Consider the following 144179-nt stretch of genomic DNA (forward strand, 5'->3'; position numbering starts at 1 on the left):
CTAAACCCATGCAGCCTTCACTTGTTTACAAATTGTGTGCGTGATGCGCAAATAAATCAAAGAGAAATAACGTCAATGTGATAGGTGCTGCGTCATATATCTTTAAAACTTTATTATTCAGCATTTGATTAGAAAAAGGATACAAGTGGTACTGAAGTTAAGCATCTTTATTTCAGTGTGTGCCATTGAGGCATAAACAATGTTTATTTTTCCAATTCCCTCCAGGCTGAATGAGCATTTCAGTGATATACTGTATTACATTTGGAAAAAGCATTTATGTTTCACCAAGAGTTAAAGAAGAAGATTGACACACCATATCTGTCGTAATACACCTGCAGCTAGCTTAGCTTTGCATACTGACTGGAAACAATGAAACGAAACAACAGTTAGCTGCCAACTGTAACACTATGAGGGCCGGTGGGGGCTAACTAAAGCCTGCTGTTGGACGGCATCGATTTTCAAGGTACAAGGTTAATTCATTTATCATTCCTGAATACAGGGTTGTATCATGAAATGCTTTAGTTATGCTGCTCACAACAACAGTCACAATCAATCCAGGGCACGTCGCTCAGTCCTGAAAGCTCCCCGACCATCAGACGCTCAATGCATTAAGAACGTCTAATTTCCAATTTACATTTATTATCGTTTTTTCTAGTCCATAGTGAAGGTTAGCCTATGACTTATGATGCAGCTCTACTTCCCAATGTAGTAGGCACAATGCCATGGCAACATATAATGTTTATCTCAGCTAAACTATATTATTGTTGTTATTTACAATCATCGTTAAAGGGTTGAGAACAGAACAGGTTATTTAACTGAAGCATGTCAATGACATGTTAGCAGCTTGCACATTTTAAATGAAGTACTAAATGACAATACCATCAGCTGTAAGGTTTGTAAACATGTCACTTTATTTTGATCAATTAACATATACTGCTCCTGCCCTTACGCTTAACTCACACTTATGTTTTCAAAAGTTAAGCAAATATAAACAGTATGTTAACCATTATATTTTTATAATGGTACTGTACAGCCTGGTACCATTAATACCAGGCTGTACAGTACCAGTATACAAATATAACCTATACATAGACAAGAGTAGGAACAATTTTATCTTACTCACCAAGAAAGTGAATAAGAACATTTGCAAACTATTCCTCTTAGTCAGTAAGTATAGAACTGTTATGTGTAGTTATTTGTATGGTGCTCAATGTCATGTCCTATACAGTAAAACCCACCAAATGAGTTTATAAGAATAACCATTAACACTTTTCTAAAAGTCCATTTACGAAACCCATAGACTACAATATGTAAACCTTTAAACATTCAAATTGTTCAACGGTTCACCCTTTGTTTGGCTCCGTGGCGATTCGACTCTTCCTTTAGAAGATAATATATCACATTACTTAGACCATATCAGAACCACTGTTGCAGTAAATCACCTTACATAACCCTCCAGGTGGCCTACCTGTCAAAAACCTGTGTCATCGACATGAATAAAGAGAGTAATATAATATTTCACAACTTCTTAAACAATGTCAGTGATGGAAAGTGCAGGCTCTGTGATTGCACCTGGCATTTGTTTTGTTAAGGTCAGATCTGTAATTTAATCACTGTACTTCACTGCTAACCTATTTGGTGAAAGGCCAGGAAAATGACGTATACAGCACTGTGGACAGGAAACGGCATGAATGACTCAGTAGATGTACCGTCTCTCCTTTAATAACGGCTTGTTGACACAGTGTAAAGAGGTACAAATTGCTCACAGGCGGGTGTAAAACTGTTTATGGAAATGTTCAAAATTCATACAAAGATGTCAAGTTTGAAGGTGCATTTATGGTCTTGGAAAAACAAATGTTTCTTTTAACTGTTCACTTACTATACCTCTACCAAAACGTTCAGCTGCAGATCATGACCTTCAATCATTAAATATATGTTTGATGTCTGAAGTTAGTTGATACCAGTTACAAACATCCCAACAAATGATGACTTACTTTTTCAAGTCTGGATACTCTGATATACTATATTTAATGTTTAATATTTATTAACTAAATCACATTTGAGGAGAAACTGCAAGTAACTTAAAATACATAGGCAATTTCTAATATCGTCCTCACAATATTTAATGCATTTAAAACTACAAGTCAGCCACATGTGGTTCTACTGTATAACCCAAGTTACCAAACATTGTATGTATTGAATTTAAATCTCTTTTGTATTCAATCACTAAAACTAGAAAGACAACATTTCCAATGTATAAATAATATAAGTTCTTGGTTGTGATGAACAGGATGTTGCTTGAATAAAGTAAAATGACATGTGGTCGCCATTTCTGTCCACTTCCTGTCTGATTATCTCTCCACACTTCTCCATGGAGCCCTAAATTCCTCCCAAATCCTGCAAAGTTTGGAGTAACTCTTCAATGTAGACCCGACTAAGCATGCACCGTCTTCATTGACCTTTAAAGACAAATCCCACTGCATCTCCTAGAGGGGCCTAGAAGTGGTTCAATAGCTCCCCTGAGTTTTCTCTTGATGGGCAAAATCATTAACCCGTTTCCGCACAACATTCGTCCTGGTGTTTACGTTTGCCTCATCAGCAATAGAAAAATCTCGGACACTGTGCAACTCTCAAAGGCCCCACTCAGTAATAATGCTGTTTTCCAATGCTAATCTGCCTTCTCATCTGCTCTGGCACTTTCTACTGCAGAATGCCTGTTAATTGGCGGCGGTGTACTGATGTTTTCTTACTAAAGGTATCGCTTCGGTCCTCTGTCTCTTTTTTATTTCTTTGTGTGTCATAGACCCTGTAGTACACTCATTATTAGCATATTCGCACAGCACACATACAAGCATTTTAGTTAAATATATCATATTTCTTAAGCCACAGACACTGGGATAACTGAACTATCTTTAAAGTAATTGTATGAAAAATATAAGAAGTAGTAGACATTAACATCTAATTTGCTCATGTTCATTTTCTCCAGGGCCATGCCTTCCATAAAAAGTGATGTCAACGTGTCACTATTGTTGACGACAGTCAAAATTGAACAAGAATGATTGGAGGCATCAATTCTGCAGACAGAATATATATGTGTATGTATATATATATATATATATATATATATATATATGTGTATGTATATATGTGTGTGTATGTGTATGTATATATGTGTGTGTGTGTGTACCTTGACTCATTTTGTACTTACTTTACTTGCAAAGATGTACTACATTATTACTTTAAAATGTGCTCATCACAGGTAGAAAAACATCACACCTACAGTATCTCTATGTTCCAATGTTTAGCCTTGGTACCACATTAGCACAAGTATCTACTATATTTCAGTTTTCAATCAGCTCTTAATCATTTAAGTTACCACTGGACCGCTGATCTTTTTCCACGAGCATCTGGAATGACTCATGTGGTCACGGAGCCACACATGATCGATGCCTCCTGCTCTGTTCCCGTCGCAGCGGCTGAGCAAAGGGAATAACCAGACCATGAACCTCTCAAAGACGTTTCCCTTTGTCTTGAACACCGCCTAATCCTGGAAACATTCAGACCCTTACACAATGACAGCCACACACGCACCAACACACACTGGGAAGAATACGGTACCCCCATCCAAATCAGAGTCAGCTATTGGAAATGTGGCAACTCAGGCAAGCGCTTGACAAGCAGGCATCTGCTCTGTGGCTTATCTCCACTGCTTAACTGAGCAGAGCATGCTTGGCGCCCCCCCACACCCTTCCTTTCTTTTTCTCTCCTCCTTCTCATTTTGCTTTTCTCTGGTTGACTATGGCTTCACTGCTCTAAATTGCTATTTTCAAAAGACAATATTAGTATCATTTAAAAATATGCAATCAAATGGATGATTTAAGCCTAATGTAGATGGTCCAGTGCCATTCCAAATTATGTTGGCTAAATTGAGGATGGGGCACATGTAGGGGGAAAACAACAACATGTCCTTATCGTAAGACCAATACCGACAAGGATCATCTCCATGGCATAGTGTTGAGAAGAAAAATGGCTCATCTTTTCATGAGTTCACAAATATTATGTGGAGTTTAAGGTCTTGAACCACTGTGTTTTTGTACAAATGCATTCATAAGGTGTTTTTGAATTAAAAGTGTTTTCTCAGGAAGGTTTATGTTGGACTGACAAGATACTATTAAATATTTATACCACAGTACAAAATGCACTTATCTGTTCTTGGCAAGTTAGCTTCTACTGTACAGACATATGCAAACATGATGGTTCAACCATGGGTCAGATGTGTCATCTTAAAATATTTAATTGCAACAAATCATTCAGGATTTTTTTTTTAAAGCAGGTCATGGGTTTTTATTTTTATTTTCAAGAGCCAGATTTAACCGATTGAACCTTTATGTCGTAGTTATAGCCGTGGAAACAAACACATTACGTTTCCTGTGGCTGCTCCACAACACAAGCTGCCAGTTGAATGCTTTTTCAGACTGCTATCATTAAATCCTGGAAGCTACCGTCTTCGCTCTGACATATGCGCAAGGCCTCCTCTTGCTATCTGTCCCTAATGCCCGTGGAGAAATGGGAAAAATAGGTTTTAGGTTTGCTGCTCCTGCGGCTTGGAATTTGCTGCAGACTGATCTGGGTCTACGGGAAGCGGTCTCTTTATGTTTTAAAAATAGACTGAAAGAGTTTAACCCTTGTGTTGCCTTAGGGTCATTTTGACCCGACTCAATATTACACACTCCCTCGCTTTTGATTTGACCCGATTCAATGTTTGTTAAAGAAGGTGCATCTGGTTGTAGATGTTTTCTTTGACTGAGGTATGTGCACCTGTGGGAACTGGGTTATGCTGACTTCATTCTTAGTTTCGGTTTTATTCATGCTGGGATCTAAAAAATTATCTTTCTTTTTCTTTTTTTTATATTGTTTGTCACTGTTTTATGTTTTATGTCTGAGACTTTGTGTAATGTGCTACTGCTGCCGTCTTGGCCAGGGCACTCTTGTAAAGGAGAATTTTAATCTCAATGCGGCATTTCCTGGTCAAATAAACTTAAATAAAAAATCTTATGACTACAAAATAAGATAGAATTCTGCTTGAATAATATATTTATATTTATTTATTTTTACTATAAACCCATAACAAATCTGAAATCTTTCTCGGTAAGGGTGGACTCCACAACTATACCAATACAAAGAGATTGGTATTTTCAAGAGATTACTGAATGTACATAAATCAAATGGCTATTATCGAAAAATGCTGATCATAATATAAATTGGTTTGATGTCATGAAAATCAAAGGGATTCTGGAATAAAAGAAAAGTGAGCGTTGGTTTGACACTTTATATATTCAAGTTGTTATTAATTAAGTTTTATTCAAAATGGTGAAGCAAGTATTCCACCTGTAGTCTGCAGCTGGCTAGCTCTCTTTCTTAGATTATAACCATTACATCATCAGTCCTTTCATCATGGAGCAGATCTGGAATGTCACTGGGAGTGTAAAGCATGATCGAGCTCAGGCAGTGGCTCAGATGAGTTTTTAAAATATTAAAGTGGAGACAAAAAGTTTTAGTTACCTCTTCACGGATGAGAAATGGTAAATGCCTGGCATTTATTAAAACTCTTACCAGTCTTGTATGCACTAAATATTAATAGGTCATAAGAATTGAACATGTGCGTGGATGCTGCAGGGCTTTTTTCATGTATAGCATTTGATCTCTTATACAGTATATAGCTTATACATCTCAAGACCATTATAACTCCATGTAATCCGGCCGTATTGAGTAAGGAATAAAGCACATCTAATTAGGAAGGGGAAGAAATCACCATGTAAGTGTTCTGCATACTGCATTTGACAGAATGAAAGGAAAGTATAATGTTCATAATCACGCGTTGGCATGAAGAACAAAAGGGAATGTAGAAAAACACTAAATAATTTTGTGGCCACTTTTTCATCTTTATTTCCAGCCAGCCTTTAACTTTCAGAGTGGATTTATTTATTCATGCCTGTGTAGTTTTCTGTATAACCTTTGAATACCTCTCTTCTTGTATTCCCATGGTTGTGTAACAAGGAGAAACTATAGCAGACAAATGATAAGGACTATTTCAGTTAGTTATTCCCAGTTCGCAGCTATCCTATTACTTTTTCTGAAGGCTCCTGACACCATTCCTGATGCCCACATCTATCACTTACGTTTTCTTTTGCTCTCCAGCAATAATCACGTTGCGTACCATGTCTATATTTAGTTCATTCAATGTCATGGAAGGATGGGAGGATCTATCTGAAGTGCATTATGTGGAAGGTGTTGTTAACCCTCCTGTCGTGTTCCTTTCTCCACCCTTACTTTAGTCTTCCCCGTTAAATTGGTCTGTTTTGACTGTTCTTGCATTAACACAAACAACATTATTCATCACCACATTTTATTTTACACCTTTTAAGCTGTAAACTCAGTATTAGACTAGTGCATTTTATAAGTAGCTGTTGTGAATATACAAAGAATAGTCACCTTCTCATTGTGTTCAGAGAGTAAAATGAGAGCAATGGACACGTAAAGGTTTATATAGGGGGAAAGTGAGAGGATATGAAGCATTGTAAGTAATTAAAGTGTATTTATATTGCACTTATCACAGACAAAGTGTCTCAAAGTGCAATACAGTAGTCAATTAAAACAAGTTGGCAATATCAGTGGCTAAACTGTTATAATGAATGAACTGTTGTAAGGACACTGCTGTTGTATTGAGATCAATGTATCCGCCTGACAAAATACTTTATGCTGATGTTTAGCACAATACAAAGTTTACTAAACCACTAACAACTCAATGAATGTGGAGATCAGCACTTTTATGTTCGAATGCGTAATATGGAGGATATAATAAGGCCGTGCTTAAGGCAATCAGATTTAAAACAACATATTTGTGATTGATTAAAGTAAACCGAACACGACAGGAGGGTTAAATAGGTCTCTGATGTAGCTTTAAAAAGACACTCAAACATGTTGACCATTTATAGGTTCATAATACTTCAAATTGTTCTTCCAGTGCTATCTCTATCAAATGTAATTAAAGGCTAAACTGCCTTCTCTCTCTCTCTCTCTCTCTCTCTCTCTGTCTCTGTGTGTGTTATGATGTCAGTTATACTTTAAGCCATTTTCTGAACCGCATCTGATTGCTCATTCTGGCTTCATTATGTATGTGTAATGAACAAATAGATTACCAGTTACCATTAACTTCTCACACAAAGCTAAATGTACTTTCTAGAATTGAAATTGGTCCCAAATTACACTATATGAGGGTGGCAATATAACCCTCTCCAACATGCTCTCCCCTGCTGCCTCTAGTGCACCAGAACAACAGTTATTTACTGACTGTCATACTTAGCAGTCGGTCCAGGAAGAGAACTAACATCAAGTACCTCTATCGAGTCAGATAGATCGAGTCTATAGTGGCTAACTGATACATTGTTTGGTGAGTTATGGTCAATTTAACTGATGATGTCATACTTAATGGACCACTGACATTGTTTCACATGATATTTCTTTTTTTTAAACAAGTCTTTTCAAATGTAAGATAGCAACGACAGAGATGTATTATTTGAAGATGAAGAAGACAATGAGCGCAGGCTTTTACTGCATATCAATCCACTGTGTGTCGCCCATCCCATGTTGACAATGATGGCATTACATATGAGTATATAGTGGCATGGAATAAGCGCGTGGCCCTACAGCGAGTGTGATTGATAATTGCTGTTTTGTGGCGGCCTGCCTTGCCATCTCGTCTGCGAACATTTTATGTATGAATTGCCACCAAATAAGCTGGTGATGCCAGCCTCCCTCTGCACACCCTCCTGTGTGTGAATGAGGCAAGTATACGCTCACTCCCTCTGTTCTTTGCTGATTGACTATGGGGTCAGATCAGTCTCAATAATTGCACATGCACACAGAGAGACTCACAAATGCAAACAAAGATTCACAATGCACACAGAAGAATTCACAAATATATTAAATTTAAAAATGCATGCAGAACGATTCACAAATACATTCCAATACATTCCAATGCACACGTAAATAAATGCATGTGTGCATTTGTAAATTGAATATATTTGTCAATTGTTCTGTGCGCATTGTAAATCTTCGTGTTTGCATTTGTGAGTCTCTCTGTGTGCATTTTCAATTATTAAGACTTATCCGACCCCATAATTGACTTCCTATTTTCATCCCTCGTTCTCAGATAGGGTCGTTATCAAGCAAATGAGTTGCTGCTCCAGTGGGCTTTACCATCAGATGGTCGTAACTGAAGGTTAATAACGGTGTTGTTGAACAGGAAGTAGAGAGCCTCACCAGGCATAACGGCCTGCTATGTACATGTGACCTCTGACCTGCTGTCACCTGTCTCACGCTCTGGGTCCTGACCCCCTGAGGTGAACAATCTGTACAGCAGGCTGCACCAGATGTTTAATGTTAAAATAAAACAACATAATTAATCAGGCTACTTCCACTGTGTACATGGATAGTTTATTACAGTAGCCGGGCTGCTTGTCATGCCATGCGTTAGCTCGCAGTCACAGATAATGACCCAATAAGCAAAGGAGAGGAAGACTTGAGGTTGTTTTAAATTGAACATTTTGCCAGACACGTTATTTACGACACAATCTCTCACAACACAGCAGGTGAGACCAGGATTGTACTCTTTCCTAATAAAACAGCGGCAATAGTTTTGTGTACATATGCTTTGCAATATGGTAATCAAGTGACTGAAAAGGTCTCTAGTGACAGAGCGGCATGACCTCCGAGCTGCACAGTTAAAATTAATTGCTTTGCCGGTTTGATTTACAATTACCACTTTACAAAACTTTCCCTCTTGTACTAATGTGTTGCTTAACCTAATTTAAGTCCTTTCTGTTGTTAATGCCATTTGCCCCCCACACACACACACACACACACACACAAACCACCCATCAAAGCGAAACCAAGCAGCAGCTCAGGTGTTTAGTTTCTCTTTTTGACAAATCCCAAATCCGCACCAAAAATCTTTTGCCGTAGGTTAATTGCCACGTTGGAAAAGCCGACCTCCTTTGCCGGTCTTGAATGAATCCTTTCTTTGTCTCCTGTGTGCCAAACATGAAAAGGAGGGAAGTAAATAGCTAGAATCCTTCGGGCGGGAAGTGCTAACAGACATTGTGCTTGGCTCTGTGCCTGGTTTCAAGAGAGGATTCGTTCGTCTGCAGCAGGCTTTCCTCCCTCAACACGAGGATGAAGGTGGATTTTCCTGTATTTTACCAGCAATTCACTCTTTTAATTTGAAATCTGTGCATGTTTTGTCTTGGCAGCTACTCTCAGATGAGCAGAAGGATATACAGTATATTCTATTTAGTATCTTAGCAGTTGCCTGAAAATACCAGTAATGAAGGTCAAAATATTGTAACCGTTCTATAAGCACAGGCTAGTCCTTTGTACTCGTTCGCTCACTGAAATGTTGCTTTGCTGGCCAATAAGGATGTGGCTGCACACAAGTGCTAACCCCACACTATGTAAAGGAGCATATGTTGACATGCTACACATCCTCTGCTGGACTCTATGGGTACAGTCTGTGGAGCCCAATGAATACCCGCCCTGCCGCAACACAACATACCCCACTATAAAGGTTAATTGCTGCAGCCCAGATACTTCTTTAAAAACTAGACCACCACAGGGACGAGATAGGGGACTCCAGCCTTCTCTCACTTTAGATGTGATTTGTAAATACCCAAGGAGTCATGTAGTTATGCGCTCCTCCCACAGTGTGTCGATTTTGATTGAGGACACTCCTTCCTCGGATTGGGCACACCTGACACATGATTTTAAGGCCGCAAACAGACCTACAGTCCACCTTTCTTTGATGCGTGAATTCCAATTTACTTTACGAACACGACATAATTCGATTACAATAGGAGTCACTATCTAGAGGACAAATAGACAAGTACAGTTTGCATGAAGTATGATCGTAATGACGTGTATTCGGATGCAGGACACATTTTCTCCTCACATTTTGCCGGACAAGTAACTTAATAACCCCACTACACTTGGAATGATATTTGTAGCTAGATCAGCGGCATGGATCTTTGGCACTGTTGGTAAATTTGGTTGGTAAATAGGACCACATCTCAAACTATTATTCTATAGGTTATCATATTTTACGCAAACATGTGGGGTTCCTGGAGGATGCATTCATCTAATGCCATTAAAAGTTGCAATTCTGTCCAATACTTTGTGTTTCATGTTTACTGATTAGCATTTTATGTATTTAATGTTAGCATACTCAAATTACAAACTACGATGAAGAACCCGTTTGAAATACCTTTTTATTAGCAAGTTAGCATTGTTATTCCGAACAAGGTTCAAATACACAGGTCAGCATTCAGCTAGCTAGTGCTAGTAAAGCCTGTCAACTATTAACATTTTATGTAAATATTGATTTTTTTTTTTATGCAGAAGTTAATGGGTCTTTTGTCTGGATGATTGCTACACACCCATCACCACCTCCATAATCCACATTTCTACATGAAGACCAAATGAAACAAAACGTGTCCTTTAATAAATATGTTGGGCCGGTCTGCTGTTAGTATGCCTGCTCTAATCACCTGATGGGCTGCAGGTGTGTCCAATGCCACGTGCCTGGTTGCTGCAGTGCCTAACCCAGGAAGAAGACTCCCTCTATCACCTCCCCCAACCTGAGCCCCTGTGCTGGGTCTGCTCGGCTTCTCCGCTGGTTTTCTACACTCCACTGATTGCCAGGAGGACATGCGCAATGAGTCTCCATCTCCATATCCTTGAAAATGTTGACATTTCCAATGCAATAGGAGATTTTGCTTTTATTTGTTGCTGTTTTACTTCTTCAGATCATTGCTTGTATCTTGGCCTGGAGAGCAGAGTGTGCCAGCCACATATTTGTTCATTTGATTCAATTCAGTTTATTATTTATTATACTCAGTGTTAATTGAAAACATTAATAGGTAAATAAAAACATTTACAGTGTGATTAAGTGCTTATTTACATGGCACAAGCAATAAAGCAGTTAAACAAAATTAGCAAAACATTCATTAATTTATCAGTCAATTCATTATGCATATTTCAGTCTCCCTGCACTGAATACATTTTAGAAATTCTGAATGGATTTATAAACGGTTTTTCGGTGCCTGATGTTTTCTTGTATTCAACAATGCACAACTGGCAGCTGCTTTATCAAAGTTTTCTTTATTTAGTAAATTAGAAATATTCCAAACTGGCATTAGGAGTTTTATAGGAATGACTGAAGATGAACTGGCATTGAAGTATTTAATTAGGGTGTGCACTAAAAAAGGTCTATTTGCGTTTTTGTATCATAAATGTGGGGATGGCTAAAGATATCAAATGGGCCTGAATGATAAAATATTAAAGATCGGATTGTTGATAAGATCAGACATTACTGGTGCTTATTATTCGTCCTTTCTAAATGTTTTGTAGAATTATTATCACACTGAGGGGAAGGTTTTGGCTGCTGTCGATGTCAGACTGAGCTCCTCCAACTACACACACATCGACACACGCACATACACACCACATGATTCAGCCAGCAGAGACGCCGCGTGGAGAAGTGAACCAATTAAGTGAAGTGGCTGATGGCAACTACAACCGTTTCTTACACTACAATAAACTATTCATGAGTAAATAGCCAATACTTAATAAATATAGCTGTGCATCAAGCATGGACAGGTAACCGAAAGTGAAAGGCTCGCTCTCCCGTCCACCTCCGCTATGTTTACACAGCAAACACGACCGTTCAAAAGCATTTTATTTTGACTATGCTACAACAGAAGCCTTTTGTGTGTCGTCTGATTTGCTTAGGTTGTTATTGTAAACTTCTCTGCTGGCTGTGACAAAGCAGACAGGATCAGAGGACTCAATGGATATTTAGTTATATCTACATTAGAAGTAACTTATAATCTTTATTCCATACATGTTTTTAAAGGCAGTCATCAAAAAAGACCTGTCCCTACCTGAGGGCCACCATAGTTCTCTGAGCTTGGAAAGGGATGTGTCAGCTGAGGGTCAGGTTAATGCTGGCTGGCTCCAACCTCACCACTAAATGCCACTCAATCTCAAACACTGTTCCTTTAAGATGTGTTTGCTCATTTGTAAATAATGATAATCCACAATTAACAGCCGGCTGTCCAATAATACAGTATATGGAGCCATGCAAATCACTTTCCACAACACTGTCCTGCAAACATTTCAGAATAAAAGCCTCAGCAAATTAAGGGATCTGTCCACAGATTTTTTTAGAAGGCTTCTTCTTTGATACGCAAAACAGGAGTCAAGTTCAAAATCAAAAACTTGTATTCTATACTCTGTGATATATTCAGAAGATATATACATTGAAACTGAAGTAATGTCAATGGAGTGATGTCAATATACCTTCAAAAAGGTAGACGGGACATACAATCTTCAGAAACCTTGTAACTCACGCTTGGCTGGCCCTGACATATTTAATGCAAGAGAACATCAGCCGTCTTCCTCTAACCTTAATCCACTAGTTGTAGTTAGCCTTATACATCTGTGTGCGTTATATTTGTTTCAGTTCAATATATAAGCAAAGTATATTAAGTAGCGATGAAAAAGTGAATTAATTGTTCCTGTAAAGGGCAATACAATATAAGCGTTCTGTTAGAATGGTGATGGAGGTTTTTTAATGAAAGAGTTAGGCTAAGGAAACCCCCAACAATATAGCTGACTATATGGGTCTGAGTTTGGAGTTTTAGAGAGTTCAGCTGTTTGAAGACACTGACAAACATTGTTATGTTTGGAGAAGTAATTAATGAATAGAATCGTGCTGCAAAGTCAATCTTCGTAAATCAAATAAAAGATGCAGCTGTGACAGAAATTAGTCTCAGATCCCTCGGACTCTGGAAGTGCTTTGATTGAATTTTGCCCGATTGATTCTCACAATATCTTACTGTATTTTATTTTCCATTTTGTAATTGTATTACACCCATTTGACGAATACATGATACACAAAGGATGACTTCTTCAATTCGATTCACCTTTACAATTTGAACTCAATTATTTAGGAAGCTACCTCAGTTAACCTATCAACCTTGCCGCTCAGATATCTTTCATTGCCCATACGATTAGCAACCATTTGTTCTTCGGCCTAACGTTTAATAGAGAGCATCCGCAGACAGCTGATTCCAAATGCATAATGTATGCTTTGCAATTAGGTGGGATCAAGCAAACTAGCTTGGCTTCTCCAAATGTCTGTGATATTTGGGCTTGCGTCCTCCGTAGATATTTCTTATGATCAAATATAATACTCTGGAACAAGACGTCACATGCAAATGTCCCACGTTCATCCCTGAGCAGATTTCCAGTTTAAAAGTGAAAAAGGACTTCTGTATCTAATTTAAATCTATGAAGGATTTCTTGAATCGAAACAAATTTATTTTACGACTTGCATGACGAATCAATTTAACCCGCCTTTTGTGATTATTTTACAGGTATTCTGAACCAAATGTGTTTCAGCCCTTACAATCCTCAGGGCTGAAACGATGACCTGTACGGACTCAGACAAGGGGGGCAGTTTAAGATGTGAAGACTTCAGAATAAAGGTGAATTTACAAAGAGTCGGGGGTCAGTGCACACTGTGGACACGTATAGCTTCAATTCGGCCTGCTTCTGCCTGACCTCTGTTATATGTCCTTGTTGCAGCTCATGTTTGACTGTGAGCTGCAACAACACAAAGACAGTGGCCCTTGGGACACATATCATAAGGGTCACAGCAGACCAAGAGGAATACAGCATTTCTTTATAGATGGGAAAGGACGGATCGGGAGGTCAATCTCACCATCACTCTCTTTTGCTCTATCCATTACCAGTGGCAGTGAGCTTTTCTTTTTTTTTAAACCTGCAATATCTTGTGTTTTGGCCATTTCGGTCATTGGGAAGAGAACAAAACATTGACATACTTTTAACTAATACGTTAATAGTAGCATATTTACATATTTAACAGATATTGTACAGAATTACCATTTGTTTGGATTCATATTTGTGTCCACCTGATGAGTGTATGTCCAATAGTCAATATCTGTCTCTTTAGCTGTTAAATGCTCCACTATGTACACCAGCTAAGTATTAACATTGATTCGCTGTGGGTTTTGGCTGGGCAAATATCAGCCATCACTGTGGCTGAAAGCAACCCCACGGGATAATGAGAGTGAACTAAAAATGTAGAGTGATATACTGAAAAACTTAAATAAATTATTTTCTCTACCGTCCATCTTTCATCTCCCCATCCAACATTGACTACAGACCTGCACATAGTATATGTTGGCTGTTTACCAGCACCTTTACTTTCACAATAATAAACTCAGGAGACATATTCAGGAGATTGCAAAAACATGTATGGCAATTTCATGGTTATTGTGTTTTATGTTAACATTTAATTAGAAATCATTTGACTGTGAACAAAATCAACAAGAAGCTCATTACAGGCTTACAAATTACATTTCCAGCCAACACTTAATATACAAAAAAACAAATACTAATTTGCTTCTTGATTCCAGGGTCATATATATTTTTATATGGCAACATTAGAAAACTATCATTATTAGTTTTTACGCTGACAAATTTTACAATATTTATAGCAACCCAAAAACAACACATGTGCCTGGGGAGACCGGATGAGTGGGACAGTAGGAGGGGGGTGTGGTCAAGAGAGCATACTGTAGCTAGACGCTTTTAATGCATTGAGTGATGAGTTCTATTAGTTAGCCAATTACAAGAACATCTGAATGAACAGCATAAAGATATATAAAGCTATTAATCATTTAGAGCTACAGCAACTATGTAGGTAATAATGGAAATACCCATTCATCTTAAACAACTCACTGAGGAATGGTAATGCGTATCCAGCCCATTATGTCCTGTAGTCACTGCTCTGCTATCTATAATTTAACAGTGGTTCTAACAATGGTTACATGATTGATTGAGTTGGTAAATACTATTATCTCAATAGAGGAGTGGACTGGGATTCTTTATTAATTATCAGCATCATCCATCTCTTGAGCTTCTGCGAAACCTATTTAGTCTTGATTTTGCGTTAGACATTCAATTATAATGCTTCCCCATTTTATTTTATTTTTCCCCGCAGTTTTATCTTTTCTGGAGACACGTTTTTACCAGAAAAAGCTTTTCAGCCACTCTTTAATTCAGTTTCACTGCTGACCCTTGTTTATGTTGGCGTGCGCAGATATATACTTCTAGTCAACATGTATGACTTGTGTTTAACAGAAAGTTTCATCATCATCTATGAGTCAGGCATCATAATGACTTCAGACCTTCAAACCACCATGGCACAGAGGTATTTATGTTTGTAACCTAGTTACTAAAAGGGCCACACGGTGTGTCATTTGTCCAAGACTGCCAGTCCAACAGGCTTACTGAAAAACACAAGCTGAGCAAACAAAAACACATCATATTAAAAAAGTTTGTATTCAAAATAATGTATCTACCATTTCAAATGTAGGAAAAACTTTAAATGTATTTTTTGTAATATGTACAATTTCAAATGTTTTTGTAAGTGCAATTTACATTGTGCAACTTGTAAATTTGACTTACTGTAGTTCACTCATTAACTTGACAATTACTGCAGGACAAGTCAATAAAGCGTCTTTATAGTATGTTAAAGAGTCAAAGCAACTAGCGGAATTAGTGTAAAAACACCAAGACACACATGGAGACGATTGCTCTTTACTAATTCACCTTTCCAAATGATATGTTCGTCTGCTGATCCGTTCCTGTGTATTAATTTGATTTTCAGTTGTAATTGCATCCATGTCGGTTGTTAAATATAACCTGGAAGACTAACAATGAGCAAACAAAGACTTGGTGGAGGGGATTATGTGTATTTAATCCTTTTTTTTTTTACATTTTTCATTTTCTTATTATTTAAATTCTTAAATGTATTATACTCTGCTATTTTATTTTATTGTATTGTATATTTGTAAAAAATGTTGTGCTACTGCTTCAAGTAATTTCCCCCTGGATGAATAAAGTAAAATCTAATCTAATCCAAGAAATGAATGCTGTAAAGTCCTCAATACCCATTTTAGCCATATAGCTGATGTACTGATTGCCAGCACTTGCAAGTGTGTGTTAGTTTATATGAAATAAGTCCAAATGGCTAGTGTGTGTGTGCATAGTTGGTGTGTAAATACCAAGCTTGTAAATTAAAAGTGGCCTCAGCTCCAGATCCTTTGGCCCGAATGATTGGAGTTTGATTGTGTTGCTGTTTCACTCAACACGAAGGACTCCAGAGGTAAAACATATTCGAAGGAAATGTGGATGGGTACACAACAGCTCAATTTGTCTCCCACATGGTCATTACTGTAGTGCATTTGCCTTTTTTTTTTATATGTTGTTTCCTACAGCCAAGCACCTATTAAATAAAGTCAAAAGTGTAGCCTCTTCATTTCCTCTTCATTCTGTTGATTGCAGCGACAGAAAGAACAAGAACATTTTGCAAGAAATGTCTATGGTGGGGCGGCTACTGCCGTAAGGTGTTGCAATATATTAATGTTGGTGTGTGTGTGTGTATATATATATATACACACCAACATTACCAGTAGTAAGATATGTTATTTAGGTTGTATTTGCGATGGACTTGAGAGCAGCTATTGTTTCATAGACACAGGTCACTGGTTGCCATGGTGATTGGTGCACCAGGGTGAAGGGCAGACGAGATTATAAGACTGGGAGTGGATTTTCTACAAAACCATCTGTTAATCCCCGAGTAAAATCACTAAAATATTAAAATCAACAGAGAGTAAAGACTCAATCGTTGATTTGCTTGTTATGCTTGTGGATTTTAGAATGTGACCGTGAGGGTCTTAAGAATGTGGACTGGTACCGCTGCCTTAATTCATACATTAACAATGGTGTATTACACATTCAAATATTAAACCTGACAGTAAAACAATTTAGAATTTTCAACAACAACTTTCAAGCATGACATCAGTTTTATTTATTTTGACAATTCGTGTGGTAGCCAACCTCCCCCCCCCCCGGCATTAAAAGCAGTCATCTCAGCCCATTATTGTTACAACCTCCAGACAACAGATGCTTGTCCCTAAATCCTGGTCATCATGGATTAAGACACCTGCTTCCCAGAGAGCATCCCATTACGCATCGCAAGTGCTAAGAGAACCATTACTCTTCTTTAGTCGAGTGAGCATTGTAAAAGAGGTCCTAACTGACCAGGGAAGCTGCTTCATGTTTTGGGTAAATGAGAACCTCAGTGTACTACCCACAAATTGAAGTCCTTGTAGAACGTTTCAATACGAACCTAAAACAAATGCTGAGAGACTATTGATGTGGATGGGAAACACTGGGACCAACTAATCCCCTTGTTTTGTTTTCAATCAGAGAAGTTCCCCAAGCTTCCACAGGGTTTCCGGCATTTGAGTTGCTATATGGACAGTGACCCAGGGGCATGGGGGAGCAAATGCAGCAAGTACAATGCGCTCAAGTCTGAATCTACAACCGGAATACTTAAGTACGGGAGTTCCAGCCTGGTGAGTTTGTCCTGGTCCTGGTTCCAACGGCCAAATGATAAGTTCCTGTCCAAGTGGCATAGGCACTATGAAGTGATTGAGAGGGTATTCATGGTCAGCTATAAAGTGAGACAACCTGGGAGAAGGAAATCCTTTCAAATATATCACATCAATCTCTTGAAAAAAATACCAACTGTTGAAATCTCAGATCCTGTCCCTTCACAGGTACCAATAAGCCCCCAGTATGGGTTTGTGTCCACCTTGGATCTCACCAAGAGTTACTGGCATGTTCCCCTCACAGAAAGATTCAAGGAAAAAACAGCCGTTGCTACCCGGGAAGGCCTGTATCCCTATCAAGTCCTCCCCTTCGGAGTCCATGGGACGCCAGCCACCTTCCAAAGGACCTCACCTCATTGTGATTATGCAGCTGCCTACTTCGCCTATGTGATCATTCAAAGCCCTGACTGGACCTCCCATGTAGCCCACCTGAGAGCTGTCTTGGGAAGCCTATGGCAAGCTGGTCTAAGTCCGTAACAAAACAGCATGTAAAACGTTCCTGGGACTGGTGTGCTATTATCAGTGTTTTATCCCTCACTTTGCTACCATTGCAGCCCCCTTACACAAGGTGACAAAAAACAGCCACCCACACCATGAACTATGGAAGCATTTGCAACCCTTCAGAATGTAACCCCCTCTTCCGTTTCTCCTGTTTCTCCTGTGTCTCTTCACCTGCCCTCAGCCACTCTTGTCTCCCTGATTGTATCATGCCGTACACCTGTGTTTCTCCCCCTATATATTGTGCCAGTCTTTCCCTTGTCTTTTGTCGGTTTGTTGTCTTTATCTCAGTCTCATAGTGTCTGTTTCGATGTCTCACTCAGGCTTTCTTCGCATGGTGATTCCTACTGTTGTTTGTAGTTGCTTTCAAGCCAAAGTGTTTATGTTTGACCTTTTTCCAAAGTAAAGTGTTTTTTGTTTCACTCAAACCTGGAGTCCAGCATATCTCTCTGCACCTGAGCCTCACCCTGTGACAAACCCGTGACACAGAAGGCCTTATGCGCCTAGCTGGTTTTGAGAACACCAAAATTCGGGGTCATGTTCATCATCCATCCAGATGCCTCAGGGTTGGAGCTGTGTTGTCCCTAGTTAGTAGAGGGGATCCAGTGACCTACATTAGCCAATTATAAGTTACTACAACTCAAAATTAACTATTCAACTGAAGAGAAGGAATGTCTGGCAATATAATAGATACTAACCAAGCTGCAATATTACCTCCTGGGCTAAAAATTCACCCTGTTAACAGATCTTACACCGGTCAGATTGATGTCAACAGCCAAGGACACCAATGCACAAGTTACACGGGGGTTCTTGGAATTGCAAAACTTACACTTTTCTGTTGCTCTGGAAAGCCCATGGAAATGCAGATGCCCTGTCCAGGAAAGATAAATGCTGGTTGGTTGAAGCTCCTATGGCCCCCACCTAGAGCTGGTGGAGGGGATGTTCGGCAAACCAGGGGGAAAGGCTGAGCAGACACAGCACAGATGGCAGATTCCCAAGCTCAGGTTTGGGGAGGTGATAGAGGGAGTCTTCTTCCCAGTGCATGTGCTGCAACCACTCCACACATCGCAGTGGCCACACCTGCAGCCCATCAGCTAATTGGAGTTAGCATATTTTCACAGACCTGAGAAGTAGCAGCGGCAGATAGACTGAGCAAGAGACTACGAGGATCTTCTGAAACTCTGGAGAGGAGCCGCATCAGACGGAAGGTAATCAAGCGCACTCGCCCCTCTGCTCTGACCACACAGGACGGAGCAACAGTCTCACACCGGGTATAGACCGAAAGCCAAAGACCACGACCAGGATGAATCTTTTTGAGTCTGCCACTTACCCCAACCCCTTTATTAAAGGACACTGTTACATAATTACTGTCTGAGTCTCCTGTTTTATTCCTAAATCTTGCCTCCATGTCTCCTGGGTTGCCACAAGTCCTCTATCTTGCTTTTAATGAGCTATCAGAATTCCTTTTACTCCTATAGTATGATTAAATGTAACAATAAAAAGGTAAAAAACTAAAGGAAGATTTTGGAAGGTAATCAACCCCATTGCTCTTTGGGTAATATGTGTAACCTTCTGGACATTGCCAGTGACTTATTGGCTGTGTTACATCCCCCTTTGTGGTCTAGGGGATAAGCGGGGGGGACGAACACAGGACAATCAACGAATAAGTGAAAAAGATCAAAAGTAGGAGTAACTTGTTAAATAATATTTATTTCCAATATAAAAGACAAAGGTTCAGTGACGTGGGAGAGATTGGGACAGTTGTGGTTGTGCCAAACCAATGAACTCAAGATAACAAAACTAGGCCTGGCTATCTACCTCTCTGAAAAGAAACAAACAAAATGGCTTCACTTGCTTCTCTAACAAAGTTTGGGTTAAAACAATACAGAGGCAGCAACAACCAATAGCCTAGTGTTTCTAGACACAAAGTACCACATGAGTGCATAAATGTACATGGTACCCCAAACGTACCTACTGTCCACTACCTCTCACCACAAACCTCCACCTCTTGCAGTGTCAGTGTACACATTTACACAATCAAAAAAACCACTAACTCTTCAGTCTTTTAAACCGGGCCCACTCAGCCGATTGGCCAGCTCGCCTTCTAGCACCCAGGTGCAGTCAGATTGGCCTGTTCAGGTGGTGATTGATGCCACCTGAAGGGAAAACAAGGGGGGGAGGAGAGAACACACAACACTGACACGTAACCGCTGCAAGTGACAGCAGAATGGTATTTTTTTTCCTCGGCTGCCCGGTGGTGCGGGGCTCTGTTTAATATGCACAGAGTCTCTAATTACAGCCCTCTTACTCTCATGATGTGGCCTTGAGGCCGGCATGCAGAGGAAAGGACACAAATATGAATGCTTGCACACACAAATTGACTGTCTCTTTCACTAAATCACACAACATCCAGACTGGATACATTTTAATCAATCTGAGGAACCCCTCGAGCAAATAACCATGTTAGTAGGAATTGGTGCGTGGGTTGCTACAGCACCTATGCCATAACAGATCAAATATAACAGCGTCCCATAAACAATAATGAGAAAGATAAGCATTTAATATCATAAACAGTCTAAATTGTTTTCACCTGTGGAGATGGCAGAAAAACACAAGAGCTATCCAAACAGATAAGGCATATTTATGGCCATGAATGTGCCCAGAGAATACTGTTGCGTCAATTGGCCGATCAAATGGAAAATGTTGGTTTCCGGTACATACGGTTCTCATTCTATTCCTCTTCCAGGGCTGGCACCAGGACATGGGCCTGGGAGGCTGCCTAGCACACTGTCCCTGAGTGTGCATGTGAATCACACACTTTCTGCACATACACAATGTATGTATCTGTCCCTTTCTCTACAACATATTTTCATTCACACACAAGCAGGAGCAAGAAAGCTACCCACCCCCTCCTTACTTTTGTTTATGTTGCTGTCTGACTCTCTCTCTCACACACACACACACACACACGCAGAAATAAACAGACAGTCTCTCTCTCGCAGTCCAAATGATCTGTGGGATTTTGTTGTGGTGTCGACATTAAACACATGGAAGCTAAATACCCTGTTTGAGCCAGGGTGAACTGACACAAGACAGCAACTATACTCTTTGATGAACGCCCAACTTAGAAACTAAATTTCAGCAAATACATACTTTACATTCAGAGGCTGTCCCGTGTCGCGGGAGGTGATTGCATTGTGTTTGTGAAATACAAAGCGAATAAATAATTCACACGTCAGAGACATATTCTGCAATTTGCTCGACGCCTGTGCATTTCAATGAATTGTGCTGGATTAGTTAAATACGGATAAGCTTTCTTGTTTTTATTCTTTTAATGGTCTTGTACGAATATGCATTGGCTGAAATTGGAAGCAAAGCATCCAAATTGTTCCTCAGCCCTCAGCAGGGCTTCTGCTGCTACACGGCAGAAATTCCACAGCTCCGTGCTGCACCGTGGCGAGCAGAGGAAGAGATTACAGCATTTTGTATGCTTTCTGAAGCCATATCTTCGCCTTGCTCAGCGGGTAGCTTTCACACATAAGTTATCCAGTCACAGACACCCATCCACACCACTCTCACACAATTAACTCGGCCTGACACATGACAAGAGGGACGGGATGATTTGGGAACAGCTTCCTCAGTTGTAAAAACTGATCGAAATGCATATGCTCTTAACCTTCTCCAAAAATAACAAATCTGTTATTTTTCTGTTTTACTCCAGCTTCTCTTTACTCACAACAGAGCCCATCTGTGGTTGCCTCCTGTTGTACAAGTAGAGGCAATGCTCCCTTAACGTTGGCATATGTGGGAATGTGACTGTCAAATTGTTTGGACTTAATTGATGAAAAAAAAGCTCCACGTCTGAGATGCAGTTTCTAGAATTGACCCAATTGTAAAAGTAATATTCATAACAAAGCAATACGCTCCGGATGTCTCCGCCCCATGTGGTTCTTCTCAAGAGGTTGACTGAGGAGACAACGTTGGCAATCATTACTTAATAACACGTTACGGTAATGTGAAAACAAATGGCATAGTATCCATGTTAATCAGACTGTATTTTACTGGTGTTTTTTACCTTGAGTATCCTAAACTTGGGTGTGTGACGTAACTTGTACTTGGCAGGTGTAATGCTCGGGACTCAAGGAAGCACAATGTTGAGTGTAACGTTCTTTGTATGAGCAGCTCTTGAGAAAGCTTAAAGCATCAATAGCCCATGTAAAGCATTCTGTTCTGCACGAGGCACTGCACCAGTCAACTTTAAAGTTGATACGTCAATGTTGTTTTTCACAACTTGTTTCAACTGCGACAAAGTGGCCAAAAAGATCTGTTAGTGGAGGTTTATAGCCAAGCCTGGAATATTGTTCCCGTCATTCCTTTGGATAGATTGAATATCAGCTATCACATATAGTTTCAAGAAGTGTAAGAGGTTACAATTTTAAATTCAGTAAAAACGAGAGTCTAGTGGCTATCATCAAAGAGATTTATGCAAGCTGATAACAGTCAAAGGGTTTGGATTAGGGTTTGGAACTATTTACCTTGTACTTCAAGCTGAATAGAGTGCCAAAAAGGTTGCTGGACAAATAGCATTTATCAGTCTGCACTAAGACTTTTATTTTTACTATTTGTAAGATTATATTGTGATCATCTGATTCTTTTTCATGCATTCATCATTTTAAACCTTACCATTTGTTTAAGGGAAAAATAAAAGAAGAGAAAAAGTGAAAATTGTATCAAACATGTTTAGTAAAGCTTTTGTAAAAGCAGCCTTAACTGGGCCTTATCTTGTTGCTTGTTATCCAAACCACACCACTGAAGACGATGAATTAAGTAATAAAAAGGTTTGTTTGTCTTTCCCGAAATAGTTAATTAGAAACTTCTGACTGCATGCCTCCAAATAATCACACTGTTTTTATCGAGTCCCCAACGGCCTGTGCCGGCCACCAAGGCTGCCGCTGCTGTCTCCTGGGTTCTGAGCCGTCAATATGAAGGACAAACAGCTTTCAGAAAGGAGAACCAGCAACAGTCAGCCCAAATCAGCAATTAACAAATAACCTTTCATCTTAATTCATTGCCACCTCTGAGAACAAATAGTAAATGCATTACAATATATTGCTCTCGTGAGTATGACATGTACTGTTACTTGCAGCACTTACAGTTTAATTCATGATCTTTAAAAGATCCTATGATAATCATCTATTAAATTTGTTTTCTCACATCTATAATGTTAAAGCATTTCTATTTAAATACACTTTCAATCATATTATTTTTAATATAATAGACTGTAGCTTATATTTGAGGTCAGGAAAGCATTTTTGTTACATCATCTTTGAGTTGTGCTACCATTTTCATAATGTGTAAGTGAAAGTGTATTGTAATCATTTCTTTCTTGTATTAAAAACATTTTTTTTATCCCTGTAACAGCTTAGATCATTAGCTATCTGATAATTGTTTTTTACACTTATTGTTCTAGCATCAGTCACCTCTGATCACTTAATGTCTTTTATTAGCAAGCAGAAATCACATATGTACTGACAGCACCGTCCTCCTCCAGTCCGAGGGGTCCAGCTGCTTTCATGATGAGGAAAGGTATGATTAAAACACCAGAATTATGTGACAGGCAGCACAATTACAATTATGGATTTTCTCGAGAGCGGCAAAAAGGGATTTGTGTCGTCGTTGATTGTTTGTCCATTCCAATTTGTTGATTATTTCAAAGGATTTGGAGCTTTGATGTAATGACACCTCACCATGATAAGTGCAATTTTTACATTAGACTCAATACATCTTCGATTTCTCCACGAGACCAAAGCTTAAGCCTCATATAATTAGCTAACTACATTTGAACAAATACATTTACTCACTGGGGTTACTGGTTCAACTCAATGGCCATGTCTTCTCCACTCACTTCCCAGACCTGCCATCCTCAAGCCATCCACTGGTTACCCTTTCTTCCCAGTTCCGGCTTACTTGACATATCCCCTTCCCATTGCATGTTACAGGAAACTTTCATTCTGAAATGCGTTGCCTACTTGCCTTCCTGTAAGAAAGTCTAACAGAGCTTCGGGCATTTGAAGTTCCTTACCTTCTTGTCAGATTTGTTTCTCTGATTAAACTGCCAACCGGTTTTGAACATTGCCAACCTCATGATTCCTGAACCTGCCAGTAACCCCATATATAGCTTTATTATATCAGTGAACTGATGTCTGTCTGCCTGTTTTCTTTGTGTCTGAGTCAAATCCTGAGCCAAATCCTACTTTTATGAGTTGTTACAAATGCAGTCTTTCATTCAATATTTCTTTCATCTGTGTTCCTGGGCTAACTAGCGCTGCCCTGCAGTGAACAACAACAACAATGCTGCTCTTTTATGTCCATGGTTAATCAGTTTAGACTTATCCTGCTGCATGATATGCAGGAGGCTGTCAAGTGCCCATTTAGTTCTCATTTTAAAACAAGTCAGTTCGACAAAGAGTTTTCATGTTGCTAACGATAATTAGCCAGTTGGCGACAATAAAGACACAAGGGACAATTATTTCAGGTGTCTTAATTGATAGTCGCTGGCTAGAATTGAGATACCTGCCTGGGTTCACCCCTCCATGAAATTATGGACCCCTTGTTAGTAAGATTATCATTGTGAAATGCATACGTATTTGTTCCTCATCACGCGCACAAGCTGGAACTGAGTATACTTGTGCGAAACGCCTTCTACTCCCAGTGTTCTGCTGTTGGCTAAGCCTCTGTTAATTTCACTAACCACCTTGGCCATCTTCTCGACAGTCATCATTAATCATCTCCCTTCTCTCTTTGGCTTTCCTCTTCTCTCCTCTCCTCTACCCTTCCCCCACATCCTCTCCTTTATTTTCCTCCTCTACCCTATCTTTTTACCCTCTCTTCTGCAGCCTATGCTCCAGCATTTGTGTCAGAGCTGCAGTGATGAGATAACGCCAGCAGGCCTAATGGCAAGAATGCAATAACGTTGACAAAGAGCCTAGCACATGCAAATTATACAGATAATGTGCTGCTGCACTGCTCCTGCTTTTTTTTTTGTTATCCCATTTTTATGATTCAAGTCTAAATAAAAATGCTGCAGGCTAAAATGTTGACCACAAATATATATACTGTAACATCCAGAACAGTGATAGCTAGATAAGATGTCTTTTTAACTCAGTACCTTCTGCTGTTTTGGTGCAGAGGCCTCTGTACAAAATAAAACTTCAAAGTGAAACTTTCCTCTTTCACTTTGACAAAACCATTCCTTTCATTATAGACATTAACTGCTGCCCTGTGCACCAGAAAACTATAGTTGTCAAGCACCAATGACTTGACTTCACATATCAATGAGTAGGTTACGACTTTTTCAAATATCACACAGCTTCGAAACCACCAGGGCCTGTAAGGAAAGATGAAGAAAGCTGTTGTTGGAAAGTCAAGTTATGTTACATAACTGGAAATGCACAGACTGTAGTTTGTATGTTATAGTGTTGAAAGAAATGAACCCCGCTGAATGTTATTTTTCACAAACAAAATCACCTATACAATGCTGACTTACTTCCCCAAAGTGAATGTACTCTCTTCACTGTGACATTCTCAAGAGCCACAATGTTGATTGCCATTGAATTGAATGAAATTTACCTTGAAAAACCCCTGAGGTACCTGACGCTGAGGAAACGGAGAGGGGTGTTTAAGGGTGAGGAGATTTCAGCAGCTGAGATGTGTCTTCAAACATTTTGGCCAATATAAAAGGTCATTCTCACCACGACATGGAGCCCACCTGGCATTTCAGCAGAAACAGTCTCTATCCAGGCCAGTGGGGTTCCACACGGGACTAATTATAATAATTCACTTCTACAAAATAGGTTCAAGGTGTGAATTAAAGGAAGAAAAAAATACTCATAATTTGTATCAACATTAATTTGACATTATTGATTGAAACAATAGAACAAATTGCACACAAATGGAAACAAAAATGCTCACTTTGCTGAAATTACAATATCTAGCAGTTGTGATTACCTGTGGCTCGCTAAACTAATAATATCACTAAAACTCTCATAGCTGGTTGAAAACTCTTTCTCCGAAATAAATGATAAAAGACTGAAGGCAAAACTAATATGAAAATCAGCATTTTAATGACATAAATGGTATAGATGCATGTAAATAGTGTACCATGTAGCATTACGCTGGGTCGATGGAAGGGAACTGTATGTTTTCTAGATGATCTTATTATTACTTGACATGTTGACAATATTGTCAATGTATTTGATATTGAATGGATTGGAATTTAATTGAATTGATGACTTTACACAAAACATATAGAAGATGAAGAAGTAAACACAATTTCATTATAAAAATCCAATCCCCCCCATGGTGTGGTGTGCAATTGGTACATTCTGAATGACTAATTCCTGTATTGAGTACCTGCGCCTAAGCGGGCCATCTTATGCTCTTGCCTGACAAGATGTCCCTCCAGCAGCAGCAACCAGCAGCTGCACCCGCAGCACTGGGAATTCAAAGTTAAATACAAATAAGCTAAATGTGGACACTATGAGCATGGTTCATTAAACAAAAAGCTATGTGTCATATGTATCTGTTCACTGATGTATGTACAATGTATACTCGTTGAAAAGATGAGAAGACAATAGCTCTTCTGTCAGTACCATGTCTTTTTAGATGCTGTAAACAAACAAACAGTGCTTCACTCGCTCAATCCCACAATAATCTGTGTTTTCACATTGGTGACTCTAACTCTTCCATCAGGGGTGTTATGGCCCACAGAGTGTCACTCCACAGTGTCTATGGCACCCCTACCAAGTGGCCAATGAGGTCAGATGACAAATCACATGGCCAGTTTAACCCAGGGGCTTGGGACTTCATACGCGGAACAGATTGCAGAGGGTATGTTCGACACCTGTGAAGCAGCAAGTCACTGTGTCCCTGTTTATACAGACAGGAGGACAAAGTAAAAGACATTCAAAGGAAACATACAGATAAAGGATCTGCTGAACAGGGCTTAAAAAATGCGATTGCCAATCACAGCAGCCGGAGGCCAAATCAACAAGCTGCACACACCCCCCACCACGATTTTTAGGCCGGGCCCATCCGGGCTAACCTCTCCTTGGGAGAGCTTGCGCGGAGGAGGGGGTGGGACGGGCTCAGGACAGGGCTCTGGGGTCGGAGGGGGGACGGGGGACGCGGCCGAGGCCGGGCCCGGGGGGGGGGGGCGGGGCGGCCGACGAGGATCGGGGGGATCAGCGGGTTAGGAGCGGTCCCGGGTCCCCAGGGTCGGCCGGTCCCGACCCCGGTCCCGGGGGACATGCAGTAGTCGTCCCTCCTGCTCTGGGCGGCCTTGGACCGGCCTCTCGGCAGCCTGGGTCGCGTCTGGACGACGCTCCAGCTCCAGCCGGTCTGGGGGTCTCTGTCTCTGGGTGCTCTGATGGGTCCTGTTCCAGGGGCCCCGTTTGGGCTCAGTGTGTAGCCTGCTGCTGCTACCCGTGGGTTTTCCCCCCAGCACCAAGGATCAGCCCCCCACGGGTTTTGCTTGAAAGGCATATTTATTTGTTGCACCCACACAGACCAGACCGCCAAAAAAACTCTGCCTGCTCACCTCCGCTTTTATAAGGCGGCCTCGGCTGCTGACTGACCCAAATCACCAGCAGCAGGCCAAAATCAGGCTTACAGCACAAATGCCCTCTCATATACTCGCCATACTATAAGTGGAGCAGAAATGTGCAGACCGTGCGTAACAATCCAGCAGACGTTTAGGTTCAGAGACAGTGCAGCTGATCCCTCATGGGCTTAATTGCTGGATGGATGAAGCCACATTGATTGACAGATGAGTTGCAGCATTCAGTAGACATGAGAGAGATGAATGTGGAGCAGTTCAAAGGGAAATTAGTATTGAGCACGTTCAATTCGTCAAGGAAAAGAACCAACATTGGACTTTATCTTTGCAAAATTTGATTTCAGTCACCAGCGTTGGCAATAGTGGGCAACTTATTGATGTCACAAGTGTCCATGTTTTTTTCTGACATGTGTGTTTGTGCAGTCAAATGAGAAATCTATGCATTAGCAAGTATTCTATTGAGAGTGTACATGTATGTGTTGTGTGTCGTATCTCCGTATTTAAAATTCTCCGCTGAAGGTCATGTTGCCTGCATCTGTAAATATGTTTGATAACATTCATGGACTGTGTGAGCTTATTAAAGTCAATGTGTCTTAAAGGGAAGAGAGAAAAAGAAACACCGATTGCACTTTTTTTTCAAATGTACATTACAAGTGTTGTATTATTATTATTATTTGTCCCCTTAATACAACTTCATTTTAGAGCTGAAATTATTGGTCAAATAAACTAGTCAATCAACATACAAAATATGTTTTGAATCAACACTTTGTTTCAAATTACATTAACTTGGGCTTTGGGAAATTGTGGTGGGTAGGTTTCTTCATTTTCTAACATTTAATAACTGAAAAATGTGTTGATCAATCCTTAAAATAATTGGCCGATTAATCAGTTATGAAAATAATAATTAGCCACAACCCTACAATACTGTTATGCCACTTAACTAGGATTTAGTTTTCCAACATAAACGTTGCACAACCGCCGAATACATTATATATTTTTTTACTCTGAGAAGTTATTTTTCTTCTTTTTTTCCAAGTATAGTTCCGTTTGAACTATGTCATTTTGCACAAAAGGAGATAGTCGAGTGCATTTCTGGGCGCGAGTGAGAGAGAGTACCGGCTTATTATAATGGCACGCTGCATTGCAGACTAACAAAAATGAAGCTACCTGTAGTTTATGGGCCATCATCTGATGGAATTTCTTTCTCACTGGCTCCAGGTGCAGGGCCGGGATAAAGGCAGTCTATCACCAGAGACCCAGACAGCTACTGTAGCATAAAGAGCAGCTCAAAATGTCACCATGGTCGGTATAACCTTTTCTTCTAACTGGGTGCTGCTTAATGAACTACTCGGCGCCTTGAATGACAAATAAATTGTGTTTTTTTTTAAGGACAAGAAACTCCTCAATGCATCACTAATAAGGTTCATTTGAGTCCTACCGGGTACGATGCATGAGTTTAATGTTTATCCGCTTTAGCGCTGTCCCCTGTTAGAGTGACGAAAATAAACAGTCCCGGCAATATTAGAATAGTAGGAGGTGGATGCCCAATTTGCTCATTAGGGTTGAGCCAAATGAACAGGATGCAACCACGATGTACTTGCTGCTTTGTACTTGCGACAGGATAATATAAAAGAGCATTGGCTCCTTTGCATGTTTAAGTGAGGCTTACGAGGCTTGATGTTTTGGAAAACAAGCCGAGGTAACTGTGTTTATTAAATTGAAGCTGGACCATGAGCAATCACGAGGTTTAATAAAATAAAACAGCAAACCGAACAGTGCATGTGTCATGTACTGATGTGTTTACCTGTCCATGTGGTGGTGTGGCTCCCGACCTGCATATATATCTCATCTAAACTGCTTTAAACTGTACATGTATGAAGGAGATTACAATTACAAATATCGATGAATATGGAACAGCACAATGGATAGACTTCCTTTATTACAAATGGCAGACTTTGAGGCTGCTGTTGACTGAATTTATTTTCTGAGATGCTTTCACTGCCTTGGTGCCACGCAGTCAAACTAAAAGTATATACATGGTGGAGAGCTAAACCAGAGGCTGCTGTTAAATTCACCAGAGCTACTGTTGCATACAGTGGGCCCGATAAGCCTCATTTGAATAATTCCTGTATAACTCTGCTGTTTTATCTCAGAGTTAACCCATCAGAAACCTATGGTGTTGTGCCATTGTCGGACATCACAGCACCACTGTTAATCAATAGCAAGCTTTGGGCACTGCATTGTAATTTGGCACATAAATTATTGAAGTGCCCTCAAATAGGCTTTGCAGAGAAATTTACATTCTAAATTCTTTTCAGCTCTGTTGTGTTCGTGGAATTTGTGAGAAACTAGTGTGAGCCGTGCTACACTGTGGGCTTCAAGCTCCATGGGCATTGATTGTACAGTAGAAATAAAGTAACTGGATAATCTTCACTTTGTGTGTTGGGGGTCTAAATCCCAAATCCATTAAATCACTCTGTGGAACAGATTAGCAGGAGCCTATTAGTGGGAAAATACTTCTGAGATTTCCCACTCCCACACGTATTCTGGAAGTCACCGTGGCCCCTCTAAAGTCTGCATTATCTGTAAAACCGAGCAATTGGGCCAATCTTTGGGACAGGATGTAATTAAGAGGAGGACTTTAGAGACAATAGTGCGTCTTTATCTAAGAAATCTCAAGAGGGTTTAGAAAAAACCCACAGAGGAGGAGAGAGACAAAAAATAGAGAAAGTCATTGGAGTGGTCCATTAAATAGTGTCTCCAAATTGTCCAGCATATGCTAACCAGTACCATCAGCATACCCGCATGGGGAACTGGGCCAAGATTGCCTCTGCAGCAGGAGTATCTGAAGATGGATATTGTCTGCTGGGTGCCAAGCCTATTTTGGGAAGCTGAGCCCCTGACTTGTCCCTGGGCACCCTCTGATCAGCTTTGTCATCAGGTGTGAGAGCAACGACACAATACATCCTGATGCTCACACTTCAGGAAAGTAATGGGTCTTTGTCCCTTTTGTTCTGAGAAAAACAACAATGCCTTCTTCACTTTACCTCTCCATTTCTTGTCGAAATTGGAAACATGAGGAGCTAAGGAAAAATGTCAACCATGATAACCTTGAAGTGCATGGCACTTTGCCTTCATTTTAAGGTCCCAAATGCAAACAAAGAGACGATTATGGGTTTTAACCCAAAACAAAGCTCTGACTGTGGATGAGCAAATGTAGGATGAAAGACGTGCTTTGACGCTTAGTTCAAACTAACAACATTAGCAACACATTGTTCCAGTATAATAACTCTGCAGCCTTTTCCATTTGATCACGCTGATGTAACTCGCTCTCTGTCTTCGTGCTCGTTTAATCCATTTCGCATCTCATTGCCTTTCTCTGCTAACCTCTCTCTCTCTCTCCATTTGTCATTGCGCGGCAGATCTCCGCGAACTGAAATTAATTCTGCAGCGCGTTCTCATATTATTCAAGCACACACATGCGCACGCATAAGGCGCTGCGTTACTCTCTTGCTTGTTCTCGTGTGTGCGGGTGTGCGCGCGGGTGTGCGCGCGGGTGTGTGTGTGTGTGCACGCGCGGATGAAGTCGTTTCCTGGAGAAGTTTTCAATGCGTGCCTCAGAAGTACGCGGCGACTGTGGCGCATTGGACCGCTCGTGTTGAATGAACGGAAGGAGGAGGGAGATCGGATATTAACTCCTGCTGGCTGCGGAGACTCTCCAGTTGACAGGAGCCAAGGCGGCGGGAAGCACTCCGAACAACACTGACAGCATTTGGAGCAGAAGCGACAAATGAAACTCAAACAAAAAAACACTTAATCCTAATAATTTGGTGCCTACCTGGTGTTTTCCAAGGGATTTTACGCACCGCAAAGGAGTAAAGAAAATGCTGCAGACATGAGGGTTGCGTGGTTTTACATGCCCCTGAAGGATCTGCACTCCTGATAAAGGGACCAAATAGGACAAAACGCTGTGCCTGATATTTTCCCAAAGAAGAATGCAAAGGTGGAGGGATTAGAGAAGGGCTGATGACGGGACTATTCGTCATTTCAGTGCATCAAAAGCACCAACGGGTATTAGACACGCATGGATGGAAATCGGGCGAGTGTTTTGAACTGTTTTTGGCTTTATATGAAACTGGTGATTAGTTCACCTTCACTGTCATGTTCTCTCCTCTGAAGATTTTAATTAGGGAGTAGATTTTCTTTTTCTTTTTGTTCGAAAGATTGCATGACATGAGCGGTTTCCCGGAGTGAATTTACAGAAACTCTCATCTCAGTCTTTTTTTTCTCTTCAAGTATTCCTGAATCTAAATGGAATTAGTTGAGTCTGAAGCCGTTTGTGAAAGGAACAGACATGGTACATGGGCACAGCTTCCATCACGGTAAGACATCCTTCTTCATCAGCTGGAGCACACTTACTCAGAGCTCATACTGCATGTTGCATAGAGACGCGTCGTCCTCCTTTAATGGGGTTAAAGCACGCTGAATATCAGAGCGACAGATTTAACTCAGGATAGGAGCGTGACTTGAACACATATAATATCATGAGGTGATACTGACCTCCAGTGAACTGCAACCATGCAACCTGTAAACTCAATGTTGAAGATCACTCTGTAAGTTGTTGTGGGGAGGGCATTTTTCAGGAATGATAAGTCTTGGTCTAAGTAAGTTTTAATTCTTTTTAAATCTTTTGGGATTTAAGAATGTTTTATTGCTGTACATGTTGGTAATTATTTAGTTTCTCTGGTCATTTCTAACGTATTCTTTCGTTCAAATTTCAGAAATGGTTTTATCATTGTAAATTACCCAAAAAAATCCATTATTTCTGTTATTTTTGGGGTTATTGTTCATGGCTAACTAAGTGAGTCACTATGACGTGTTTACACTCATTTACAGTACAGGTCTATAGAGGCTAAAGTCTGAGCTAATTGGAGTATATTAGCATTATAAAGGTTTAATTTTTGTAACATGATTGATCAGTTGATAATGTGCCAATAATGACCTGTTATTGCATTCTTTCCCCCGGCATAGTGTGCTATTCGGGGATTCTCTAGTCTGCGGTCACAGTCAGGCAAAGGTTTAATTAGCATATTGCAGATGTGCAGTATAAGTAAATTGAATCTTGAAATGTCTTCGTTGCTGACTCAAATCTCCCTCAGCTAAAATTAAGCTGTGCACAAAATAAAGTGAAAACCAATAAGTGCATGTCACAGTCTTCAGTCCAAATGTATTTGTCTTTCTGTTCTTACAGTTGTTGCAAGTCTTCTCATTCTTGGGTTGTCTGGAGCAACAAGGAAGGATACATCAGGTAATCCCCATTACCACAGCTGCGTGTCTTGACTCCCTAAAAATCCTCTCTGCAAAGCTTTAATCTTCTACCTTTTCTCTTTTTTCTTTGCTGTGTGTATCTTTAGGGAAGAACAACTCTGGAGTGAAGCCCGCGGGTCAATGTGGAACGTGGGTGAAAGAAGCTGAAGGAGGGCTCTTCACTTCTCCCAATTACCCAAATAAATACCCTCCAGACACAGAGTGTGTTTACATCCTTGAAGGTACATATTGTTTTTAGAAAAGCAATGTGATTCAGCTTTTTCACAAAGCTAAAGCATTTCTGGGTTTATCCGTAGAGAGTGAGGCGATGTGTTTGTTTAATAGACAGGCGGGGACTATCTTTCACATAAGGAGGGTGTCTTTGATTGTTCATTGCTGATAATCAGGTTAATAACATTACCAAAGTGAATTTGAAGGCCATTATTTATCACCAATCTGGTGTTTTAGAGATAAATATACTAACAATCCCGGGTTTGAGGTATTGAGTGTGTGGGCGTGCTGATAATGAAACAAGTTGAAGCTCCATTAATAAAAGCATGACTAATATTTCACTCCCTCCCGTGTGCTCGTAGTAACTATGAACTTGTATTGTCTTCCAGCTCCGCCAAGGCAGTGTATTGATCTACACTTTGAGGTGAACTATTCAATCGAGTCCTCTTGGGAATGTAAATTTGACAACATCGAGGTTCGGGATGGACCGTTTAGCTTCTCCCCGATTCTCGGACGGTACTGCGGACAGCACAGCCCGTCTGATATCAGGAGTAGCGGACGATATCTGTGGATCAAATTTGTTACGGATGGTGAACTGGAAGCGGTGGGATTTTCAGCAAATTACAACTTCACCGCAGGTATGTTTTTGTTGCCGTTTTGTCTTACTGCTCTTCAATTCACTTCTTTCTTTGTGAGCACGTCCCTAACAGCAAACGAATAACAAACATCATTCAGGAAACTCGCCCTTGTGGGAGACTCTTGCAGTTGTATCGATTGTCTGTCTGCACACACTCACCATGTCCATTGGTAATATACCATTGGCTGGGACACTCTTGTGACTGGCAAGGCTGTTATTTCTTCTTTCTCTATATCTGGACTGATGTGAAGCAGCTCAGATTTTGTTTCAATTCAGCAGAACCACAGAGCTGGAAGAGGCCGAGAAAGCGTAGCAATCTCGTCGATATCGTCCAACACAATCTTGGCACTTACAGTTTGTGTGTAAAACCTCGGCTTTCTTAATTTGCCTCATCTCCTGTTGAGATCCCATTTCTGAAGAAGGGTGACGGTCGATGACAGGGAATCATAACCACGATTTCATATTCCTTCACATACAATCGCTGGGACTAAAAACACTGTTGATTATTTTCGTGTGCTTGAGCACTGGAAGGCCAAGTTCCAGAAAGCACGAATGGTATATGCCCATTTGTCTCCACCTCCACTGTACGTACCTTCATTGATTAGATTGTTTATATGATGAATGCTTATGCACTATGTCAACCTTTCACCTGAAAAACCTGCTACTAGCAAGTCTATTAAAAAGAAAGCTATTGAGATGAAGAGGGACTATAGATTTATCTCGAAAGGCTTTGTGGGTGTTTGTGGGTGTTGTTTTTAAGACATCAGGATGGTGAAGCTCTATATGGGAAATTAGAAGTGATGTCAAGAGGAAGGAAATCGACTGAGGAATAAAGCAGAAATAATGCTCAATACTGTTAACTTTCTGATGAATTTACTCTCAGGTAAAGCTGCTGTCGCTCCATGAATTCAGTGTAAGCAACGCAGTGTTAAAACGTCATTTACAATAATTATCATGCATTTCAGTTGAAAAAAAAAGCAAAATATATATTGGCACAAAAATCAAGAGGGTCAGGCAAACCATCCTGAATTTTGTCCACCGCCATCTTGTTTTTGCAACCTCTGACCAGAAATAACCAAATTTAGACAACGGAGGAGTGACTCGTACACCGTATCCAACTCGGGTAGCGACCTTCCCATTACAAGGTAGCAACACCTCAAATCATATCCTGCTTTATGGTCAATTTTACTCGAAATGGGACCATAATTTACAAAATGGACACCACATTGAATTGAAAAGGACTTCAAACTATCGATTGAGACTATGAACCCATGTTCACAATGTTTAGTGAGGTAATAAATCCAGTTAGTAGTAGGGACATTTTTTTATAGACTTCTATACAATCAGATGTTGTTTTGCAACCAGGGCAGTCTCCCCCTGATGGTCAGTACAGAGAATGCAAGTTTAAGGCACTTCTGCATTGGCTTCACTTTTCAGAACCAGAAGTTGTTGCCTGGTCTTTACAGTAAAAATGAAGCTACTGACAGCAGCCAGTTAGCTTAGCACAAACACTGGAAACAACTCTTCACTTCACTTTGCATCATTTGACCTCTAGTGCAGTATCTTGATTCCCCCCAAAGTGCCCATTCATCAGCTGCACAGACATCGGCTGTCTGTGTGTAACCGTGTGTTTTATCTGGCTAGCAAACCAGCTGCAGGTGGTTGGCCTCAAATTCACGTTAATATCTGTATTTTCATCTTATCTTTGGCCAGAAACAAATACGCACATTTTGAATGATGTTAAACTGCTTCATTAATAAACGTACACTACCGTTCAAAAGTTTGGCGTCACTTAGAAATGTCTTTATTTTTCAAAGAAAAGCACTGTTTTTTTCAATAAAGATAACATTAATCAAAAATACACACTATACATTGTTAATGTGGTAAATGACTATTCTAGGTGGAAACGTCTGGTTTCTAATGAAATATCTCCATAGGTGTATAGAGGCCCATTTCCATCAACTATCACTCCAGTGTTCTAATGGTACATTGTGTTTGCTAATCGCCTTAGAAGACTAATGTCTGATTAGAAAACCCTTGTGCAATTATGTTAGCACAGCTGAAAACAGTTATGCTGGTGATATAAGCTATACAACTGGCCTTCCTTTGAGCTTGAAGTTTGAAGAACAAAATGAATACTTCAAATATTAATCATTATTTCTAACCTTGTCAATGTCTTGACTATATTTTCTATTCAATTTTCAATTCATTTGATAAATAAAAGTGAGTTTTCATGGAAGACACAAAATTGTCTGGATGACCCCACACTTTTGAACGGTAGTGTAAGCATTTGATATAACTGTATGTTTGTGTTTACATATACATTACATAAGGGATAATCTGTACAATGAATGGATATCTTCAATGAAAATGTGATAACAGGAGGCCTTTGGAAAGAAACATCACAACAAAAAATACTTCATGTGACAAAGATGAAAGATATTTTTTTATTTCCAGATAGTTTCCTTGATAGTAAGAGATAAAGCACCCAGACTCCATTTTCTGTAATGTGAAGTTGAAGTATTGTTTCTTCTGCCTGCTTCTCTTGGGAGTGTCATTGAAATGTTGCTGAGAGGAAAGAAAAGAAACCATGCCTCTCGACTTGATAGGAAATATCTGTGGCATTGGATTTACATAATTAAAGAAGATAAAAGTCCTGAATTCACTTGACTTGATACTCAACTACTTGAATAGTGTCTCAGATCTGCAGCTGCTCTGCAAACCACGCTAATTCACACAGCCGTCCTCTGATGAATGGAAGAGAAAAAAGAGACAACAAAGGTGACATGAATCAGCTCCTCTTCTTACTCACTTTCCTCCAATATTTTCGGAGCGGAGAGAGATAAAAACTCTCTTGCCTCTGCTCCACATGCTGGCCTCTCCGAGCCTGGTGCTCCTGATGACTAATGTGGTTCGTACAGAAGCCAGGGAATGCACAAGGAGTGACGAGAATCTCAATATATCCAAAGTCATATGAAATGTGGATGTACTTCAGTGAACCACTTAAAGTCTGCAGATGCTACGTATTGAGTATATTTTAGGCATCAGAGGAAGTAAGAGATGCTGGTGTTATTGTCCATAAAGATTCACTCAGAACAGTCACTAAATTAACTTGTCTGTCCCAATGAGGTGATACACAATTTATTTGTCACACAAATTACACCCAGAGGCCTCCTGCTTGGTCTTTTCTCGAGTCAAATAACTTTTACAGCAGTCTTCTTTTCATATTGCAGCTTGTTTTTGTCACCATTTCAATATGTATTTGAAAATAATATATACGACACACTTTCGATGATGAGACCATCTACCGGTGGATCAGTAGATGAAAACTCACCAGGCAATGGCGTCCATCTGGCAGGCTGCATGTGTGACTCACAGAAGTAATGAAACACACACGTGACTATAATGCTCAACGCTAGTATTTAGTGGTGGGCAGGTGGAGGGGTCAAACACAGAAATGTCAACCACGAGAGAGACCGATAAGAGACCGGTGTTCCTGTCCTGAAGTGTTGATGTGAAGTGATGCGTTTGGGACATTTTTACAAAACCTTAGCTAAAAAATGTGCTTATTTTTTTAGCTAAGAGATAGATGAGAAGATCAGTCCCACTACATGTTTTTAAAGGTATATATAAAGCTTGTGCCCACTGCAAGTTGGTTTAGTTTAGTTTAAAGACTGTAAACTGCTAGCCTGGCCCCTTCAAATGGTAACCAAAGTACACCATTTTCACACACTCATTTTGTGCGGCTTAAACAATCAATACATAGTATGTTAAGTAGCACGATTTGCCTCCATTAACATATTGCATTAGTATACATTCTGGATATTTGATCAGGATTAGGACAAACACATGGTAATGCAAGCTGTAAATCCACAATCAAGACATAGTATGTTAAGTAGCACGATTTGCAAACCATTAACATATTGCATTAGTATACATTCTGGATATTTGATCAGGATTAGGACAAACACATGGTAATGCAAGCTGTAAATCCACACATCTGGATCAGGTTAAGCCTTAAGGCTCAGCCAGGTATAAACCCAATCCTTACAGTGGGACCTCTATTTTGAGAGGAAACCCCCTCCAGCTAAGCGAAAGCCCACCAGGTTGCTCAAGCAAGCCTGGCAAAAAGATATCATGGTAGCAGTAGCTAGCAAATGTTCCCTCTCACAAACAGAGACCAACTGGCATATACATATAATGTATATATATATATACAGCATAATGAGATCTGATCACAATGAAGGAAGAATAAGGTAATCACAGTGCTCAATAATACACAAGTAAATGCAAAAGCCTGTGGATTGTTTGTCAATATCCAGATACAATTCACATATTAACACCAGGTGTAAATGGATCATAATCAGACTTGCGGTTTTCTTTTTCTAGTCTTAGCTTTAAGCTAAACTCACTGGTTTTATCATGCTTCTCGTCTTGCTCTTGGCACAAAAGTGAATAGGCGTTTTTTTTAAATGTCAAGCTGTTCCTTTAAGTGCGTATTGATGCGCCATTAGTGACTCCTTCAAAAATGCACCGATGCAGTACATTTAACCGTGACACGTTATCCTAATGGCACTTTGAAGTATCAAGCAGAGCCCACTGTAAGTGTATCTCAGGAGTCATCGCGTTCTGCTGCTATATGAGTCCACATATAAAAGACAGCTCAATCAATTAAGTGAGGGAAGCCTGGCATCGAAGTAGCAAACCACCCACGAGAGGAGTGATGTTGGAAATGGCTCCAAACCCCAGGCCAAGGATGTGTTGCAATATGAAGATGATTTCTATTTTGTATTGTTTCATCCTGTCTGCCTGTCTGCCATAGTGGCACATTAAGGGTGTAAGTGTGATATTGGGCCACTGTCCAAAGCATAATGAGTCAAATGAAGCATGTCTCTCATTAACGGGACAGTAACAAGCCTCATAGCACACATGACGCTTTCCTTCCAAGATTCCCATTATCTCTGGAGGTCGGCAACGAAGACAAGGTGTGACATTGGGACCGGCAGCTCTATGTTCTCACAAATGCTATAAAATTGCACGTAGTAGTTGAATGCAGCATGTTCAGCAAGGGAAATCACAACATGATGACTGCTGTGTGCAATTCTGTAGGGGAGTTTCAGCAGCATTCCGCTTTTTGTAAATGGGCGCCGTGATCTTAGAACCCTGTGGACTGGGAGATTAAGTTGTGTTTCTCGCACCATAAGCCAAAACCAAAGCATATACATTTTATACAAGCTGCATGCTCTCCCCTTCTTGCTTGTGACTCTGATCACTGGATGTGTGCAGAGCCAAGACCTGGCGGTGAGAAAGTTGCTGCTCTTTGGACACTCGGGCAGTATATGTGCATCTCCTTGACCCAAAGACCAGTATTACTGTTGCTTTATTGAAAATATTGTGGTGCAACAAAAGACAAACGCATGTTGACCATTAGGTGTTCAGCTGCTTCTTAGATGTGTTGTCCTTTGTGTGTCAATACATTCAATGAAGTTTCAAGAACAATTATATTCTAATTTGTGTAGTTCTGGGTATTACATTTATATATACATATATATATATATCTCATATGTCGACTGTAGTAAATGCTCGATAAAATTCCCTGGACTTTTACTCAAACATATGTAGGTTAAATTGGAATATTATGCTAATTTGTGCTAAACACAAACTCATATAAAATAAGACACCTACTGTATATATAAAATAACAGACATCTATATATAAAATAACATACACCGTCAAATGAAAGCTGGTCAGCGTCCCATTTATCCGCATAACACCTGAGGCACCTTCAATAGCACTGCCACTGTATGTTTTCTTCTATCAATATTTCTGATCAAGATGGCGCTGCTTGATCTAAGCCGCTTATTGCCCCAACCAAGCTCTAACTAGACTGAGAATCAATTTGAAATGAAATGAGACAAATTACCTTCAAGATTATTTCTGGAAGAGGATATATGGGCCTATCACAAAGGAGGCCGAGCCATGAGATTGAACCTAGATGTGCTGAAAATGGAAAATGTAACCGTAGAGATTGACTCATCTCTCTTGGAGGAAATGGACTTCAGCAGCACCATTGCCGGGGAAGAACAGAAAGTTGAACTTCCCAGTTTCACATCTGCCTCCAAAGTCATTTGCCAATGGCAACACCTAACATTTAAATGTTTGAGTCCCCTTTTTGTTCATTTGCATCCACTGAACTCGCAGAATGAAGTCCCCAAGTACCCTGACATTCAACAGATTGGCAGTAGGCATATCATAATTCATGATAGTTATCATCTTCTGTAATTGAACATGTTCTCCAGACAATGCAAGATGAGACAGAAGTGTCTTTAGGGAATTTGGCCAAAACATACAGTGCAGTGTGGCCAAGGAGATGATGAGAGTTAGAGCTTTTATTCCGAAGATGCAGATGTTTTTATCTGTCAAGATTCGGGTAAATGAGCAAAAGAAGTCAAACATATACACATATCACATTTGATTGATTGGGGGCAGGGGGGCTTCGTAATTGCTGGGCTGTGACTCTTTTTTGTTTCTAACATGGAATGTCACATCTTTTCTAAACTACCTCTTAATATGTTTTAGGTGAGAAACAAATCATGCAGTTGAAGAAGTATGACTCTATACAGATGTACAAATAGATGAACTGAGATAAATTGAGCACTGTGACAATTTCTCCTGAGATATATCTCAAGCTAAATCCAATAAAGCCTTTGTCCTACACTGCTATAGCACCTCAGGCACTGGGAGTACAATCCCATTTTCCATGGCCCAACACTGGTTGGGATTCAGACTCACGAAGATGCAGAGAGGAAACACAGATGAAATTCATGAGAGAAATCTCTTGTGGTACTTTTTCTTCTGTTTTCCTAAGTTCTCAGTGAAGAGTGTGTTTGCCAGAATGAGCTGCTTGCACGAAGTCACTCATAAATAAAAACATTGCAATATGTTGCAATAAGGCTTACTTTTCTCAGTGCTCCCTGTAGTTCAGACTCATTCTCTGGGAGTTTTCTTCCTGATGCTTCGGTGCTGTCAACTGTTTTTCTGATTGTTATGGGTCTGTCTTTTCTCTACTGTGAAAATGTGGAGGCAAATAAACTGAAGACATGATGCGAGTGTTCATTCTTCAGATGACTCATTTCATGAAAAAAAGAAGGAAAAGGAAGTTGATATCGGCCTAGACAGACCTGTGTTTGGAGAACAGCCTATCTCTTTTGTTTTTTCCCGTGTAAGTCCTCTTAGCTTTGTGTTTTTGAGTTGCGGCTGCCACATCAATCTCATTTCCTAAAGAATCTCTTGTGCTCCAATGTGAGCGAGGAAGAATGACGGTTGCTACGTTTGAGCTCAGCTGAAGATATCCACCCCTCGACACTGCCTCTGTTTTAGCAGAAGGAGATGGATGGAGTCCGTTAGCATTGCAGGCACACCTCTTGCAGCTGTGGGAGAGGACGGTCTCACCATCGCTCTTCAAACTCATCTCTCTGTCTCTCTTTTTTCAGTTCACACTACCTCTTTTCTTCTCTCCTCGCCGATCTCCCTGACATGCATGGCTCATCCTCACTACGTGTTATGCACCAGATCCATGTGAAACAAGATGTCCCATTCATTCACATTGGCATACATGTTTAACATGCTTTCTGTGGTGCTCCAGGAGATTCAGCTATGCAACCTGCAATGTCCGCAGTAAAGGATAATTACAGTTTTTTAAGACGTGGTTCTTATTTTTGATAGCTTTGGCCATGATTTCTATATGCAATAATAACCTTGAAGTTAAAATGTTCTGCAATAAAGACCCATTAAAAAGACGGATCGGACTTTCACAAAAGACATATTTTAAGTTGTAAGTAACTGGAATTGTCCTTCAAGCTTGATCCATCCATTAAGGCTTACTCACTAGCAATTATATCTACAAAATGTAATCGCAAAATCGTACAATTTAAATGTCATTGCTTTGAAAACGTCGTTGAACTTTGGCACAGAAAGCTATATACCTCATGAACATGTGCAACTTGACACTACATTAACGCGTTTCTAAATCCTCACACTTGACAAACACGCCTGGGTGAATTTTGCTTCACCCCTCCCTGGTGTGCCTGCACCTTTTCTTCCTCCTTCGTCCTTATGTGACTCCTCTTCTTTTCTTCCACTGACATCACACCTTGATCTTTCCTGCTCAGCAGAGAAGCCCCGGCACAAAATGTTCACCAGCTTATCAGACTACAAGTCTTCACTCAGGGGACAACCATTCAGAGTTTATCGCCCCGAGGAGCTAAACTCACTATCCAATGGGACGGCTGATATTTACACCCGTTGGCTGTTTCAGCCGCTCCCAGCCAATTATCCTGCAGATCAATCAGCGGCTCAGACTGTCTGCTGCTTCTACTCTCTGTGGTAGTTGGTTACACAGGCCTGCTGTTCACTTACAGATGCTTTGGGGGTCAGGGCGCTGCTCTGTTGTTGCTGGAAGACTGCAAAGTACACAAACCATGCTGGGCGTGCGGGTTTATTTGTTTGTGGCCTGGTTTGGGAATTTGGATTGAAAGGGTTGTGTGTGTGTGTGTGTGTATCGACTGACTGCACACACCCTATGTATCAATACCCTTGTGTACCTACAGTATGCTGGATCGTGTGTGTGTGTGTGTTTGTCGACACCAAGCATCTCGCCAATCTGTCACACAATCTTGGCTGCCTTCCTATTCAAACCCCAGTGTCCATCCTGTGCTACGTCGACAATAGAGCGACCTATTGTGTATTTTGCCTCATTGTACACATGATTCATACGGTCTTTGCTCTCAGAACTGCATTGTAAATTAGCTGGATTGTTCTAAATTCTTTTCATTTTTGGAAGGTGAATGTTTTGCTTGCTCGTCGCTCCTGATTTGAACCTCTGATTTCCGAAGGATGTCGCAGAGCAGATTGCTTTCCACGCTCGGCTGGTTTTGCGTTTGTTTTCATTTTCATCTCATCGGAATGCTTCCTTTGGGAGTTCCTGTATTAACATATTAGGAGAAAATGTCTAATAACTGCCTCGAAACGAGTTTGAGTGATGGTCTGTTTCTTACATGTTTCTCCACCATTTCCTGATATTCTTTTTGGCAGTAGATTGGATTTTGCATTCCCAGATTATCATCTCAGAGCAAATGTCTGATTCCGAAGGGAGCTAAATCACATGTGGCATCAAGGTAATCTAATAGGTAATGGCGAGCTTTTGTATCACCGGTATGAGAATTATATCAACGTTCAACAACTAAGGAGGGTAAAACCTTGATGGGATTATAAAATGTGGAATTTGAGTAATCCGTGAAACATTTCAGATTAATAAAACATTTGTAGATTAAAATAGACGCCCACAACAATATATAATACTCCCATATAGGAAATGATAATAAAAAGAGTTGATGGTACATTTCATGAATTGAAAGTGCAGCTTGGGTCATATCCTGTTGAGACTGTAGAGGAGGGTTAATGCATATCATTACCATTTGATAGGCTTATAGAAAAACCCTGACAAGTGGTGTATGGTTTAAAATCTGACTGTAATTCTCCAGCTCCTCTGAGTCCATCATATTTAATTTATTCTAGGATTCCCTAGGTTCAACCAAGGAAGAAATAATCACTGTAATAATTATGGAACAAAATATGTGTACAGGGCTGAACAGAATAATCTGTATCAGCGCAGGGTGCAGGGTGTGGAGAGGTGGTTGAATTGATGCCTGCTCATTCATAACTAAAATGGTTGAATTTTGAAGTAGGCAAAGGCTAAATATCCCACAGAAAGACCTGCTTGGTTCTTCTGCTTCCCACCACTTTACCACCCGTCCATTTGAAGGATTAATATTGCACCCAGAGGATCCATTAGCTTCTGGGCTGCATAACAGCGACTACAGGAAAGACCAGTAGCAATTTGAACGTTTACTGTTTGTGGCCCTGAATGTGCTTGTGACATTTGGTTTTCTGGGGGTGGGAAACAGATTGAGCGATGTTCTTCGCAGTTGTTTTCACTTCCCTTTGCTCGGAAGCCTCGAGTCTCGAGAACTGAATGAACTCTTAAGATGACAGCGCCACGAATATAAACACGTTCTTAGCGAAGTGTTGGTTTCCATCAGCTTCTCTCGCACATTTTGTCTCCGTTCATCCTTCCCAAAACTCGAATTGCTCATCCATCTGTGATAATTGAGATACAGGACGGTGCGCGAGAACATTTTTATTTCCTTCTCAGACCACTGGCTGTACACCAATGGAGCCCACCAAGTCAATTAAGACCATCGTCTTCCATTGGACGTCTGAAGTCATTCTGGTAGATTGTCGAGTGCAAGGACCTGGAAAGGTCAGGAAGTCGATCATGTGTGTCCATCTCTCTCTTCTCTCTCAAACCAACACTAACAGCCTGCTGAACAGCATGGCCTTGCTGGAATTTCATTTTCCATTCGGCAAGCTCGATTAATCACAGCACCCCTATACAATGCGACGCACATGGCCACCCACCGTTGCTGGCTTTCATTATCCCCCTACGCTGGAAAATGTACAGCTCGAGGAAGCCTGATGTTGAGAAAGGGTGTACTGCTGCTTGTATGTACTGTACACAATATATGATAGACGCAAAGAGACATAGAAAGAAGAAAGGAAAGAAGAATCCAACGATACAAAAAGAGATTTGGATTGCTGTGAATAGGTTATGGCCACACTTTGTCCTCGCCGGTCTGATAAAAGATCGGGACTGCTCCATGTCCCCTCAGGGCTCTGCTTCTATCTGAATATTCATTGAGCTGACACTGGCTTTTCTCGACACCGTCTCTAAAAGGATGCCAATTGGCTTTTACCTTGTGGCCACTAATAAGCCTCTATGCTAACATGCACACAAACGAGCCTTCATGATGCACAGACACACATTTCTGCACTTCCTTGTAAACAGCCTTGAAGCTGCTTTTTGCAGCTTATTCTCTGTATGCTTAGATTGTTGTAGCTGAAAAATACAATCTTAGAAAACGTTTTTTTCTGTGTAAGAGGCTTTATATCTCTAAGATTAAAATGTTATACACATAATGACATATTCTTTCATGCATGCACTATTCATTCTATATAATAAAATAAAAAGTAGCTTAATCCATATTCATCCTTTCAGCACATGTATGTCATAATTATTGAGTTATAATTCTGGATAGTCAGATTTATAGTCCCACAACTTTTATAAGATTGTAATATTGCACAGGACAGAAGTATTCTTGGCTGACACTCAATAATAGCTGATTTTGAATCGGTTTATAATATATAATATAGGGTTAGGGTTATTATATATAATATATATAATATAATATATTACAACCTGGCACATTTAGAGAAATGTTTTTATTAATGTGCACTGTCCCTTATCAAATACACCAAAGTAAAGCTGGATTCTAGCTGCAGGAAACTACTCCTATCTGAATGCTTCTCCTAATCCACAAGCGCACAAACAGGACCTTTGTTGAGTAGCTAGATCTGAGCCCTCGGATCAAAAAATCCTTTTCATTTGGTACTCTGGTTTGTTTGTAGAAGTGAAGTTGCATCTTGGTCTCTACTGTATGCTGGCTGTATGCTTGTAAGGAAGAAAAACTATTTTCTGTTTCCTTGCAAATGTTGTATTCATAACCTCCCTTGCACAGCAATCTTGAATATTCAGGCATAATCCTTTCGGAGCTCTTCTGGCAAAATGTAGAATTCAAGTGAGATTGAAATCACCAACTCCTCCCTATAGATAGCTGTGTGCCACAAGAACATATTTTTCTTTTTCTTGAATTTGAAAAGATTAGGTTCAATCGGTTGGAACCTCAAGTCAACTCTTTATTTCTTAGTATTTTAAAAGTCTGTCAATTTTACCTTCTGATTGACGAGGAAATATTTTTTCTTTGTGCCAAATTAACTTCACTTATCATTTCAAATGATTGATGATTTGATGTGCTTTGCTGTGGAGCGAAATGTTACACAAAGAGTTACATCGAAAATGACCACAAGCACGGAGGATATGTTCGTGATCACACATCCAAGAACTTGATGTCATTGATTTTATTGAGCTCTGCCTCTTTGATTGTGCCAGAAAGAGTGTTCTTAATGCTTAAATTGAGTGTGTGGAGAGCATGGCTTTGGCATGGCTTAAATATGTATTTGCTGGTGGCACTAGCTCTGGAGTGAGGTTTCACCTCCTAGCGGTGGATCTATTGACACACTACTTGTCAAACATCTGTTGTTTCGCCCTTCTGGCTGACACAAAGGTGACTTTTAAGAAATCTGGCATTTTAGTTTTACTATAAAGGAAGGCCTCCATATTGCCTCTCAAAGGCCTCAAATAGCAGCCGTGTTAGTTGTAGTTGAGCATATACTCGGTTCTGATTGGTTGCGCTGAAGTCGTACATTTCCTGTGTTTACAGGGATTGTAGCTTGTTGAAGCTCTGTCACATTGAATTGGGAAGCAGCAACCACAGGACTTTTCTACTCGTGTTTAAAGTCCTTTTACAGAGTTGACTTGGCGTAAAAAAACGCTGTGCTTTCATTTCCTGAGCATATCAAAACAAACATAATTGGTTGTCGCTTCCACGCCTTTGAGTCTATGGCTGTGGTTGCGACTTTTGTGATTGGGTGCATCAGACCGGGACGATAGCGCAGTATACAGTCAGTGGATTTGTTTTATTGGAGGAAAGCCACAAACAGAGCTCCACTAATTTTGAGATAAAGACATGTTCCTATAAAATGTATTGACAATAAAAAAGAACCCTGTTTTTTTGTCATATAAAAGCTTATATTTTGTAGCAGAAAAAACAGGATAAGCTGTCTTTTTATAAGCAGTAACTTAACACGACTCTCATCTATGCTCCAACCCCAGTTTTCTTCTCCTCTTTCCTTTGCTCTCCCTCGGGAGAAGAACTCCTATGTGAAGGGAAGATGACGCGAGATCTACCTTTCATATATTGTCTGGATTGTGCACACATGCTGTCCACACCTCACTGAGGTCCAAACTCAATGCGACCCAGACCCCCTCGGCATCTGGTTAAACTAACACAATACCAGCTAGATCCGGTCTCGGCGTGAACAGACTTCGCAGTAAATGCGTCTTTGCATGATCGCTCGTGCCTCTAGTGTTTGAGGCCGTGTGTACAGAAGTAGGTTGACGCCATCAAGATACCACCGTCTCCTACAAGGAGGCACCTCAACCAACCTGCAGGAGTTGCTATAGTGCCGTGCCAAGTGCATGATCCCTAACACAGCGTCAGTTGTGTTTGTTAATCCGTGCAGCCAAGACAAAGATACACCGCCAAGAACGGAATTTCCCATGTGCCCTTTATAAAGTTTTGTTTAAGGGGTAAATCCATAAGTGGCAAACATTGTTGCTATGTTCAGCAGGAAGAGCAGATAAAATGGTGTTACGATATGATCCACAGCAATGATGCCTAACGTTGAGTTGGCAGTTTAGTTGTTGGCGTTTTTAAATGAAATGAGCCTCTGCTGCTTTACTTAAGTAAAAAGACATTGACAGTGAACATAGTGTTAGTTCTCTTTTTGGTGTTGTCGGTGCATTCCTGATTGGGATTTGGCTTTTTCATTTCATTTCATTAAATGTGAGAGGGGTTTCATCAGCTAGAGGCAAGTTTGCCTGGGGTTCAGATTTGCAAAGCAACAGTAATGATCGTAAACTAACGGATAGGATTATAAGTGAGGCATTAGATACATTCCAGCTGCCTTCACTGCAGCGCATAGTGAAGGCAGCTGGAAGGATCATGGGTGCCTCACTCCCCCCCCTCCCATCCTTGCAGGACATATACAACACCCGCCTCACCAGCGACAAGCGACCTGGAGGACCCCTGCCACCCCTCACACGGTCTCTTCAGCCTCCTGCCCTCTGGGAGGAGGTACCGGAGGCTCACACCGCCAGGCTGTCCAACAGCTTCATCCACCAGGCTGTCAGGAAGCTGAACTCTCCCCATCCTCCCACTCAGACTCACATGTCTGAATGCTGCTAGCACAATTTATGTTGTCTATATGTTTACATGTTTCTTACTATTTTTGCACTTTATGTTGTCTATGCACTTTATGTTGTCTATATGTTCACATGTTTTTACTATTTATATGGAAAATTGACAAATAAAACTGACTTTGACTTTGACTTTGACAGAGTGGGAAGAGTTTACATGTGGGCAGTGTAAATCCACCAGTGAGTCTGTCTCTTGTGCCAAAGGTTTCATTACAAGTTAAGTAACGGAGGGACAGCGCAAACTCCATCTTAATCACTTTCCCACTTCTGTCATTGCACCCTTCTTTTTGTTGCTTTGAGCAATCTGAAAATGTGATTATCGGCTCACCAAGAGCAGCGTTTCATTACATTGGAGTGAGATCTTTATTTGATCCTCCTCTTTTAGCACATATTCCCGTTAGTACCCCTTTTGATGTCTGATTAAAACTCTCACAGTAATGTGCCTTCAACCCTCACACACACTCACACATACTCACACACTCCCTCGATCAGACACAAAAAGCCAATTTGAGGAAATAAAAAAATCTTTTAAAAGGGTGTAGTTATCTCACCCGTTACCGACGGACATTTTTATGTAACTCAATTGATGCATGACTGCTTCCATTAACTTCTGATCCCTGAGTTTTCAATTTAGATAGTGGCGAGTGGTGACTGCGGCGTTGCGTTGCCGTGCATGTAGAGTACGACCTCCGCCATACTTCTTGACGAATAATTCATTCTTTTATGATCCATCTCATGTTCACCCACTGCAGCCCTGCTCGCACATTCAAAGAACCAGCTGTCTCCAGTGATGTGGAGATACACGTCTCTCAATCTTTTATGGAGACTAAACCCTGAAATTGCATTTGTAAATCTTTGATAACAAAACCCTGCGCCACCGTTAGATTAATAAAAAAAATTCATTCTGCTTCATCTCCATCAATTTGCCTCTCCTTCCTGTAAGCAAATGTCGGTTAATTATCTTCTTCGTCATTCACATCTTTGCCCTCACACTCATTCCTTCTGAGACTCATAGCTTGTAAATGTGTGGGAGAAAGAGAGAGTGGGAGAGGGAGCGGTAGCGACACACTAATGGGGTTTATCAAAGTCAACATGAATACTCTAACAGTCTGTGCCTGAACATCAAAGCGTAGTCTCCACTCCACTGCCAAATACTCTGGACATCCATCAAACACCCATACAGGGGAGAGCCTAAATTGACTAAATTAGATGATTGCATTTTCAGGACAAATACTGATAAAGGTCTAATCCCAGCTTGTCAATTTAACTGTGATACAACCTGAAGTGTCAGGGAGTCGAAGCTCAAAGGTGTCTTAAGAAGCTCCTCTCTATTTGAAACTGTGTGAAAGAATGAAGAAGCGGTCATCCTTTTCGGTAAATTATACCAGAATGCTGCGAGGCCTGCTCCAACATACTTTATGACATGCAATCAATTCAAGAGAGGATGAAAGGAAATGCTGTGTGATTTGATTTCTCATTCAGCCGTCCTAATTCCCCCTGACACACATTGAGAAACAGACGGCCATTTTGATTGCAGTGAATCTGACCAACAGTGTTATTCTCTCGGGGAGATCAGTGTTTCTCCCTATTTTATATCAGACTTCAAAGCTTACATACAGACATAAATGCAGTGCGTATACAGTATATTCATCTCTTTGATATCCGTGGACACACTTTAATCCATCCTGAATCTGTGTGTGTCGTGCCTGTGAGAATGTCTATTTGGATGACATCAGGACAGCAGAAAGTCTCTACAGCTTTCGCCGGAAACTAAAAACACATCTTTTCCAACTATATCTGGATTAAAACACAGATTAGCACTTCAGTGGCACTTAAATAGCTCTTATTATGGTACTTTTGTAGTTCGACTATGTTGAGGAAATGTTACTTTCTGTATTCTTGGTTGAATGCAATTATTGTAAGTCGCTTTGGATAAAAGCGTCTGCTAAATGACATGTAATGTAATGTAATGGATGTAGAGCAATGTGTGCCCTGGCAGTGATGAATGGAACTATATTTATATAATACAATAGATTGCAGTGGCGGGCCGTGGGCCTGGGGCCTGGGCCTTCAGTGAGGTCCTACACAGTCCCACCCGAATTAATCCACCTCTTATTACTATCATTATGATGCCATGGCTCTTGACCAGGGCTCAATACCTCGATCGCGGCGTAGTATTGGTAGATCGCATGACATTAAAAAAAATTGGCCCGCCCCCGTCATTTTCTCTATAGCACGTCTTTGTTTATTTATTAAACTAAACAGCCGTCTGATGTTGATCGTATCTACACAACAGCATGTCATTTCTCTCGGCTCTCCGTCTCGCGCTGCAGAATGCGCGCATCATGACGGAGAAAAAGAAGAAGAAAAAAGTCACTTGCACTCGTTTGTTCACTAAACAGGGCATTGTCGCACCCAAAGCAGATTTCAAGTATATGCTCGACCAAATCGACATCTTCTCCTCCTTCCGCCATTGTGGGTTGAAAAAACAGCTTTGTAGTCCGCGAATTAATTCCTTTATCAAATTCAGTTTCCTAGTTCTGAGGTTCTGCATCTACCTGCCCATAGGACCCGCCTCTCAATATTGGTAATCCAATCAAAGACGTGCAGCACTCCGCCTGCTAGCTGGCTCCTGTGCCGGTTCCGGGGCCTTCTCGAAGGCCTAGAGGAGCCAACTCTAAAGCTGATTGGCTGACACAACATCGTCATTCCCATTCACTTGAAGCTACCAGCGCCCGCAATGTTGATTCTGAAGGCCTAAGGGCAGATTTTAGCCCCCTGGCAACACACGATGGCTGAATATGATTGGATAAAAGATCTAACATAAAGACCAGCCCTCCAAATCTCAACCTGGCGCTGGCAGCAGCGCAACCAAGAGGAACGCTATGAAATTAAGAGAATAACTCTTACTCTGGGGAATAATTGAATACATATTTGTGGGAAAATATATTTAGAAAAAAATATATATTCTGATGATGTTTAGGCCAGCAGAGAAGGCCTTGCTGGCCCTGACGGCCCGCCACTGATAGATTGACACCCTGCACAGTAAGCCTATGTAAGGGATGGAAATCCATTATGTGAATAGCACTTTGCTTTCTCCACTGGTCGCAGAAACATATTTTTGAATGCTTCACTTTGAATTGCATAGTTACATATCATCTTGTGCCATATGCTGTCACTCTTAAATGGAGCTTCGTAGTTAGGACTGCGCACTATATAGAAAATGGATTTGGTATTACGCTGCTGTGCTGTAAGATTACAGCCCCCCAACCCCCTTCTTGTTCCTATTTATGGCTGAATAACTGTGAAAGGAGACGTTACAGATGAGATGAAGAGGACATATTGACCATGTGCTTCAGTTTACAGCCAAGTTGAGCAGGAAACTGCAGTCTTAATGAGAAGCAATGTAAAATGCCCTCATCGATCAAAAATTATTTCCTAAAAGTCTTTTCAAAACAACATAGTCGAACAATAATCATGTCAATGATGCCTCACGATGAAAAGGGAAATATGGTTAACATATCCGTGTGCGAGAGTCAACAGCCATAGCAGCTTTAGCATAATGATTACCATGGTCAACATCTTCGTTTAGCATGTTAGCTGATGCTGACAGTAAATTAAATATCAGTGAATCAACAGAGTCATTTGCATTAATCCTATGGGGACCATGCATATCTGTACCAAATGCCAAGGCAATGCAGCCAATGGTTGTCTAGATATTACTGCCTCGTTGAGCCAGAGGAAAAGTTAGATTCATCCGCTGGGGACTGTGAATGTCTGTGAAAATTGCTTTGCAAACCATCCAGCAGTTGGACATCCAATAGATCGACTGATGTTTACTTATTGGAGAATTATTGGTATCAGTGTATATTATCGAGTAAATAACAGAAATTCCATTTTGAAAGTCTGTCACCTATACATAGTCTGTCTCCCGGAGACACGTTTTTCAGCCTTAAAGTGGCGCACTGGTATGTATTTTTTTATAGAATATAGAAGTACGAATAATACTATTGGCAGATATATATTTGTTTGTAAAAAGAAGAAAAAAGATTAGTAATGACCCCAAAAATCCAAGAGCACTCCGGACAAACATGCTCATGCACACATTCACAGATCATTCTCATACCTTACCCTATATTTCTATCATCTACAGCGGCAGATGCAGTGTAAGCACACTGCAAAGGCCAATGCGCCAGTGGCCCCCAATGCGCATTGGCACATTTTAACTGTATAGATATTGATTGCTCCTCTCTATGTTGCTGAGACAGATGCTGTTTCTCCCAGGACGGTACTAGACCACTTGACTGGTGGCCTTTCTCTCTCTCTTTGCCTTTCCCCCCGCCAAGCTCGATAGCTATCCTTCATCAGCAGTCACACACACACGCTGACCTCAAGTCATCACATCACTACTAATCACTTGCCTCCTTCCCTTGAATTGAGACAGTTTGCAGTGCTTCACATTTGTCTTTTTCCCCATCACTTGCTTCTCACATTCCTCGATACTGTTTAACGGCATGTATTCTTTTACTTTCTTCCTTCTCTCCAGCCCCAGCCATTTCTTCACCCTCTGCTGTTTCCTTATCCTCGTTCTACTCCCAAAAAAAACCTCTGTGTCTCTGTCTCTCTCCTTGTCTCACTTTCTCGACAGCCAAGACCATCTTTGCATGTCAGCCTGTTATTCCTGCCATTTTGCAGTGGACATTTTGTAGCATGCCTCCGCCTCTTAGCACCGACCTGGGCTTCACCCTTGGTTGATGCGGCATGCGTCTACTTATGGATGATTCACAAAGCTGCTGCACTCTGTCTTTATTTTTGCTGCTTCATTGCCAAACTAGTTCGGAGCACTGAGCATTTTTTTTCCCTACGAATCACGTTAGTTTTGTGCTGAGTTGCACCTCACGATTATTTTTAATAATCAATGAATCAATCAATTTGTATTTTTTATCTGAAGCTTTGATTTCTCCATTTCAAGGAACATTAAAATAATTGGTGTCTATTGAAGGATACAAGTTGTACTCAGTAGCTCCACACATATTGTACTGTATTTCTCAGTAGTCCTGGAAGACAACATGTTTTTGATGAGCACACAGATTCAGGTGTATCTTTGTTCAGCAAGGTGTTACTATACACGACTGACATTTGTTTGAGAGGCTATGCTCAACTAAAGCAGCTCCATGAGCAATGAAAAACATATGGAAAGTGTATATTTCTTTTGGCTTAATAAATAGACGGCAGAAAGGCTTGTTTTTCGCTCAGGAGCTGGTTGGGCTGCAGGAGTAAACACAACCCCAGTTTTTGACATTCGACTCCCTTTAAGGAAATAAGCAGTGGAGGAAATGGAGCTTTGTAATGAATTCAAATGAATATTGAACGCAGTACTTTACAAATTGCAGTTAATGCAAGAAAGCTCCCTGATGCAGCGTAGGTACGATTTTAATGAAGTCGCAAACACAATGCACACGGCAAAAATAAACTGACTCCTGAACCATTCCACAGGGATACAACTCCTTGTTAAAAAGTCTCTGTTAAACTTGACCATTGATGGAGCAGTAAATTGTGTTTTCGGCATCCTTATTCTCCCCAGAAAGCTCCCTTCTTTTCTCACCAGCGAACTGTTACCAGTTGAGAGTGTTGTTTTGGGGAACCACAGTCGGAACAGTTTAACAAGCAGTAATCTCCTCATCTGGCACAATGTGCCGTGTCAAGCACAAGTGGGCTTTATTTCACTTATTTGTTGGAACGTTTCAAAGATAGATACAAATATTTTTAACTTGGCAAATAATGCATGTGATGTGACGAAAGGATAATGAATGATCATAGCAGGTGTCAGAAGTCTTCTGGTTTAAGAGGAAAAATTGGACGGATCTAACTGTGTTTATTTATTCATGCTCAAATCTGGCAAGCATGGAGCAAAAGCAATGTTGCGGTTCTGCTTTCCTGCTGCTTGAACCCCTACAGTTAGTGCTGAGAGCTAGTGCTTGGCTAGCTTCCTGTTGCCTTCTTGTTGTGCTGATGGCTGGCGAGTGTCCCACTGCCAAGTAGGCCCGATCCTTCCTTAAAGCTTCGAGTATTATTTGGAAAAACAGCACTACCACTCTTATAAATGAGGTTGGAGGACATTTGAACTCCTTCAAACTCAAATTGTAGCTAACTCTAACTTTTTCAAAAGTCAGCTTTATTCTTACATCTTTTTGACAGTCAAATTCTCTTCACAAATGAACAACTTGTTAAAGCTAGGGCTGGGAATGTTGAGAAACTAGCAAGAGCACTAGATTTTTCAAATGATCCGATCTCTCCAATCAAGGAAGCTAGCAGCGCGAGCTCCAAAGGCTGCAAAATGTAGCCTACCAAGAAAGTTGACAGCACTGACAGAAGTCCCTTCAGGCCCCTCTGCAAAACCTCTCCCCCAAAGTTATTATTAGGAACATAAACCAATTATTATTATAGAATTATCATATAGAACGAGGATGGGCTATTGTTAGTAGCCTACTCACAGCAGTAGACCAGGCAGCTAGCCCGATTAATCTTTTCATTCAGGCCAAATTAACCAGGTTACCTGATTGGTTTATTACGGTGCGACATGACCAAATACCAAATTAGTTTCATCTTTTATTTCGTCAGATTATTTGATTTATCGTTTGCCATCGAGATGTGACAAAAATGTTTAACAAATGTAACACAATTACCAACCCTAGCTTTAAGTGAAGCTCGACTTGTGTAAGTCCTCCAATTAACTCTTTCTTTAAATATTGACTTCTTACAAATTTCAAGTTCCAATGACAGTAAGAAGAAAACTTATAGTTATGAAAGTAAGGCTGCAAATGTTCATAACAGCCTGAGGAAGAAAAACAATAGGTCTACTCTATAGCTTTTTTCAACTGGCACTTTTTGTGCTCTGTTGTCATCGCCTCACAAACAAGCACACTGATGCACAAACACGCACATGCACACGTACACGCACGCACACTCACGTGCGAGCGCACACGCACACACCAGCGGTTAAACGCAGGAAGGAGAGCTTGTCACAGAAACTCTGAATCTGCACTGACAGAAGGCAGATGCCTGCATAGCCTACCTTGTGTTAGTACTGATAAAATGATTCTCCCTCTCAGGGGAGGAGGTTATAAATGATTTTAACTTCAAATAGTTTCCCGCGGGTTCTTTCCAGTGGAGGTCCAGCAATGTGCTTTCAGCAAGCTTGGAGCAGAAACCTTAAACTCCTTTTAATCTTCCCTGCGGAGCTAAGGAGAGCTGGGGGTGCATGTAAAACATACTCAATCATATACTGTGCAAGGATACTAGAAGAGTAAATTAATGCACTAAACATACTGTATGTACTGTAAAATACTCACAGATGCTTCACTAATGTCATGTAAATAAGCTTTTAAATGCGGCCTCATAACACTCATGGTGCAAAGTCATAAAGTCATTAATTTGAACTGCGATGAAAGATAATTGCAGTGAAATAATACTCATATCTTTGTCAAATCAATATGTCATGGTGGACTTTATTGTTCAGTGAGACACATATGGAGCAATATTGAACATCTGTTGGATGTCAGAGCTTGGTAGTACTTACTACAGCAGGAAACTGGAGGCACTAAAGGCAAGTGCTCAGGAATATACTTTTAAAGTTATTTTTTTTATTTGCAAACTGTGTGTAAAAAAAGCAGGTTCAACATCATCATAATACGGTGGGTTATATTGAGCTGCCATCTGGTTTTGACAAAAGTGTGTGATAGTGCTACACTGTATTTTGCAATAAAAAACACCTGTCTGCTCTCACTGTGCTTTGAGGACACACAGACATGAAGGCAGTGTAGACGAGTTGAAGTGGTTTTGGAGGTCATCTTAAAACCTTGTTGTTGCTATATTCTACTCACAAGCTTTGATTCAGCTTCATTTATTGTCATCTTAACCAAACAGCAGACAGCGATGTGATTTAAATAAAAAATACGTAAGTCATTGCAAACATTAAAAAAACTAACGAAAACTGGCATTTCATTTAATATGCATGGATACAAATTACAGATTAAATCATCAGCAATATCTAAGCTAAAATATATTCTTACACAAACCCATGTAGAAGGGTAAAGGGCCACAGGAGGAATAATGTTTTTTTTAAATTATGTTTAGCATTTTCTTCTCTGGAAACTATATTTTACAGTACCACGTGTTCTGTGTATATAAGTATACTGTAGGGTTCTTAACCTTTATGACCTCGGGGCACAACTTTTGAAGTACAAAGTTATATTGCAACCTTTCATATTACGCTGACATTGTTGCCAATCAAGTTGGTTCTCTTGACACAGAAGTCACATTAGTAACATGGCAACACTCAACATCCCTGATTTAAAATGATAACAGGCAAGTGTGTGACATGTAAGAATTATGGAAACCTCAGGGTCGGACTCCGGAGTCTTTATTTCTGGGCTATCGTCACTCTCATGGGCCGAAGGCTAGTGACCGTAAAGTTCGTAAACCATCAAGATGACAGCGGAGCACAGAGACCACAGATCCAGATGACAAACACTGAAACTCTTCATGTCAAACACATGAACTCCAGGATATAGGGCTCGGATGTTAAACAGTCACCAAGACAATGTTTGTGTAGGACACTCCATTTGATAGGTGGAAAGGTTGACAGTATGTCATTTAATGGTTCAGTAAAGGCCTGTTTGGCGTTTCCATCGCAAGAATGACGGTCAGAGGCTGGAAGATAGAGAGGGAGGGTAAGAAAAGCTTATAGCCCCTTTTTGTTCTGCACCATGAAATAGAAAGCACACACAAGGGAGAGTTTGACAGGATAGGTCACACGCACACACACACACACACACACAAACATGTAAGTATATACATAAAGAGAAGGACTTTTTATTACAAAATTCTGCAACGTCTAAGTCATAATTTATTAAAGAAAACATAGGTACCCTGTTAGATTTAACGATACAAAGCATGCCGGGAATTTCAGCATTGCTAAAATATTGTAGCAGGATAATACTAAAAGTGTACTGCAGGTGCTGATAGAGGGCAAAGCCATCACAAACTATGTACGCAGAGCCTGGAGAAAGGGTCTGGGAAGGATTATGATCTTCTTTTAGTTCACTGTCTTCCGGAATAAAATCAACCAAACCTTTACTGCATAGTATGGAGGATATAGTTGGTACTGCTTGTGGATGATAGCGACTTTAAAGCAATCTAAAATGTGTAAAAATAGTCTTGAGCCGATCATTTTATGCATAGTATAGACTTGAGTACAAACTCTGCAATCTTAAAACAAATGTACAAAGAGATTACTCCATTGATTGTCAGTTTTTCTCTTCATGTCCATGTAAGACGCAGATATTTCAGTGAGGTGGCAGGAGTTGATTGCAGTGGCTTACAAAATAATTGAAACTAGATGGATGCTGAAGATTGGATGGATAAAAAAGGGGGGAAAAGGATATGAATAAGGTCCAAAGAGAGATAACAAAAACCAGTTATTAGACCTTTGCTCTAACGCCTCTAATTCATGTCCGGCCGTGGAGGCACCACATTCCATGGACATCCAAAGCAGAGGGGAAACATATAGATTAGCCCTCAAAGGCAGTCTCACAGATTGTAGATTCAGATTTACTGTTGGGCTCCTGCATCAATGGAAGGGGACAGTGCCACTGGATACTTCCTAAAGTCACAAGATTAGAGTCTATATTTCACCAAACGCTATCACCGGAGGCACACAGAAACTATTGACCTGTTATCATGATTTACATTCATATGTGTTTGTAAAGTTGAATGCTAATGTTGAGCATGTTATGTTGACCATGTACACCATCTTTTTTTAGTGAGTTAGCGTGGTAGAATTTGCAAGTAAACAAAGCTAAAGCTGTCGATAGTTGTGCAGATATTTACTGGAAATAAACATGTAAGAAATAGAAGATTGCATTGGAAGTAAAGTAAAGGAATGACAAAAATAGTTTCAATTTAACTTGAGGAGGACATAAATGTGCTGTCGGAATTTCATACCAATTCATTCAATAGAAGATATTTCACCCAAAAACACACATCCCAACATCACGATGGACAAGACAAAATCAGATGATCCTTAGAATTCATCCTTTGGGCACCATCGATATCTGTGGCAAATGTCATGGCAAGCCAGCCAACTGTTGTTGAGATTTTTAAATTTGGAGCACAGTGGCGTACCGATTGCTACCGATTGACCTACATTGTTATCTTCAAACGGTAAAACCAAAACACTATAGCAAGAGAAATCCATTGCTCATGGTAAAATACAGTCTGCATTGTGTTGAGGATTGTAGAATCGATGTTAATGCATTGCTCACTGACTTATTCCAATTAGGTTTTATTATACTTCCTCCTCGTCATGGAGGTCAGTGTCGGGTCAGCCACAGCACAGTACATCTTAAAAATACTTGACAAGTATGTATGCAGACACACACTTGGAAACCCCTGCATTGTAGCTGTAGCTTTCATTAGCAATATGCTATCTTCTGAAAAAAATGAAAGGTGACACTGCTTGACATAATTTTTTCTGTGTCCGAGTGCTTATCCGATTGTCAGACAGGCAACACTGAACAGATCTGGATGTGATTGTCCATCAGCAGTTACAGTGTCGACTCTGGCAGCAGTCGAGTCTTATTAGAAGGCATTTCAGTGGCCTTCGCTGACTGAAAAGAGTCTGTCACCAAAGATGTGTCCATGAGGGAAAATGTCAGAACAGTATAAAAGCGTTGACAGCAAGCAGTACAACACAATTGGATATGTGGATGCAGAAAGCCAAGCATTAATGCAAATGTCAAACAAAAGCAGTGTGTGGAATAATGTATGCAGACATGCATGCAGACATCATACAAATAAGTGAAGTTCCTGCTTGACACCTGCATCTGGGAGCTCTAAGACACAATATGATTGACAACAACACCATAACAACCTCAATACGTCACCGACCTCTCAATGAAATCAGTCCGCCAGTGCTGGGATATGGGTGTGCTGAAATTTATTGTGTGTCACTGAAGCAGCTTTCTCTTATAGTAATGAGACTGCAAAAGAAGGACACGACGGTGTGGGTGGATTTCTGTTGATAGTTCATCACTTGCTCAATGTGCATGCTGATATTTGTTGCTGTGCCAACAGGGACTTAATCAGTTGTCACTGCAGTGAAGGGAGGTGTATTTATGTGCGGAAGCCTATTTGTCTGTGAAGAAGTGGATGGATTTAACATCTTGTTTTGTGGTCGTGAATACATTCTGAAGCCTATTCTCTTGTGAGGGCGTTGATTTAAAGGAACAGTTGGACATTCTTGTCTGTTCAGTAAATATAAAGGTACCGCCAAAAGCTGTTTAGCTTAGCTTAGCATAAAATCTGAAAGCAGAGGGAAACCTGAGTGCCTGGCTCTGTCTAGAGGTCACAAAAGCACCTAACCTGCATAACACTGCAACATGCTGTTTGTAGTTGTTGGACTGATTAAGCAAACATGTAAATGAGTTTTAGAGGTTGTGCTTGGCTGATTTCATGACCTTCTGACAGTGGTGAACGCTGTTTCAATCTGTTTTCATACCGTCTCTAGGCTTTGCTTAGCTAACAAGCTGCTGGCTGTAGTTTCTTATTTAACACACCCCAAATGGTCAAAGTATTCCTTTGAGAAATTACATTTTTGTGTCAATGTAAGCTATATGAAATACCTACCTCTCCTACCTGTGGTGCAAATTCATTTAAATGTATTGTTTTCTCGGACTTGATAACCTTTAAATCTAATTAATTCACTGCTCGCACAAAACAATACAAATGTTTACATACATATGGGAACACATTGATTTTGAAGAGCTGATATATCAGATTTATTTTTAATTGATTAGTAGCTCCCAGTGCCATTAATAAGTGAGATTGCCCTTAGAAGAAAGCAGAGTAACGAACAGTGTAAACATACAGACATGCTGAGCTTTTATACATAGATCAGTGTGAAAGAAGGATTCACATATTCAAACATCCTGACCTACCCTGCTCAGCTGTGAATCCAGGTAGGAAGTGCTTTATTTACTCAACTTTGTTCACACACGGTAGCAACTGTGGTTGAAGACTTTTCTCTCGTTTCATTTTTTCAGGATGTTCTGAGAGGAAAAGGTTAAGAAAACATGTCTTCTGCAATTGCTTCTACATTCTATAGTTTCTGTGTTATGTGAAGTAGCTCTCGAGGATATTGAGCACACAAAGTTTTTTATCTCAAGTGAATCTATGATATGAGGAATCGGTGCTGGTGCCGACAGGTGCAACGGCTGTGTAAAGGAAGGTGAGACAAAGAAGTTATGTACCTTTTTTTTGCACAAAAACCTTGATGAGCAAGTCTTTTTGTCAAACTGTCTATACTAGTATTACCCGTTTTAAAGGAATTAAATGCAAGGTTCAAATTATTTAAAATACTCAAACCCACTCTAATTTAACGTCAGTGTTGAAGCATTTCAGCTGTTTCCTTTTTCTCAAATTGTTGGCAAAATGAAGTCCAACACTGCGGTCAACCTCCATTACCCTCGAGTCTGTTCTGGAGTTGTTTGGAACAGTAACACCTGAGGTTGCCAGTGTAAATGCAGTTTTCAGTCTGTAGATGGAAATGTAATTTATATTAGTATATTACAGTACCACCTTGCCCTTCTTCAGCATCCCTCCTTATTTCTTTCTCTGTTGATTGCATTCAGTTATTTAGATAATGGCCATGACTTGAAAATATGCTATTTTCCATCATGATGTTTAACCACTCTGGGGGATTACTTACCTGGTAATTTCATGCGATTTCATATTTTTTGTGACATTTTAGGAGAATTGACACAATCTTTGAACACAAAATGAATTTTCTTTTTTTCCAAATAACACCTAATGAAATGAGCAATCCAGTTGGTGTGAAGCCAGATTTGGCAGTTTGCTGCCACTGCCAGTCACTTTTGAACCGTCTCTTCAAGAAAAATGTACTGAATGGCGTAAATATGTTCTGCATGTTACGGCCTTAATACACAATCAGGATTGGTAGGCTAAATGTATCAGGAAAGTGTTTTGGGAAATAAATTACATGGACCAAGTCAGGGAGGGTAAGAGCAAGACAATGATCCATGGAACAATGAGCCATGATTAATTGTCGTATAAGCTTATGATTAAGAAGGAAGGAGATGAATCCAACCAATCCAATTCAAACTGATCGAAGCTACTTGTATCGTCATCAACAAACGAGTGTGTAAAAACACTGCACATACAGGAAAAGAGAAAAATCGACCCAGTTCAGTTTGATCCAATGTGGAATAAGTTAACAAGAGGGTCAAAAATGGCCTTATGTGTCCCCATACAGCTGCTGTTTCCAATACTGGTTGAAGAGACACCAGCCCTGCACGGATTATTCTCTGGGCTCAGTGAAGAGAAACTCAGTTAGACATAACACAGGTAGCCCACTCCACTGAGAATTTCCATTCTGATCAGCCAATTCAGTAGCTTGTGTCTTCCAACAGACGAGTCAAAGTAAAGAAGACAGGAGATTGAAGCTTGTGGGTTGGTGCATGTCAGGGTCTAGCAGCTTCACTTCATCTTTCCCCGTGAAGGACTCACCTGGCCTGGTTACCTGCACTGTTAGTGTGGTCAGAGAGGTCAGCACTGGGGCGTTAAAAGCAGCTGCATCTCCTTGGTGAAAATGGAAAGCAAAGGCTTGCTGACATGTGTGAAGAAAGTCTGGTTGATATTAGTTGTGACCTATTAAATGTGTTTCGATGTGAGAGTTTAACATCTAATCCAGTGTGCGAGGAAGCCAAAGGGAGACTGATTTTATATCATGTCGGACGTTTACGTTGAGTTAAGTTTAGTTTATTGCGTATAATTAAAAAAATAGAAAATATTACAGAGATAAATAATATAACAGGGCAGGAAGAGGCAGAAAGCCCACTGGGCTTATTTGGAGCCTCCACCAAAATATATTTAAATTTCTCAATATTATAGAGAACCCAATAAATTAATATACATAATATATGACTACCTAATATTCTTTTTACAAGATATGATATATAATAGGAACAACAACAATACATTATCCATAACAAAAAGAAAGAAAAGGTGACTTCATGAGTGTGTACATGTTGGTGCGTTCAAACTAAACTAAACTGTTACCAGCAGGCGGCAAGCTGCACGAAAGATGTTAGCCACCATTTTGTTGTAGTGTGATACACAGCAAAAGGGCTTGTTGGATTTAGTACTTATACTGTATTAGCTATAATAGAGCATGCTGCCATCAGGCAAAAGCAAATGTGCAAGAGGGAAAAACAGCCTGCATTTCAGTCCTGAGAGTGGGTAACGCTCCAAAATCACGATATCCTGGATACATTTCCCAGAGTGCATCTTTTCCATAGACCTTTCTTTTCTGCCTCATCAACATCCAAGTATTTCTGGTGACATAAGGGATATTTACTCAGGCTAGACAAATCTCCTTTCAGAGCCACAGAAGACATAAACACAAGACAAGGAGTGCTCCCTATCACGAGTAAACTGACTATGAATTAGTAAAATTACAGTTTAAATGATATAATTGACTGTAAAAAAATGGTGTAATTTGTTGCTGCAATGATTACTAAATACATGGAATTATTCCCCACTGGTGCAATATGTTTATCGAAACCCATTCATTAAAAGAATGGAAACAAATCTGATTTGAACAGCCACTGTCATATTCATATTTCTACAAAAAGGTCAGAAGTGCTCATTGTTCAAACCCTCTCTTAGATTACTCTTCAATGTGTTACTCTCGTGAACTGCACTGCATACTGCCAGCCTTGGCAGAATCTGTTGTAGTAGCCCGATGCGGATTATGAGCTCAAATGGAACATGAATGAATGGAAATGTCTCCAGCACAGCTGACAGTTGTGATTGTTACAAGTACTGGATTGTTTTATAGCTCACTCTTTCCCTGGTCTAATGACCGGTTTCCTTTAGAGCTCTTGTGCGACACAGCTGCACTGGTGGTGTAATATTCTTAATGCGCCTGTAAAGCCTTTTATGGTTCTTGTCACTTTGGTGATGAGAAAGGGAGAAAAAAAAAACGTGCAGTTTTGAGGCCAAAGACTCAATCTGCCTCTTTCTCCGTGTTTCTTAATCTCTCTCATAATCTCTCTCTCTCTGCCAGTCTTTCCTTCTCTCTCCAACCACAAAATTAAATGCCTCTACTCACACTCTCCTTTATTTTTGCTCTGCTCACTGATTCAGGCTTTTTAAGGGCTAATGTGTTCCACACACAAATTCACCTTTAAATCCCATTATTTCTAATCTTAAACAACGTTACCATAACTGTTACTGTGTTAATGTAGCAAGAAATTAGTTCCACATGTGTTTGTATTGGCCACGAGCTAAAGTGCGTTTGGCTTTAGTTTATCATCCCACTGGGTCAAATTGTAGCCAGTTGTTGGCATAGAAAGGTCTGTGAGCCGTTGATTCCCCCGTGGGTCCTCTGGAACAGATGCAGAGCAGCAGTGAAAATTGAAACAGGAGTCTGCTACCTCTCATAATTCCATGACAGCAAAATGAAATACTATCTTAACAAGGCAATCAGACACTCAAATTATCTTTCTTGGGGGTGCATTGTTTCCAGATCAGCATAACTGTCTTCGCTGTGTCCCTTTATGCCATTGTATCTTTCTCTCTCTTTCTTTCTTTCTCTCTCTCTCTCTCTCTCGTTGTGCCTCTCAGACATTCTGTGTGCAGTAATGAATGGCACAGTGGTGATGTTATGTTGATTTATTGTGTGGTTGTCCAAATGGAACCTGAATGGAATGTGTCTGTCATTGGGGCGTCACTTAGATAGAAACACCTGTGATGCCTAGGGACAGCTAATTTATCCATCAGGGATGGGTTCCCGTCTGAGCCATCACTGCATTTTACACACACACACACACACACACACACACCTACACACACACGCACGCCCGAGTCATTCGGATAAACAATCAAAATGTGTGAGCACTCTGCACTCTGCATTGACAAAGCGGCATAGTCATTCGCGAAAATTGGCATGCATTTAGATGTTGCTGCATATACAGTATTCCAGAGGTGGCAATCAAACAGTCTTTCACCAATTTAGCACTACGCTTCCACAATGTGGCCGGACTCTCAATAGACAGTTTGAAAATAACAACATCAAAAGAGATGCAGCAGAACCATAGATATTGTCTTTTTTTCACACATTCTCCTCCCTTGTCAAAATGTGGTGACCCCCATTACCCACAATTCATTTAACCTGCTGGACATTTGGGTGTGTTATACTTGCAGCCGCAAATGTTGCCTCGAGCCTCTAGCCTGCAGCAAAGATGAGGTTTTGCTGCAGAGGTCTGGTAAGCTCACTTCGGTCTAACTTCTCACCCCCAGGATATTTGCAAACTTGTACTCTTCAGACCCAACTGATGCTGACTTGAGTGACATCACTTGAGGCAATTTCTTAGGCTTTGTCGTATATGGAGCAATACTCCCTTAAGACTTGTAAACAGACTTTCATGTGTAAAATCACAGTTCCTCTTTGAAGGCAAGGCTGTTGAATGAAGGCTGGGACGTGGTCTGGCACACGTATGCAGTTTAACTGAAGCTGCGAGGTTGGCTGGTTACAACAGACGGCTCGAGAAATAAGGGGAAGCTCAGCTGACTTGTTGGTTATGCTTGAGCAGATGGCGGCCAATATACAATAGAACATTTTTAAATAGAAAGCTTTTTTAATGGTATTTTTTATTTTAGATGTTTCCAATAATTACAGAATGTGTCATTCTCACCCATATAGATGACTATGAAACCCTCCCTGTGGACGCCTCAGTGAAACAAAGCAATCATCCTCATGTTCAATGATTGTGCGCAAACTAGTGAATCTTTGCCCATGTGTTGTACTCCAATGATATGAAGTGAGACATCTCTTCTTTAACTCTTCTTTTTTAAAGCAGATATATGGGTTCTTTAAGTTTAACTTTTTATGGCAGTGCTTCCTTTTGGGTAATGGTTGTACCACCCTTGGTGCGGTAAAGTGCTGTCTTTCGGTTAACCACAAGGAAGTCCCTTCCCTTGTTGTCATTTCATGACCTGTAAGCTTTGTGCAGCGATATGAAACACTAAACACTACATCCTGTAGATGTACAGCGACCAATATCAAGCAAACGCAGCAAAACACATTATTGAATTGTCTCGAAATGAAAGCTTTTCACACCACAATGGTGACACGCTAGAGGAAAAAGCATCCCCAGATGGAACATGAGCTAATAATGCTATCCCCGCATACCCTGAACCACAGGTTTTCACAAGTGTTCAATGCCATTTATAACTCTACTCTAACTGTTCATGAATGCTGCCTGAGCATCTGCTAGCATTTCCCAGGATCCAAGTACCTGGGAGACAGCATCATCTGTGGATCTGTTTGGGCGATAAGCAAACTGCATTTAAAGATAACTTAACAAGCAAGCTGGTCCTTTCTCTCAGTTTTGGTCTATTACAACTCCAGTTATGGAGAATTAAGCTTCTCCAATCAAAACATATCATTGTTCTGTTAATTCACTATGACAAATAAAACTAACCAACAGCAAGAGAGTTAAAAGTCCTGCAGCAAGCACACCTGCTGAGACGCCACTGCACCACTGCAGTATACCAACGCTCAACGACACGCACACACACTCAGACACATTTTTCGCAAGGTGCAGGTGCAGTGTTGCTGTGTGCCCTTGTCTTTATTTCCCAGACGCATTCTAGGAAGAAAGAAGGAGAGATGGGGTTAACAGTTTGGCCAATTGAAGATATAGAAGAGCACAAACACACACAAACACACACACAAACACACACACAAGGTGCAAGATGAAGTGAAACTCCATCCCAGCGACCAGATACCCTGCTGTCCTCATCAAGCCAACAATCTTGATGGACACTTTTATTCAGTATGGCATATACACTGTGAGTATATTGGTAACTGCGGTATGTACCAAGCTCCAGCAGCAAATGTTACCGGAACAAAATAAAGAGGGATGTGAGGACAGAGAGATGGATTCATGAACAAATGAGATCTTCTCCTACAACGCCAAAATGCTCAATGGCCTGGAGACAACAGGGACATTTTAATCAATGAAATCAAAACTAATTAAGGCAGCAAATGTGCAAAGCACCCAATTAAAGACATTGTACCACATCTTTTTTTTAGAATGCAATATGAAGTAGCCGTACATAAATATATTACTGCAATTGTGCATCTATGGAAAAAGCAGTCATAGCAGTGAACATACATATAGTGGAATAAGATAAGATAAGATAAGATAATCCTTTATTAGTCCCACAGTCGGGAAATTTCAGGATCACAGCAGCGGGTGCACGTTAGAGCATTAATACAAATAAAACACAAAACACAATTACAATACTAAATACTCAATACTAAAACTAAAATACTAAATATACAGAGGAAACAAGGGGAAAACAAAGTAAAGTGCTGAGTAAAGTGTTGAGTTTGCCAGGATCTCCAGCAATCTACTGCAGTTTGTTGCGCAGCCTGACAGCAGCAGGAAGGAAGGACTTGAGGTATCTCTCCCTCAGACACCGGGGGTGAATCAGCCGGTGGCTGAAGGAGCTGTGCAGAGCTGAGAGAGTGTCCTGCATGGGGTGGGAGGTGTGGTTCATCAGGGACGAGAGCTTACCATCATCCTCCCGTCCCCCACCACCTCCACAGTATCCACAGGACACCCAGCACGCTGCTGGCCTTCTTTAGCAGCTTGTTCAGCCTCTTCCTGTCAGCCGCTGCCATGCTGCTGCTCCAGAAGACCACTCCATCAAAGATGGCGGATGCCACCACAGAGTTAAAGAAGGTCTTCAGGAGTGCTCCCTGCACTCCAAAGGACCTCAGTCTCCTCAGCAGAAAGAGTCTGCTCTGTCCCTTCTTATAGAGTGCGTGTGCGTGGTCAGCCCAGTCCAGTTTGTTGTTCAGGTGAACACCCAGGTACTTATAAGATTTTACAATCTCAATGTCCAGTCCCTGGATGCTCACTGGTACCGGAGGAGAGCGTTTACCACGGCAGAAGTCCACCACCAGCTCCTTGGTCTTACTAGAGTTGATGTGGAGGCGGTTCCGCTGGCACCATTCCAAAAAGTCCTGGTTCAGTTCTCTGTACTCCCTGTCTGAATACCATAGAAAGATAGATAGATAGATAGATAGATAGATAGATAGATAGATAGATATTGGAAGGTAGATATCGGAATGTATTGATTGATTGCTTGATTAATGGATACGCTCTACCACTGACTCACTCTATTACTGATCCACAGTTGCCAATTAATCAATTAATCAATCGATTGCCGACTGTGGGGCAGTGTTTAAGCAGGTCGTCCTTCAATCAGAGGATCGGGAGTTCGAACCCTGTCTCCGCTAGTCCATGTTGATGTGTTTTTGGGCAAGACCGTAACCCCAAATTGCTCCCGAAGGCTGTTCCTGTGGTGTATGAATGGGTATGAATGTTAGACCTGATAATCAGGTGGCAATAGCATGGTAGCCCTGCCATCAGTATGTGAATGGGTGTGAATGGCTGAATACACCTGTAATGTTAAAGTACTTTTTATAAATATTGACATTTATGTAATTATATCCACATATCCGCATATGTAATACATACAGTAAATCATATGGTATCTACATTTGCAAAATAAATAGTCTAGTTGCATAATCACATTATATAGTAGATCAAGGTGTCTTGTACATATGTATATATGTTTCTCATGCGATTTACATATACTTTACATATGATAATACATGTGCAGACATGTATTCATAATGTATAACAATACCCCTCCAAAAGATGTTGTCAAAATATCTGTGTCAGTGAGCTCTGAAAGTATTTTTTCGATAAACATGTAATTCATGAATGAATGTCAGGATAAACCACTGTTTTTTTGCCAAAATGTAGTGTTACCTACTACAACAAATGGTGTAACTGTAGCCCTTCTTATATAATAAATACATGTGGTGTTGATTAAATGGTACTTTAGTTAATCTGACACTGGCCATGTGAATATATCAGACAAACCAGTTTGGCAACTGCTAGTTTAGAGGTTTGAGATAAACCAGATGAGTCTGAGTGTCACATGTTTCCCCGGCCTTGACCAAGACACTGTATCCCTATCTACTTAAAATACCGTCCTACAGCTGCTTCCTTTATGGAGATCAATAATGTATTGCATGACTCATTAGTTCACACACAAGGGCAGATATTGCTCAGTTCTTGTAATCTATCTGGAGTGCTGTGACAATTCGTCCTCCAAACTTCGACAGATGATCTCTTATTTTTAAACTGATGCCATCTGTATACTGCCACTGTGACATACAGTATCAGGGTTAAGTGCCTTGCTCAAGGGCAATTGAGCCATTGATGGCTGAGATAAGGGTCAGGCTGCTTTTTCACACCAAGGTTTCCAAGCTAAAAGCTCCTCTCACTGAGTCACGCATCATATTTTGCATTTGATGTATGATAGTTTTAGTGGCTATAAAAACAGGTCAAGGGCAGACTGTTTTAATACCTGTTTGGATGTGAAGCAGAGTTTAGCCTTGCCTGAATACACAACAGGAACATTGTCATTCATGTCACTGGTGTGCACCTTAAGCACAAGACACACTCCTTTACGTTTCCTCTGCAGACTAGTTCAGTACAGTTCTTTCCAGGATCGGTGGTGTGTCCCCGGGTTTGCACGTGGCGTGGCACAGGGATACACACCGCTGCTAATCGCTGTTCAGGGCACAGACCCAGCTCACGGGCCATGACACCCAGGATGTGGTGAATCATATCAGTCGCCGGCAGATTCTGTGGCCTCTTTTCACAGCTACTGGCCTGTGTAGTCGGGTCGTCATCCGCAGGGCAACAAAGCCCTGTCGAGTGGGTATTAGATATTTAGCTCATCTTTACAGCGCCACTCCATCAAAAAGGGTTTTTCACAATAGCCTTTTGTTTGCTCAGGCAGTGGTTTTGAACAGTCCAGTATTTAACATGTTTTTGGGGAGTTGACAGCTGGGTGACATGCTAGAATGAAAACTGCAGACATTCTGTGGAAATATGGCAGAGACAATCACCTCTGCCAAAATGCTGCTTTAGATGTGATTGAAAGGGATGAAAGTAATCAAACTTGAAAACCTTTTCTATTCCTTACACATGTCTCTCCTCTTCATCTGTTTGTCTTTCCAACTCCATTCACAGCTCTGTCTGGTGTGATTAATGGCAGCCATTCAATAGCTTGATCAACCACTTTAGCAGAGATTGTTAATCAGCTGCTTATTTAAATGTCACTGCTGAGCAGCTTAGAGGGAATGAGGCCACTGGGAAATATGAGTTTTTGTGTGTCGGCGGGTTATGCGTGTGCACTCTGCATGTTTTTGTCCTTTGGTTCCTGGAATATTGCCACACATTGATAATCATGAGTCTCCTTCATATGCTGTTTAACACACATTGGGTTTAACAGCTGATACTGAAGGGATGCAGTGGAGCCTAATGTTCAATTCAGAATGATTAGTGTGTCTCGTTAATAAAACATTGTGCCTTTATTATGAAGAACAATACTTCTGGGATTGTAGTTACTATGAATGTGCATCTCCTGACAGTTCTGCAATGCTCTGTTTAATGTGTGTATGTGTGCGTGCGTGCGTGTGTGTGTGTGTCTGCTTTCTCAATAAAGGTCTACGCAGCCAAACACAGCCAATCAGGGCCTTGTCATCATTTGTTTCCGATTTTTTACGAGAACAAATTCCTAATGATTATGTTAATGTCTGGCTGCCAAGCTGAATTACCATCGCCCCACTCCAAGCATTCTAAACATGTTTTTGAAGGAATGTGATGAGCACATTTGAGCTGGCATTCACAAGCTGCTCATAAAGACATCATAAAGACATGCGCCGCAGCCTCACCCCGGTTCGTATGGATGAATGAATGTTGGTGGTGGTCGGAGGGGCCGTAGGCGCTGATTGGCTGCCACGCTTCCGTCAGTCTGCCCCAGGGCAGCTGTGGCTACTGATGTAGCTTACCACCACCGGGATGACTGTGTGTGTGTATGACTACTGGACTCTGGACTATAAAGCGACTTCGAGTGTCTAGAGAAGCGCTATATAAAATAAATGATTATTATTATTATGTTTGCTTGTGGGGCCATTTGCACATACCTTCTGTAATTTCTGCTCTGTCTCTTTGCATTTCTCTGGCTTTACTGGCAACGGTTAACACACAGGTGTGTGTATACCTGCTGTGCATTGGGAAGAACATGTTTGATAGCTGATGAGCTTTGATGAGCTCAATGTGCATGAATGTTGATGTGAGGCAACTTAAAGTCTCTGGCTTTAAAGTGAGCATTTTCTGTGTTGCAAAGGGCAAATACAGTAAGCCCCAGAAGATTACACTCTCAGTCAAGCTTTATGAAGAGAGGAGAGGGTGTGGCCTTGTGTGGATGTTCTCTGAATTCAGCTTAGTGAGGCAAAGCCATTTATACAATGCAGTGGAGAGACCAAGTGCTATAGAGAAGATGCACTGTGTGAATACAATGGAAGCACATATTCCACATATCAGCACAGACAGTATGCTATAGTTTCTGTCTGTGCTTGCGTTGGTGTGATGTTACGGTATTTATAATTTACTGTAATCAAATATGACAGAGTGACCGAGCTTAGTTTAAGGCAAGGTTAAATCAAGTTCTGTGAAAATGGTACATATAATCTATATTGTACATCAATCATTTTATCAATCCATGTAATTGATTGAATCGATTAATCAAAGAGGGCAGCGAAGGAGAGGGGGTGATTGATGACGGAGGGGATGGAACTCACCTGATTGAAATTCAGGAGCAAGAGTCTAAAAAGGTCATGGGTTGCTTGGGACGCATTTATTGGCCCAGCAGCCTCTTAGTGGGACCTATATAGCCACGTTAAGAATAGCCTTTCTTAAAAGTATGTGTGTGTGTGTGTTTGTGTGTGTGTGTGTGTTTGTGTGTGCATGTGTGCGTGTCATGTGCCTTCATACATCTTGCATCTATTCCTCTGGGGTTACTTGGCCTTGTGCTCGTGGTGGGTTAAGTGATGCCAAAGCCCAATAATAAATCTCCGGCGCAACCAGCACAGATGACCTGAAGGTCACTGTTTCATTAACTGTTTTCCACTTTGATTTTCTCATCACTCTTTCCTGTCTGCTTTCCTGTCAGTCTACCTGCTCGCTACACACCCCAAAGCATCCCGTGGAGGGCGACATGGAAAGACATAGAAAGGAGGTTGAAGTTATACTGCAAACAAATAGCAGGGATAGATTACACTTATTTATGTTCATATTGAAGTTCTTGTTGAAAAGATTGATGCCACTCTCATATCTGTATATGAAGCTGGAGCCAGGAAACAGGAAACAGTTCGCTTATCTTAGTTTTGTGTAAAGACTGGAAAAAGCTAGCATGGCTCTACCCAGAAGGTCAATCCACCTAGCAAACTCATATAATAACTCATCCTATTTCTTTTATTTAAATGTTGTTTATTCCATCCATTGTGTTTCCTTTATTATCGGAGGGAGCCAGACTTGATGTTTTCTTTGTTTCCAATCTCGTGTGAAGCCAGTCCAGCTTTAGTTTTATAATAACTTTCGAAAAGTTAAAATATTGATTCCTTGAATCCCTCGACAATAAATTAATCTACAACTCTATTTACAGTTTATCTTGATCTTTTTCATAAGTAAATATATATATAGGATTTTGGAGGACTGTGGGACAAATAAAACTAATGGAATAATTAAAATTACAGTACACTGGCACTCATGATTCACATTTATCAGTGAATAGCGTGAATATGGTCCGAGTAAAAAAAGAAGCTGGAACGCACAAATGTCTGTGCACACACACACAGAACTGATGACGTGAAAGAACAGGAGAGATTGTTCAATAGTCAATTTCTGTCTTGTGTGAAGGTCGTCGGAGCAATATTGAATCTATGGGGATAAGAGACGAGACCATGATGCTTCACTAGCAAGACGAGGCAACATACCTCAGTGAGGCCGGGCCTGTTGATTTAATGTATTGCAACATTATAAAGAAAAGAAAGAAAATGTGAAATCTTTTTTGCTTCTTGCTGACTTTCAAAACTTTAGCAGAGGCTTCCCTTATCTTGTTTAGCTGGCAAAATGTATGGCCTCAGCATTGTTAAAGTGTATTTTCTATACTCGGTGTATTCAAGTTTGGTTAAGGATTAGATTATTCGTCCCCAAAGGTCTGCAAATAAAACTTTAGAAAACCTTTCTGCTGGATATTCCTAATGTTTGTGCTCTTCCATTTATCTCTGTTAAGCTTCAGTTATGTTTTGTTCTGACTGTGCAAAAGGGAACAAGGATAAAACTTCAACTCATTTGGGGAGCTCAGAGGAGTTGTTACTCATATTTAACGTATCAGTCCAAAATATATATATTATCCTTTTGTATTCTTATCGAGACGTGCAGGGTAATCGGTCCTGTAAGTCAACAGTGACTCGTCAGTGGCGTTATTGTCATGCCCATGTAGTTGGACTGGCTGTTACTCACCCAGAAAATTAAAAAATGATTTGCGCAGCTACTTGGTCGAAGAAAATGTATTTGGTCTAATTATACGAAACCTAATTAAGCCAAATTACTGTCAAAGTGGCTGTAAAATACAGCTGCAAATTCTAGTGATTAGCATGTTGAACGAAACCCCAAGAGAACATCTTCTGCACAAGAGTTTGACCTTGATCCTTGAAATGTTCTCACAAAGCCTCTAATGCCTATAAATGTAGTTGATTCCAGATTTGAATTAATAGCTATAATGAGGGTATTTTACATAATTTGAGTCAAAATACTGTGGGGAGCTCATTCTCTTCATTTGGTTTTCAAAAGAGTTATTCAATATAATCAGACAACTGCCACATACTTCACATGTGCGTGGAGTAGACTTTTACCTTTGTTAAGCCTTAAACTCTGCGAATAAATATTCCTTATTTGCTTAAAGTAGTTCACCTTATTGTTCGCCTCCTTTGTTCCCCCCTTAGCTGTATCCCATGTTACGGCCTGTGCACCTCTAGGCAACCGAGAGAGGCCGTAACACACATGCGCCTCAATAACTGTGATTAAAGAAGAATAGGATTGCATTAGTGAATTAAATGCAGAGAGTGTGCATGCAACATGTCATTTTAGCCACTCTAGACGCCACCACTTTGCTCCATCCTGAAACATGTCAACAAAAATGATTGCCATTCAATTTGGTACAGCCCTCGTGATTCTTAACTTTTCATCGAGCACCAGCGCCAGGGTCAAATCTGACAAGCAGCGGACATCATGCCAGCAGCTTTCTTTGAGGCGACTGCAGAGTAGAGTGAAGCAAAGCAAAAATAATTCAGGAGGGAGGGCAGCAATTTTAAGTTTCCTCTGGAAGTTCCTCTGAACATTGTAACACCTGGTTGTATTGCCTCTGTGCGGATGCTGACTTTGTAATCATGTATTAATAATCAATAACCCCACCCCTCCTCTGCTCTCTCCTTAGATCCGGACTTTGCAGACATGGGAGTCCCCCCACCTCTGCCCTGTAGGTATACTCCCTCTCTGTGTCTCTTGCTGCCTCTGCTTCGTTTTCTCTTTCTCTCACTTGTTATCACATTCACTTTTTTTCTTTCTCTATTTAGAATGTGTTTCCTCCAATTATTTGTATTATTTGCAATTATTTGTATTATTTGCATTCTAGTTCTTTAAAGTATCTACATGTGGGTACCTGTGTGGTATTTGCGAGTCTGTGTGTTAGCTTGAACTGCACACGTGTATATACGGGCACATGTTTCTGTGTGTGTGTGTGTGCGTGTGTTTATGCATATGTGTGTGTTTCAGCCTGTCAGTATGACATGGTTGGTCCAGAAGGTATCGTTGAGTCCCTTCAGATCACCAGAGACGGGAAGGCTGGCGCCACTGAGGCCGTTGACTGTAAATGGTACATTCGCGCTCCTCCGCGCTCCAAGGTTAGTGACGCTCAGCTACGTGCCCATCCAACTGTGAATTAGATTTACTGCCACATTTTGAAATGTCACACGAAATAAAGTGGAAATTAAATTATATTCCCATCAACTGGATTTATGACAGCAGAACGCAGATGCATCAGACAACAAATTAAGAAAGAAACGTGCCGCATGACTGCTGTTTATTTGGCCGATACTACAAATCTTTGCAGAGTATTTTTTCATTTTCATTTTCCGCCTCCGTTCGCACATGCAGTAAATTCCGGCGTTGCATCAGGAAGCTTTGATATTGCATGTAGGTTTGTGTGCAGCTGTCAGCGGTATCCCAATGTGAGTGTTTGAGGCTGACGGGGGACTTGTTCCCCTGCTCGGGTCAGACAGATACGTTGGGTCGGGCCCATCTTTTAATCAGCAAGCTGTTGACAGGAGGAATGGAGAGATGGAAGGAGATAGAGAATGAGATAAAGGGGGGAAGGAGGGAGGGGTGCGACAGAGGGAGGGAGGGAGGGAATGTTAGTGCTGATGAAATTGTGTTGCTGTGCAGTTTGACCCTGAGGCCTCCGACACTCTGCTTTTGTTTTCTCTGCCAGTAGTCTCCACGCAGCCCTGCATGCATATACAAATACTGACATACAAACACACACACACACACAGACACACACATAAACATCTTTACCACATGCATTACACACACTCTACATGCTGCCTTATCTACCAGAGTTACCTGTGCTGCATTATTGCTACGTGATTAAAAGTTACCCGAGGAATGAGCAGCAGCGATGCAGGAAAAAGCCACATTTCCCAAACCCTATAACTTTTCCTATGAGTCCATATGGCTCAATCATATAAGCACACACACAGTTAATCTACTCCTGAAATAATGTCGGTCTTCTTCTGGGTGCATTTGCAGAGCTTGATTTAATAGGACAAGGCCACGTTTTTACTTAGACTGTTATAGAACAATTCAGTCAAGGACAAATTGTATTATTGCATTTTAAGGAATTAAAAGGGCTTGGTTACATTTATTATGCTGTCATTTTACATGGTGATGTAACATATACCTTATGTTCGAATCGCTTCAAGTTACAATCTCAGAGATCTGTGTTCAGTTCTCTGTATTGTGTTACCTTATTCAGCAATAGAAAATAATTGAACAGATATTGAACAGACATTTTTACTTTATGGATGTTCAAATGGCGGCCGGACCGACTCTGTCAACAAAGCACAGCGAAGGTCAGATTACAACACACACAAAGCGAGAGTGACTTAATTATCTGTTCAGGCAGATTTTACTCCACTATATATTTACATTGCCCATAGTTGTTTGCTGTTATAACTATGCTCTGATTTTGGAATAGAGATCCTTTAATATTTTATCTCCGACATTTGAGCATATGAGAATGTAAGAATGTAGATTTAAACAGAAACTTCATTGAACAATATTAAGGGTTACTGCAAGAAGTTAAATCAATTCATATGAAATAGTGACAAACTATATAGGATTGTATTAGTGGGGTAAAGTTCTCAGAGTGTGTGACTACATTCTTCAGGCCGCATAATTCCAGCTAAAGCTTTAATTGTTTCTCTTCAGAAGGTACTTCAGATTCAACTTCTATAAGCCCGAAGGCCACAGGGACTGTAAGACTGCGTCCTCCATCTAAAGAGCCATTCTTTTCATCGTCAGCACCCATACAGCCAAATAATACTGTAACTTTCAAACGGGTATTGGGAGGGCCTCGGTGAAATGTTCCAATCAATGCAAAAAAGCAGCATTCATTTGTCAATCCCTCTAAGTGGAGCGGATAATGCAGCCTGTACATTGCAGCTGCAGCACCAAAGAGGATCATAAGGCTATATAGCTAAGTATGTACATGAAAGAGTGACAGAGGGATCCAGCCTGGTTGGATGATGTTTGAGTCAGTGTCATATTTTGCCCTGCAGAGTGTCTCACCAGGCAAGTCATGGGCCAAAGGCTGACAGTCCCTGGCACTGATGGAGAATGCGGCAGACACATTTTTCAGCACAAATCTATCTTCACACACAGCTCCCACGTCCACTGTTCAATCACCCATAAAGTATATATATATATATATGACTTAATGTACTCTCTTTCTAAAACACACACCCACGCTCACATGTTACTGCAGTGGGGGACACAAAGGACACCCACCACATCAGTGTATGTGCTGCGTGCTTTCATTTCCCGATGCTGATACAGGACTGCACTGTACCCAGTGTGCCAGAAACCGCAGAGATAATGACATCCTATACCGGGGGCTCTAATTAGACTGGACCGGAGTGCTCCAGAGAGAAGGGAGGAGAGGGAGACAGGGGAGGAGGAAAAATGGGAAAGGAGGGATAAGGGAAAGATGTACTTAATAACGCATTGTATTAAAGAGCTAAATGTATGGGGAGGAAGTTTGGTGGCGAGATGGCAGATGGCATTGCGTGAAAGGTGACCAAAGGAGAGACTGGCTGAAAGTCATACCTGCAAGTAAGCAAAAATGGCCGTGTTGTTGCCAGAAGTGACAGCACTGCACCAATTCTAATGCCATGATGTGATTGCTTTATACCACCATGTGTCGTTACTCGTTTTAATGTCATCCTATAGACAGATTTCACAGAAACTACGTCCAAAAAACAAACTAATTAGCTTTTACTAGCATCCAAAGTAACTTAAAAGACAACCTAACAACGTGCAGTTAGTGGCGAGGCTGTGCAACACAATACCACCCTTGACATATATATAATAACAACTCTCGTCAACTGCATTTGGTGTTTTTCTAGGATCATTTCTTCTCCTTGGTGATTCTGTTTGGACAGCTCTCCGAATTCAGCTGACATTTTCCCCACCGTCATTTGTGTCCTGTCTGTTTTACAATGTCTGGATTTTTCCACCACGCCTGCCTGCACTGCCTGACACCTTCTGTCTCTTTTCATGACGATAATGTCCTGAATATGGGCATTAATTCTGACTGTAATGAACAGCACGTACACTGTTATAGGTGCTTTTTAGCAACAGTGAGAACATATTCTTTCCCAGTCAGTGATGGATTCTGCGTCATTATTGGGTGCTGCAGAATCAATGAGGAGACAGCCTATTTTCCTGCTGGAGCCAATCTCTCGCCTTACAAATTGCTCATTGTGTCTTTCTGATCCATTGCCGTCATCAGGCTTTGTGATGCCATCTGCAGTCTGATTTTTCTTCATCGTTGGCGAGTTGGAAAAGTTCAGCAACAAGCTGTAAAAAAAACTGCTTTTACCGTATTTATGCACTTGGTTTGTGCATGTTTGCCTCACATGAAGAGGCCTTTCTTGATGGCTTTTCCAGTCTGATTTAGTAAGCATCGACCAGACATGAGGAACTGCAGTTATTATTTGTCCATGCTTAAACATGAGCAAAATAGGAACGATTGCATTCTGTAGTACCATTTACATTCCATGACATGCAATATATTCTGGATCGAAGACCATAAGGCTGTCGAGGGTGGATGTGGCAGTATGGTGTAAAGGCTTATTTTTCTTCCTCCAGGAAATAACAATAATTGAAAAATACTTTGGTTCTTTAAATATTAGCCTGAAACTACCAACCCTTACAAAGGTAGCCATGTCCTGAAGCCACATTTGTATCTGTCCTGCAAGACAGCGTTTCAGGTTTAGAGGTTCACACAGTCAGCAGACCTCAGTGCCACACTTTCAGTGCTGGATTGGTTTTCATTGCATTCATTCATTGCATTAAACCAAAAACCAAAGTTTTGGAAACATTTAAATTGTGACCAAATGATAACGCTAGATGAGAACAATTCATCCTATGGGGGAAATGAAGGTCTGTAAAAACCTTCACGGCAGTTCACTCAGAAACTGTACCCCGTCTTACTCACATCTGCATAGTGATCAACTGAAGCCCTGGGGAAATGCTCGATGAAAAACAAAAAAATGCTAAAGTGCAAAAAGCACAGAATGAATACATTTAGATGTGTATTATAACCTTAATTATGGAAGTGCTATTGACTTACTCTGGAACCTGAAGACTGTTTTTAATCAGTTTTTGTTGAAGTAATGGAATTGGCTTTTATTAGTTACAGACAATTTCATTATCTGCATTCTTTGTGCTGTGGGTGGAACAAGTCATGCCTAATCTGGCTGCTAATGGCTGATAAGAGAATGATGTTGCCAAGCGACCTAATTAACTTGCGTACAGGTACTTTTGACCAATTACTGGCCTCATGAACCTTAACCTTGACTTCAACCTAAAGGATGACACCATAACATCAGACTTCTATGTAAATATGTCACATGGAATTTAGCCATTTTTAAACATTGACTCAACAATATTTTTTATTTAATGTGTTCGTATTCTTCAGATCTTAAATTCTTCATATTTTTGAAAACAATATTTGTCGCTACATTTTATTAATGTAACATCCTACAATGTCAAGTGATGTTCCTCTCAGATCCCTGACTTACTTATTATTTATTTCTGATTCATCCACCCTGTTGCAAAACTACATTTGATATCCACCCTCTCAATATTCACATCACATTGAAAAGGCAGTGTGCTATATTAAATAGACTACAACAGCACTCCAGAGTGACGTCTGCTCAGACATCAGAGCACCTTCCATCTTCTTTACCACAGGAGTGAATACATACATTTTAGGAAAGGCACATCTCTATTTTATTCTAGTATCACCACATTGAAGACCAAAATAATGTCCTTAGTATTGTGACAAAAGCCTCAAGGGTGGCTGAATAGGACACATGTTGATTAGATGGACGATTATTGAATATGGGATAGCGGGAACTGGTTAGCTTGGTTCCCTCCTCCACTCCATTTCACTTGTCATGTTGTTGAAGCCGAGTTGACATTCCAAGGTCCATTATCCTGCTCCATCTGCAGCTTTTGTCTTTGTGCATTTGAAGCCTCACATTTCCCTGTCACAATTTGGGAGCGATCCACTCATTAACCATAATGATGGCCAGGGCTGTGCGCAGCCAACCAGAACCATAGCTGTGATTGGGCGATCTCAGCCTGATGAATGAGCGACAGACGATGCAGAGGCAAAAAGGAAGTATTACTTTCAACCTAGAATAGCTGTTGGGAAGAGTCAAGGTGGTTACCAAGGTGGATATTACACTCATAAAGGATTATTAAGGTAATAAAATCGTCCATATAGCTGTCATGGTTTGAAATGCTTCATTATATACTGTATATGTTTGATATCTATGAATTGTGAACTAAGGGTCTAAAATGAACTGTACATGAATTACATTTTCTCTCTTGAATATCCTAAGCTTGTGGCAAAATGTCCAAACTCACCTTAAAGTTTAACATGGTTATACGTTTTGTGTAATGCTTTATCCCAAATAATGAGTCTAAAGCTAACAGACTCTGAGTCCTCTTTTCATATGCTTTGTACAAGCTGCAGTCTGTCATTTCATTACAGAGCCTCTAAATCAGGCTCTGGGATAATGAGTAAGATGTACAAGCCATAATAGGAATGAGATGACATATTTTCAGTTCACCTTTTTTTCATTCCTCTTCTTTAAAGGTCCTCATTTGATCTCTGCCTTTTCTCTTTGTGTTTTCCCTCCTCTCTGCCTCCTTGCATTGGACAGATCTACCTGCGTTTTCTTGACTATGAGATGGCCAATTCCAACGAATGCAAGCGTAACTTTGTGGCAGTGTATGATGGCGGCAGGTAAGACATTTTTAAACTCTCATTTTGATAAATTATACAGAGGCCCAAAGTGGCCGTGGTTACTCATTAATTTTGTGCCCTTTATCGTGTGATCATGACTTAATCATTTCCTTATCTTTGGATAACAACTTATCATTGGGCTTTTTCCTTTGAAGAATTTAATATTTAAATATGTCACATGAAGAAAGTCATGTTTTTTTACTTTCCAAAAGTCAATTTTTGATACAAGGAGGTTGTCATAAATTTACATTCAAGACAAATGTTTGTCAGTTATCGGTTAGGGAATAGTCAAAAACATTCAGAAGTACAGAAATCACAGAGAAAACTATTTAATTTTTGTGTGCAGATTAAACAAACAAGATTTAAAGGTGGATTGTGTTTCCTGTGAACAGAGCCGGGCTAGCTATTTCCTCCTGTTTTAGTGTTTAAACTAAACTAAGCTAAGCTATCTGTAGTAGCAATTGAACATTAATAAAGTAATTGTGTTTTCTAAAATATCAAACTATTCCCCGCTTCACTTGCAAAGCCGTAACTTATTTTTATCTCAAGATGATAAGATATTTAAATCATGATCAAAGAAAAATGTCTTCAATATCTTGAGATAAGGAATTAACTGAAATCCTTAACTGCAATACAGTTTAAACAAATATGAGCCCCCCATTAATCTAATTTCTTATTTTGAGATTACCTAAACATAAAGTTGTGATCACATGATATTGGGCCCTAAAGTAACAGGAGCAACCATGGCTGTTGGAGATAACCGAGTTTCACATTGAGATTCAGAGTGAATGTCCATGTTACTTGATTATAAGCTGTAGATGTGTTATCTCATCCCGACTCGCCTCAGTTCGGTGGAAGACCTGAAGTGCAAGTACTGCTCCACGGTGGCCAACGACATCATGCTGGCTTCTACAATGGGCGTCGTCCGCATGTGGGCGGACGAAGCCAGCCGCAAAAGCCGCTTCCGTATCCTTTTCACGACCTACCAAGAGCGTAAGATTTCTACACTCACACGCATGCTGTTTTATCATAAAGATGATGACTGCAGCGTCACTAACCTACTGAAGGAATCTAATCTGCTTTATAAATAAGACTGCTACTCCATGGCAGCAACATTGACACCTAAATAAAACAGGTCTGGTGGAGTGGTAGACATTAAAGGGAGATGGAGGGACAGTGGCCATGTTTATGACAACTTCTATTGGATGCTGTTAATCGAAAAGCTGCTGTCAGAGGTTTCCATTTATTTTTATGACCATTTATACAGCAGCAATACAAGCAGAAAACCAAGGAATGTGATTTCCATTATAGGGAATATTGCCTGTGGGTTATTGCGAATGATAGTATTGGTGGATTTTAGCTCAGTGGTGCAGCACCGTTCCTAATATACAGACTGGGATAGAAAGAGACTGACACAAAGGAATATCTGGGTGAGCAACATAATGTTCTACCCATTTTCTTTAAGAGGTATCCCTCACATCAAAAATGGGATACAATGGTTCAAATAAAAGAAATATATTTAATCAATTAAATGAGTTTCAAAAACATACATTTTCAGTTCCATTGAAATGTCAGAGCTGCTATGCTCCTTCATTTTCATCATAGCAAAAGGAAATAATGCTTCCTTTCAGGTTGCTGTATATTTGCCTCAGTGCGTCAAATTTAGATTATGGCTATTGGAAATAATGCATCATGGATTAATTCAACAGCCAGTGATTATTAAAGTTGAAATGAATTCGCTCTTTCATCCTACTGCACAGTGCATAGTAGATTGGATATATTGAATGAAACTAGACCCATAGACTCAATGAATCATCAGACCCTGAAAGGCAGTCCGTTGTAACTCCTCACATATCTACAACATGTCTACATTAATTAAATGTTTGCATTGTCGTAATACGATTCATTTAGTGTCTAGCTTCTGCCGAATAACGGAACAGCATTGGTGTTAGTTGTTTGTGTTGTGAAGTCAGTGTCCCCTTTTGTAAGGCCTTTCCTCCAAGCAGAGCCAGGATGTGCTGTTGCCAGGGCAACGCTTCTGCTTAAGTCACTCAGGCGATCCCCAGCCAGACCTCAGCCTATAGAGCAGCACCCACCACAGCTCAGCAGCACTGCAGCAACCCTGTCAACAGTAAATGAACATGTGTACCATGAGAGGTGATGCAGTCTAGTGATGCGGTCTGAACTTGCTGCTCGTGCAACTCAACTTTCTTTTTCAAATGGTAAAAACGTACCATAGTACGTTGGAAATAGTTGCACAAGGCAGCTTTATTTAACATTATTTCCTCACAGGGCAAGATTTGTTGACAAGATGTAATTATCTTTAAATTATCTGTACATGGTTTTAGAAGATTTTGAACCTGTATGCACTTGTTTTCCCTTGTTGATTTCATAATGTAAAGCAATAGCGTGTTTTATAAGGCTGCAGTCATCACATTGAGGCACTAGCAGTAGACATATAATAATTGGATTCTCATTCTACTTAAGAGCTCTCTGAGAAACTGAAAGGCAAGGACAATATTGTAATGGCTCGTCTAAGTGAACAAGATGCCACCTGACATTTACTTGATTAGGCTTTTATCAGAAAATCCACCTTAAACAAACCCAACATCTGTTCAGTAAACAAGTTAATTAATTTGCACCAGAGCAAATTTTGGAAAACTTGAAAAATACACAATTTTAGGATCATACAAAATGATATGCAGTGCAGACATTGTCCAGAGAAAAATATCATTAATAAGGTAACAACAAAATTAAATTTTTTAAATCATAACTGAGAAAAGATGGAGAGCAGGCAAGTGCAGTTGACACGAGACGATGTAAGGTGAGGTAAGACAGGAGTGAATTAATGGTGAAAGGAACGCAACGTGTAACTACACCCAGAGAGAGTTTACTCTTTTACTGTTGCAGTCTCTATTTACTGGGCAGTTTTTACAATAAGTGCTCCCCTGCTACAATAGATCCCAAGACAACATATATGTTTGTTCACAGCTGCTGGTTCCCTGTGGGACCAGCAGTTTTCAGAGAACCATTCATAGCGGCTAACTCCCAGTCAGATTCCCAACGTTCCCAAATGCAACATCCACATTTTTGTCTGTGCCATGTTTAAACCTGCAGATACTACTGATCTTGGTCTATTTCCAGAGACACAAACACACACACACACACACACACCTGCTATGCAGAACTACAGTATAACATTACCAATGTCAAGTAGAAGAAAGTGAAGCCTATCTATACCCAAGAAGCAATTATGTTTTCGGTGATAAATGTGCTCATGTGACATCTCGTCTGTCAGCATTGTTACGCCTCATCAACAGATGCCCGTCTCTGGGGCTGCAGATGGAAATTTGGTCTGGCTTCACTACACACATCACTTCTCGTTTCTTGCAAAGCTTCTTTGCTGAATGCGTGAAAGAGTGTAGGGACAACACAGTATGCTAATGTTCTTTAACATACAGATCCTTGGGTCCTCGGATTATATCATCTCCACGCATTTATCTTGGTTACTTTGGGATTATAAAGAGTAGTGTGGGAATTAGATTAGACAGTAGGATAAGATGCGAGGATGGATGGATGGGTGGAAATAAATGGCTTTTTTGAAAATCCAGGGTTTACAGAAATTCCTTGAAATGTGATTTAGTTCCACGATAACAAAAGTAGTAAATGTGATCTACATAATCATCTGACTAAATCAACTGCATTTGCTCAGTAATAAATGGAAAGAGAAATAATGTATGCAGGTATGCATTTAGTCTGTCTTTTTGGTGTTAACAATGAGGAGTATATGGTAATTAATTAAGTCAGGAAAAAGAAAATATCTTATCAACATTATGGGTTAAAAACAAGGATATGTAGCACATAACCAGTAACTGACAGTATTGTCCCAAATAAGAGCAAGTGAGAGATTGTGTCACTGCAGACGTCAGCGAGGAAAAATCTAATTATTGCAAAAAGAAAGCAACATTGACAACATCAGACAAAACAAAGATCCTCACCTCCTAGAAATAACCTCATTACACGTTAATAGAACATAAACCCAGCTCCATAATGCTTATTTGATTAGAATCAGTCGTGATAACCATGTGTTGCTTCTGGCGCTTCATTCGGCTCTCGGAGCCCACCTCTGTAGAGACACAGAATTTATTTTATCAGCGACTCATTAAGGAGTTAATTTATGCTTCTAGCAGCGATTTGGGATGTTTCTGTGTGGGCAAATGGGCACTTTTATTACTAAATGTTGAAATTATTTTGTAAGAGATTGTCTTTTCTCATCCTGTGGCGTGTGGAGGAGACAAGAGGCAAAAGAAGAAGGAGTGGGCTCCCTCTGCTGGTTATTGGCCCACTTTTTCTTTGTACATCTTTGGCATATAATGCATGAAAGAAAGAAAAAACGATGAGAAAGAGGGCATCAGAGGTAGGGGGAGAAAACGAGAAGCAGAGTATCATGACTCAGGAGATGCTGGCAAAGGTGCAGTTATGATGGGATTCAGAGAGTGATAGAGATAAGTCACTTAATGTGGTATGCTATTTTTCACTTGGAAGGAAAACAGCCATACATTACTGCGGTAACGCTGTCAACTAGTCATTCCACTGGCAGGCTGCTTTAGTACCCAGTGCCAGGGTTGTGTTTGAGGAGAGAGAGAGAGACTCTATTAGCATGCTGTTAGCTTGCCGTGGCACTCTTCCTCACTGTTAATGACCGCATGACACTGATTTTACGATCATGCCTTGCTGATGGGTGGCTCTACCTCTTGAGACGTGAAGGCAGCGCTGAGTCTCGGGGCCAGGTGTCATGATAGATCATGTGTCTAAGGACGTCCTTGTGTTCACGGCCTGCTTTGAATATGTGTTGAAGTGGGCTGTGCACGGAGGAGAAATAGACAACGTCTTGCGTGAACAGAAATAATTTGTTTGGGGGCTTGTTCTGTGTGCAGATGATTGTTAAATGCCAAGGCTATCTTTCCAGTCACTAAACACACACACACACACACACACACACACACACAGTATGCTCATTTTAAGAAATTCATATCAACAAGTTGTCAATGTTTGAAGAGGATGAAAATTCATGAAGAACAGATGGGTTCGGGGGAGAAACAGGTCTCATTTGAGTAATGCCCATCCAAATTTATTTTCTCAAAATCTGGCACACAGGGACATCCCTTCAGCTGTAAATACTGATTTGTGCTCCAGCATATCTAAAGTGTCCTACACATCTGCTGTTGTTAATGAGCAGACCTCTAAAAAGTAGAACTTTTCACTCTGTTTATATGGCTTCTAATTAGATTACAATTGAGTAAGTACAGTATAAGGATTCAGTGAAGTGAAGATAGTACGACAGTATGATTCTGTAACTGTTGCTTCAATTTGTTTGTCCCATCCAGCTCCATGTGATGCGGATGCCTTCTTCTGTCACAGCAACATGTGCATCAACAACACGCTGGTGTGTAATGGCATTCAGAACTGCGTCTACCCCTGGGATGAGAACCAATGTCAAGGTGAGATGTTACCTGTTACAGCATCAAAAAGAGATACACTAAGATCTATTTGAGTGTTTCAGCACCACGGAGAGCAACGGGGAAACAGCGGCTTTGAGCCTACGGCAAGCAGGTCCTGTGTATTCTCTTACTTGTACTGTAATTTCCCTCATTTCCTCTGCAGTTTGATCCCTAATACACTCTGAATTTGAAATCCACCAGATCTATACATTGATCCCCAATGTCTCGCCACTGGCTGCTCTATAATTTATCTGCACCTCAAACTGAGATTGTCCTACTCCAGCTTCTTAGCTTCTTCGTTTGCTACCTGATGCTTTTCCAATCATGAGCTGAGATGTGTGAAGATGCGTAACACTGACCATGAATTAGTCTTCTGTTCCTCGGCTTTTCATCACCCATCACTGCGTTCCAAGAACATTAGATGAGATCTTTACTCTTCAATAGATACAATTTATTTGTGATGGTTGTTTCACTGTTGTTCTTCACTTGCACTTTAGTTGGTTTCTAGTTAGTTTTTGCTTCAAACATATACAAGAGACACGTTTACACTCCACCACCTGGGAATCTAGAAACTAAAAAAGCAGCACACAGAGATGCTATGGTGCTGTAACTCTCTCTTAAGCATGGCAAATGACAAATTGCCTCAATTAATTAAATCTGATACTGCCTATTCCTCATTCAGACTGAGTTACCGTTCCACCCTACAGTCAGAGTTTAAAATTGTGCAGAACTCAGCATGAAGAGTCCTTGTTTCTCAGCCTGTTACTCTGTCTTCCACCTTCTCTCTGCAATGGTAGTAACACACAGTGGTACTGCAGTGCCCACATTTGTTCTCATTAGTGGTAAAATGTCAAGTTGTATTCTGTTCTGCTTTACATTCTGAATGTAACCATTTTCTGTGATTGAAGCTCAGTGTGCTGTGCTACGCAATCATCCAGCATGTAAATGCCACACTACTCCACACTGTTAGTCAGCCTTTGTGGGTTATTTGACCATATTAGGGATATCTAATGGTAGTCGTGGCCTTAATCTCTTACATGATGAGGTCCATTTGTTAGAGATGTATTTTAACATGAGCTCTGGTCTCTCCTTCTTTGAGCTCAGGAAATCTTTATGACCATTTCCTAAGCCCCACACAAGTACTGTTGCTATTCTTTCTTGCTTTCCATCCCTCGCATTGCATAAATGAGGCTGTTCACAAAGATAACTCAACGATGCATGATGCTAAAACACTGAGGCTAAAGCTAACGTGTCGCCCGGCTATAAGTCAGAATGTAGATGCTTAGTTTTTTTAAACGGCGTGTTTTAAATTTAATTTTGAAAGAAAAATAATTACAAAAGCATACACATCCAGAAGAAAAATACAAGAGAAATAATAGTTTTCACAATAGATATTGCTCCCATGAAAATATATTTAATTATCACACTGCTAAGTAGCACATCTCAATAGAGAGCACATATTGACAGAACACCTGCTTATTATATTAAATGTTGATTATAATAAAATAGCTTTGACGAACAAAATGTGACTTTCTATGCGTAGATTTTACAACCAGTAGCCTCCACTTCCCAACAAGCATGATAATAATTAAACATGCTTATTCTATTCAATTCAGTTTATTTTGAATAGCCTAAATTCAAAATGTTCCTTACATTCCATACACATACGACATCCCTGGCCCAGGATCTCACATCGGATCAGGAAAAACTCCCCAAAAAAACAGAAAAAAACCTTTCAAGGGGAAAAAAGGAAAGAAAACTTCAGGAGAGCAACAGAGGAGGATCCCTCTCCCCAGATGGACAGGAGCAATAGAAGCCTTTCTGTCTGTCATTCCCGCCCTGAATGCTCAAAGTTTCTTCTGTTCTTTTGCCCGTTATAAGGTTTTCAATTGATTTATCATTATATATTCACAAAAGTCAATTAAGAATCAATTCTCATTTAGAATTTCGGCCTGAGGCAGCGACAGAAGTCAATAAAAGACATTAAAACTAGATGCAACCAGTGCAATAAACAAACATTAGACAAAATAAAACATCACAATGTGAAATATATGTGTTCCAAAGAAGTAAATTAAAAAGCAGAGACAGTGATCAGAAACTATTGCTTGTGATGAGTTATTATTTAAATGGAGAAACATGTTGTGAATAAGTGCAAACCATTCCAGTCACTAGATGTAACTTAGTGGTGGAAACGAGTGATGGCCAAAGGAGGTGGATTTGCTTGAAAGTGTGAGGTTTTGCCAGTTTTCCCGTATACGCATAGAGCGTCCAACAACAGAGGGTGTCTTTTACTGTACAGATTTAAAAGACCCCTGAGGCAACTTGACGTGATATCGTGTGTGTGTGTGTGTGTGCACATATGCTCAGCTGTCAGAAAAAAACATCCACACTTGTTATATACAAACTCTTTATATACAGAGTGTCTCTGTTATTCTCACTAAAGTTCCCTTTCTGTTGTGATGTTGTTTTGTTTACCAATATTCAGAGAAGATGAAAACCAACATCTTGGACAACCTGAACAACACAAACGGGACCATCATTGGCGTCACTTGCTGCATCGTCCTCATCCTCCTCATCATCTCCGTCATCGTCCAGATCAAGCAGCCACGTAAAAAGTACATGGTTCGGCGCGAGGACTTTGACCCCACCATGTTCCAGGAGGTCTTTGAGCCGCCCCACTATGAGCTGTGTACTGTACGGAGCGCTGCAGCCGCCTCGGCAGACTTAGTCGACCTGGCAGAGGACTTTGAGAACTACCACGCCCTTCGCCGTGCCTCCTCTCGCTGCATCCACGATCACCACTGTGGCTCCTTCTCCAACCTCGGCAACGCCCACATAACCCAGCTGTCACTCAGTGGACGAGGAAGTCGCGGGAACCTGAGCGCTCGAGACGCGGCGGGCGCCACTCTGCTCACAGACCTCCCGCAGCCGCCCATGGCAGTGCGGCCCATGCTGCCGTCCTCTGGTAATCGCAGGAGCATCTTGGTCATGAAGCACAGCTACTCACAAGAGGCCGCGGACAATGGATGCGACCTGGACGACGACCTGGAAGAAGTTCCCACCACCAGCCACCAGCTTTCACGCCATGAAAAGGCAGTACAGCGGTCAGTATTCATAGATTTCTGATGAGGAAAGAGCAGCAACCGTAGAGTTAACTATGGGGATATTTGAAATGTGTGTGGGATACTTAGGCCTACATACATTTATGTTTTCCTCTTATTTTAGCTTTGTTCTTCCTCTTCCTCTCATGATTATTGTTTTATATTATGATAAGCATCTTGTTTTGCATTGATCCTTGTTCTTTCTCCCCTTTCTATCATTACAACGTTTGTTTTTTTCACAAAGGGCTTAATTATAATATGTAAAATGTGACCCCCGCTAGTTTTTCCTCAAACAGTGATTCAACTATTTCACTCAACCGTATATTGAGGTTTGTTACGGCTCTTGAAGGAAATAGACCTCATTTTAGAAGAGACTAATTCTGAAATCAGTCCAGTTGTGACTGTTAAAACAAGGGCTTGAATCTGTGCCTCGTAAAGACGTAACTTAACTGACATGAATGCAAGTATTACAAAATATGCATTTATTTTCCTAACTGTGATACTGAAATTGTATTACCTATATTATATATAAAGCTTAGCATATTGGCATGAACAAGATTCTCTCTCTAAAAACATATATTTTATTGTGTACTTGCATCGTTACTACTTGAAAGTTTCGGAGAAAATCAGTTCCTGCATGCACTTTTGATGTGCTCTTTCCAAAGTGGTCTTCACTGTTTATTCATTTTCTACAAGTCTGCATGCGAAACTGCCAGTGACTAGCAAGACACTAATGACGTTTGTTGCTGTTATATAGCACATTATGCATTCTGACCTCTCTATGCCAAAGGAATTTGATATTAAATGAAAGAGCCATGACATTTCAGGTTCTGCCTCATTGGCTCTTTGAGCAAACATGAATCAGAGTACAACACAACTAGGGTCTAAGAGACAATTTCAAGGTAAGCAACCCTATCCAACAATCAAAATATATCTATGTTTTTGTGTAGTTACCATTTGCCCAGTCAGTATATACTTTAATGTAAGTTAGTTTTTCTTTTCTGTGATTTTTGCCCGGGTTTATATATTGTTTTTCTATGTTTTTTTATTTGTTCATTTTCACCAAGATGGTTTTCTTGCTTGCAGCCATCTTGCCTTCCGACTGAGTTTGTTTGAAGTATTTGTGATGCTTGAGTTCACTGTATGTCCCTCCGAGGACATACATTGTATCACTCAGTGGACATTCATGAGCATGGACTTTTTCAATCATCTTCAGTTGAAAATGTTATCAAATAATATGTCTAACCTCTGCACTTTTCTCCCAGTAGGCCCACAGCAAATATTTCATTTCACTCATGTGATCACTTGTCCAGATAAAAGCACAAATTGGAAAGCAGACACAATCCCACATTTTCATGAAACTAATCATGATATATGCACACACTAAAGACAGCACATAATCTCTTTGTAATTTACAAATCTTAACTGATCACACATTTATACTGAATTCCTCTGTAGTTATGCATGCTGTGTGTCACTTGCAGTATTTTATTTTATGTTTGATTGATTGTGAAGCATAGTATTTATGCCTGTGTGTAACAGTTCATGTGTATGCTCCACGGCTGTGCTTTCAGAAGGTTGCAAAAAGCATAATACGATACAGTAATACGAACATTGTCGCTGAATACATTTGAGATGTAAATAACCAATGAGTTGATGAAAGAAAATTTCATTTCAATGCAGAGTTATAGACGGTCATGCTTGCAGCTTTATGCATGCATAAAATGGAGCAGTCACATAAAGTGCGACCTATTGTTTTGTCTTTTTATGTGTAAAGTGTGTGTATGTGTGTCTGCTTATGTTCTACATTATGTTGCATTGTCTCCATCATTTAGACTTCTTGAAAATAGTGCAATCCTGGATCAGTACGAACGGGCGTCACTCATATGAAAAAGCGGAGCGGAGATTTACACCAGCATGATGATGATGATGATGAAGAGACACTGACGAAAGGATATTGAATATGTAATCATGAACACAAAGGACTAGATGAAATGCTGCGAAGCGCATCAGCTCTGTACGTACTGTAGTCAACCCATATTTTATGTCTTTGGATCTTTAGAATGATCATGAGTACAGATTATTCATTATTAAACTTTACATTTGGGATGTTAGTCAGAAACATATGTCATTGTCATCGATTCCTCACTGATAACTAAATGAATTTGACCCAACTTCTCATGTTTATTTCTAAGCATGTATTTTTCAATGAATTGCCCACATACTATGATTTTTATAGCAAACTATAGATGCTTACAGTTTGTCAAACTAGGAAGATTTATTTTATTAATGAAAGTTTTAATGAATTACTAACCTTAATAGATGTAAAGCTGTTGGAATAACCAGAAGCAGTATAATTTGGATAACAGTTCAAGGCAGAGTGGCTTGTGCATGCGTCTTTTGTATCCATCAAACATTAACTTACTAACATTAAAATATGAAAAGCACCCATCTACTAATAAACGTTGTAGGACATAAAGAGTAGTGAAAAAAAAGCATCTTCAAAATTAATTAATTGCACTGCATGCTGTTGCTAATCCAAATAATTGGGTCAAGATAAGTGCGCAAAATAATGTTACCATTTTCATTTTTCACACTTTTAAATGTCCTTTTAAGTATGTTGACGGACATTTTTATTTTGACACAGAAATTTCATTTCGGCAAAAAATATTTGTCTTCTAACTCTTTCACTATAGGAGCTTAATATCTTTGTATCAAAACAGACTTTTATACTTGGACAAATTGAAAGGATGATTTTTACAGTTACTCAAATTATCTTTCAGGGCTGGTTTTACTGATGCTTTGTAAAATAAATGAAAATAAAGCTTCTCTTTTTTTTTTATTGGCTTTTGGTCAACAGTTCCTCTGTCCCTTTTGTGTGTCCTTAAACTGTAAACACACACGTTATCCATGTCTCACCTTCATAAATAGATAGATGCTTGTTTATTTGTTGTGTCTGATCTTCTTTAGACGACCCAAACCAAAAGGATTTGTTTCACCAAGCAGTCCAATAAAATTAATCCTAGACGGTTCAAATAATCACAGGTATCTAACAGTTTGTATTTATGAGATTGAACCCATATATTCTGCAGAAGGGACGGATCGGTCTTACACTCTAATGACGGTCACTATTGGCAGGCTGCTTTTGTAGGAAAAACAACCTTTAATATATTGAAACAGAGAATAGTAGATCAGCTGTGAGCACAATGAGAACCAAGTCACATTCACTGGCATTGTTTGTCTCACTTTATCATTGTCTGAGTTCCAATGTTCTTCTTACTGTCTCTGTTTTTATGGTATTTACCATCTATGTGTACATTATTTTCTGTATTCAATGTCATGTATGTATAATTTACATCCATGCTCTCCTTTTCCTCCATATAGACACACACAGATCTGTATGTCTGCACATACTGAATAAAATGTTTCTTTTCTATACACGCATTGCTCTCATGTCTGTGTGTTGTCTCTTGGTTTAATAATTGTTGCCAACACTTCATTTAAAAAGCAGTCAACACAGCTCGCACAATTACCCATCTCTTCCTCTCTTCTTTACCCTCTCCTGAACACACACACAAAGTCATCTTCCTGTATATAGATGGAGGCAGACAGCTCAGTAATTAAGTAAGTCTTAACCAATTTGATCACAAGCAGCCCAAGCAGCAGATGGGAAAGGTGTAGGGCCCAGAAGAGACTTAAAGTAATAGTGTTTTCATTTCTCTGCAGATACATCAAACAGATGCAGCATCATTCCTCTGCATCTTGTCAAGTTTGACAGGTTTAACTTCTTCTTGAGTGAACGGTTTCCCCAGGCAACTTTATGTAGAGATTTGTGATGAGAAAAAAAAGGTTTGTGGTGTATTGCAAGTGATTCTTCTTTGCTTTGGGAAGTGCATTCTCCCCATAGTGGCCAGGATTGATGAGCGGCGGAAACACAGATGACGTCAGATACGGCACTGAAACTTTGTTTTTCTGAAAAATAGAGTACCTTTAATGTAAAGTTGTTCTTTGAGAAAAGGGAAAAAACAATCAGGTTTTACATTATTTTACATAATTGTAATGTTCCCGTCAAAATATAAAATTGTAAATTGCAGCTGCTGATTTCATATTTCATTTCTTATTTTGATGTCATTTATTTACAGTAGAGTATCAGGTGTTTTTTTTATCCCAACAAGTAAAGAACGCCTTGTTGAGAACACAAACAAAATGAATGTTTGAAATAAAGTGATGTTAGACTTCATTAATTGGTGCAGAGGCTAAACTCTATTGACCCATCAACTAACGTTTATTCATTCAAATTTCACATATGTCTCAACATTAATGACTTAATTTATCTGTGTCAAACTAAATTTCATTGTGGTGTTTTTTTTAACCTGTTTGCATATTTATTTCATAACAGAAAATGCTGGATATAATGTTTTCAATAAACTAATGTTTACTGATTTTATTGTGATGATTTATTTTGTCAGTAACATATGCTTTTCTATAATATTCTATCCAGGGATAGATAGGGTAAGGATACTTACAGGTCATTAATTCAGTATTTCTTCTGGGAATTTGGGGGTTTTATTAACCAAGTTAATATTAAACAGTTTCAACAATTCAGAACACTGTATATATTGTATATGCTGATGCATGTGTTTATATTATACTAGATTAAATGTGACTACTTTTAGGCCAGTAAACAAAAATAAAAGGGTTACTTATTTGAACCCAAATCACAATACTTTCCTGAGCATTTGTAGTTTTGTCCTGACAACTTAATACATGTATTTGAATATACTTATTTTAACCCAAACCGTAATATTTACTAAGTAGTGTTTTTTTTACTGCAGGGGCTATAGTGCAGATGCACTGCTCTTGGTGCTGTACATTCATATGAGAACTGATGAAAAATAACTTTTTGTAAGATATTATACGAACGGTTGTATGCGGCTATATTGAAAACAACCCTGTATCACAAAAATTATGTTCCCCCAGACCTAAAATACAATTTGCAGTTACGTTTGACTGAAACGTATTTCTCTCCAGATTACGTTTGTATTTGATGTATTATAATTACAAATACGTCTCTGATCAACGTATCTTTGCCGTTTGTTATCTCTCTTTTCTACACTGCTGTTATGAATTTAAAAAAGCGTCCTCAAGTCTCATTTATTATTATTTTATACGTTGTTTCGCCTGCGTATTATGACAGCAATAAGCGTTGTAACGGATCATATGAATTGGCGTGAAGTCTTACTGCTGGTGACGCTCCTTTATTTTCTTTCTTTAGGTGACAATACATTAATTAAAACTCGTAAACTATCACCACCTTATCGCCACCTTAACAGAGTTAGCCTCATACAGGTCCAATCAACTATTAAACTTTTTATAAAATGCGCATCTGTCTGTAATCTATACCATAAAGTTCGCATTTTAACCTTAAAAAAAGTGCGCTTCTTTTTAACCTTTCAAAATAAAAGTCTGATATATCTGTTAAGCGGAAGTAGTATAAAACGTCTATATTATATATATATATATATAAGACACAGCCGCACCAGACGGTTTTGGTGACAAGAACCCCAGCTTTAACTTGTTTTTTAACACCGGACACTCATTTCGCCAGTGACCCTTGCCAAAACAATAATTACAGACACGATTGGGGTCCATGCTTCCTCTGTCTGCATTTGCCCCTTTGGGCCAATGCTTACTGGAGTTAACTTCCCCCATACTCTCTCGGAAACCAAGTTCTCCATCACCATGACTCTCCCAAAAAAATAATTTATGAGTCAACACAAACTCATCTGCTAACCTAGCCGCATCCGTAATCTTGCCGACTTCCCTTTCCTGAATGTAGGTAACCACACGGCCAGGCAGAGCATTCTTGAACTGTTCAAGCAAGATCAACTCCTCAAGTTCCTCTTTAGTATTGATTTGTGAAGCAGCACACCAGCGACTAAAAAGAGTAGTTTGGTCACGCGCAAACTCAACGTGGCCTAGTAAGCACACACTGCAGCAAGAGAGTACGCTCAGCATCTGACCAATTTCGAGCATCTGCTAAACGTTCAAACAATATAAAGAAAATGTCAGGGTCCCTTTCATTGAACTTAGGAACCAACCTCAAGCTCACAGAAACATCAAATGACAACGGCTCTCCCTTGTGGGAATCAGTCTGAAGCTTACCTTCACTCATAAGCTCCAGCTTGTATCGCTCCAACTCCAACTGTTGTCTCACCTGAGAATTTGCAATTTCAGCCTCCTGGAGACGAGCATCTTGCCTTGCCCTTTCAAGCTCCATAGTATTTCTATGTTCCTCTTGCATGAGTTGCCTTTGCTGCTCAAACGTTAAACCAACTCCACCAGCCACTTTGGAGACTTGAGCTGGCTCACTCACAAACGGAAAAACCTTTTTCTCTCACAAGTGACCCTTCAAAGTGAACAACATCTCAGCTTTACTGAACTTTTTAGAAAGCTCAACCCCATAGTGGTCTGCTAATTTCAATAGCTCCTCTTTTTTGAAAGTATCTAGGGAGACAGCACAAAGTATCTAGGGAGACAGCACAAAGTCTTCAATGGAAGCCATTTCAACAAATCAAACACAACCAAGCTTTTCCACCAAACAAAATGTCCAACAGGTAGCTGTAAATAAGGAACCCAACTCCCCTGACTAACTGCCTATCCAGGTCTAACTTCCTAACTTATCCCTAGTCTTCATGCAGGCTAGTGGCAGGATGAATTAAGCACAAAGCCCTGTAACCCGGTTAACCTTCAGCAAGCTGAAAATCACCTAGACAGTCATGGAAGTGCCCCCGAGCAACTGCTCTAACCACTTGCTGCACAAAAATAACAAACAAACAAAAGAAAGGGAGACAGCTGGTGCCACTCATTGCTTATGCCTACCAGGAAAAGGGTTCCAAATTACTCACACCTGGACCACTACAGCCGAAAGGCTCGACCCAAAAGATCTGTGTGGAAAACTCCCTTTAACAAAATAATCATCTAATTCAGATGCTCCCGGATGAGCCCCCATTTGTTACCACCAGGCTCACGGCTGTTAACAAAAAGAGAGGCCACACAGCGATCTTTATAACGAAACTATTTATTGTAGCAACAAAATCCTAAAAGCGTCATGCGTGCAGGAGAGAGAGAGAGAGAGAGAGAGAGACCCCTTGGTGCTTCCTTCTATTCTCTCCGGTAGCTCCTCCCACCAGGAAGCCCTTCTAGGCCAGGTACCCAGCTGCAGCGGGGGAGGGTCGTCACAGTACTCCAAAGGACCTCAGTCTCCTCAGCAGAAAGAGTCTGCTCTGTCCCTTCTTATAGAGTGCGTGGTCAGCCCAGTCCAGTTTGTTGTTCAGGTGAACACCCAGGTACTTATAAGATTTTACAATCTCAATGTCCAGTCCCTGGATGCTCACTGGTACCGGAGGAGAGCGTTTACCACGGCAGAAGTCCACCACCAGCTCCTTGGTCTTACTAGAGTTGATGTGGAGGCGGTTCTGCTGGCACCATTCCAAAAAGTCCTGGTTCAGTTCTCTGTACTCCCTGTCATCGTCGGCAGAGATGAGGCCGACGATTGCAGAGTCGTCAGAGAACTTTTGCAGTTAGACGTTGCCAGAGTTGAGCTTGAAGTCCGAGGTGTAGATGGTGAAGAGGAATGGAGCCAGAATGGTTCCTTGTGGAGCCCCCGTGCTGCAGGAGACCCGGTCTGACTCACACCCCCGTATCCTCACATACTGTGGACGGTTGGTGAGGTAGTCCAGGATCCATGTAGTGAGGTGGTGGTCCACCCCGGTCTGCTCCAGCTTGTCCCTCAGAAGCAAAGGCTGGATGGTGTTGAAGGCACTGGAGAAGAACATGACTCGCACAGTGTTTCCAGCCTTTTCCATGTGAGAGAGGCATCGCTGCAGCAGGAAGATGACAGCGTCATCCACCCCGATGCCAGGCTGGTAGGCGAACTGAAGTGGATCCAGGGATGAGCTCACCAGGGGGCAAAGCTGGACAAGGACCAACCTCTCCAGGATCTTCATCAGGTGGGATGTTAATGCCACCGGCCTGAAGCTGTTGAGGTCCTTGGGCTGCGGGGTCTTTGGTACTGGTACCACACAGGAGGTCTTCCATAGCTGTGGTACTTTCCCCAGCCTCATGCTCAAGTTGAAGACGTGCTCCACTATCCCGCACAGCTGGTCTGCGCAGGATTTGAGGAGCCTTGAGCTGATGCCGTCTCGACCTGTGGCCTTCCTCACCTTGATCCTCCTCAGCTCCCTCTTCACCTGGATAAGGGACACTCTGGGGGGTGGAGTGCTGTGAGGTGTTGGGTTGCTGGTTGTAGAGTGAGTATGAGAGAGGTGGAGGGGGGGAGGTGGAGTAATCCACAAGGGGTGCAGAGTTTTAATATATATATACCATCAGTGTTTCCCCTAGGTTTACAGCTTCAGGGGGGCGGGGGTGCTAGTGAGATGTATATATATATATATATACAAATGTATATCTATGTATAAAACATATTTATTATATATATACACACATATTTATATATAATCTAAATATTTATAAAGAATATATGTTTTTATTTTGTACACAATATATTTATTTAAAGGACAATGAAAAAAGCAGGGTTGTCATATTTTGTTTGGCTGTAAAAAATAATTTACTGTTAAAGCTATTTATTTTGACATTTGTATTTAGGATTTATTGTAACGTAATTTTGATTATTTATTGCTTATTTAGGTTATATTTTGATTTGTTAATTGTTTCTTATGATAGTTGTAGTTTAGTTTAATATATTTAGTTTTAGGTTCACTGATTGGGTAACACTGGGCACCTGTGGTTATATGTAGAGGTGGGTAGGCACAGGACCAGCATGCACCAGGGTGGCTAATGTTTTTTTTTTACCACAGCATCAGCGAAGAGTGTCAGCGTTTTGTTTGTTCTTTTTGTTTGTTTGGAAAATAAATTATCAAAATCAACATACCGAAATGGACGTTACTTTTCTTTTGCCTGCGTCAACTCCTAAACCCACGGTGCAGTGACAATTTGATTTATAGTTTTGTTTGATTTCGAAGGACAAATGGACACTACATTTACAGTGAATAATTGAAGTAAACTCAGGAGCAAGAACAGCTGATGTGGTGACGTCAACAAATAAACTGCTGTTCCAATCACAGAAAGACCGTCATCCCGTCCTTCGAGTCTGGACTCCCAAGACCAAACCCCCAAGTCCAGACTCCAAAAGAACACAAGTCTGTACTCTGTGTACTTGGAATTGCGAAACGGCTTTAGTCTCCCATGAATCCGAAAGTGAGTGACGACAAAATCCTGCGCCTAGACGTGCGAAATAGTGCGACAAATTTTTATCACAGACCAGCACAGCACCGTCGTGACCGTCTCCTGAGTAGGTTAGCTAGTTGGTGTTGCAAGTTGTTCATTCATGACGCACAATAGGTCACTTCATAATATTTGTACAGCTTTTGCGTGCTGTCGACCCCGCTAACTTACACGCGCTCAGCGTGCGAGCTCACAGAGGACACTCATGGCGTACACACAGCTATTAAAAGCCCTGCTGCACCGGACTTTACAACACACCGCGACGAAATGTAAACTCACGCATGTCAGATTGCTCATCCTGACGCACAGGACCGCGTCCACGGTCTCGCGACTGACCTTCCGCAGGAGAGTCGAGGCTCCTTCGTCCGTCCTGCCAGTGCTGAGCGGCTTCATTCAAGCGCAGACGCGTAGGGGCGTTCAAAGCAGCCCCGAAGAGAGAGACAGGTCGGTCTCCAGGTATCAGAGTGGGAGCCCGACGCCTTCAGCTGGACAAAAAGGTATTTCAATGTAATGGATTGGTGGATTATATTATGTTCATTGATAGAATATACTCTTATTGATTTAGTCCATAAATAACATCTGAATCGTGGCAAGTCGCCCTCACAAAGTGACTAATGCAATGTGTGAAAATGTGCTTCTCTGGTCCAGGAGCCAATTTGTTTCTGGAATAAAGCAAACACCTGTTTGCATTTTTGAAACTATAAAAATCAAATATATTCTACTTTTTAATGTACCAAACTGGTACTTACAATTGATACTAAACTGTTGTTTAATAACTCCGACCCTCAACATCCTCCAGTGAAAGAAGCTGGCAGAGACTTCACCTACTTGATAGTTGTACTCATTGGACTTGGGGTGACAGGTGACTACAACCTCAAGATGTAAAGCTCATTTTAAATATAATAATGCAAATGGATGCTAACGTGTGTTCTGTTGCACATGTTTCAGGTGGGCTGTTATATGTGGTGTTCCAAGAGCTGTTTTCCTCCTCAAGTCCAAATAAAATCTATGGGAAAGCCTTCAACAAGGTCAGGTTGGACCCAGAGGTGAGAACAACATCACAGGTTGCTGAGGCTAAACAGTCTTTTCCTAAAGGTTCAATAATATAACGAAAAAATCTCCTCCAAAAGTACACGAGCGTGCAACACTGTAAACTTTTCAGCATTGCTCTGAATTTGTGAATTATTGGTATGAAGTATTGAATTGTAGATTACCTATTCTACATTCAAGTCAGTGCACAGTTTGAAGGCTTCTCCTGTTGAAAAGTAAAGTTAAAAAAAAAAAAAAAATCTGTTTTTTGAAAATGTAGGTGATTGGTGCATTTGGGGAGCCAATCAAGTGTTATGGGGAGACTACCCGCCGAGGAAGGAGGCAGCAAGTCAGGTGGGTATTTTGCTGCTACGTAGAAGCTGTTTATTAATAGTATAAGGTAGTAGTGATGAGGTATCCTGTTTGTTTATCGTTTGTGTGTGTGTGTCTTTCCACATAAGTCATCTGGAGTACCTGAAGGATGGACTGAAGTTTATGAGACTTAAGTTTTACATTGAGGGTTCGGAGCCAGGCCTTAAAGGAACCGTACACTCTGAGTCCAAAGAGGTTGGTGTTTGCAGTTTATAAAATGGATGGGACATGCCAAAGCGGTACCGTTCATGTTTAGCGATACTAATATTTAAAAAGTGTTATTCCACCTCTAGTAGTAGAGACTAACTGTACAGAGGTCACAATTAGACTGGTATTTTGCACAACAAATATTGTGCTTTTTTGTTGTTGATATATCTACCAAATTGAGATTGTTTTCAAATTATAATCTTTTTATTTCACAGAATGCCGAAACTGGAAAATATGAGTTTCGTTACATATTTGTGGAAGTAGATACCTACCCAAGACGAAACATCATCGTGGAAGATAACCGATGAGCAAGATAGATAACTCTAAGTGTCTCTTCACGAGAGAAGCACTGCGAAAATGTGAATTATTTTGTGTTATTGGACAAATAGCTCAAGATTTACTGTGAATGTAACTTTAATTTACTATTAAAAACTTGTATTAAACATCAACAATGTTGGCTTACTTTAACTTTGCAACAACAATAAAGCATTTGGCATAGAGCTTTTCTTACACATGTGCTACAAATCATGTTTTGACCAAAAGAGAAGATCACCTTACTTTTGTAATCGACTGCAATCAAAAATGCTCTTAAATTGTAATAAAAATGTTGTCTGTTATATGCAGAAATGTGTATTTTTTTCCGTACGATTTATTCAAGTACTATATGAGATCTCTTATTATATACATTTGTTGTGTTTTGTTTACTAGATAATTCTGTATTTGGTAGTCCTTTAGAAATGCGAAACAATGACCACTAGATGGAGTCAAACACCCGCCATATAACAACAACCTCATATGACCTATTATATTTAATTTTGACGTAAATGCGTGTTTTTAAATAGTTTTCCCTACATGTTTGAAGGTAAAACAGGGAAACACTCATCTTATTTTATAAACAACGTATTGTTGATGCAGAGATATTACAGAGACATGTTCAATGAAAAAATATGAATGAGTTGGTATCTTGCTACCTTTCAGAACCTCGGAAATATTAGGATTTATGACGGACGTTATGAAACCCTCAGCTATAGTATGAGAAGGATCCCTTTGTTTTTATCTATTTTTGTCTCAGCTCTCCTGCTGAGACCATATATTGTATATAAGAAGATTAAGACGTAAGGTATAACTTATTCTTCCTATTTGTAGTCCTTTATGAATTTACTCTTTGAACTTTTCTTCGAGAGGCCATACTTTTTATTAAAAACAACTATGAACTGAGATGTGCTTGGTCATTTCCATCTTTCTGTGACGGCACAAATAAAATCTGTGCTGCTAATATAATGGTCACAAAAAATAGAAAGACATTTTCTTCAAGCAACAACATCACTTGAACGCTAAAACAAACACTTCAATTGTGGAAGAAGCTTACGGAAAACCCTGAAGGCAACACTGCTGTGAGCACCGCCCACTATTAAACCAACGCAGTGTGCTAACGTATGTCAGCTTACGTTCACGCTTTACGACTAGTTAAGTTGTTTATTTATTTATTTGAAGAGTAGCTCGCCGATCAACTAGCTAATTGTATGTGATACCAAGGAGATATATCCATAAAGTAGGTCCAGTCTTGTTGGGTCCGCAGAAACGCTAACATAAGATAACGTAAAGCGTTCGTCCCTGTTGTTGTTGTGGCCTACTATCCTACACGATAGCCTGACTTCAGCTAACTAAACTAGTGGTGGCCTCAGTTTGATTTGATCCTGGAGCTCTGCTCGCGTCACATCTGAAACGACAAGAGCGACACTTTCAAGATAATTCACAAGCCGAGTCGTCGCTAAATGGTAAGTTCAAAAAAAACCGTTCCCGTGTTTGCGTTCAGCTAAGTTGGGTAACGTTAGCTTAAGTTAACGGAGTAGTTGAGTTAAACGCACTATCTGTTTTAAGTTCCAGAAAGTGCTTTGCCATTTAAACTCAACCTCGCGCAAACGGTGAGATGCTCTGAGCTTCCGGTTCTCTTAAAAGCGAGTTGGTGTTGACTTCATCTATGTATCGATTGATTAAATGAAGCCAGGTAGCTTATAGAATAGGGAACTAGCTAATAGCTTACTAATACTTCTTATTGTTTTCTGGGCAAGTTGTGGTATTGTGCAGGGATCAGCGAGTGGTTTCCCAGCTATGAGAGCCTCTGCTCACTAACTGACATCTCATAAAAACAAATGGAGCTGTACTGGTACATGTGAGTAGTTATTATTGCATTGCTTTTTCAAGCTAAAGCTGCAGTATAAAACTGATGTGTAAAGTTGCCCATCCCTTACTCATCCCCCCTCCCTCTCGCCCTTTCTTTTCAGAGTTGTTATTCTATTCATCATTGTCAAGATATGTTTCTATGTTTGCTGGTACCGATCGAGACAAAGGCAACTGGAAGCATACTTGAGCAACCCACGCAATGCTCAGATAGTCATTGTAGGAGGAAGAGCCTACCTTCATCAGATGTGTGAGAGACAGAGTGTAAGTGCAGGCCCACACACACATACACACATCCAATATTTGAAACTATACGGCAGAATTGGTTTTGCCTTTTTTACTATGGCTTAGCCTAATTCTAAAGTGTGGGTATTAACAATAATCTCTATGTGGCCTGAGAGACTTGAGCATGACCCTGCTTGATTTCATGTTTACAATGAAGAACTTTTCAGTTGCTGTAACTTCAAATATTGCTGTTCAATTGAGCTTCCATATATAACCGTGTCCAAAGTGAACTTAAAGGTTAACTAAATCCTCACATTCAGTTTGATCTCTCTTGTGGTCGTCTAGCCAGCAATGAGGTTCCACTGTCAGTCCACCGCAGTTAACAAATATGTTCCATGTCTTAAAATACGCAATACACTCTGGAGTCTTGAGACTATTTCGCCACGGTGAGGGAGAGCTGAGAATCCTGCCAAACCCAACTTTCAAATCCAAGCAGAAGCATACAAGCTAATTTCGCACAGAAAAAAAAGCTTCTTTTGTTTTAATTTTTTTTACGGACTGTATGAATGTTATCAGGAAAATCATGTTGACATCGTATACCATTAACACTCTTTGTTGGCCCTGTGGCAGATACACTGGAAGTTGCGCATCACAAAGCGAAGTCCGGCCCTATTCTCAGAACTGTGGCTGTTTTCATCCAACTGGAGTTTGCTGTAGTAATAGAAAGTCAAATAAGGTCACAGTTGTGTTACATTTTTGCAGAGGAGTTGTTTGCTCTCTTGAAAGGGCATGTGCTTTTCAATCGGTTACTTTCCCAGGACAGGACACATTTCAGTTTTTAACATATTGAGCCAATGTGTGGATGAGTATTAATAGGCGTAAGCTTTTGATTTACATGTACTGTTGCTCACATTTTTTGGTTACCATTTTGTTTGACCTTGTTGATAAAGGAGGTCTGGCAGAGCAAGTCACAGCCTTGACAGCCATTAGTAAATGTAGCGGGACCCTTTTTTTGGCTCAAAAGCATTTCAACCATGCATGTCAGATTTTTTTCTTCGTGTCAATATCATCTGTAAAGACACAGACAGCGACGCGGGAGTGGACTGATTTACAGACGGCAATGCGTGCCTCTCCCAAGTTCTGGTGATTTCCCACGTCAGAAAATATCCAGTTGTCAGTCACTGATGTTCGTTTGTAAAGATATTTGGGAGAAGAAGAAAGCGCCTGGAGATTCTGATGAGTGAATGTGATCTGTTTGAGCTGCTCTTGAAAGAATCTTCTTGTCACTGGTATGACCTTAATAACTATCTTTTGTTTTGTAACTTCTTGCTGACGCTCATGCCCCTTATACATATTATTAAATTCGGCTAAAAAAATGCAGGCTTATTTTTTATTGTTCCCTTCAAGTGCTTCAGGGTCTTTCTGCTTTACTGCTTCGCTATAACACCTGGATGCGATCTCTGTGATTTAGATCCTTCCCAAATGTATGCTCTGTGAATCATAGAAAACCAGTTTCTCTAACTGTTCCCCTCTTTTCCCAGTGCTTCGTGGTTATTGCAAAATATTTTGCAAGAATGGAAAAAGTAATCGGTACAAATCTTTTAGGAAATGATTAATTGTTGTGACGTCTCCATAAATGGTAATGTTACTCATTTTTTGTTAAGCTTGACACTGCCACGACCTTTGAAAGATTTATTATTGCAGTAGTTCCATCTAAGAGGCACTAACAGATTATTTTAGAGTGGCGTGTAATATTTGTGGAACAGGAGATCTCCCACTTGTAAAAATAAATAAATTCTGCAGTTGAAACTCAGATCCCTGGGTTTACCCAGATCAGTGAACATAGTGTGTCCTATCTGAAACATTTGTCTGATTTTTAGAGGAAGTTCAATCCAGTTAAAGAATCTGTCTTTTCAGACATACAGTTGAGGCCATGTAGCTTGCTGAAGGTCACCCTAAGCTGATTCTAGTGAATAATTAAAAGACAGTGTCCCCAAATACCAACGGTGTGTATTGAAAGGCTTGGTCCACAGAAAACCGGTTATAGTTAAGAAAATGGTAAAACATTTATTTCTTGCCTTCTATTTTTAAATGATCTAACATATATAATGTTTAGATCGAACATAAAACATGTCTGGTAACATGAGCTATGAAACATTTAAATGTCTTTTAGCCTTAAGGCCTCAACTGTGTGTAAACTGCCTGATTTCAAGTTCCAACCCTTGAAGTCCTCTTACGTTTCCCTTATGTTCTTCTTTTATCTTCTTACTCTCCTTTAGACTCTTGTTCCTAATCTGTCCTTGTTTCCCAACTCCTCTGCTTGCTTCTATATCCTCTTCTGCCTCCTTTCTTCCTCTACCTGTTGTTTTCTCAGCTGTCCTCTGGTGTATACTTTTCCCTGTTTGGATTTTAATGGAATGTGCAGCAGGGAGGCCCCACGGTCATCCATAACCTGGCAGCCTGAACGTTTTCTGGAGAGACCCCAATATGACTGGTGGAGGTCCTGAGTTTAAATGAATCAAACATGGTGTGTGTGTTTGTGTGTGTGTGTGTGTGTGGGGGGGGGGGGGTTGATGTAGTATCACTCGCTAAGCTTCTTGGGCAGTCTTATTCACAGCTACCGAAAGAGACGTAGTGAACCCAGAAGAGCCATGGGGAGAAATATTTGACACATATAGGCCTCAGAGATGGTTGGAAGATTAATTGCTCATAGGTTATTGAACTTCATTTTAGTTCTGTGGCCGACTGAAATAGTGGTCACTCCAATAATTATCTTGAACACAGTAGGGCATGTTTTGTGCTGCATCTTTTTTCATCACACCATCACTCCCACGGCAACAGGACGGCAATATTGAACTAATTAAAACTGTAGTCAAAGGCATCACTCGGTAATTAAAAGAAAATATTGAGTGCTTCCTCACGGCTGATGCAGGAGATAAAATGCCTAACACATTTGTTATAATGTTTAAACCTTAGAGATGCATACTAACTCATCACTCAATAAAGTGGACGGCTACTTGCTGTCATGCAAAATCCAAAAATCACCCTTTCTTAAATTTGTCTGATAGTTTTTCTTCTTAATTTCAGTCTCTTTTTTTAAACGGACTGAAATCCAAAATATATCTTTGTAAATAATATTAACCGAGCGAGTGTTGCCGCCGACTGTAATGTGGACAGCCACGGCCTGTTCATGTGATTGTCTGGCTGACGCCTCGCTCCTTCATTTTGTGTAAACGACTGTGGGGCGGTGACTTGCGTCATCGAGTTACGGCTGACAACACTCCATGTTGGTCAGCCGCGTGTTGGGAAAACAAACCCGTGTACAATACAGAAAAGAGCTGTAATACTGGCCGCCCAGCACACCTCCCAGGTCGTGTATTCTTTAAGAATATTGTCTGGCTGTGTGTTCAGTGATGTTTGTTCTTCTTGGCCTCGCGCAAAGAGTTTAAAGGAAGTATATAATCACGCTCAGCAGCAAGTGCCTCTCTGGAGATGTGTACAGTGAAACCAGCTGAGTTGGTGTCCTGTTGCTGTTAGCGATGTTGACATTTGTATCGTTGGTATTGGCTTTTATGTTTACTGGTGTGTTTACACATGCTCCTGTATTTTTTGGGAGAGTCATTGACTCTGTTTTCCTTTCCCTCTGTAGCAAACCTCTGTCTGGCCGAGTTGGTATGGTGTTCAGGAGGACCTGTCTGTAGAAGAGCCATCCACAAACCTGCCACCAGCTGCATCCTTCTCCGACATGGACATGCCACCGCCATATGAGGCAGTCTCTGGAGGTAACACACACACACACACACACACACACACACACACACACAAACACAAACACACACTCCCTCTGGAACGCAGTACCATGTGTCTGCTGCTTGAGTGAGCCAGGAAGACTGCTTCATTTTCATATTTGTTACCACTTCTACATCCTCAGCCGTAGTATCCTGTGACCAACAGTAATAGGGAAAGTCCACCTTTTTTCTGGACTATTTCTGCAATCACTGTTTCACTTTCTGTGATAGTGAGCCGACGTCACTGGGAGAAGGTTTTCCGTGGTGATGGCTTAGCTCGATGTGTTGCACTGAAAAGGATAAGAGAAGTGAGCCTTTGTTCCAACAAACTGGCAGTAGAAAACAAACAATGTTGACATTCATTTGTCCATTTTGGCAAACTGTAATCAAAGGTGTACTCTACTAAACTGTAGGTTGCTATATGCTTATTGCGATGTGCTACTTGTGGTTGTGCAAAACATATGCTCCCATATACTTCCGGGCGGCGATTTAAGGCCGAAATGTTACCCGGTGACCGCCTGCATTTTATCGTTGTGTTGTGAGAAAGAAAGCAACATTTCCCTTCAGACACTTAATCAACGTTTCCTACGGTAGCAAAATATTGATGTTGACCGTAATCCTCACAGAACACAATCACTGATCAGAGTACAGTGGATGAATCGCCCCCTACCTTCCCTTTTGACTCCCTTCAGCATTGGTGCGTTGATTGCCAGATGGGACATTTATGTACCTGACTGATTGTTTGGGTCATTGCCACAAACGACACACGTCCACCAGTTGAAGTCCAGGTCTGAAGTGCTGTTCCCGAGAGCAGTAAATGTGTCTCTTCTGATTCTAAATGAAATCACACAGAGTACTTTGTTTGCCTTGAAAGGGCAAAGTAGGGTCTTTACATTTGGTGAGTTCCTTTATTCTGTGTTCCCCTTTTTATGTTTCTCAACATGTCATTGTGAGCTTATGAATGAACACACAAGCGATCCCGGTCAGTTGTTGAATCTTTGTATCAAGACTGAGTCTCCTCATGAGCACCTAATTTGATCTGAAGCGCTTGTTCCGTCAGGATGTGGTTATAGGGGCGAGTTGGTGACATTTCAGCACTAATTATATTACATGAACTCGTATTAGCCCTCACATATGATAATATTCCCAATCAATGATACCAGAGGCTATCTCAGGGTATGCTTTAATACAAATATTTGGACTGTTTTTAATGCTTGAATGTATAAAAAGTACTAGGTTGGTCTTGCAGCCGGAGAACATTGCTTCTTACACTTCTCAAATTAAAATGTCTTTCTGCACAAATATAAGTTGGCGTACACTCTTATTCTGCGACCATTTGAGATATTTCAGATATCCAGAAATATAAGACCAACGCTCGTGAGAAACCTTTTGATGGTGTTGTTAGACTGAGACCTGGTAAGGGAGAGGCGTTCGTATTGGAGTGAGAAAGTAGCCAATTTCACAATCCGAGTACGGCAAGCGAGGGAAACGGTTGATCGAGCAGTAAGAAGACGAGGTGAACAACATGGCAAAGACAAGAAGGGCTGCAAACGTTTCTTTTCTTTTTGCTGCTCTGGGCTCAGTTTCTCTGTCCTTCCTCACCAGCACTGGGTTTCGAAGATTCTGACTTTTTTGTTATTACAAAAAAGAAAAATCTATGCACAGTTCGTCACAGAATAACGCACACATGTCTCAGGGAAACAATGGGAGCGTTATTTAATGCAACGCCGCTAGTGTTGACCCATGTCTGTTTTTCGACCACTGATCAACTGGTTGACCTGTGTTTCTACTTTCCTTTCAGAGGATGATCTGAAGCCCCCTCCTTACAGCGAGTGTGCTCGTGGCGATGAGGCCGACGCCGCCCGTCCCTCCGATCAAGCTCCTGTCTTTTCTGAGGGAGACACCATTAGCGTAAACGAAGCCCCGCCCCCCTACACACTGTCCCCCCCTACACTAGTCTGTCAACAAGACTTCCCTGTAAGCCACGGTGAGTCCCGGTCAGCGAGCCGGCCCACCTAATCCATCCTTGATTCCAGTTTGCCTTTTCCATGCACTGCCTTCCTACATTCAACCTCAGTGATCGTCGCCAGCCTAACTCTCCTCACATGAGAGCAGATGTTTATTTGGATATGTAAATGAAATGTGTGCGTGCGAGTTTGGTGGTTCATAGATCCAAGTTGTTTTTCTACTTTGTATTGTGTATAACGAAAAAAGGATCTGATGAGTTTGGCAATCACAAATACCGTCAGCCGGTGTGCCTGAGTCAGGAATACAGAACCTGCCTCCCAGCGGGGATGAAGTTGGTACCCGTGACCTCTCAGCTCATAGGGGATCCGTGAGAACCCGATAAGCAGAGGAACGGATACCTTGAAGTGTTTTCTAAAGTTGTTCCCTCACGTCCAAGGCCACATCCTTTCACATATCTAACCACTTGATTCATTCTGCACGCATGTGGGGGAAAGTAGTTGCGACATCATATTTGAGACCTGACTTCTATGACCTTTTATGTGTCTCTGTAGATGTTCTGAGCCCGGTAACTTAATAATAAGTAATATCATTATAGACAATTCAAAACTTAGACCTTCTAATTAGATTTCAGTGCACCTTGCTGCAAAGGCGTGCATATTAAATACATTGTAAGTGTTTCAACTTAAACTAACTGTGATAACTTTGAACACTTCATTAATTCTGCACGCCTATCATTTGAATACAAAGTTTGTTGACGGAGAACTGTTTCATAATGAATCCACTAATTGTCTTAAATAATGAACTCATTAGCATAAGTGGTTATGCTTAATATACCATGGTGATTATTATGGGACATTTGGCAGTTCAAGTGCCTATTACCTGTGTGACTGGAAGTAAGCGAAGACGAGCGGAACAAGTGAGTGAAATAGATGACCACTTTGAGGAGGAAGACAATAGCTCGTTCTCTGTTGCTCATCTCCTCTCCTGCTGTTTCTGTCTGTTGCTGCCTTACATTAGCACCTGGATGCCAGAAATCGATAATCTGTGCAAACAAAATCAACATGAATTTAGTTATTTCTGTGTCTTTTGAAAAAAAGTTGTGGGCTTTGGACACAGTTTCTTCAGAAATCAAAGGAAAATGTGTCTCACACTCCCTCTTTTAAAGCGTATGAGAACCCATTTTCTGTCGTCCAAGTCCAGCTGTAAGATAATCAGATGAGTTATGAATTGTAATGTCATCAAATGAAAATGGAAAACAATCCTTTGAAAACAAATCCTCACAAGGCTGTAAACTCAGGCTAAAAACCTCTTCAACAAACCCAGTTATTACTTTTTTTTTTCATAATTGTTGCAAACAATAGACTAACCAAAAACATTTTTTACTCTCGCTGTTTATTTCTTGTAATCTCCATGTAAATCTACCACAGGCTGGTAGAGGTCAGCCTACTTTGTGTATCCCTGTGTTTATATTCTGTGCTATATAGTGATGCGTGGGGAGAAGTTGTTACTCGGCTTTTTTGTATGCATTTCACAAAATCCGCGAACACTAAGACGATGCATCCAAATGATCGACTTCTATGTTTGTTTCAGCAACAATGTAATCTGTGTACACTTTCCGAACATGAGAATACCTGCAAGAAAATCAATATGAATGCTGTATCAATGTATTTGGGGCCTTTGGGATAGTATAAGGGGATTTTCATGGAGGATCAGAAGTTGATATGAAACATGGTTTTAAAGATAATCCTTCATATTGTGATGCCACATCGTGGAGCATCGATCATTGAGGCCTTTCCTGTGGTTTTGTAATCCGTCTGAAACAGATCACCTGCAATGTACAAATCTGAATGTAGCTTTGACCTTCCATGGCGGCAGCATGATGAGGACGATCAACCTGCTGTAATGTTTCTCCTGTTTGATTAATTCGTGTTCATTCCCGTGGCGGTTGACCTATCAGATCTCTCCACTTAGAAGCTTTGTGAGCTTTGGGTTTTGATTCGGCGGAATCTGTTCTGTATTAAACTGTTGTTCATAATTGTGCTGGTGGTGGTTTCTTGCTTTACCTTGTTTGGGTAGTCACTTCTAAACAATTTCTCCAGTTTCAATAAAGACCAGACATCATGGAAAGATTTGTGTATTTTGATGGGAAATTAACTTTTGGGGTGTTCCACTTTTTAGTAGATTTAACGTCGTTACTTTTCTGTTGGAAGTCTCGGGTTCAAACCAAGACAACTTTGACCTCATTAGGGTTATTTGCACAAACTTCAGAAAGCTACCCCAGAGACACTCAAGACATTATATAACGTTTCACAGGCCGAGTAACCCTCCTTGTACCGGGTAAATGTGTCATATCCCATGAGGTGCCTTTTCAAAATGCTTGTCAAAATAATACATTATATTTATGAGATGGGTTTCTTCAAATTCTTTTCTGACAATGAAATTCCTTCATTGTTTTTCATCACAAGCAGAGTTTTCTTGCCGAGCTGCAGGGGGACGATACACAGGAGGGGAATTTTATTATGAAAAGACTTAACTTTGAAGGGTACTTCCTTGATTTGTCTAATTCTAGAAAACTGTCCTGTAGATTTTACTCCGAACTCTCTTAACAACCAGTCATGACACCAGTGATGAGTGGTGACCAAACACTGGAGAAATGCTCCTCTGAACAAAAGAGTATTGTCTTTCGACCAAACCAAAATCCTGTGGTGTGCCACTAGTGGGCAGTCTTGCACCAGCGATGATTTCACCCACGTTCCTCTGCAGCCTGCACCTGTTGCTGAGCCGACACGTGCTGTAATCCTGGTTGCTATGCTTCACTATTGATTGATGTGTTTGATTGCACGTGTTTGTGACTGAAAATGGCTTCGAGATTTGTTTTTCTTCAGATGGAAAACAAAAAAACGTGGGCTTGATCAAGATCAATAGTGCAGTCCTCTTGTGGAATATGTAACAGAGTGGCTACTCAAGGACATTAATGTTTCATATTTTAGCCTCTCAGCTGCTGCATCACCAAGCTGCATACAAAGCAGCCAAGCTTGAACAATTCACAATGTCTGTACACTTGATTATTAACCTTTTTGGAAAGGGAAATATTGTGTATGAGACAAATCTGAAGGGTTGGACGGCCCACTGAAAAAACAAGCCAAACAAAAGAGAAAGAAAAAAGATGCTCTCATCTCATTCTCATTCCTGTAATGGTAAATATATATAATATTATTCTTATTACTTGCACGCTTTATTTAGTTTAGTTTAGTTTATTTCGATCAGCAATACTATACAAAAATCAAAATTTCAACAAAAGAAGAAAGTGGCCGACCGAAAGGGTCAAGGCTGAAGCTATCAAGCTTATAAGTGCCCTAACCTATGCTTTCATGAAAATACTTATTTTAGAGAACCATTACATATACCTATATATATATATACATAAACATATACATATGCATACAAATTCACACACCCATATAAACATATATACACACACATACCTACATATACATAAAACAATCAACAAAACAAAAACAAAAAAGCTTGTCCCCATTATCCGTTACTTATGATGCGTCATCAATGCTGATACGTCTGTACTTGTCCAAAGTCATGTCTTTAACAATTTTTTTGAATATCACCAGATTCTTACTTTCCTTGATGTCATCAGTTAAACTATTCCACTGTTTCACCCCACAGACAGATGTGCACATGTTTTTTAGAGTTGAATGAACCATCGGCTGTTTGAAATTCCATCTCCCTCTTAGTTCATACTCTCCTTCTCTATCTCTAAAAATCTTTTGAATATTTCCAGGAAGTGAATTATGTTTAGCTTTGTACAGAATTTGTGCTGTTTTGAACTCTACTATATCCCTAAGTTTCAGTGTATGTGATTTTAAGAACAGTGAATTGGTGTGCTCAAGATATCCTACATTATTTACTGTTCTAATTGCTCTCTTTTGCATGATGCATAATGGCTGTAGGGTGCTTTTGTAGGTGTTCCCCCACACTTCAACACAATAGGTCATGTATGGTAGAATGAGAGTGTAATATAATGTCTGCAATGATTTATAGTTCAGTATGTGCCGTGTTTTGCATAATATCCCTACAGTTCGTGCTAATTTGGACCTTACATACTTGACATGTTGTTTCCAGCTAAAGTTGTGGTCGATTATCACACCTAAAAACATATTCTCGAAAACTCTTTCCAGCATAACACTATCCAACATTAATTCTACCGGAGTATTCGGATGTATATTTTTATTACCAAAAACCATCAATTTTGTTTTTTTAATGTTTACTGATAATTTATTGACATCGAACCACAACTTTAGCTTACTCAATTCTGCCGTGACAACCTCCAACAGCTGCTGAAGGTTCTCCCCAGCACAGAATACATTAGTGTCATCAGCAAAAATAACATAATTCAATATTTTAGAAACATTGCAGATGTCATTGATGTACAGTATAAATAATTTCGGTCCAAGAATTGACCCCTGCGGAACACCACATATAATATCTAGAGAGGAGACCTAGTTACACCCATCTGAACAAACTGTTTTCTGTTTTCAATGTAACTTTTTAACCAATTTAGCCCTACCCCTCTAATCCCATACCTTTCCAGTTTATGTATTAAAATACCATGATCAATTGTGTCAAACGCTTTCTTTAGATCGACAAAAACACCTACTGAATATTTTTTGTTATCACTGTTACTTGTTAATTCTTCGACTAAATCCATTAAAGCCATTGCAGTTGATCTATTCGTTCTAAAACCATATTGTCTGTCCATAAGCAACTCATATTTGTCAATGAAGCTGTCCAACCGCACAACAAAGAGCTTTTCGAGAATTTTAGAGAACTGGGAGAGCAGTGAAACTGGCCTGTAATTAGTAAATAGGTGTTTTTCTCCAGCTTTGTGTACTGGGTTCACTTTAGCAGTTTTCATATTACTGGGAAAGCATCCCAAGTCAAACGATAGATTACAGATGAAAGTTAGAGGGTCTACTATAGTGTCAATTACTTGTTTTATTAAAGTCATGTCAATACCATTCCAATCCAGAGATGTTTTGTTCTTAAACTTCTGAACAACGTTAATAATTTCATTTTTATCTGTACCTCTCAAATAGATAGTATCTGGATTTCTTTGTCCATAGAATATTTCAGCACATCGTCCTTGTGGAGGGTTTATTTCGATTGCCAGTTTGGGCCCCACATTCACAAAGAAGTTGTTGAAGCTCTCCACCACCTCCTTCTTGTCAGTGATTGTCCTATAATTATCTATAAAATAATTAGAAAAGCTGGAGCTATTTTTTTCTTTCCTAATGACTGAGTTTAGTATGTTCCATGTGCCCCTGATATTATTTTTATTCTTTTCTAACATTAAATTGTAGTAATCCTTCTTACATTTTCTAATAATATCAGTTAATTTATTTTTATATCTTTTATATTTCATTTCTTTTTCTCTAGTTCTATCTTTTATAAATTTTTTGTACAAGGTGTTTTTTTTTACAGGCATTCAACAAGCCCTTTGTGATCCATGGTTTATCAGAGCTATTGATTTTCTTATTGCTTTGTCGCATTGGACAGCTTCTATCATATATTGATAAAAAAATATCCAAGAAAGAGTCATAAGCAGAGTTTACATCCACTGCTTCATAAACAGTTCTCCAGTCTTGTCCCAGCAATTCCCTTCTAAAAGCATCAAGGGTAACTTCTGTTCTTACTCTACTCTGTCTTGTTATACCTTCATCCTTCATCATTTTATGTTCACAATCGTAGATAACAAACACTGGTAGGTGGTCACTTATATCATTTATAAGTAACCCACTAATTAAATTATCTTCCATGTTATTCGTAAATATATTATCTATAATTGTTGCTGATTGAGCTGTTATTCTACTGGGTTTAGTAATGATAGGGTATAAACTCATACTGTACATTGTCGCAGTATATTCATCAATTGATAGCAGTTTATTTGGATTTAATAAATCAATATTGTAATCCCCACAAATGAAAGTGACTTTCTGCTCAGTGTTTGTAAACATACCTTCCATCACTTCCTTGAACTTCTCTATACTGGAGCTGGGGGCTCTGTAAACACAACTAACAATAAGATTTTTCTTTTTCCTCATGAAAATCTCTATAGAAATACATTCACACACATCCTCAATAGCAGCAGTCATGCAGTTAATAATCTTATATTTAAGTCTTCAATCAACATACAAAGCTGTCCCCCCTCCCTTTTTGTTGTCTCGATTACAGAAATTTAAATCATACCCTTCCAGTTCAAAATCCACACCTTTCTCCTTGATTATATTATTTATTGTTTTTTAGCAGTTATTCAGATATAACTTTAAACATTGAAATAAATGTAATCCGTCAAGAGTGCAGCTGTTATTCATCCATGTATTCACACGTGACATATATGTATATATATATACATATATACTGTATATATATATGTATATACATATACATATATATATATACATATACATATATATATATTGCGTCAGTGTTAAATATAGTTGGGTAAACACTGTTTGTCACTCCCGTATGCAGTGCACTGGTTTGGCTTTGAGTAATTGATGCTTTCAGGGGAAATATTTGCATTTTGGGAAACAGACGACAATCCATCATTGAAACTGCTTTACTAATCATTACATCGCAGTACAAACAGCTGTATAATGAAGGCAACACAGTGCACTCTCCTCAAGGATATTTGCAGAAGTCCTTTCAAGATTATTGAGGTCTTCGAGGCCATTTGAGAAACAGAATAAACGGCTGAATTACCTTCTCATGTCGAAGATGTATTGCACTTCCAAGCCTTGCATGAGTAGGCGAGTTGCCTATGAAACGATGAGTACGTTGAGAGGCAGTATGCATGCAGTGGTCGTGGAAAAACATCACATATTTCTTTAAAATTTCTGCTAGCAAGACACATTCCAGTTGAGGGTGAGGTAAAAAAAAAAGATGCCTGTTATTGATTTCCCACCTTAAAGTCCTTTCAGGAGGGGATACACATCAGTAACCTGACCAACAGTGTTACTTTACACCGTTTTAATTTTTATCTCGTCAAAAATTCATATTGAGTCCTTGTGCGAGGACTCTGGAGCATCACAACTTAACGGTTTTTGCAGTTCATGAAACTCCTAAGAGATTTCTTCCTTTCTTCGTCAGAACACCATCAGGTTTCCTTCTAGCTTCTTACCTTAGTTTGTTTCAGTGCAACGTCGCCAAATATCCAGTTAACTACACTTTGTAAGATTCATTTAAATTATATAAAACTACTACTACTATAATATCCAAGATCTGAAAACAACAGTGAACCATGTCAGCGTTAACACACTTAACGTATCAGTTTAAGTGTAAACTGCCCACTAAACTGTTGCTCTGGCGTTTCAGGGTCACATGAAATCAATCTGACCAATGATGTGTGTTTGCTTTGCTGAGGAGGCGTTTGAGTAAGAAATACCAGCAGTAGAAGTGACAACCTATTTACTCAAGTACTGCGCTTATGAAATATACATTGCTCTCGCTCTTTTCCTGCATACTCCCCTTTCTGCTACTCCTGTATTTATGCTTCTTTCTCCACTCAATTTATTTGATGTATATGACGTCATTTTATGGATTAAAATTGAAAATGCGATTATTGTTTTTGACCCTTAACAAAAAGCGTCTGTTCATTTCATCCCAAAAATTGACAACTCTCAAATATTTCACAAAAATAAAAGAGGAGAGAATATACCCTCACAAATAAATGAATGCAAATCTGTGTAGCAGAACTCTGTTTTTCTTCTTCATGAATCACCTCACCACCGATCCGATCTATCTTGTGTCCCTGAGGCTGGGAAGAGCCAGACTAAACTAACTGGCTACAAAGCAGATACCACCAGCAGGAAAATGCAATTTATGCATTGAAGCATCAGTATTAATAATCTATTAATGACGTGTACGGATATATATATATATTCATACTTTTATGTACTTTCGCGGAAATATTTCCGTAACATTTACATTTACTTGGAAAAATGTACTCGAAAAGTAGTTTTCTTTCTTTTTTTCTTAGTAGTTTTTCTTTAAAAAAAGGATCTGAGTACTTCTTCCACCTCTGATGAATATGATGCATTCTTAATTTCCTTGAGGCCCTCATCATCCAGCGGTGGACATGGATGAGTGATTATTAGTGAATGTTATTTTTAAAAAAACATTGATAGTAATGAGGCACATAATTCAGTGATTGCAAGTCACATTTTAGATTAATATAATATGAAGGTCAGCAATATGGTGATAAATAAAGGTGAAAGCAGGTTTTCTCTTCAGTAATAGGACCGAGCATGTGGTTTGCTTCACACACTGTTTTCCAAACCATTGCTGTCCATCCCAGCTTCCATCAGCATCAAGTGTCAACAGCATGATAAGCAGGTTCATCTTGGTCGCCAGTACAGATGTAATCTAGAGGGCAGGGACAGGCCTGCTCCTGTGCTGTGTGATGACAGGATAAGTGAGGATGTCTGGATGTCAGAAGGAGGTGGGAGGAGCACCTGGCGCTGACAGGTATGTGTGTGAGCACAATGTAGTGGCAGGTTGTTGACTTTTAAGAATGTGTTATAACTTGCTGGTTATGATCATTCTTAAAGGTTTATTGTGTACTTATTACGGTTCCACTAAATGGCAATGAAGCAGTGAATCCCGGTCGTCCCGGTCGTTCCAGGTCCTTTCTGTGTGGAGTTTGCATGTTCTCCTCGTGCCTGCGTGGGTTTACTCTGGGTACTCCGGTTTCCCCCACCATCATAAAGACATGCACCGCAGCCTCACCCCGGTTTGTATGGATGTGAATGAATGTTGGTGGTGGTCGGAGGGGCCGTAGGCGCTGATTGGCTGCCACGCTTCCATCAGTCTGCCCCAGGGCAGCTGTGGCTACTGATGTAGCTTACCACCACCGGGATGACTGTGTGTGTGTATGACTACTGGACTCTGGACTGTAAAGCGACTTCGAGTGTCTAGAGAAGCGCCATAAAAAATAAATGATTATTATTATTATAAAGGGTTGGTTTCTAGAATCTCAGCATGTTTTGCATTTTTCATCTCAGAGAAAAATTCTCCAAATGAGAAACTGTCATCGAGGCTGGTGAGTTTGTGACTTTTATCCACCACAGGCTTCGTCTGAATGATGAAAAGTGAAAGTTAGAAATACTCTCCTCAGCTGAGAGTTGGTGCAGAAATAGTTTGGAAATATGTATCTGACTTGTAATCTTATCTGGAGTTGGTGTTCCAAAGTGTTGCATTTGCCCTTCGGCGTATTGGGTTAGACGTGACGTGCATTTGCAGACTTTTTAAAGTACCTGGAGGAAGCGTGCCAGCTTCTTCAAACAATGTCTCTCTGCTGGTGCAGTCAGTAGAAAAACTTCAAAGGTGCAGGTGCAGCCCAGATTGAGTTTTTCTGGGAGTTGTCAATACACCAGACAAAGACCTGCAATACACAGAAGGGAGGCGTTTGTGCAGGAAGTCAGAGAAGCGGCGAGGGACACGGCTCAGACAAGTCAGCAAATCCCTCTGAATGGCCTGAATCCTGCCGACCTCTGACCTTGTGTTCATTTTGCATTTTCCCTGCTGGGCCTTACTGCCCACCTGCTGTCCAACACAACCACTTCCAAGTCTCTTCGTAAAGAAGACACTTCCTGTCTGCGTCTTGAGAAACTGAGAGGACTGCTGTTTCCCGTTCATCAGCTTAGTAAGAATTTACATTTTAATTGAATCCTGATGTTTGGGCCAAACTATGCATGCTGAATAACTGGAACTCCCTCACAGAAACGACTTACAGGCTTGAAGTGTGAGTCCACAGAGGATGACAGGCAGTCAGACCCATTCACATTGACTATGCAGAATTCAACTTCATGTGCCAACATTTCTCATGCTGCCATCACCATGGAATATTGCTGGAGAGAGAGAGAGAGAGTGTGTGTGTGTGTGTGTGTGTGTGTGTGTGTGTGTGTGTGTGTGTGTGTGTGTGTGTGTGTAGGAATGTCACAAAACTACATCTGGTCTTTGGGTCCGTATTTACACATCTGCTTCTACGTATTTTAATGGGTTTGAATGTGCTAAGATTTGTCATGCCTCCTTTGCCAGGGACAGAGTCGGACCGTGTGTACAGATAGCTGGGAATCTGAGTTAGGCTCAGATGTGTGTATGTTCACTTTGACATCGATCTTTGTGGGGACCAATTTGAGTTGTAGACCTTCAGTGTGGCGACATTTGTATAAAGTGAGGACAGTTTTTACTTTGATCTAAAAAAAAAAATCTTTTTTTGTTGATATTGTCTGTCACATATTGTATTGTCTGAAACTTTGTGTAATGTGCTACTGCTATTGTCTTGGCCAGGACACTCTTGTAAAGGAGATTTCTTAATGAGGCATTTCCTGGTTAAATAAATTTAACTTCTTCAAAGGCCTGTTTGGAAGTTCTGTTTTAAGGTTCAGGTTAGACAGGTCCTGGTGAAGGTTGGGGTTAGGCATTTAGTTGTGATGGTGTAGGTTAGAGCAAGGGCCTAGGGATATCATTATGTCCTGTGTGTGTGTGTATGTGTGTGTGTGTGTGTGTGTGTGTGTGTGTGTGTGAGTGCTCTATCATCCTAATTAGGGTGGACGCATCCACCCCTAGACTCTATTTGATGTGGCATGTTGGCCAACCCTGCTGATGTTGGAGATTTTGTCTAATAAGATATTAGATAAAAGATATGATTCGTCAGCACCTGTCTTTGTTTGGTCGACCTTTTACATCTATTTAGGGGCGCTTGTTGATTTTGCAATACCTAGATAGATTTGTGGTTTTACACACACAAAGATCCGCTGGGTTACTGAGATTGAGATGCAAAATGCAGAATGCATAATGTCACTTAATCTGCGGATAAGTTTCTCAATTACTAATTTGATTTATAAAATGTCTCAAGTACTCAGAGCATAGAGGTCAAATCTCTTTTTATCTATGGTGCGTGGGATAAAGTCAGGGGATCAGCATGATGACTCCTCTTCTGGGCACCATGAGTGTCTGTTCCCCTGACTGACAGATCAACATCTACGCAGCCATGCTGCTTTAAAAATGATTTAAAGTTCACCCAATTTTTGCCAATATTGTGATCCACTTATTGATTTATCAACTTTTATCGCAGATCCAATAACAAAATAAAAGTGTCTTGTTTGATCCTTTTTCTGCTTTCCCCTCGTTCTCTTTGTGTCCTCTGGTCTTGCGGGTCTACTCACTGATTTCACAGTTCTGAAACAAGGTAATAAAGCAGCTGGAAACACTGATCACCCTCACTCCTGCAAAATTGAATCAAGACAGAGTTTTCTTTTTTGAAAACGTCTGCTCTTCCCACTTTCTCATCAGACTAGCTCCAGTGTTATTTCAAAGGCATTGTTCTGTGTTTTTGCAACACAAAGAACCAGGTAAAGAACCCAACTTGCTCTATGTCTCATTTGCAATGATATGGACTGAAGCCCAACCCATTACAATGCAATTATAATACATTAAAATGCTAATTTTCATTGTTATTATTACATTATTTCCAGACTGTGGCACCTGCAGCTTCCATCCAAGTGCTTTTCATTGCAACGCGATGGTGATTAACTTCTGCATTATCGCAGTGATAAAGAGCAACTGAAAAGTCAAGAGCGTAAATTGAACGACAGGCTGCCAGCGCCAGTTTCCAAAAGAAGTCATTAGGATTTTGACTAATTACATCTAGTCTGACCTTCCAGTCTCACTGCTTCAACCCAAACAAATAGATCTACAGTTCCTTTCTCAGCTTGTAGCTTGTGCATATGGAAGTCAAAATAAAGTTGTGTTAATAATCGGCGATGTTGTATCTTGTGCTTTGCTGTGACACAAGAAACCGTTAGCCTTGTAACAGGAGAGCAGATAAGAGTTAATTAACTGATAATGGCACTCTATTCACTGAGATGAAAGTCAGTGAATAGAAATGAAAGGGTGGGAGTCAAGAGAGAAAAATGGACTTGCTATAGATCTCAAAGAAAAGCAGATAATTATATTCCTCTTGATTAAGTTTCATATTGGGATGGCATGAATGCCAAGAGTTGTGAGTAATCTACATCACAGCTGCCACAACAATTATACTAAACCAACGAGTATGAATTTCATCACGTCTATTTCTATACAAATTGCACGACAGGCAATTCTTGGAGGAAAACACAACACCTGTTATATCAAGCCTTTGATCTCTTGATGATGACCTCTTTTATTCACTCCTACTCTTCTTCTAAGACCCAGCATAACACAGCAGAACAAATCAATAACAACAGCACTAAGAAACCACAGTCCGTTTGTATTTTTGGGAAGAAAACTTAACTATAGGACACAAAAGAAAACACTATTCTTCCTTCCTGTAAATGTGCAGCTTTTGGTCAAGTTTCCAGCTGGGCAAGTCTGGGGCTTTATCTGCTCTATCCTCCTCTCTCACAGAAGAGAAACAATGTGCATTATTCCATTACACTGTGAATCCAATCTCATGCTTCACGCTCTGTGGAAGAGTAGCAGAAAGAGGGAATGAATGAGGTGGCATGAGGAAATGTTGACATAATCCCACAATCCCGGCAGCCATCGTGGGTACAGTTGAGGGATGTTGCACAATTAACCAATCAATCATTGGACTGATGAGGCACCATGTAGCGATTATGGTAATACATATGTAACTGAAGTGAGAAGCTCCCCCTTGGCTCAACGAAGTAAGGCTGTTTATTAATTTTGTCGCCTGTTCCAGACAAGAAGTCACACTTGAAAATCAGCACCTGATGAGTCTAGAATCTAGAGTCTGCTTAAAATGAAGACTTGCATTGATAAAGTCTGCTTAGTTGCCACCCACCATATAATGCAATAGAGCACATCCTGTTCTCCTAAAATAAAATAAAAATGTATGTACATGTTAGGCTTCAGAATTAATGTCTCTGTTTCCGCTGTTGACTCTCACAGACATCCAATAAACAACAGAATTAATAATGGATTGGGAGGAAATCAATATTTAATTCTCTAAATCTGTTGCAAACAGCTTGTATTATACGTTGTATATCTCCTGCATGATTCACACAGCAATATATCTTTGAAAAAGCCCACAAGCTATTTATCTCCCCCACTCAGACCAGAGTGGCATTCATCTGCCGGCATAAGTTAACGCAATATCTCACTTATGGAGAAGTCTCCGTCAGGTGTTGCGTGCTGAAGAAGTTAATTATTACTACTGCATTAAAAGCTGTTATCACCGGATAAAAAGAAACCTGTTTGAGATCTGATATTGAATATTGCAACATAAAGACGAGCTGTGAATACCATCTAAGATAAGGGATATCTTCACCAGCGGATGCCACCTTACTTTGGACTGTGGGCTGAAATCTCTCATCAATGGCTTATCATATTTAGTAATTACACTCTTGATGCAACAATGGTTCCTGCACACATGTGATGACTTTGATGCTCTCCGGACTTTTCCCCCGAGTGCCACCATGAGGTTGACATCTGTGGCTAATAGTGAAATCTCTCAACAAGTATTAGATTGATTGTTCATGCCAAAATATATGTAAAGCTAGCTCAGATGCTGATCTAGAAAGTCTGATAGGATCAATACGTTCAGGCTTATCAGACACCAACAAACGACACAATCGTTTATAACACTCAAGAGGAAGTAGTTGTTTTTACAGCTGTCATTGTGACTGCAATCATTCTATTTTTTTTATTCAAGGATTGTGAGATAAACAGGCATCGGTGAATGCAACGCCTTGCCGGATGGCGTCAAGTTGTATAATGACAAGGGTTGAGAACTGGAGACTTGTTTTTTTAGCAAGGAGTTCAAAATGAGATTTAAAACAAACAAAGTTCCCCTCGGTCTACTCTGTCAAATCAAGTTTAGAAAAAAGAAGATATACAAGTATATGTCGGGATTTTTGACAGACATGACACCTCTCACACAAGAACAGTTGTTGTCCAGGGACACCACCTTTAAGTCTATTACCAATTACCAGAATGAATAAGTTATGAAACTTCATTACTAAGCAGTGCTTCATGTCCACTTAACACAGTCAAAGCCCTCTGCTCAACAGGCTATGCTGCTTTTAAAAATCGTCCACCATGTGGCGATGCTTTTTAAATTTAGTACAAAAGCATGCACTCTGGCCAATACCATTAAACCATTACAAACTGTCGTTGTCTTTTGTTCTCCTTAGAATTTTTGCTCTTAGAGGCACTTTACTTCACATGAGCTGTCTGCATATAGTTTGTCTCGCGTGTCCTGACTGAAGTGTTCACACATTTGCTTTCATCTTGTGCAAAAGCATGCCTCAGAGATGGTTAGAGGGGAAAGTGACTCCGGAATGTGGAGGAGGCTTATTCAAAGCCGAAGCAAAAGTGTTTCTTCCTTTTTGCAAGTGGCCTAAATTTCCTGAAAATTAGCAGGTGCTTCCTTCTCAAAATGCCATTTAGACGCTTCCCGTTCCACTGTGTGGAGACAGCGAGCCTCTCAGGATCCCGCTCTCTCGTATCAGGAGGTAGAGCAGCTCTTAACCCTTGTGTTGCCTTAGGGTCATTTTGACCGGAATCAATATTACACCTCCCGCCCTAGGGGATTATTTTTGACCCCCAATGTTTAATGTAATGTTTTCTCTCTTTCAAACACAAACAAACAAACAGTGCCTCACATAAACTTGGAAAAATAATAAAAATTCTAATAATCTAATAATTTTCTGGAGGTGGCAATTGCTTGGGTCAAATTGAAATATGTATTAAAAAATAAAAAGGGTGTAAAAGGTAAAGGGAGGTGAAACGATGAATCAAAGGGAAAAAGGGGTATTGATTGGGGAAAAAAAAGAAAAAAACACAAGGGTTAAGAGAGAAGTGTGTCTAAATATACTCATAGGTAAGTCGTTGCACACACCTACAGGTATTTCTCTCTGATAAATGGAAAAACAAATAACAGACTCTACTTCCTCCACGCAGCCTGGTCCAGCATTGACTTCTAACCTCCAACTGGAGAACTGTCAGTAATTTAATTAGGTAAGAAAACAATTACCCAAGCACAAGCAAGAGAGAAATGGGCATTTATTACAGCTTGTTGCTGTTGGCCCTCACAGGAAACGTATCAGATAAGATGGATGTCTGTATTTCCAGTGGTGCCTTCTTCCGAATGAGTTCCTGTGCCATGTTGCAACTTCATTATAAAAAAGGATCTGCATTACTGAGAATAATAAGACATAATAATATCCAAGTAATTTGTTTGATTTTAAGAAATTAATTCAGTTAATAATTTTGGTTGCTGTTTGGTTGGCCTTGGTGCTTATTTCCCTTCCTTTTAATGGGCCAGTTTATGAAAGTCAATGTTATGAAAGGTCTATTAAGATTAGCTCCTGTAATATACAAAGTTATTGATATGCTACATTTAAACCTTTCAAAGCTTTTCAATTTATTTTGTCTGTATCCGTTAGACTAGCAAACTCTGAAAGCCCCTCAGATTTTTTTCCATTTTTCGTTTTCCTCTGCAGAATCAGAATCAGAATCAGAATCAGAAACAGTTTTATTGCCAGGAATGTTTACACAAACGAGGAATTTTTTTTGGTGGAAGGTGCAACATTTGGACATGACAAACAAACAACAATCAACACGACAGAAAGACAACAAATAATGTGAAAGTGTTTGGGTGTGTGCTTCAAGTGGTGTGTTTTAGTTAAAAGTGTATGTTACACGTGGCGTGTGTTTAAGTTAAAGTGCATGCAAATAAAGTGGCATGTGTGTGGAGGAGGCCTCAAGTTAAAGTGCATGTTAAAGTGACGTGTGTGGAGGAGGGAAGAAGAAGGACCTACGGAGCACATATAATTCAAGGTTTCCAAAACTCTGGAGATAGAAACGCAGTGTAGCGATAAGACCAAACTTGATTTCCTGCGTACACCTTTCTTAGAGTGCATCGCGGTTCACACCAATGCAAACTCCCTCTACGTCGGCTCTGAAGGTGTAGCTCTATTTTGTGTTTGCATGTGAGAGTGAGAAAGATGGAGACAAAGGCACAATGTATTTCATGCACGTTTCTATATTGTTATGTAATATTGGAGTGTGTGATGTCTTTGCCTGCAGTTATCGAGGACACACTTGTTCATCGAAAGATCCGTCAGCACCGTGTGGCGAGAGGCCAGTGAAGTCACCCTGGAACACAAAATAGTGTTGAAAGAAAATGCGTCTGCCGCGTTTCAAATTCTAGGATTTAATACTGTTTTCGGAGACAATTGGACCAGTGCTGGTAAACAATCACTTCGGCCCCCTGCGGCCCCCTCCGGCCACAAAGAGCTTTATCTTAATCTGGGATGTAAATCTCCACTGACTCTGAAGTGGAAATGGGAAAGTAGCTGCAGGATGATTCTCTGCATATGAGGTTGTATTTTAGCTGAAAGCATTGCCATAGCGATACAAAATCCTTTTTCTTTTTTTTGATAACGCACAATATATGGTGGTTCATATATTTTAAATGGACAATTTCGAGCTATATGAATTGTTTTATTGAGTGATAGACCTCCGTTTAACTCCGGGCCTGCCTTGCACAGGAGGTGATGGTAGTTTTCCCCACTGTGGCTTCTCTGGATTATACGTGCCTTGAGTACTTACATAAGTGGCTTTATTTTTCTATCCATTTAGCCATGGGTAGCTTTTGCCTACTTTATCTTCACTTAAATTGCTTTTGGTGTCTCGAATGTACTGACTGGGAATAAAACATCATCTTAACACAGAAGAAAATCAGCAGACGGCACTCTTTACTGTGAAAAGTGAACACCATCCCCAGCAGTCACATACATAATTGTCCTCTGCAGCCTCACCCTCTGTATTTTGACATTAATTAATCTCCGGCAATCTCCAAACTGCCCATAGGGCCAAGACCTCCTGCCTCCAAACCTTCAATTCCCATGATTGAATTTCACAGAGTTCATCTCTCCAGCCCTTAACTTTGCCACTTTGCTAATAGTGATCGAGAAAAGAAAAAAAAGACACTAAAAAAAGAAGAGTAGAAGAAAAAAGAAACTCTCACCATCAGCCATATTCTTTTTGTTATCCATCATGGGCCATAGAGGGGAGGACAAAGACAAATACAGCCAGCCAGAATCTGGGCAGAAAGCGAGAAAGATGACCCCACTGGACTCTTGGTGCTGTGTTTCATTATCTCACGCCGTCCATTCATTCACTACCTTCGGACGAACCGGGCCCTAAAACACTCCATCACACCTCAACACTGCATTGTAGCGGGCTGATGGGACCTGTGACACACAAGAATAAGATGAAGATGGTGTAAACTTCCATAATGATGTTATAAGGGGTGGCTGTAGCTCAGTGGGGTAAGGGGGCCGTCCTGCAACCGCAAGGTTGTGGGTTCGATCCCCGCTCTCCCCATTAGTTGCAAGTCGAAGTGTCCTTGAGCAAGGCACTGAACCCCCAGTTGCTTCCTGGGTGCATCACTGCAGCCCACTGCTTCTTAATAACTAAGGATGGGTTAAATGCAGAGAACTAATTTCCCCTTGGGGATTAATAAAAGTGTATATTTATTTATTTTTTATTTATAAGTGAGAATAGGGAGTATAAACTTTACTCAGTGAACTATTCTATTTCACAACAGACTTTGACGGGTTTTTAATTGTAAAACAAGATAAAGGGCATACAGCCACGCTCTGTGAGGCTGTTGGACGACTGAATGTGATAACACATGCTAACATGAAACACTGAGATGTTTAGCAGGTGTCATGTTTGTTCATCATTTTAGTGGAGCTTGCTGTCATGCTCACATCTGCTTATATGCACAAAACACATCAGAGGTTGATGGGATATGGTGTTAGTTTTGAAGGGTTTTGCTCATAAACCAAAGTATTGGTGAACTAAAGCTTTGGATCTGATGGTGGTGCTGGATGAAAGGCTAATGGAGAGGTGTTGAACTAATGCTGACTGGAACCAGAATGAGTGTACCAGATATCATGGTAATCCATCCAATAGTTCTAGCAGCCCAGTCGCCTGTTATTGAAAGTTACGTGGTATAATAAGGAGTTTAGTCGAGAGAAAGTCCACTAAAGATGGATGGCAGGGGTGGTGGATGGGTCAAATAAATACTGGGTGACGGTGGTAATTTGAACATAAACCATCATCTTTTTTCTAACCATCAGCCACATCGCTTGGCTTGGACCAAGTAGCGTTGTTGCCTAATCCTACCCAATTGGTTCACAACGTTAACCATGTGACATCATCCATTATACAAGGCTAATTTGAAACAAACTTCTCGAACTTTTTTTTGTTTGTTCAGAAATGCTAACATTCAAAGTATCCTGTGTGTGCGGCAACGTACGACACATTTTTCTGACGACTGGGTTGGTTTGTGAGATATTTCACAAAAATGCGGAATTTCCATCTTCTGGTGGTACTTGATCAGTTTTGAGGATTCATCATGAATGTCTTCATTCAATTCTGCGACAAATTGTTGAGATATTTCACAGGATAGGTGGATCTGCCGTTGGAGCAACAGAAAAAGTCAGTAATTCACCAAAGTCCTTCGGGTTCACCCTCTAAGCACCATGAATATCTACGCCAAACTGCATGTCAATCAAGCAAATAGTTGTCGAGATATTTCATTCTGGACCAAATTGGTGGACCAACATTTAGACTGACATAGCCAACCTTCCATGACAAAGAAAAAGTAAGTGGTCAAGGTCCAGATCTTATAAACTTCCTCCTCTTAATAGTCTTGCTGAGTCACCTCCAGAACTGCTGTCCCTGCTGTCGCAGACATACTTCCTCTGACAGTGTGACAGTTATGGCATCATTGACCAATCCTTCCTCCTGTGGAGCGTGGCACTGAAAGTAGACTTTGTGGAGTCCCTGCTTTACAAGGCCCTGGATCCTGGGGGCGCTGTAAGGCTGAGTAAGCCTGAGAAATCGCACGGCTTTGGCCCTGCTGCATCGTGGGATGGCTCATTGAGTCGGCAGGTACGGAGCTCAGAGTGAGGAATGACTGCAGTCTCTCACAGCTGGCCGGTTTTGCACTCTCTTTCTCGGTCTCGTTCTTGCTCTCTCTCTCGGCCTCGCCATCTTTTCATATCCCTTCCTCCCTCGACCCCTGCCTGCCCCCCCCCCCTCCTCCTCCTCCTCCTCCATCCGCCACTGCCTCGGCTTCTGGGAATAACCCCTTCTCTCTTTCACTCACCTTTCCTCTCACCTCTCTGAGTCACTCGAGTCATTCTAGCACAATCATGTATATGTGAAAGCATCAGCGTGTGCCCATATCTCAAGCCCCACATGTGAAGGTTTTGCATTGAGGTGTCAGTGAGCGTGTGTGTTTCTCATGCACCGGTGGCTGGCCTGGTTGGCTGGCTCTGTTCGCGAGGTATGAGCTGACCTGGGGCCTCCAAAACGCCAGAGACCCTGCACGACAGATGGCGTGTTTGAGAAAAGGATTCTGAGAGCTCGGCTACGCTCAACCGAGGTTTGGCACCAGAGCGAGGGTGTGGCCTGATGCTCGCGTCCCCCCTTCCTCCATCATTGTATACAGATACACGGCGCGTTGACAAATGCCATCCCAGAGAAACAAGAAGCAAACACAACACTAAATCTAAATAGATATGCAAGGGAATATTCTCATATCAGAACTGTGTCCGGTCTGGTGTGGCTTTTTTGCGGGAACATTGGCCTTCAGTTTCTTTCAGGGTGAAATTGCTTTAAAAATATGATTTGGTCACTGCCCTTAGTAGACTACAAAGAATTAAAAAAATCTGCTTCTTCAAAAAGCTGAAAGATCAAACTCCATGCATCACACACACAGTGCACACACACACACATACTAACATACACACAAACACACACAACCTTCTGATCTAATACAACCAGGTGAAATATAGGAGGCTACTTCTAAGACTAACATTTTTTAGGGTTGCCTGGCAACTTGAGTTTATTTGCTTGACATAAAAACAGGAATGCTGAGCAACAATGGTGGTCACACACACACACACACACACACACACAAACAAACACACACTCACCCTAGAGGAGACCTGAAGGCCAGTGTCGGTTTGATTCTCAGGCCTCCCATCATGAACTAATGTACTCAAGACTCTCCATCACTGAGTCTGGTGGCTCGGTCAGAGACACTGCGATATGTTTACTGATGAAACGTTCTCTCTCGGTGTAGCTCAGAGCTTAAGCCTCACTCTGAAGCTCAGCTGGAGTTCTGTGGGTTACGCTTTTAAAACATAAAGTGTACGGCAGAGCAAGCCATGCAGAGTAAAATAGTCTGCAAATCCTGAAGCGAGGAGAAAAGTGTCAGTGGATGAAACCATATTTGAGGATTTTCAAACTAGCGTTTGAGACTTCAGTGTATTGTTTTGCCGAGCGCTGGCCTTTGGCGTGCCATACCTTTATCCAATCTGTTCTGATGTTTAAAAAAACTGTGTTAGCTCCCTGAGCAGCAACGGAAAAGAGAAGGTTACCCACGCATTACCCATAGTTCCCCCCCCCCCCTGCCTTGTGGGTAGCAACATTTTTATGAAAATTACCTGATTTGAATATAGATGTGGGTATACAGGAGCAAGTGCATTCACAGAAGACCGTTCCTGTTGAGCGAAGAGGCGTATTAATACGCTCTTGTTGACTCCACTCCATGTCAAAGAGACAAACACACACATGTCAGAGCCCTAAAGCCACGTACGACGCTCGTCGGGCTTTTGGAGCTCGATTGACGCTGCTTTCATTCACCAGAGGACAAACAGGTAATTTAACTTGGGGAAGTTGCTATTAAAATACACAAAGGCACAAAAACACAGTGCTGTCGTTATACTCCTCTTCTCACACACATGCACACACACACACACACATGCATGCACGCAGGCACGCACACACAAACACACACACACTCACATCTCACATGCCATATTTTTACTTTATATAATTTGCTGTTTGCTGTCAATGAATCTCTTTTCTGTTTTTGTCTTTGTAAAACAGTTACATCCACAACGTTGGACCGCTGCGTCCCAGTGGTGACAGATGTGCATGCCAGGGCTCAAGCCCCACTTTCAGTAAGCATCATTGAAACTCAACCCTTCCCAGCTCTGTCACAGAAGATGCATTTTTATAGGATTTGCAAGGGAAACGGCTATTTAAATGTTCTTGGTTGTCTATAGCAAGCACTATATGTTCAGATGTAGGCTATTTTAAGACTCACAGATCAACATGCAGATGCTCCAGGGATGACTGCTTTTCTTTGGCCGATGTTGACCCCTGACCTGTCTCGGGTAGAGACAACTCACAGGGGAATTTAACCGCTGGAATCAAAAGAACACATTGAGGTTAAGCTGTCAAAATAGCTAAACCTTTCCAAATGTCAGACACCCCACTTGTAGCCCCTCGCAGTTAGTGGGCTATTCCTCTCCTCCACCTGCAGGACAGCTGTGCGCCGTTGCCACGTTTCTTCCCCGACGCGCGAAGTGGGTGGCGCACTCCTCAGCCGCACAAAACCTCGCTGGTGAGATGCGCAGCTGTGACTGAGAGCACGCATCGGACACGTCGTCCACCTCCACTCCGCTTTGCCTTTGGTGCACAAGCTCTGACGGTTTCAGTTTAAGGACAGTTAGTTGTTTTTGCGCCTTTTGCTTTTTGGCACACCCCCCCGTCCCCCGTCCCCCCGTGTCCTCCCCCGTACCCCCTACCCAAAGAGCGGAGGCACATTGTCTGTGGTGCAGCGCGACAGTTCGGTGTCCGGTTACAAACCGTGCGCCGAGCAGCCACCGGCACAGAGCGCTTCTCTGTGGAGCACAAATAGCACACAGGGCTCCGGAGGGGTGAGAGAAAGCTCAGAGGAATCTCTGCAGAGAGAGAAGGAGTTTTTTTATCGACATCGAGATACGCAGAAGAACGGAGGATATAACTTCTTCTTCTTCAGCTCATCTTTATTTTGTGTTTCTCCGTGCCACTCTTCTTACCGGGGCAAGACACGCAGCCTCGCTCCCTACTAGATGAGCGGGAGTTGGACACCTCACTTGGTAAGACCGAGCGTATTGTATTATAGATTGGCATTGTTATTATTATATTATTACAGCTCCTGCTTTTGCAGATATTCCGTTTATTCCCCCCCCTGAAAAACACACCTTTGACTTTTACTGTCCGTCATATATTCTCTTTTTCACAGTCAAATCACAAGTTAAAATAAGTTCAAACATGTTGCAAACTGGGAAAATGCCAGAATGTCACATCATTAAATGAAATGATACACAAACCATGAACTCAACAATATAAATAATCAGTTTTAGAAGTTTTGCATTTTGCTTGGCTATGTCTGACCACTTGGTGGTGCTGGCAGAGTGCAACCCATCCCTGCGAATTAGTTTCCCTTTCTATATCTTTTGACAATTGATGAGGCTGTGGTATCATAAACAATGGTCCAAAAGGTTTTGCATCAATACAAATATGGTCATTATTATTGTATTAAAATAGTCTGTGCTGAAATGTCAGTGCCTTGAAAGCTTTGAAGCCAGTCGGAAAATGTTCACACTCAGTTCTTACTTCGGTTAAGATTTCTAAAGATAAGAAGTATTTTGTCAGTGACTGCAGATTAATTATCTATGCCTCCTTATGTGATCTTTAAAGTATATTTACTGCTATGATCAGCCTGAAGATGTTCATTCTATTTGCCTCTGGTGTGATAGCGTCACTGTTTGAGGAGATGAGCAGAATGTGTGCCCTTTACGAGACATGCTGATCCTGTTTGGTAGTGAATAGATGTGCCAAGTGTCTTTTATTCCACACAACCCTTTGTTGAGCTTGAAGGACCTTCCAGTCACAAACCTCAAACATTAGGCTTCCTACTCAATTGTAGAGCCAGAGCTGAGTCCTTGAAAGTTTCTAAGGTGTTGTAAAACTATCCCAAAAAGTTATTTCATAAGTGGTTGATTTGAACTTTTCTTACAATCCAAATAAAACCGAGCATTTCTCTTCCACAAAAGCCTTCCTGACAGGACTATTTGCCTCTGGGCGAATTCAAGAAGCCGACACAAGGTAAATATACAATGGTTTGTGCTGTAGAGGAACAACATGAAGGAGATAAGATATGTGGTTCATGTGCTCCTCAGTTACCCCACGGCTCGGTCCTTGGCTATTACCGGTCGTGCAGTGCAGTAAGATGAATGCTAATATCCAGCCCTGATCGTGGTGATTAGTATACAACTAACTGGATATAATCTAAGACTAAGTCACTTATTTGCCATTGTTTTTTTGTATATTTTAAGCCAGAGGCGGGCACCTTTATAGAGAACATGCCAATTATTTCTCAGATGATGTGTCCAGGGAAGAAAGCACCCAGAGCACTCTTTTCCATTTCATTGGAATTCAAACGGGTCGCTGGTTGTTTTGGTCCTGCTAGCTTTCGGGACTTGAAAGCTGCCGTTCTGATAAACACAGTCAGCTTCCTCTGAGCTTATGGCCTCGGACCCATGAGGATGCGGTGGCTCATTCGTCCTGTCACACGATGCTTACCAAGGGAAAAAGGGACCCTCATCCAGATGGTAGAATTACTTTGGACTCCCAGAGACCGGGCCTTTATTAGATGTCGGATGCTAAAATCCCAAAGGAAAAGAGAGGAAAAAGAAATACAAAACGGGAGAGAGAAATGAAAATGCTGAATATAGGAATCATGGTACATGATGCCTTTTGGCAAAAGTAGTCAGTTTATATTGCAGCTGAACTGTAGAGAAAAAGGTGCACGGATGAAATTAGAGGTTGCAGTCCAATGGATCGGTATCTGCAACTATTTTGATAATTTATGAATAGATTTAGATTTTTTTAAGGTAAAAAACTCTGAACACTGTTTGATTGCAGCTTCTCCAATGTGAGGATTTGCTGCATTTCTCGGCTTTATGTAATTGTAAACTGAATATTTAGGTTTTGAACTGTTTGAAGACGTCCACTATTAATTGTTTGATTGAGATAATTCCGTCGCAACAATTGTAAGTCTTTTTTTTTATGATAGCATGCCATTTAAATGGCTCTTTTGCTTCTGGATGTTTGCTGGTTTCCTTGACCTTTAAGTGTACTGAGTGTATTGGGTGTTGGACTGTTGGTTGATAAAACAAGAAAATAAAAATAAAAAACACTTCACAGACAACGAATTGGTTCATTGAGAGAATAATTGGCAGATTGACCAATAATGGAAATCATCATTAATTGCCACCCTAAACAACATCCCCACTTACACTAATGCCCCGTGGAGAGAGATGAGCTGCAAATGCAGATGTGCCCGTGGTAATGGACACCGGCCACGCATTCCAGCGCCTACTGAAAAGCAGCATATGATTAGCGTGATTGATGTTTGCACTGTGTTGTGAATTTGCCCGACCACTGACACAGAACGCCAACACAAACACAGCAATTAGTCCGAGCCAGGAGGATTCCATGATGAAAAGGACCCTCGCGGCCTCAGCGGGCTGTGGGGTCGCCATGGAAACCGGTTGAATGACAAGCCCATTGTCGTCGACCTTTTGTGATTCGGCGTCCCCTCAGGGGTCGAGCCCTGTTGGGAGTGAAAGTGAAAGGCATTATCGTGCACGTGTAAACCAAACAGCCATTACCCTCTGGCCCCTCGGTGCTCTTTCAGGCCCTTTGGTTACTTATTTATCTGACACCAGCAAGATGAGGAGAGTTTCTCCCTGTACACACAGCCTGACCAAGATTTGGGTTTATTGGCTGTGAATTGCATTGAAGTCCCGGTTGTAGAGATGCTCCTCAGTGGATGATTTATTGCTTTTATGCAAGTCAACTTGGAGACTCAAACAATAGCTGAAGTGGTTTGCTGTTCTTCCCTGCTGTGCTTTGTCTTCTCACCACCACAGGCTATTTATACATCACAACCACTTTGCCATTATCTCATCCCTCCCTTGTTCTTTCTGCTACTTCTGATTGCAAGACAGTAACTCCAGAGTATCATCCATCATGTGTGAAACGCTAATTAAAAAATCCGTATGCCCGTTTACAATGCTTATTTGTGCCAGTAGCATAATAGAGAAAGTTGCCAGGGTAAGAGTAAACAATTCTTTAATTTCCACCATTCTCAGTTGTTTAGTAAGATGGTGTGATGTTGCTATGGCTTCTCCAAGGTTTCCTGCAGTGGATTTGGTTGCCCAGTCAGTCAATAAAAAAACTTGAAAATGACAGCACTTCAGTTCTCTAAAGTGCAAAGTGTCACAGCAGTTGCGATAGAGATCACGAGGAAGCTATCAAGTCGGATGCACAATGCCCATAACATAAGTTGTACATCCTCAATAAAGTCTGCATTACGAATAAATCAGAGTTTCTTGCCGTGAAGGTCAGCTCTGAAAGTGGAGCTTGTGTGGCGGCATTATTTCAAACGCATTGTGACTTTATTTTCTGTGAGGAATATCATCACATTATGCCACACAGCACGCACAAAAAATGAGGAAAGATTTATGAAAAGGAAATTAAGTTTTTAAAATGTATTGTGTAGAAACACACACACACAGCACATCTCTGATGGGACAGCTTCTTGTAAAAGGGGAAGCTGTGGTAATTTCACACCGCATGCTAAACAGCAGAAACAGCACAGGGGCAGGTGTAGGAAATAATTTGAGTTCACGGTGCGGCAGGAAACAAGCAATTTGTGATCAAGGATGCAGCATTATTTCTGCTGCTCGGATCCAAGAAGGGATGACTGTGGTTTGAGTAAAACATCCAGTTTCATGTCCGCACGTCAAAAGGAATTAGTACCGCTAAAGCAGCCTTCACTCTCCAGCACTGTTACACCACATTTAGCTCTGTCCCTCTCTCGGCTACAACCTCAAACCCCACTCAAATAGCAGAGGAATCTGTCTTTTAACCACCAGTACAGGAAGAAAAGGGATGCTATATATGGGTCATTATTAAATAATCCCCAAATCCTCTTTTTCACTGGGGATCAAGCCAAGATGATGTGTGAAAGGTTACACAGAGATGGAGCCTAAACTTCTGTGACAACAGGAGAAGCGATTATTGTAAACTTATTTAAGTTTGGAGTTTATTTCTACTACTTAGGCAACCGAGAGAAGCAGTCAAGGAGAGAGTGTGGGTTTGGGGGGGTGAAAAGAGAGATTTTTTAAGGGAGAGAGAGTGAAGAGGCTTTGCTGGTCTTTGCTTATTGACTGAATGAGCGCCACAGGGCCATTTGAAGGGTGAAATGAGTCATGAGTTGTCACCAAACACACACACAGAGAAACACAGGCTTTTCCTCCCTCTCTGGGCCGTCACACAGCTGCATTTCTCCGGAAGATGAATGACTTTAAAACGTGAATGAGAGCATCATTTGATAGCGGCGCTCAGCTCGTATATTTCTCTTTTATAGGAGCTGCTGCTTCTTTCTGGCTGCAGCTTGTACCTCGGAGGTGAGAGTAAAACTGGACTGCCTCCTGTGAGACTTTGACACTCGGCGCTATGTATAGTCACAGCTAAATTAGCAGCCCAGACCTATTGCTAAAGCAAGTGCAGGGACTTTCTGTGTGCTTATTTGTGTGTCGTGCATTATCGTGTTTGCCATATGTTTTCCACATCAGCAGGAGGTGATGTAGCTGAAGCCTTTCGTGGATTTGAGGTTTGCACTCCTCATGGGACGCTCATCGCAGCGTGTTATCTTTTCAGGCACATCATGAGACGATAAGAAGCTCTTTTGATGTGTTGTGTTCAGAACTATCAGAGCTTCATCTATCTGCAAACAGCCAGAGAAGCCCTAATTTGATAAATGAGTGGAAATAAATGCAGAAAATCCTTTAATCTTTAGCAAATGAAAACATTTATCTCTACTTTGAAATCATAAGGAAGGGCTCATCAGATAAATATCTTTAACAAAAACTAATCTGGTTGCTAGAGGATGCTTTCCTCTGCAGATGAATGAGAAAAACAAAATTACATTGCGCTATATTATTTTTATCCAACCATATACGAAAGTTTGCGATAACATCTTAAAGATAACAGCTTGGAGTTTGGCCACGCGGGAAAAATGGGAACGGATGAGAGATACAGAGTGAGATTAGGGGAGAGATATAAGAGAGGAAGCGAGATAGAGGTGAAAATATAAGACCGTACGTTTCACAGACACAAAGAGGGGCGGCGCCTGCTTTTTCAATGGAAAGAGAAAAGGCCAAAGAAAAAGGTAAGATGAATCATACGGAGATAGAAGGGCCGATACCAGGATTGTCACACAGACGGGCAGACCGAGCGTGTTCGAGGGAAATTTTTAAATATACAAGCCGAGTTCTAGCGGTGTAGCCGGTCCCCGATGCATCGGCCTGCTGGATTCATCTGTCAGTGCTAGAGGTCTTCAGAGAGGGATGGAAAGACAGGCAGATAGGAAAGGACAGGTCAAGACAAGGCAAGAGAGAGAAAAGTAGGTACAGGCAGCAAGAGAAGAAAAGACAAGACAGGAGAGGAGAAGGGAGATCTGACTGAAAGAAGAAGAAAAAAGATGAAGAGAAAATGAAGGCGCTCTTTCCACTTGGGAAGAAGGGAATTCGCCGCCCTCCCTCTTCTGTTTGACTCAATCAAGTCTTTCTCTAACCAATGTCCTCTTACTCTCAACAAATTAAGCCCAAAAAAGCATGTGATCAGCTTTTCAAAAAAATAATAACATTTTAAGGATTAAACCTGGTTCACAAACTTCTTGCAGGTGACCCCTTGTAAAAAACCTGCAGTGTCTAGTTGGGGCTCTCGATAGATAGTTTTGTATCTTCTTTCCTACCCTATTATCAACTTATCACATCTTCTCAAATTGATCTTATGGTTGAATTGCCACTGAACTTACGCACCTTATAAAGTAGCTCAAACGAAATTCAATATATCAGTGCCAGGAGCCATATTTAGCTGATAGTACTTGTGATTTGGAGTTATGGACTCCCCGCTCATATGTCTACATCGTTGTATTGATACTTTTAATTAATGAAGAATCCTGATGCCTCCATAACTGCATTGCCACCATTATTGCAGGAGGTTGCTGAGGCACTACACGGGCAGGAAAACCGCCCTCCACCTCCTCTGCACCAGCGATTGAATCACTTTTTTATTCACAGTTAATATTCTGCTTAAAACTTGCTGGAATTGAACATGAATCAAATGTGATTGTAAGTCAATTCTACGCCACGATAACAATGCAGCAATTTAGAGAGCTTTTCATTAAAAGACCTCTTGCTTCTGAAACCAAACATGTGTGTCTTTGAAAAGAGAGGAGAAGAAAGAAAGTTTGAATTGAGTCACACACACCTACAGTATTGTTTTCCAAAAACACTGCACACACTCGAGACATGAGCCCTTCATGACTCATGCCCTTTTGTGGTCTGTGTAGGCCACGGATGTGAATGTGTAGTCTACCCTGTTTCGTAGACACAATGCTGCCTCAGTTCTGACGCCGAAACCACACGAGGGACGCGTGGTCTAATCCAAACCAGCAGCTGTGAGTAGCAGACCACATATTATTCCTCCTGAATAGCATCTCGTTTTTTCTTGACTAAACCATCAGGAAGAATGAGCCCTCAGTTAAAAACCTGCCTGGCTATCTTCTAGCGGTGAACACTTTATTTTGTTAATTGCTCACAGTGGTACTCTAAGCTGCCTTGACTTTGACTTTCCTAAAGCTCTTTGCACAACAGGAAGTGGTCATTTAGAGTTGAATGCTATAATACACAAGTTGGAGTTTGGTTTCAAGGGATATTTTGTTCCGGAACATTAAGTCTGTTAAAAGTCTAGCAAGGTACTGGGTCTCAGCGATAAGGATATGAGTTGCTGTAAAAGACAATGCAGTAATTCTCGCAATATTGCCAGGAGAGTGCTTTTGTCGAGTCGGTTGGCTCATACAGTGCTCTGATTATGCTTTTCATGAAACGAGGGAACGTTTCTTTTCTCCTGCTCTACCTGTTGTGTTCCCCGGGAAAGTGAGAGACGTTGAAGACTTGTGCTGAGTTGACTCTTCTTCTGCGCTGTTGGGACTGAAGTGTTTAAAGATTGTTTAAAGATTCTCCCGGATAAGATGAGGTTTATTCCCGCCTCCTCTGTCTGGCATCGAAACAGAAGAATCAAATAAAAACAAACACCAAAGTGTCTGAATACACACATCCCAGCACACACGCGTTCAGGTAGTATGCTGTGTGCCGTCACGTTGCCTTCACAGAAGACACACACTTTAAGCCTTGCAGCATCTTATAATGTAGACAGAGATACGGAGGAAGAGGCGGTCAGATAAACAAAAAGTTAAATAAACAAAAGGCAAGGAATAAGCAAACCAGTCAAGGCGGTAACAAACATATATCCCTGTGTGCAAATACGATGAATATAAGTAGTTCTGCTGCTCATTTCACATGCAGTCCTGCTCTCACATGCATGTGTCAAACCTCTGGAGGTCAGTAGGGGTGACTCAAAGGAAAGGTTCCACTTTTACTTTGTCAGGATGGCACTGCCTCCACCGGTTGACCTTAGCCTGAGCAGGCCTGACCCCCAACTCCAATGATGCCCTTTCAAAGAGATACAGCTGCAGGTGTGCGAGAAAGGTGTGCAGTTGCATTGAAAAACACTCTTTCACTGTTCGACTAAAAGAAGAAAAGACAATTGCCTTAATAATGAGGCTAAGCCGAGATCAGCTCTGTCAAATCGGTATAAATGAAGTACAACGTGGATTTTGTTGCAGGAAAGCTTTGCGGCAGTTTTGGACTCAAGCTGTAGCGGAACAGGCGCAGTGAGGAAGGAACTCATACGCGGAGGATACATTTTGCGCACTTCTTGTCATTAAAAACTGACCTCTGCCCTTCCGAAGCCCGGGCCCTGTAGCATCCAGATTTATTCAGTGTTCCACGCTGCTCCCCAAAGGCTTCTTGGTAGAAAATCACTCCCTTCTCTGCAGCAGTTAAGGGCAAAGGGTGATTCTATCCTGCAGGGTCAATGTTTTTTTATTTTATTGACTTAAGAAAAGCACACAAAAATCGTTGTATCGCACAGAGAAAACTGTTGCTCAAGCCCATCAAGGAGCTGATACTCAGGAGGTAATTGTGCAGGCGAAATTATTAATCATTTGCTTTTCCAGGAGGCTTTTCCTCCATTCCCTCAACCCTATTTCTGCTCCCACCCATAATATTAATACAATACTTAATACATCCCCAGAGGGAAATAATCTTTTCGCTCGCCCTCCCTCTTATGTGGGAAGGTCAGAGTTGCCTGGCAGCTCTGTGAGGGAGGCAGTGACGTATTCAAGGATAATAAAACCCCTCGTGTTCAGTTGTGTGGCCAGTGTTGTGTCTTCAGGTATGAAACAACAGCACTTTCTGCTTCCTGGAGCTGGTTCAGTCCCACAGGTGGAGGCAGGTCCACACAATGAGATGCAATGTAACCTATCATTGTCCTCAGCGGAGCTCCACACCCACAGTGCCTCCCTCTCTTCCCCTCTGAGCCCCATACATCATAATTAACACTTTCTCATTGCGTATATGAGTTTCTTCTTGGCTTAGCCTCTTGCTTTATAATTGTATATGAGCACACGTGTGATTTCTCACCATATCAGATATCCAGAGTTCATCTGTTCTAGCTGAAGCAATTAAAGTAATTGGCAGGTTACAGCCTCTCTTTTTCAGCTTTGATTCTCACTCTTTAGCGCTTCTTAGTCGTATTGTTCCTCTAACGCAGTGTGAGGCAATCACAGTCAGACTCAGCCCTGAACTGCATTGGCGAAACAATGCTTTTCTGAGCATAAACTGCAAACAACGGTTGGTTCAGGTGTCGGAAACATGATTTGAAAAGCAGCAGAGGTGAAAGTGTTTCTCACACAAGTGATCAAATTGTCATATTTAGCCACAAATCGTGATTACTGTGAAGACAGGAAAGGATGTTAATTGCAGTGTACAATCACATGATTTACTGCTATTGTGGAGCAGAAACCACATACAAAAATAATTACACAAATCACACAGTTATTTCTGCCTCTGCAGCTGGATTGTAATTTAGTCGCACGAATGATTCTGCGTCAGGTCACTCAGAATTACCTATTTCTCTCCTTTATTCTCCCTCTACTCGGTTTCTAACGCACAGTTGGCAATTTCCCACACTCTGTAGACACAAGAATGCAACTTGTCGGGTTGCTTAACGCAGGTCATCTGGTCGTAGCATTCCCCTGAGAAAAGAAAGCTTTCACACATATACATAATTCTACATTCAGAACAGGATGAATACATTGTAGAGATGGATACACAGTGATGGTGGGGTAATAAAATATTGCTGTCCATGGCAAGTTGGGAGGTTAAGAAGTAACAGAGATGGAGTCTATGGCACCTGGAAGCCACATGTGGATTACCCCGCCTGCCCCCACAGGCTTCCCGGCTTGGAAAACGCCATTGTCATCATTACAGCAAAGGGTGGAGGGGATCATTAAGTCATTATTTATGTGCTTTTCTGCTGTTTAATCACCTCCAGACACAGTCTTACCTTGCAGACACCCACACTCACAGCCCCAGAAGAATAACATAATTGTATGAGGCAGCCAGGGAGTCCCGTCTAATAGAAAAAGTGCAGACATTAACAGTCTGGACCAGCTGTACAAGCGACTAACCCAACTTTTTTATTTCCCCGTTAGGTTCATTTACACCTTGTGTTGTTTATGTTTATTTACACGCTGCTCACACAACGAACCTCCACTTCCAGATTTCTCCGGTTTGAGGCATGAGGTAGCCGAATGGAAGTTTTTACAAGCAATTTCCCCTTTTTGAAATAGCAGGAGTTTGCCTGATTGAAAAAATGCATCGCAAATAGAGCACTTTAAACTGCCTCTTACCCAATTTTTGCTCCTTCGCCTGTAACATTTTCCAGCCTGGAAAAGCAGCGGGATTGTTCTAGGTATTTTTCTGCGAGTTTGAATCAATTTTCACGCATTCCCTCATCATCTCACGGACGATAACAGTCCCAGTTTACATAAAACAAAACCAGAAAGAAAGTCTGGGGTGGTGGCGAAAACACAGACATATGGAGTTGAGATGAGAGGGAAAAAAACATGGAGATTTGGAATAGAGTTGAATGTGAAAGAGACCTGTGCTGTGTTGCACCTGGAGCTGTGGCGCCTCTGAAAGGTTGTGTAGAGTCAGCTCTCTGGACATAGTCGTCCCAGATACTCCCCCCGGTGTTTCCTTTCCCTTTAGTTTAAAGGGAGGGGTCTGTTGCTTTTCCAGCTGTGTCTGACCCACCGCACCCTGAGTCTGTTCCTCTGTTGTTTTCATGACCTGATTCAATTACCTCAGTGGGAACGCACTCCTGACACATGGCATGCACACACTGGACTGGAGATGTGAGGAATTGCAGTTTTACGGCACGTGTTATTCATGGAGATCCCTTGCACTTTCCATAGGAAAGCGGCTTTCCAACCTCCTTTCTCCGAAGTGCCTCTAAACTCCTCGCTCCTTTTCTTCCCTTCCATCTGAACTCCTCTTCCATTAATCTTCTCCATTCTTCACCTCACTCAGCGCTCCTTTTGTTCCCACCTAACCTCTAAGACACCCCTCTCCTCTCCCCTTGAACCTTCTCTATCCAAGTCCGTGCCTTAATTTCATCTCATTCAACCTCTTACTGTTCATCCTCTACTGCATCTCCTCCATCCTTTGTTCTTCTATTCCTCTATTCATCTCATTATTACCGTCTCTCTCCAGTAATCTACCTCAAGTGACCCTAAACGACTTTCTTGACGCCTCTTCCTCTCCATGTTTCTGAAGAGCGGGTCAGTGCGAGTCTGAAAGCCATTACCTTCCACTGTTTCTGTTTTCCCCCACAGCATTCGTTCACATGTATGTTCTTATTTTCACTTTTTCACACATATACACTCGAATGAAAATTATGCACAGCAAATATAATACATGCAGGCATCCAGACAAACTTGCTGGAGTGTAAATCGCAGCACAGCTATAATACTTTGTCACGCACATATTCACTTCCAGTCATTGTAAGTCTGCCCACTGACAGCACAAAGCTGAACAATACAAGTCTGTGTAACCACGTGATAAGGCATTTTTTTTATTTCTGACAGCTATAATACTACAGGACAGAAAATAACAAGAGCGCAATATTTATATTATCTTATCTGCTTCTTTTTTGACATGCAACATTATTTTGACTATTTACAACTGGGTATAAACGGGAGTAATCACAGATGGAAGCAGATCTGTCTTTCATGTTTGATTGCTGCTAATCTTCAACACATGTTAATATGCTAGTCGACAGATCGTCAATCAAGCTTGAAATAAATGTTATTTTGTTTTAGATTAAGAGAAAACATGTAGTCAAATCCAAAGAACCCCCAAACCCTACTGAGAGATCTTCAGACTCAAGCTATCATCCCTCTGTGGGGATGCATATAAATGTCTTTGTGAGATGTGTGTTATGGGTCGCAGATGAGATGAAAACCTCAACATCCTTGACCTGCATGTCAAGCAAACTCATTACTTGATTCAACATCCTTTCTGGAAGTTTTCTTTATTTTTATACCAGAGTTTGGACAAACACAGAATAATCTGCTGATTATTTTATCAATAAATCATGGTGTCCATCAAAATGCTCACTAAAATGTACCAAAAATAAACATTATATGGCACATACCATGTGCAAATACCAATACAGAAGATCAGATGAGCAACTGTTCACACTATCAGGATGTATTATACAAATAATAATAAGGAGGCACACACTCTCAGAGGAACATGCAAGTAAACAAAAACTGATACAAGTGGGTCAGGCACACTCACATTTCAGCAGTAATAGATACATTTGGGTCAGGTAGACAGCTGTGCACACACACAGTCTACACACACATGCTGGTACAGGGAAGAGAACATACGCACAAACACACACACACACACACACGCATATATGGGGCAGGAACATCTGTTTTGGGCCTACAATCAAGCCCAGATGGACCCCAGGGCTGGTGCGTCAACACCAGTGGAGACCACACATTGTATACGCCCAGTATTCTTTGCGACTGACTCCGGGGGATTTAGAGCAGAAGCAGAAGGGGTAAAAACCAGGACCACAACCTGTAATTTTTATCAAAATGACACAGGAAGTTATTCCAAAATACATGCCATAATTTCTGGGAAATGTAGGTCAGTCGATGAGCATAATGTCTCATGTGACCTGAGACAACGCTGCATTAATATGCATTGTGAGGATAAGTTAACTTATTCCCCCCCCCGCCCCCCTCATCTCTGCGGCGATAAGAGGCAGAACCTATACATAGAAAGTGAATTAATATATTGGAGTTAAAACTGGTGATATTCCGCTTTGATGTTGAGCCATCAAAGGCGTCGTGAAACTTGGTTCACAAGGGCAGCGTTTGCGATGTACTGTATTTAGCCGCAAGCTTAAATTAGACCTGTCACAGCTATAGGCACATGCTACACCGGCTTGTATGTCTCTTCATCTCCGGGAGGTTGATGTAGCTGTTCCTGCTAATTAGATGGTATTGTGTTTGCAACCATGCGGCATTTTGGGTGGGGTTGTGGTGGCATTTTTGTATTAAAAGACAGAACGGAGAAAAAAAGAAAGATGTTGTCTGTGTATATATATATATATATATGTCCCTTTGAGTAACTAATGTGTGCTTGTTTGTGTCAGCGTGTCCTTGTGCAAGCCTTCATTTCAGTGAAGTGAAGGCACAAAGCACCTGGCCTATACCTGCCTCATCAAGTTAGCGGAAGAGCCTGCAGCATTGGAGAGTTAATACTGGCCCAAATAGAGACTACAGAGGCTCGCTTTTATGCTGGAAACCTTGAAGTTTCCCCCACAAAACTCATTAAACACCAACGTGAAGTCTTAAGCCACATGCACACACACACATACACACACACACACACACACACACTGCTATCCTGCTTTATACCTGCTCTGCTGACCCACACATTCTTATAACAATTATAGAGCCTTTCAGTGAGATAGAGGGGTGAGTTTTGGATAATTCTATCTTTGTAGTTTTACCCAGACACACTTTTAAAGACATACTTCACGTGTGATATGCTGCAATTTGCAGCTTTATAAGTCTGTTTGATATGTGATCCCGACATTGAACACTCTCTCACAGACTCGCAGACAAACAAGATGTATTTTCTCACTCTTTGTTGCTCTCTTAGTCTTTCTGAAGGAACTGATGACACGTTATCAAAGTGATTTATATTTGTTACATGGCGCATTCAGGTCAATTAGAGGAAACGTGTGTAGTGTTGTCGGTTCGTTGGGGTGGCAACGTACCCTTAAGATGTGCAATTATGTTTCTGACTGTAACGTCTCCAAATATTCACAAATGTGTGTCATGTTGCTGCAAGGCACTTATGACATGAGCTGAAGAGAGACTTGACTGTGTGTGTGTGGATGTGTGTGTGTGTGTGTGTGTGTGTGTGTTGTAGAAATGTGCAAAAGTATTTTGTAATATCAGCCACCGTGGCATAATTATAATTGACAACAACACTGCTCTAATATTTGCCCTTTAGTTTTTCTAATTGAGGCATAAAAAGGAGCAACATTCTGTGTGTTCAGTTTTGAGAATTGTTGTTTCTGACATTCTTCTTGTTGATAACATAATTAGCAAAAAAGTTATTAAAAAATTCTCGCAAATCACGGGTTAGCGCTTTATTTTTCATACGTTCTATGTAGCACCTTTCTCTGTTGGTGAAATATATTTCCATCTTATGTGGCATGTTGATGATTTAGAAGCTGTCGGTGGCAATTAATTTTGTGGGTCACACATTCTGTTTTATGCTTTTGAAGGAGCATAGAGTGTCATTGATCAGAGACAGTGTAGAAACATTAGAGTGAGACCTGATTAGTGCGAGTGTAGCGTGAAGCGCAGAGGACTCAGCATCAATTATGTCACTGGCAGAAAATCTGCTTCAGCCTCAGTTCTCTATTTCCATCAGAAGTTGACGTCTCCCCTCCTGTCCTTGTCTACAAAGTGTGCCCCCCCCCTCCTCCAACTTCATGCTGTTATGATTATGAAAGTGTGTCACATATTAGGAACGTTATGAATTCCTGTGTAAATGCTACAAAGAGAAATTTAAACGTTACAGTCTTACACCGATAGTTCAAACTCCTTAAGAGGCTAACACCTGTATTTAACCATTGTGTCTTCCTTGGCACTCACTGCTTCTCTTGACCTTCCAATTGGCATTTACAGAGGAAGTCTACCTGTAGAAAAAGTCTTTGTCACAGTGGTTAACATGCAGATATTGAATGACAACCTGACCATCAAGCCCTAAGTTTGGACCTCCGCATGCAGATAATGGCTCCTCCCATTGATGTGGGGGAGATATTGTTGGGGGCTGTTTGTGTTGTGGTCTTAAGCTTTCTACCCAGTGTGTGAAAAGTGGGACGGGGACAGGGGGGACGGGGGGGGGGGGTTCAAGAGCACTTTCGTTGTGGCTGCTGTGGAGGTATGTGGGGGGTGTCTGTTTGGCCCCGGCTGCTGGCTGATTGGTAGCTGAGGCCAATCGATGTGCGTGTACCTGTCCTTATAAAGGATCAGTAGGGACTGGGGAGGTGGGGGTGAGCAGAGCAGAGGCGCAGTGTGCGTTAAAGAGCAAATAAAGCATGCTGCCAAACAGAACCTCGATGTTGGAAAATCCTTTCGGTGCTTTGTGGGGGAAACCTACGGGTGACAGCCACGGAGCTGTTACATTTGTCAAAAACGTTATAACGTAACCCAGTTCGACCTGAATAGCAATGGATTTTTTTCTGCTTTGACATAATGGTTATATAAGGTGAAAGGTTTTACAGCGACAATCAACTGTGTGTGTGTGTGTGTGTGTGTGTGTGTGTGTGTGTGTGTGTGTGTGTAGGATTAAAGAGTGAGAGGCGAGTGATCCTGTTGCAAAGCATATACAGTTGTTGCGTGGTTGT

At 40.7% G+C, this 144179-nt stretch overlaps 3 protein-coding genes across 4 annotated transcripts; all 3 read left to right on the top strand.

Annotated features, from left to right (window-relative positions):
- Positions 1 to 32071: 32071 nt before the first annotated feature.
- neto1l (neuropilin (NRP) and tolloid (TLL)-like 1, like) lies at positions 32072 to 91617 on the top strand. Of its 2 annotated transcripts, none has more exons than XM_056434678.1 (11): positions 32072 to 32099; positions 32969 to 33025; positions 33132 to 33266; positions 33645 to 33893; positions 73407 to 73448; positions 73745 to 73872; positions 79489 to 79571; positions 80419 to 80564; positions 84959 to 85072; positions 87558 to 88176; positions 89001 to 91617. In XM_056434678.1, the coding sequence occupies exons 1-11, from the start codon at positions 32072 to 32074 to the stop codon at positions 89059 to 89061; spliced, it is 1662 nt and encodes a 553-aa protein (XP_056290653.1). In that variant the 3' UTR covers positions 89062 to 91617. The 2 variants fall into 2 exon arrangements, with proteins under 2 accessions (XP_056290653.1, XP_056290654.1); XM_056434679.1 differs by having other exon boundaries at positions 90009 to 91617.
- A 5864-nt stretch (positions 91618 to 97481) lies between these two features.
- On the top strand, positions 97482 to 99704 carry timm21 (translocase of inner mitochondrial membrane 21). The gene is made up of 6 exons (XM_056434060.1): positions 97482 to 97976; positions 98279 to 98341; positions 98428 to 98525; positions 98789 to 98862; positions 98970 to 99075; positions 99303 to 99704. Exons 1-6 carry the CDS (start codon positions 97685 to 97687, stop codon positions 99393 to 99395), a joined length of 726 nt encoding a protein of 241 aa, XP_056290035.1. The 5' UTR covers positions 97482 to 97684; the 3' UTR covers positions 99396 to 99704.
- Positions 99705 to 100491: 787 nt separating this feature from the next.
- si:dkey-118j18.2 (uncharacterized) lies at positions 100492 to 109284 on the top strand. The gene is made up of 5 exons (XM_056433544.1): positions 100492 to 100865; positions 101160 to 101260; positions 101373 to 101532; positions 105143 to 105275; positions 107083 to 109284. The coding sequence occupies exons 2-5, from the start codon at positions 101241 to 101243 to the stop codon at positions 107298 to 107300; spliced, it is 531 nt and encodes a 176-aa protein (XP_056289519.1). The 5' UTR covers positions 100492 to 100865; positions 101160 to 101240; the 3' UTR covers positions 107301 to 109284.
- The last annotated feature ends 34895 nt before the right edge of the window (positions 109285 to 144179 follow it).

Source organism: Pseudoliparis swirei, chromosome 16 (genome assembly GCF_029220125.1).
Source record: "Pseudoliparis swirei isolate HS2019 ecotype Mariana Trench chromosome 16, NWPU_hadal_v1, whole genome shotgun sequence".
Lineage (NCBI taxonomy): Eukaryota > Metazoa > Chordata > Actinopteri > Perciformes > Liparidae > Pseudoliparis > Pseudoliparis swirei.

Bases quoted from the DNA above. Each gene is read 5' to 3' on its own strand.
- neto1l (XM_056434678.1), top strand. From the start codon at position 32,072: ATGGTACATGGGCACAGCTTCCATCACG. The intron at 32,100-32,968 runs GTAAGACATCCT...CTGTTCTTACAG, and splicing joins TGGGCACAGCTTCCATCACG to TTGTTGCAAGTCTTCTCATT. The intron at 85,073-87,557 runs GTGAGATGTTAC...ACCAATATTCAG, and splicing joins GGATGAGAACCAATGTCAAG to AGAAGATGAAAACCAACATC.
- timm21 (XM_056434060.1), top strand. From the start codon at position 97,685: ATGGCGTACACACAGCTATTAAAAGCCCTGCTGCACCGGACTTTACAA. The intron at 98,526-98,788 runs GTGAGAACAACA...TTGAAAATGTAG, and splicing joins AGGTCAGGTTGGACCCAGAG to GTGATTGGTGCATTTGGGGA. The intron at 99,076-99,302 runs GTTGGTGTTTGC...TTTATTTCACAG, and splicing joins TACACTCTGAGTCCAAAGAG to AATGCCGAAACTGGAAAATA.
- si:dkey-118j18.2 (XM_056433544.1), top strand. From the start codon at position 101,241: ATGGAGCTGTACTGGTACAT. The intron at 101,261-101,372 runs GTGAGTAGTTAT...CTTTCTTTTCAG, and splicing joins ATGGAGCTGTACTGGTACAT to AGTTGTTATTCTATTCATCA. The intron at 105,276-107,082 runs GTAACACACACA...CTTTCCTTTCAG, and splicing joins ATATGAGGCAGTCTCTGGAG to AGGATGATCTGAAGCCCCCT.